General features: G+C 42.4%; 1 protein-coding gene across 1 annotated transcript; it reads right to left on the reverse strand.

Annotated features, from left to right (window-relative positions):
• Nucleotides 1–34,393: 34,393 nt before the first annotated feature.
• On the reverse strand, nt 34,394–90,483 carry LOC109871830 (ephrin type-B receptor 3). The gene is made up of 15 exons (XM_031806911.1): nt 89,941–90,483; nt 84,616–84,680; nt 82,181–82,853; nt 78,093–78,248; nt 74,683–75,018; nt 74,071–74,195; nt 59,882–60,038; nt 58,913–59,021; nt 58,573–58,625; nt 57,558–57,680; nt 54,610–54,857; nt 43,652–43,867; nt 41,944–42,093; nt 40,185–40,378; nt 34,394–36,372 (listed from the first exon to the last, which is right to left on the reverse strand). Exons 1-15 carry the CDS (start codon nt 90,002–90,004, stop codon nt 36,258–36,260), a joined length of 2,784 nt encoding a protein of 927 aa, XP_031662771.1. The 5' UTR covers nt 90,005–90,483; the 3' UTR covers nt 34,394–36,257.
• Nucleotides 90,484–119,757: the final 29,274 nt, after the last annotated feature.

Consider the following 119,757-nt stretch of genomic DNA (forward strand, 5'->3'; position numbering starts at 1 on the left):
AAAGGGTTATTGTGCTATCCCAATAGGATAACCCTTTGAAGAACCTTTTTTTGTTCCAGGTAGAACCCTTTTGGGTTCCATGTAAAACTCTTTCCACAGAGGGTTCCACCTGCAACCAAAAAGGGTTCTCCTATGGGGACAGCCTAAGTACCCTTTTTCTAAGAGTGTACCATGTAACTACTGTTTAACAACGGAGTAAGTACATGAATGAAGTACTTGCCATTTTAATAATGATTGTGATATGTGGTTGTTTTGCCTACCTTAGTTAAATTAACTGATTGTAAGTTATTACGTATAGGGCTCAATCAGGACTGGTAAGTAAGCATTTCACGGTAAAGTCTACTACACCTGTTGTATTCGGCGCATGTGACAATTTTTTTTGATTTGCGTGTCTGCTAATTTACCAAAATGTAATTGTAGCCTACTGCCTAGTTTACCGTAATTGCACAATTTATTCCCCATAGTGATTAAGGAATACTACTCAAATACAAAGTGTTTTCCCAATCTCTAAACACTGATTTAGAGTCATGTCATGTTGGAGTGTCTAGACCGAGCATGTCAGGAATATTCTTCCTATAACGAATCTGCTCTGAGGTAAATTAACTTTTCGGCAACATGACAAAGATAAAGGTAAGTGAGCTGCAAGACTAACAGCACATCATTTGAAGGCAGGAGAATAAGAGCATAGCCTATCATTTGAAGGCAGGAGAATAAGAGCATAGCCTATCATTTGAAGGCAGGAGAATAACAGTATAGCCTATCATTTGACGGCAGCCGATATATTACAATTATCTTTCTGAAAAAATAGACTGGTAGACTACAGGACCCTTCCCTGATTGTATTATTTGTCTTGGAAGATGATTGTTAATGGGCCGTGGATGATTGATGAGCGAGTCAGAAGAGAAATATGAAAGAGACCAAAACAGACCACGGATATTTTCTCATTCCATAACTAATTTTAGTCTTGGATATTGTCATGTCCACCCCCGCTCCCCATCTCCCACGTTCGACGTCGTCGGCCTATTAACCACGGGTCCTGGCAACCCATCATGGCGCACACCTGGCAACCTTCATTATGAACACCTGCTCCTCATTATGCACACCTGGACCTCATCACCTCCCTGATTACTTCCCCTTTATATAACACTCCGTTGTTATCACACACCAGGCAATATTGTTTATGGTTCCACGTTTAGATACGTGTCTTGTTTTGGATCGGCAATGTTCTTCGTCATTTAGCTCACTAACTGCACTTGCTTCCTGGCAAGTACTCCATTCATGTACACATATATATATATACATATATTAAGAATACATTGTCATGAATGAATGACATTTTGTTGGGTTCGGTTTGTTTTATTACATGCATTGAAATAGATATCAGTACTAGCAGTTATATACAGTCGCTGGTGGTCCAGGCACCTTGGTCTTGATTTTTACATGATTTGCAGATGTTTGTTCTTGACCAGCACGAGCCCTCTCAGTCGAATCGAATCAACTAATCATCCGGCCCTTGTTTAGTTGTCGGATGTGTCAGTCAGCAGTACTGGGTTGGAACGAAAGCCTGCACATCCTGTGCATCCCTAGGTTGGAGGTCCAGGATTGAATATCACTATAGCTTATAAGGATCTTAGAAGGATCCTTCTAGATACCTTGTAAAGATCTGGTCAGACAGCCTCCATATTGTAACTGTATCAATTGTTGGGTCTGTGGGAGAGATTATGTGGCTGGTTGCACTAGGAGACCAATGATCAGCCAGGATGATCCATTTAACATCTTTGAAATGTCTGGATGGTTACTCTATTCCTTGATATGCCTTGTTTTATATGCAGCGTAGCCTAGTGGTTAGAGCATTGGACTAGTAACCGGAAGGTTGCGAGTTCAAACCCCCGAGCTGACAAGGTACAAATCTGTCGTTCTGCCCCTGAACAGGCAGTTAACCCACTGTTCCCAGGCCGTCATTGAAAATAAGAATGTGTTCTTAACTGACTTGCCTGGTTAAATAAAGGTAAAATTTAAAAAAAAATATATACAGGAACCTATCCACTGAGTGTACAAAACATTAGGAACACTTTCCTAATATTGAGTTACAACCCCTGTTTGCCCTCAGAAAAGCCTCAATTCGACGGGGCATGGCCTCTACAAGGTGTTGAAAGCGTTCTACAGGGATGCTGGTCCATGTTGACTCCAATGCTTCCCACAGTGGTGTCAAGTTGGCTGGATGTCCTTTGGGTGCTGGACCATTGTTGATACTTGCGGGAAAAACCCATCAGAGTTTAAGTTCTTGACACTGAAACCAGTGCCCCTGGCACCTACCACCATACCTCGTTCAAAGCCACTTAAATCTTTTGTCTTGCCCATTCACCCTCCGAATTGCAAAAATACACAATTCTCAATTGTCTCAAGGAATTCATACAGTAGCTTTCAGCTGGATTCACCTGGTCAGTCTGTCATGGAAATGTTTGTTTTGTCCACTCAGTGCATATTTAGTGCTACAAAGGTGGCAAAGGGCGCAGCTGAATGAATACATCTGTATGGACATCCTCTTGTCTATTGGCCAGACAGTATAAGCTACAGTTAGTTCTATTACAATGTGAAAAGCCCATGTGAAAATATTGTGAGAGAGGAAGAGAGAGGCAACGGTTCACGGCTCACTATCAACGAATACAAAACCACGTTAATATTTGCCCTGACAAGCCACTTGAGTTTTAAATGTGTCAGCCAAATGAATTTAACATCAAATACAGAGAGGAGAGCAGGCAGGAAAGCCAAACGATTGGATTTATTCTCTGTGACGTCAGTGAACAGGGGTTTAGATGTCGGCCACAGATATTTAGCGACTAGCGAGTCCGCTGCTGGATTCATTAGCTGTAGCCACGGCTTCTATCAGGTGTTTTTGTGTGTGTGTGTGTGTGTGTGTGTGACTCTATATTCAGAGGAACAACCTCAGATATACTGAATCAACGGCCTCCACCCAGTCCCCGGGTCGGCTCTCCACCCCATGCACTCATATCTGAATACCCTCTGTGTTGGGTTGGAGGCACGGTTCATTGATACTGCCACTTGTAGTATATTGCCAATTGACATCTATCCAGACTCTTTAGTCAGCCAATTAGTAGGTCTACCTATTGAGAATTGGATTGAATTGAGCATCTGTGTCATGTGTCGCTCTTTGAGATGAAACACAGAGATTGAATGTTATTTTCAGGAACAACTCCTGGCCCTAGATATATGTGATATAGGGAAAAAGCATTTTTTTAAATGACCTTTGTTAGTGCCTCATTCCAAAAGCCATGCAGCTAATCCTGGATGCAGCACCTCAACCCACACACTGCTCAGCAATGTTGAGATATCTAAAACAACTTTTCTTCTGTCATCCATTACGACATTGACTGGCTGCAAAAGACAGTTTCAACCATGAAAACAAAGCCAAAACAAAAGCGCCACAAATCGATAACCTCTTACCCCGGACATCTGAAAAAATCTATCAAGCCTAAATATCCAAAGCGGCATCCTCATATTGCATTTTATTGATTCCTATTGAGAAATTAGCTACCCTAAAAATGTTCTGTGGATATTACAGTAAGTGCACGGTCATGGTGGGTTTTTGTTGCTACGGTCACGCTCTGTCTGTAGCGCTATCCACGGGAGACCATTGTTCTCATTAACAGGATATTATAAAATGATGAGCACTTAATAGGAGGTCACCAAGGGATCAATGTTAAACCCTCTCTCATTTATAATCCTCAGCACTGCAATGCAGCACCGGGCTTTAAACATGGTTCTGTTGATCTATTCCCAGTTATACTCTGTTGGATAAATAAATGAAATTATACTGTGTGGTGCTGTGTAGGGAGATAGCTAGTACAGTAATATATTCAAAGACCGAACACACAGGCATACAACAGACACAGGGATACACACACACACTGATCCCATACAAATTCATGCAACACACACATGTACGGTACCTGGTGAAAGTCGACACACCCTCCTTGCACAGTCCACCTTTAGCTTCCTTAAAATGAAATCTAAAAAGGGATTGGATTCAATTTTTTTCCTACATATCTACACAACTTACTCCAAATGTTCAAAGTAAAAGAAAATTATACAATGTTTTCCAAATTAATAAAAAATACTAAAACAAAGATGTCTTAACTGCCTATGTCTTCCCAGCCCAGAGTTAATACTTAGTGAAAGCAACTTTGGCAGCCATTACAGCTGTGAATCATTTTGAATCCAATTCTACAAACTTACCCAGAACATGACGCTGCCACGCCAATACTTTAAAATAAAGAGTGTTTCTCTCTGTGCTGTACTGTATTGGATGTGACCCAAGCCTGTAGTTTTAAATTAAATAAAGAGTGTTTCTCTCTGTGCTGTACTGTATTGGATGTGACCCAAGCCTGTAGTTTTTAATTAAATAAAGAGTGTTTCTCTCTGTGCTGTACTGTATTGGATGTGACCCAAGCCTGTAGTTTTTAATTAAATAAAGAGTGTTTCTCTCTGTGCTGTACTGTATTGGATGTGACCCAAGCCTGTAGTTTTTAATTAAATAAAGATTGTTTCTCTCTGTGCTGTACTGTATTGGATGTGACCCAAGCCTGTAGTTTTTAATTAAATAAAGAGTGTTTCTCTCTGTGCTGTACTGTATTGGATGTGACCCAAGCCTGTAGTTTTTAATTAAATAAAGAGTGTTTCTCTCTGTGCTGTACTGTATTGGATGTGACCCAAGCCTGTAGTTTTTAATTAAATAAAGAGTGTTTCTCTCTGTGCTGTACTGTATTGGATGTGACCCAAGCCTGTAGTTTTTAATTTAGGCCAAAAAGTCCATGTATTTGCCATGTTGCATTGCAGTACTACTTGTTGAGTGGATTGTTTAACACAGACCTCCTTCTTTTCTCTTTGTCATTCAGGCCTTTAATGTGGAGTGAATGCAATGTTGTTGATTGTCTGTATTTTCAAGTCTTGTGGTGGCAGCATCATGTTATGGGTATGCTTGTACACTCTGGAATGATCAGAAATCATTAATACAGTGCATTCAGAAAGTATTCAGACTCATGAACTTTTTCCACATTTTGTTGCATTACAGCCTTATTCTAAAATAGATTAAATGCATAAACAATTATCATCAATCTACACACTATACCCCATAATGACAAAAATAGGATTTTTAGATATTTAGAAAATGTATTTAAAAAAAAAAAAGTATTCAGACCCTTTACTCAGTACTTTGTTGAAGCACCTTTGGGAGCCATTACAGCCTCGAGTCTTCTTCGGTATGACACTACAAGCTTGACGATACAAGCTCGGCACAACTGTATTTGGGGAGTTTCTCCTATTCTCTGCAGATCCTCTTAAACTCAGTCATTTTGGATGGGGACTGTTACTGCACAGCTATTTTCTGGTCTCTCCAGAGATGTTCGGTCAGGTTCAAGTCTGGGCTCTGGCTGGGCCCCAGTCTGAGGTCCTGAACGCTCTGGAGCAGGTTTTCAGTAAGTATCTCTTTGTACTTTACTCCATTTATCTTTCCCTCAATCCTGACTAGTCTCCCTGCCGCTGAAAACATCCCCACAGCATGATGCTGCCACCACCATGCTTCACCATGGGGATGGTGCCAAGTTTCCTCCAGACGTGAAGGTTGTTCAGGCCAAAAGAGTTCAATCTTGGTTTCATCAGACCAGAGAATCTTGTTTCTCATGGTCTGAGAGTCCAAGCGGGCTGTCGTGCCTTTTACTGAGGAGTGGCTTCTGTCTGGCCACTCTACAATAAAGGCCTGACTGGTGGAGTGCTGCAGAGATGGTTGTCATTCTGAATGGTTCTCCCATCTCCACAGAGGAACTCTGGAGCTGTCAGAGTGACCATCGGGTTCTTGGTCACCTCCCAGACGAAGGCCCTTCTCCCCCAGTTGCTCAGTTTGGCCGGGAGGCCAGCTCTAGGAAGAATCTTGTTGGTTCCAAACGTCTTCCTTTTAAGAATAATGGAGGCCACTGTGTTCTTGGCAACCTTCAATGCTGCAGTCATTTTTTGGTACCCTTCCCCAGATCTGTGTCTCGACACAATCCTGTCTCGGAGCTCTACGGACAATTCCTTCGACCTCATGGTGTGGTTTTTGCTCTGACATGCACTGTGAGCTGTGGGACCTTATATAGACAGGTGAGTGCCAATCCAAATCAGGTCCAATCAATTGCATTTACCAGAGGTGGACTCCAATCCAATTGTACAATCTAAATGACCTCGACTAATCTGCACCCCCACACACTGACTTGGTACCGGTACCGCCTGTATTTTTTATAACATTTTTTACTTTAGTTTATTTAGTAAATATTTTCTTAACTATATTTTGTGAACTGTATTGTTGTTTAAGGGCTTGTATGTAAGCATTTCACGGTAATACATGTTGTATTTGGCGCATGTGACAAATAAAATTGGATTTGATTTGTAGAAACTTGTCAAAAAGTATTAATGGAAACAGGGTGCACCTGAGCTCAATTTTGAGTCTCATAGCAAAGCGTCTGAATACTTATGTAAATAAGGTATTTGTGTTTGATATTTTTAATAAATTAGCAAAAATGTCTAAAAATGTTTTTTGCTTTGTCATTATGTGGCGTTGTGTGTATATTTATGAGGAAAAATAAGGCGGTAACGTAACAAAATGTGGGGGAAAAAATACTAAGGAATCATTGTGTAAGACAAATCAGAAAGGCTAAATCTGATTATTATGTAACTGCTCTTTTGGATTGTAATGGGAACCCAGCTAAATTCTGAAAAACTGTCTAATCTCTTAAGGGTTTTACTTCTTCCTCTCTGCCACAACAAATTAATTCAGACACTGGCCTCTTTACGGAAAAAAATGCCTTCATTGATGCATTTTATCACCATTTTATTTCAGCGGGCTATCTCTTTGAAATAACTTCTAAGCCTATTCACAGTGATTTTGGGCTGGATGCTGATAGGGGAAACTTGCTGAATGATCAGAGAGATAATAGTTAAAGCTTTTCTTTTAGGTTATTTACAGAAACATAAGTCCTGGATGCTTTGCTAGCAATAGACAAAAATAAATCCACAGGGACCGACCAATTGGATCCTGGTCTGCTTAAGTGTGCAGCTCCCAGCATTGTTGGCTGAATAACCCAAATGTTTTATTTAACATTGTTATCCGGAAATATTCCAAAAGTATGGAAATCAGTTCTGGTGCGGTCACTCTATAAGGGCGGGTATAGTAGTGGTCGTAATAATTATCGCTCCATTTCAAGGCTTCCTTGTCTAGCTAAGATTCTAGAATCCTTGGTAAACGTACAACTTTTCTCTTTGGTATCTGAGAAATGTATTTAGAATGTAAACCAATCAGGGTTTAGATCTGAGAATAACTTTATTAAAGCAACCACTTTAGATGTTAATGATCTTGTCAATGTTTTAGACACTACAATGAAATGTGCTGCTTTGTTTGTGGACCTGTCAAAGCTTTTGATACTGTTTATCCGGCTATTCTATTGAATAAGTTGTCCTTGATAGGCCTGAGCTCTGATGCCTGTTCATGGTTTCATGATTATCTTAGTGACAGAACTCAGGCCATCATGATTGATGGAATTATCTTGGCAAAGGAGACATGCTCACTAACAGGGGTGTTAACAAATTTGTGGCCAAAATTTGAGGGAAATAAGGTTTTTGTGCCTGTGGAAAATGTCTTAGATATTTTATTTCAGCTCATGAAACATGGGACCAATAATTTACATGTTGCGTTTATATTTTTGTGCCATATTTTTTAATGTGTAGATGTCCCAGTTCTTTGTATGTTTTACAGGTTTTAATTGTTTTATTTTATTACATACAAATGAATGCCAATGACACACCAGAATGACTTTCCAATAGGTGTTGAGTGTTCCTGAATGATCCAGTCTCAGTCCTGACTTAAATTTGTTTGAAAATCAGAGACAAGGTTTGAATATTGCTGTCCATCAATGACTCCCAACCAAACGTATTGAGCTTGAGCAATTAACAAAACAAACAATTGATATATGTTTATAGAATCTGATTCCAAATGATTCCCAGCTGTAATGGCTGCAAAAGGTGCTTCCACCAGGTATTAACTCTGGGCTGTGAAGACAAACGCAATCAAGAGGCATGTTCGTTTTTTATTGTCATTCATTTGGAAGTTTTTCTTTCACTTTGAAAATGTGGAGTAGGTTATGTACATCGGTAGGGAAACAATCTAATTCAATAAATGTTTTGATTTATAATCCTCAGGACTGCAATACAGCGCCAGGCTTTAAACATGGTCCTGTTGATCTATTCCCAGTTATACTCTGATGGATACAGTACATAAATGAAATTATACTGTGTGGTGCCGTGTTGGGAGATAGCTAGTACAGTAATATATACAAAGACAGGACACCCAGGCATGATCCAATACACATTTATGCAACACACACACACACACACACACACACACACACACACACACACACACACACACACACACACGTACAGTACCTATAGAAAGTCTGCACACCCTTGAACTTTTTTCACATTTTGTAAAAGGGGATTGAAATTGATTTAATTGTATTTTTTGTCATTGATCTACACAAAATACTTCATACGTGAAAAGAAAGTTCTACAAATTTTTACAAATTAATAAAAATTAAATAACTAAAATATAGTCATTGCCTAAGTATTCACCCCCTTTGTTTAGGCAAGCCTAAATTTGTTCAGAAGACTTAACAAATCACATAATAAGTTATATGGACTCACTCTGTGTGAAATAATAGGAGTTGACATGACTTTGAAAACCCCTTCTTCTGTCCCCCATACATACAACATCTGAAAGATCCCTCAGCCGAGTATTGAATTTCAAGCACAGATTCAACTCGAAAGAACATGGAGCTTTTCAAAATTCTCATTAAAGGGTGATTAGATGTGTAACAATAACAAATCAGACATTGAATATATCTTTAAAGCATGGTCAAGTTAATAATTATGCTGTGGATTTTATATTAAACCACCCAGACACATCAAAGATGTAGTCAGCATTCTGAACTGAGCTGCAGTACAGGATGGAAACTGCTCAGGGATGTTACCATGATGCCATTGGTCAGCTACAGAGTTCAACTAAGCAAGTCAGTTAAGAACAAATTCTTATTTACAATGACAGCCTACACTGGCTAAACCCAGACAACGCTGGGCCAATTGTGCACTGCCCTATGGAACTCCAAATCACAGCTGGTTCTGATACAGCCTGGAATTGAACCAGGGTGTCTGTAGTGATGCTTCAAGCACTGAGATGCAGTGCCTTAGACCGCTGCACCACTTGGGAGCCCTAGTTCCCAATGGCTGATGGGAGAAAACTGTGGATGGGTTGTTGTAGTGACTTCACAATAATGACAGAATGAAAAGAAGAATACAAATAATATAAGCAAATATTCCACAACATGAACTGCAACAAAGAACATGGCAAAAGGAATACACTTTTGGTCTAAATGCAAAGGCTCAAGTTTGGGGCAAATCCAACACAACACATAGCTGAGTAAATGACTCCTTATTTTCAACCATGGTAATGGCTGCATCACCATGGTGAATTCACCTTTCAGCAGAACAATGACCTACAACACGAAGCCAAATCTACACTTTAGTTGCTTACCAAGAAGACAGTGAATGTTCCTGAGTGGCCGAGTTACACTTTTGACTTAAATCTGTTTGAAAATCAATGGAAAGATTTGATCTGTCTAGCCATGATCCCCACCACCTTGACAGAGCTTGAAGAATTCTGACAAGAATAATGGCCAAATATTGCACAATACAGGTGTGCAAAGCTCCTATGAGACTTACCCTAGAAGACTCAGCTGTAATTGGTGCCAAAGGTGTTTCTAAGATGTATTAACTCGGGGGTGAAGACTTATCTAATCAAGGTATATTAGTGTTGTATTTTTCATTCATCTTTAAAACAATGTTTTAGAATTTTTCTTCCACTTTGACATTACAGAGTATTTTGTGTAGATCATTCACACAAAAATGATAATTAGTTCCATTTGAATCCACAGTATATGGATGTATATTGTGGAACTGCTCGATAAAACTGCTATTAAAACAAACTAAATTAAATGAGTGGGTGTATAGTTGACCCATAACACTTTTCTCTCCAAAACATCATCACATAATATATCACATTTTTTAGACAAAGTTTGACATTTTGTTTGCCATACTGTTAAACAGGCACAAATGAACCCCTAAAAAATATATTCCTCAAAAATGTTCAAGTGTGATGTCTCAAAATGTCTCTGAAACAATGCTACAGGCTTTTAACCCATAAGTCGCTTATGTCAATTAAGTCGGATTTTCAGGCTGACATTTCCTGTATCAATTACAGCAAATAGGGGACTTTTGACATACAGCAATATATTAACTAGAAGTACGACCCAAGACATCTTTAAGTTTAGGAGCTTTGCATGCACCTGTCTGCCAGCCTATCTCCACTCTCTAAGACACAAAGTCCTCAGTTAGAGGATTAAAGTAGTTCATTCACATATCAGTAAAGGACTGTCATTCTCCCAACTAAACTTTGAAGGACTGGGTGTCGGTATAGATCCTGAGTTGAAGGATTGAAGTAGTTAACATACATATCAATTGGTGGATTAAAGTAGTTAATATACATATCAATTGGTGGATTAAAGTAGTTAATATACATATCATTTGAAGAATTAAAGTAGTTAATATACATATCAGTTGGTGGATTAAAGTAGTTAATATACATATCAGTTGGTGGATTAAAGTAGTTAATATACATATCAGTTGGTGGATTAAAGTAGTTAATATACATATCAGTTGGTGGATTAAAGTAGTTAATATACATATCAGTTGGTCAACATCAACAGTAAAGAGGTGACCCCGGGATGCTGGCCTTCTAGGCAGAGATGCAAAGAAAAAGACATATCCCAGACTGGCCAATAAAAATAAAAGATTAAGATGGCAAAAAAACACAGACACCGGACAGAGGAACTCTGCCTAGAAGGCCAGCATCCCGGAGTCGCCTCTTCACTGTTGATGTTGAGACTGGTGTTTTGCGGGTACTATTTAATGAAGCTGCCAGTTGAGGACTTGTGAGGTGTCTGTTTCTCAAACTAGACACTCAAATGTACTTGTCTTCTTGTCTTCTGATATTATTTTAATGGACAAAAAAATGTGCTTTTCTTTCAAAAACAAGGACATTTCTACGTGACCCCAAACTTTTGAATGGGAGTGTACATAGCAGTTGAAGGATGAAGCTAGTTAATATACATATCAGTTGAAGAAGTCCTTGAATGGGTATCAGTATAGATCAGAGATCAGGGTTGGCCTAGTATGATCACTGGTTCACGTCTCAGTGCTACTTTCGATAAAGATCTGAGAGAGCTCAGAAGAACTCAAAAGCCCCAAATCTGATAATATAACCTTAGATCTGGTATGTTTTCTGGGCCAATTAAGCTGTAGGGGGGCTTTTTGAAGTTCTACATTGAAGGGCGGGAGGCTGGCTTTCCAGCACGGCCTGAACTTACCAGTGAGGGGGGAAGAGAAGGGAAGACCCCAGGGGTCCCGGTTCCCAGAGCCTGGCTGTGTAATCCAGTCAAACACGCATGCAAATCTCATCTGTGCCCGCACACAATGGCCTGTCTGTGCTCGAGGCCTGGGAGGAGAGCAAGGTGGACATGGTGGATGTTCCCTCCGTGCCACAGATACCCTGATAGGCATATATGAACAAACAAAGCAGGCCTGGGTTCAAATACTATCTGTTTTCTTTAGAAAGGGTTGATCGAGCATCAAGAACCAGATGGCGGAGTGTGGGGTTCCATTGTCCGGGGCCGGCAGACGAGCTCAATCAAGCGCAGCTCACGTTATTGAGAGACAATAGAAATATGCATCCCAAATAAAAACGATTTGAACCCAGTTCTGATAGCTACAGTAAATAGACACACAGAGAAAGATTGAGAAACTAGCGTCTTTCTTAAGGGCTGTTACACAAACATCTCGCTAATTAGCCAGACATTTTTATTGCTAATGGCGTCTGAAAAGAGAAGATACAGCGTCTCCAATAGAGGAACAATGTGCGGATAGCTACTTGGCACTTCTCATGATACGGGTCTCTGCAGGCAAACAAAGTTGGCAAAGTGCATCTCTGGGGAAATTAAAAATCTTTCTATTTTCTGGCCAATTAAATTGAATCCCATTTTCAAAAAATGTGTTGCGGCTCCTCCGAATAAATGTTTTATTTGTGAGCTGTGTCTGCCATGTCTATCTAGTCTATGCCCATTGTTGAGCTTCATTGAGTTTCCCGACATGGAACAGCGTGGGAGTTGGGAAGGGGACTGGATGAGGGGGTGTATGTGGGGATTTTTCCCAGGGTTCCAGATCAGAGACACAGGGAACTCAGTTTACATCTGTCGCTATTTTATAGATTTATAGGATTAGGGCATATGCTCTTCAGCACACACAGGCTCCAATCTTTAATCTTAAACATTGGATTAGATGGTCCTGTGAGATTGTGTGTGTGTGTGTGTGTGTGTGTGTGTATGTGTGTGTTTCCCTTCAAATGGATATGGTCCCTTTTCTCTGGCATCCCCTTATGCTATTGTGTGTGAGGATGTATGCGTGCCTGTGTGTGTGTGTGTATTCTCCCCTAGAACCTGTTCTATTGTGATCCCAGTTAGTAGACTATAGCTCAACAGGCAGCCTTCTCTCCAATTTGCCATCGTTTGTCCCCATTTGTTCGCCCAACAAACATAAGTTGGCCTTCAATTTTTCTTGTTGGTCACACACACACACACACACACACACACACACACACACACACACACACACACACACACACACACACACACACACACACACACACACACACACACACACACACACACACACACACACACACACACACACACACACACACACACACACACACACTCACTGACAATCCTCCTCTCTTAATATAAAAAGAATTTGTTCTTAACTGAATTGCCTAGTTAAATGAAGGTAACATTTTTTTTAAATGTACCAATGAGAATCCAGTAGGTCTATACCATTATTGAATACTCTCTGCATTGAATTGCCATATTGTTAGTATATTATCTGACTTTAAAGTGTAATTCAGTAACTGTCATTGCATTATTAATGACAGTTGATTATAATACTGTTAATCACAGGTGGCTACATGCTGTGACAGTTGTAATTGTGTCTTTATCATGAGAGCTCCCAGGCTCAGTAAAGTTTCAAGTTTTAATGTAAAGTTAAATGCCTTTCTTGCAAGCGCTAACCTCAGCAATGCAATAATCAATAACAATGTAGCACAAAAAATAACAAGGTAGTACAAAAACACACAAGATATAAAAATAAGAAATAAGAAGAACATGAGAAAGAAGCTATATACAGGATCAGTTCCATGGTCAGTAGCTATATACAGGGTCAGTTCCAGGGTCAGTAGCTATATACAGGGTCAGTTCCAGGGTCAGTAGCTATATACAGGGTCAGTTCCAGGGTCAGTAGCTATATACAGGGTCAGTAGTTATATAAGGGGCAGTTCCAGGGTCAGTAGCTATATACAGGGTCAGTTTCAGGGTCAGTTCCAGGGTCAGTAGCTATATACAGGGTCAGTTTCAGGGTCAGTTCCAGGGTCAGTAGCTATATACAGGGTCAGTTCCCGGGTCAGTTCCAGGGTCAGTAGCTATATACAGGGTCAGTTCCCGGGTCAGTTTCAGGGTCAGTTCCAGGGTCAGTAGCTATATACAGGGTCAGTTCCCGGGTCAGTTCCAGGGTCAGTAGCTATATACAGGATCAGTTCCAGGGTCAGTTTCAGGGTCAGTAGCTATATACAGGGTCAGTTTCAGGGTCAGTTCCAATACCATATGTACACTGTGCAGGAATACTGGAGTGATAGAGGTATACTGTTTGTATAGGGGTAAGGTGACTAGGCATCAGGATATAATGATAAACAGAGCAGCAGCAGCGTATATAATGATTGTATATGAGTGGGTGTGCGGATGTGTAGAGGCAGTATAAATGTATGTGCATATTATGTGTGTGTGAGCAAATGATGGAGTGAGTGTTTGTGTGTGTTGGAGTATCAGTGTGCGTAGTGTGTAGGGCCCTGTGGGTGTGCATAGAGACCGTGCAAAAATGAAGATTTTTTGGGAGGTCAACTCAGATAGTGCACATAGCCATTTTGTTAGATATTTAGTTAGCTATTTAGCAGTCCTATGGCCTGGGGATAGAAACTGTTCAGGAGCCTGTTGGTGTCCGACTTGATGGTCCGGTACCACTTGTCATTCTGAAGCAGAGAGAACAGTCTAAGGAACAGTCTATGGAACAGTCTATGGAACAGTCTAAGGAACAGTCTATGGAACAGTCTAAGGAACAGTCTATGGAACAGTCTATGGAACAGTCTATGGAACAGTCTAAGGAACAGTCTATGGAACAGTCTATGGTACAGTCTAAGGAACAGTCTATGGAACAGTCTATGGAACAGTCTAAGGAACAGTCTATGGAACAGTCTAAGGAACAGCCCAAGGAACAGTCTAAGGAACAGTTTATGGAACAGTCTAAGGAACAGTCTATGGAACAGTCTATGGAACAGTCTATGGAACAGTCTAAGGAACAGCCCAAGGAACAGTCTAAGGAACAGTTTATGGAACAGTCTAAGGAACAGTCTAAGGAACAGCCCAAGGAACAGTCTATGGAACAGTCTATGGAACAGTCTAAGGAACAGCCTAAGGAACCACCTAAGGAACAGTCTAAGGAACAGTTTATGGAACAGTCTAAGGAACAGTCTAAGGAACAGTCTATGGAACAGTGTCTCCTAGTGTATTGGGCATTTAGTTTGGCGTTTCTCACCAACTAAGGCAGACAATGGCAACGCCCCAAAAGGCACCCTATACCCTATATAGTGCACTACTTTTGACCAGAGCCATATGGGCCCTAATCAAAAGTAGTGCACTATACAGGGAATAGGGTGCCCATTTGGTGTGTAGCATTATAACAGCGACACACATCTCTATTACCAGACTGGCGGACCCTCACATTCCAGATGAATCATGTTATGCTGCCCACCGAATCAAACACTGCATGGTAGCTGTACTTCGCTAATGCTACTCAAACGTTCTCACGCAAAATCTTAGATTCTGGCTGCAGGGGTAACATGAGAAGACTCTATGTCATAGGATTGTTACTGTTGGTTTCAGTTGGTGGTGGTAACATCTCAACCGCTGTCTGTGGTGAACCTGAAGCATGATAAAATGGTCTATAGCTCCATAAATGCCAGTGGAAGGTCAAACTGTTAATGATCTGTACTGGCTGGGAGGCGAAGCGTCTCTTTAGAGCGCCTGTAAATGGTTGGGCCATAAACTTTAGGTGACTGGGAGTTTAACGGTCAGGAATGAATCCAGTCAGTTGGAGGGATTCGATTTCAACACTCCTTCTCTACCACATTATTTCAACACTCCTTCTCTACCACATTATTTCAACACTCCTTCTCTACCACAGTATTTCGACACTTATTCCCTCCCACACTGATCTGATGTTCTGTGTTATTATGTTTTAGAGATGAGTTGTCGGATGAAACAGCCTGGTCTCATAGACTAGACATAATAAATGTTAATGATGTTACGTTTGGTATGGTTTAAGGCAAAACCGAAAGTAGGGTGGTTAGTCAGGATGGATGGGTGGGCATATAACGTGAACGTCTAGCAACCCAAAGTTGCGAGTTTGAATCTCATCACGGACAACTTTAGCATCTTAGCAACTTTTCAACTATTCACTACTTTTTAGCTACTTTGCAAGTACTTAGCATGTTAGCTAGCCCTAACCCTAACCTTAACCCTTTAACCTAACTCCTAAACTTAGCCCAAACCTTAACCCTAACCCCTAGTCTAGCTAACATTAGCCAGCTAGCTAATGTTAGCCACCTAGATAGAATTCGTAACATATCATACGTTTTGCAAATTCATAACATTAGTACTTTTTGAAAAGTCATAATATATTGTACGTTTGGCAAATTCGGAACACATAATACGAAATGGGTGATGCACATCCACAAATGAATACATACCATACGAAATGGGTGATGCACATCCACAAATGAATACATACCATACGAAATGGGTGATGCACATCCACAAATGAATACATACCATACGAAATGGGTGATGCACATCCACAAATAAATACATACCATACGAAATGTAGCATATCAAACATATCATGGAGTGTCTCAGATTTATGTACAGAATAATACAAAATGCTCTGAGACCAGGTTGGATGAAGAGAGAGAGAGGGAACTGTTCCGTTTGGTGGTTCACTGTGTTAATGTGTAACTACATAAGGACAAGTTGGCTAAAGCAGGACACCCACAGATGTGGGCTCTAAATTCAATCACCCTGTTGCAAAATAACTTTCCTGCAATTCAGAACATTTTAAACGTGTAGTGTTTTTGTCATTTTAAAAGATTTCTGAAGTGTGCAATTTCCACTTAGAAATGTCAGACTTGATTTTCTCTTATGGAAAATTGAACAACCCCTACAGAAATGTCCATTCATTATAATTCACATAGTAATTCACATTTCCTGTTGCTACAGGATTATTTTCCTGCTGCAGCAAACTGAATCAAATTAAGATCCTATATCTGTATAGGCTAAAAACAATCATTAAAAAAAGGGAAGTGCAGATACTTGAAGTGTTAAAATATATTTTTTTAAATGCAGTGAATTTAAACTCTTAATTAACCTGTTTACTAGGAAGAATTTGTTGTCAAAAGCATGTATGTTGTACATATTTAAAACAGCATACTAAACTTTTAAATAGTATGTCCTTACTTTAACTCCTTCCTAGCGTACCTGATTATAAATTCTCTCATTACTTTGACATAAACTGTCTGCTTGTGTGGATCTACTAGGAAGGCCATGTGAGCTCAGACAGCAGTTAGTGGGTAATTGGAGACAGAGATGTTGACCTGGTAGTACATTTTCCAGACCAAAGTAAAGACCGACCTTGCTACTTTTATGTTTCTTTGCCTCCAGGGCTTTACGGCTCATGGGATATTTATTGCAAACATAAATCCAATGTTTAAAGACTGTGTGCAAATATGTTCAAGATGGTCTTGCTGATACCCTGTGATGTTGTAGGAATAAATAAATAAACAGTTAACATGTATTATATTCCATGAAGTCTATTGATGTGTTGTCCCTCTGATGGTTATAAGGTTTGATGGTAGGTTTGTAATACTGCATGTTAAAATTAGGACTAATATATTGTGTCCCCAAGCAATTATGACCAACACAATTAAGGCGAGTAACACATAAAAAGGTACCCATAGTCTTATAGAGAGCAGGCTATTCACTAGTCTTGTGAGAAGACTAGAACGAGGGTGTAACAGTACCATGGAAAGCCCCGCTGACAGCTGTGTGTAGGCATTTATAAGAGAAGTGCCTACATGGTCTGCAGCCACTAACATATGTTGCATAGCAAGTAACGCCAAGAAAATCTTTTTGGAGTTTTTCCTAGCCACCGTGCCTCTACACCTGCATTGCTTGCTGTTTGGGGTTTTAGGCTGGGTTTCTGTACAGCACTTTGAGATATCAGCTGATGTACGAAGGGCTATATAAATACATTTGATTTGATTTGAGGTTGTTGTTTTATATGTATAGGACGTAGTGGTCTATAGACATTTCTGGGATTGTCTATGTGGTCTGGGATCACTGAACCATAGTCTCTGGTAGGCTAAAGAACCGTTTAAGATACATATGGAGTGGTGTGTATGTGAATACCTAAGTATATTTATATAGGGAAAATAATGAACACCCCAACCTGTTCTGTGAGCTGAGTTTTTCAATCTATAATATTACCTACGCTTATTATATATGTATAGGAAGTAGAAGGTGTGAGAATGTCTTCCTATTGGGATGAAGGGAGTCCTAGATGAAGGAAACAGATATGGAGACTAGTGAAAGAAACAAAGTGAATGGTAATTGGCTTTCAGATAGCACTCTAATAATGCAATATCTTAGTAATTTGAAGAAGTAAATTTAAATACAAGGTCACATGACGAACAGAGGTATAAGGCCACCATCTGGTGTTTGGGTTAGAGATAAGCTTCCTGTGAAACAATAGATAGCCGTCAGTATGCACTGAACTCAAACAGGCTGTAAGGGAAACAGTGAGGTAATTTGGGACGAAGATATGAATAATTGAATAAGACACATTTCTGACAATTTATTACTCAATTATCTTCTTTGGGTAGCACCAGTGACTGAAGTAAAACATTTTATTTTACTAGGCATGTCAGTTAAGAACAAATTCTAATTTTCAATGACGGGCTAGGAACAGTGGGTTAACTGCCTCGTTCAGGGGCAGAATGACAGATTTTTACCTTGTCAGCTCAGGGATTCAATATTGCAACCTTGTGGTTACTAGTCCAACGCTGTAACCACTAGGCTACCTGCAGCCCCTTTACTACTGTACAGTGTAAAGGTGCCCGGATCCAGCTGTGAAGGGATCTCCCAAATTAAGGCCAGGCCATTTTATTTGTTTTTACCCTACGATTTTTACCACACACACCCCACCTTGATAAGAAATGTAGCGAAAAACCCAATGCGAACTTGTTTCAACAAACGTTAGAAATGTTTGAAATATCCTCCTGATCGACGTGTGTACTTGGTGCATTGAGTTGTTTAGAACCTCTCCAGCGCACTGATAATAAACAACGATTCATTTAAGATTGACTTCGAGTGTCCCTGCGTAGAATTTCCATGACAGACCATTTATACAACGGGTGGGTCTAATCTTATGACCATATTTATATTTGTCAGAGATATGGGTAGATCGGTTCAATAAAAATGCAATGAGGGGAGTCAGGGGAAAAACAACCCAATCCCGGGTCCCCGCTGGCGAGACCCTTCCTCCTAATCAAATCATGTGTCCCCTTAACCTTAACTTTAACTCAAATTCAGAACATGGTACTGTGACTTGGCTGAGGTTAAATAAATAAATGAAGTATCAGTGAGATAATTTAAAGGTTATTTCTGATTGATCAGATATATGTGTTTACTTGGAATGCCGAGAGGCGAAATTACAGAACATCTGCTCCTGGGTACTTGTGAGCCATTATGGAGGCTTAGCTTCTGCGTTTAAAGGACAATTAAATATTGACATTAGATTAAAGACAGCAAACCCACATGGTTATGTGATATACAGCAATTTCGGGCCACCTTACATTTGATGTTTTGTTGGTTTTTTAAAAAGGACAAATGTGAGATTGTTTTATGTACTATAATAGCAATGCAAATGCAATGCAATTAATTATGCAGCATTACAAAGAAACTAACACCATGGTATTTCTTTCACCCACTGAAGCAGGATTGTCAGTATGAATGAGAACGACAGAAAAAAGTGGAAGCAATATAAAGGATGAATACGACCCCCTATATGCCACCTGTTCTAAATAGGCCTCAATGTGTTTGTTAATCATTGATCTACAGGTAACTGCCCAAATAAAATAAACACTTCGGTAAATGAGAGATATATAGTATATTGAAAGCAGGTGTTTCCACACAGGTGTCATGTATACAAATGCCCAGATGCCAATTATTTTGGCTACCATGAAGAAGAGATTTCAGTGACTTTGAAAGAGGAGTCTCAAAGGAGCTTAGGGGTTTTAAAGGGTGTGTGTGTGTGTGTGTATGTATGTGTGTTTGTCTGTCTGTCTGTGTGTGTGTCAAAGTCACCAGATCTCAATCCAATTGAGGACTAATAGGAGATTCTGGAGTGGCGTCTGAGACAGAGTTTTCCACCACCACCATCAAAACACCTAATTATGGAATTTCTCATGGAAGAATGGTGTCACATCCCTCCAATAGAGTTCCAGACACTTGTAGAATCTATACTAACACCTATTAAGACACTTTATGTTGGTGTTTCCTATATTTTGACAGCTACCTATAAATGTGTCTATTAAGGAATACTTTGGGGCGGCAGGGTAGCCTAGTGGTTAGAGCGGACTAGTAACCGAAAGGTTGCAAGTTCATATCCCCGAGCTGACAAGGTACAGATCTGTCGTTCTGACCCTGAACAGGCAGTTAACCCACTGTTCCTAGGCTGTAATTGAAAATAAGAATTTGTTCTTAACTGACTTGCCTAGTAGAATAAAAAAAAGCAGTGATGTAAAGCCTAGTGTCAAACATTCATCAAAGTTAAGATAGTAATATTAAGTTAAAATAGTACACAGAATCAGTCATCTTTTATAGTTAAACTATGTGTTTATATACCATACATTTTTTGCAGCGCCGATCCCATAAAATTATATGAATTTAAGATACAGATTCTCAAATCAAATCAAATTGTATGTGTCACATGCGCCGAATTGAACAGCTTAAAGTGAAATACTTACAAGCCCTTAACCAATGATGCAGTTCTAAGAAAATACCAACAAAAAAAGTAAGAGATAAGAATAAGGAATAATTCAAGAGATGCAGTAAATAACACAGCCCTATAGGCTGGCTACATACAGGGGATACCGGTACAGGGTCAATGTGAGGTGGCACCAGTGTCGAGGTAATTGAGGTAATATGTACATGTAGGTAGAGTTATTAAAGTGACTATGCATAGTTAATAACAGAGAGTAGCAGCAGTGTAGAAGAGGGGGGATAGTCTAATAGTCTGGGTAGCCATTTGATTAGCTGTTCAGGAGTCTTATGGCTTGCTGGTAGATGCTGTTTAGAAGCCTCTTGGACCTAGACTTGGCACTCCAATACCGCTTGCTGTGTGGTAGCAGAGAGAACAGTCTATGGCTAGGGTGGCTGGATCTTTAGGGCCTTCCTCTGATACCGCCTGGTATAGAGGTCCTGGATGGCAGGAAGCTTGGCCCCAGTGATGTTACTGGGCCGTACGTACTACCCTCTGTAGTGCCTCGCAGGCGGAGGCCGAGCAGTTGCCATACCAGGTAGCGATGCAACCCGTCAGGATGCAAGTATTTTCAGTCTCCTGAGGGGGAATAGGTTTTGTTGTGCCCTCTTCACGACTGTCTTGATGTGCTTGGACCACGTTAGTTTGTTGGTGATGTGGACACCAATGAACTTGAAGCTCTCAACCTGCTCCACTGCACCCCCGTTGATGAGAATGGGGGCCTGCTCGGTCCTCCTTTTCCTATAGTCCACAATCATCTCCTTTGTCTTGATCACATTGAGGGAGAGGTTGTTGTCCTTGCACCACATGGTCACGTCTCTGACCTCCTCCCTATAGGCTGTCTCATCGTTGTCGGTGATCAGGCCTACCACTGTCATCAGCAAACTTAATGATGTTGTTGGAGTTGTGCCTGGCCGTTCAGTCATGAGTGAACAGCGAGTACAGGAGGGGACTGTGCACGCAGCCCTGAGGGTCCCCCGTGTAGAGGATCAGAGTGGCGGATGTGTTGTTACCTACCCTTACCACCTGAGGGCGGCCCGTCAGGAAGTCCTGGATCCAGCTGCAGATGGAGGTGTTTAGTCCCAGGGTACTTAGCTTAGTGATGAGCTTTGAGGGCACTATGGTGTTGATCGCTGAGCTGTAGTCAATGAATAGCATTCTCACATAGGTGTTCCTTTTGTCCAGGTGTGAAAGGGCAGTGTGGAGTGTAATAGAGATTGCATCATCTGTGGATCTGTTGGTGCGGTATGCAAATTGTAGCGGGTCTTGGGTTTCTGGGATAATGGTTTTGATGTGAGACTTGACCAGCCTTTAAAAGCATTTCATGGCTACAGAGGTGAGTGCTAGTCATTTAGGCAGGTTACCTTAGTGTTCTTGGGCATGGGGACTGTGGTGGTCTGCTTGAAACATGTTGGTATTACAGACTCAGTTAAGGACAGGTTGAAAATGTCAGTGAAGACACTTGCCAGTTGGTCAGGACATGCTCGGAGTACACATCCTGGTAATCCGTCTGGCCCTGCGGCCTTGTGAATGTTGACCTGTTTAAAGGTCTTACTCACATCAGTTGCGGACAGCGTGATCACACAGTCGTCCGGAACAGCTGATGCTCTCATGCATTTTTCAGTGTTACTTGCCTCGAAGCGAGCATAGAAGTTATTTAGCTCGTCTGGTAGGCTTATGTCACTGGGCAGCTCTCGGCTGTGCTTCCCTTTGTAGTATGTAATGGTTTGCAAGTTTTGGAGCTGGTGTAGTTGACACTGCCTGTTTGATGGTTCATCGGAAGGCATAGCGGGATTTCTTATAAGCTTCCGGGTTAGAGTTTTTTTAAAGATTCCGGGTTAGAGTCCCGCTCCTTGAAAGCGGCATCTCTACCCTTTAGCTCAGTGCGAATGTTGCCTGTAATACATGGCTTCTGGTTGGGGTATATACATACTGTCACTGTGGAGACGACGTCCTCAATGCACTTATTGATAAAGCCAGTGACTCTCAGCCCAAAACCCCTTCCTGGACTGTGTCTCACGTTGCATCCCACATGGCACCCTATTCCCTACATAGTGCACTACTTTTGATCCGAAGTAGTGCACTACTTTTGATCCGAAGTAGTGCACTACTTCAGTTGAATACATCCAGTTGGACAACTGACTAGGTATCCCCCTTTTCCTTTACTTACTTTTGATCCAAAGTAGTGCACCACTTTTGATCCGAAGTAGTGCACTACTTTTGACCCGAAGTAGTGCACTACTTTTGATCCGAAGTAGTGCACTACTTCAGTTGAATCTATCCAGTTGGACAACTGACTAGGTATCCCCCTTTTCCTTGACTTACTTTTGACCCGAAGTAGTGCACTACTTTTGATCCGAAGTAGTGCACTACTTTTGACCCGAAGTAGTGCACTACTTTTGACCCGAAGTATTGCACTATATAGGGAATAAAGTGCCATTTGGAGCACATCATCTTCTTTAATGTCGAGGGCTTTGTTCACACCAACTCCTGTAAAGGCTTCTTTGTGGCTCTAACTACGGAATAAGATTAGAGAGAATTCGCACGCCAACACTTTGATGACAAAGACAGAAGAGACGCACAGAAAATGACATCCTTCAAGAACCCTAGTAACCAAACCGATTTAACTTGTGGGGGTTCAGTTCAAAATGGCAGTTTTTAACAGCTGTTTTCTGTGAAATGTGAGAGAAGAGCATGTTATCTTCAGTCAACCCTAAGAAGCTGTGTGGATGCATCCTTTGAAAATGAATTATTCATAGTTTTGTTACTCAAGTTCAACCTGCGCGTAATCCAAAGCGTCTAATCTTCTCCCTCTTTTGCAAACATGAAAGTTATTTAAAGTATACTATTTAAATATACATATTTAAAGGCCCAGTGCAGTCAACAACATTATTTTTCCTGTGTTTTATACATTTCCACAATATGAGGCTGGAATAATACTGTGAAATTGTGAAAATGATGATAACCCATTAAGCACAGATTTCAATTCAACCTCTAGTCCACGTTGGGTCAACGTATTTTCAGTGAAATTACGTGAAAACAGTGATTCAACCTCCCACTGGGCACAAACTGGTTTAATCAACATTGTTTCAATGTCATTTGGATTTGGAAAAAGTAATCAAAAAGTAATCAACAATAAACTGTTGTTTTGATTGTTCAACCACAGGATTATGTCATCATAGTAACTATTTTAAACAGACAAACCTTGTATAAAATATGTTGCATTTATATCTTTGAAACAATGTCAGATCTTCAAAGTTATATCCTCTATCAGAAAATAAGCAATAGGCTGGGCAGTACCTCCTACTACTAGAGAGTTGATCTATCTACAGCCATCTATTTGGTCTCCCATCCAGGGTTTTAATCAAGCCCTGCTTAGCTTTGATATTTGTCACTGACTACTACCAAGTTTAACAGAGCAAATTAAATGCACGTTATAGGCCATACAGTATATCATCAATTATACTATTAAGGCCTATATAGGTGAAAAATATCCCCATAGCATGATGTTGACACCACCATAGTTCACCGTAGGGATGGTGCCAGGTTTCCTCCAGATGTGACGCTTGGCATTCAGGCCAAAGAGTTCAATCTTGGTTTCATCAGACCAGTGTCTAATGGTCTGGGAGTCCTTTAGATGCCTTTTGGTAAACTTCAAGCGAGCTGTCATGTACTGAGGAGTGGCTTCCGTCTGGCCAGTCTACTATCAAGGCCTGATTGATGGAGTGCTGCAGAGATGGTTGTCCTTCTGGAAGGTTCTCCCATCTCCACAGAGGAACTCTGGAACTCTGTCAAAGTGACCATTGGGTTCATGATCACCTCCCTGACCAAGGCCCTTCTCCCCCGATTGCTCAGTTTGGCCGGGCGGCCAGCTCTAAGAAGTCTTGATGGTTCCAAACATCTTCCATTTAAGAATGATGGAGGCCACTGTGTTCTTGGGGACCTTCAATGTTGTGGAAATGTTTTGGTACCCCACCCCAGATATGTGCCTAGCCACAATCCTGTCTCGGAGCTCTACGGACAATTCCTTCGATCTCATGCCTTGGTTTTTGATCTGACATGCACTGTCAACTTTGGGACTTCATATAGACAGGTGTGTGCCTTTCTAAATCATGTCCAATCAATTGTAATCTATCACAGGGGGACTCCAATCAGGTTTTAGAAACACCTCAAGGATGATCAGTGGAAACAGGTTGCACCTGAGCTCAACTTCGAGTCTCATAGCAAAGGGTCTGAATACTAAGGTATTTCTGTTTTTAAGTTTTTAAGAAATTTGAAAAAAATCTAAAAACTTGTTTTTGCTTTGTTATTATGGGGTATTATGATGTCATTATGGGTTATTGTGATGTCATTATGGGTTATTGTGATGTCATTATGGGTTATTGTGATGTCATTATGGGTTATTGTGATGTCATTATGGGTTATTGTGATGTCATTATGGGTTATTGTGATGTCATTATGGGTTATTGTGATGTCATTATGGGTTATTGTGATGTCATTATGGGTTATTATGATGTCATTATGGGTTATTGTGATGTCATTATGGGTTATTGTGTGTAGATTGATGAGGAAAATGTTTATTTAATCCGTTTTAGAATAAGGCTGTAACGTAACAAAATGTGGAAAAAGGGAAGGGGTCTGAATACTTTCCAAATTACATTTTGATCTTTGGTTGCATTGTCAACCAAACAATTTAATATAACTTCTGTAATACAGTAAATACACTAAAGTTAAGGCTATCTTACAAACTAATATAACAGTATTTATTCAACCTTAAAATGAGTAACACATAGATGGCCACATTTTGAGGTTACTGTAACTATAAATGTCTTCTTATGTAATCATATAAAGCATGTATGTTCAAGATAGCAAACATCGGTCATTGCAGGTCTGTGGAGATCTTCACAATTGACGCAATAATCTGCGCTGAATTTCAAACAGCATCGATCACTTTCAACATGTACTTTTAATGTACTGTAATCTCAACTGCAATCCAGATAATTTGTTTGTGCTATTAGATGAAGCACAGTGATAACACATTAAGTTGTTTTATAAATACCAAATATCTGACATTGTATTCCCATTTGAACTTTTTTGTGTTTTTAAATGGTTGAAAGCATAGTGATAACACATTTAGATGACGACTAAACCAGAACGTGAAATTGTTTTAACATTGGAATTTGGTTGTGCTTCTATATGGTTGAAGGCATAGTGATAACACATTGGGAATTCAACACACTTCTGGCTGTCTTTTTGAGTGTGTGAATAAAGGTTGAAATATCATTGGTCAACATCTCAACCAAATACAATCCACATTTCCACGTTGAAATGACGTGGTGTGCCCAGTGGGAATGCCCTTATTGAGTATGAGAGCTGTTTGAAAAGACCGCTTGACGTTTCGGCCTTTTTTGGTAGGATTGTGTTTAGGCCTGCCTGGTAACATCACCAGCCACTAAATTAGTTCATAGACCAATAAGAGAGTTCCAAACCTCTCTGCCAATAACAGCTACTTTTCAGTTTTCCCCTCCCCACTCAGACTATTCCCAGATAGTCCTAGCAACATTTTAGCTTGAGAAATTGCTATTTGCTAAGAAGCAATTTTTGTTTAGTTTGACAGTTTTAATTGAAAACAAGCGCAGTAAGGTACAGTACTTAATTGTTACCCAGAAATGATTTGATATTGAGATGAAAACGGTTGCATTGGAACTTTAATATATCCATGGATTAAAATAATCCTTCCTTAATTTCTAGAACTAATATTTTATTAAAATGGGAGTTTTCAGGGCAGAAACTCACATAGGCAGCAAAATATTCTTGCAGCACTGAGTTGTTCAAGCGAATAGCAAGAAACAAAGTACAGCATCCCTCTCTACTGTACTCCAGTCTGTTCCCCAGCACTCATTACTGGGAGGAGGAGGTGGGGGGGGGGTAGAAGAATAGAGGATGAATCTCAGAGCTCGTAGTGTTTCGGTGAAGTAGACTCATATCTCGTTACATACAGCTGGAGCTCAATTAGCGGCCATTTTGCCTAGTTAGGCACACTCAGCCCGATTCACTGCTGCGAAAAACAAATGTTGTTTGTCCAATCACACCCCACATCTGTCAAGTTGCCTCTGAGGCAGCCTTTAAGACCTAAGTAAATACTGAAGCATACAAGCAGCCTCTTTGGCAGTGTGAATACAACAACAACCAAAAGGAAGTGAGGAGCTATAACAATTCCAGTGGCTTCTAAGCCAAGGTAGCTTTGATTTGGAGTTTTAAAGTTTTTGGTGTACCCAAATTTCCCTCACTATTTTGTTTTTGTTATTGTTTATGAACAGCAATTATTCCAAGAGGAGTGAGTCGTATCATGTAAAGTAGGTTGGCTTGCAAAGAGTGTTTCTAATAGTGCGTGAGCGAAAAACAAAGTAGTGGCAACTTCACTCTCGATGAGTAAAGTGAGAAAGACCCACCGAGAGAGACTTGTGTTAATTGCCTCAGAAGTGTCTGTGTAGTTAACAATCTTGTCTCATGAGATGTGTTAAATTGCCCCCCGAGGCCGTTTGGGGACAGAAACTGTCCAGCTCTATACTCCAACTGCGTTCGGTATTAATTTACCAGACGAGACAGGTCCTCAACAGAAGGGTCAGTCTTCTCCAAACGATCTGTCGACCCCTTCATCCCTTTCTTTCATCCCTTATCATGGGTGCTCTTTCCTCCATCTAGCTGTTGCCATGGCTACTGGTCGCAGGGATGAAGGAATGAGAAGCACACTGGAGTTTAGAGAAGAAGAACTGCAATCACTGGAGTTTAGAGAAGAATAACTATCACTGGAGTTTAGAGAAGAAGAACTCCTATTACTGGAGTTTAGAGAAGAATAATTTCTATCACTGGAGTTTATAGAAGAATAACTACTATCACTGGAGTTTAGAGAAGAATAACTACTATCACTGGAGTTTAGAGAAGAAGAACTCCTATTACTGGAGTTTATAGAAGAATAACTACTATCACTGGAGTTTAGAGAAGAATAACTTATATCACTGGAGTTTATAGAAGAAGAACTCATATTACTGGAGTTTAGAGAAGAAGAACTCCTATTACTGGAGTTTATAGAAGAAGAACACCTATCACTGGAGTTTAGAGAATAAGAACTTCTATCACTGGAGTTTAGAGAAGAAGAACTTCTATCACTGGAGTTTAGAGAAGAAGAACTCCTATTACTGGAGTTTATAGAAGAAGAACTCCTATTACTGGAGTTTAGAGAAGAAGAACTCCTATCCACACACACCCTCTGTTAACCCGGACTAAATCCCTTCTTTTGATCCTCCTTTGATGGAGCCATTAAGGATGTATCTTCTGTACAGTTTGACTAGCTGAGGTATTCAGTTCAGAATGTTTTAGGCTCTCGAGTGGCGCAGCGGTCTAAGGCACTGCATCTCAGTGCTAGAGGCGTCACTACAGATCCTGGTTTGATCCCGGTCTATATCACAACCGGCTGTGATCAGGAGTCCTATAGGGTGGCAAACATTTGGCCCAGCGTCGTCCTGGTTAGGGGAGGGTTTGGCCTGGGTTGGCCGTCATTGTGAAATAAGAATTTGTTCTTCACTGACTTGCCTAGTTAAATAAAGGTACTTCCATATGCAATATTTGAAGATAGAGTGGCAGGTAGCCTAGCGATTAGAGCATTGGGCCAGTAACAGTATTTTCCACCATAATTTGCAAATAAATTCATTAAAAATCCTACAATGTGATTTTCAGGATTTTTTCCCCTAATTTTGTCTGTTATAGTTGAAGTGTACCTATGATGAAAATTACAGGCCTCTCTCATCTTTTTAAGTTGGAGAACTTGCACAATTGGTGGCTGACTAAATACTTTTTTGCCCCACTGTATAAGCACTCACCAAATTAGAATTATTACACACAAACACAATGAGGATAATGAACTCTGCTGTGGTCTATGATAGAGCGTTGCGCACTACTCACTCCTAGTACTCTTACAAAGAACAAGCTCTATTCAATTACGGAGGTTAGCCTCAAGATACATTGCACTTCAAAACGGACAAATGCAGTTTACGAAGGTTGAATCAGGAAGGCTGGTCTGAATGGCTTGTCACTTTTAAATTCATCTAGTAAACACAATATAATTCACATCACTTCCTATCGCACGGGCATAGCAGGTATCCATTCAGTAGTGTTTATCATGTTACCTCATCGGCATAGCAGGTTTCATACAGTAGTGTTTGTCATGTTACCTCATCAGCATAGCAGGTATCCATACGGTAGTGTTTATAATGTTACCTCATCAGCATAGCAGGTATCCATTCAGTAGTGTTTATCATGTTACCTCATCAGCATAACAGGTATTTACATGAATATAGGGGTTCGATGCCAGCTGCCTAGCATAAGACAACCTGTCATCAGCATCTGGCTCCGAGGAGCAATCCTCGGAGAAGAGGCCATACCCCAAACTATTCAATAAAATTCCATATTGCATTCTGTCCTTGTTGTCATTCAGTTAAGCCTGTACTCGATTTAACAGAACTGAATGGTCGTCATGGGTAACAGTACACTAGAAAATCAAGAGAGGACATTCGTATTCATCACATGCCGCCTGGCACAATCATTTATAACCGCTCATGTCCATCAATGACAAATGATGCATCGCACATAGTGGCATGCGCCAACTAGCTGACACGTTAACAAGGTCGTTGTGATTTGATTGGAGTGAGCCGTATGCATCGTTATACTCCGGTGAAGTCATTTGTCAGCTAGGGGTTCTAAAAGTTAAAACTGGTGTCGTGTTGTGTATATGCTAGCTGGAGTTCTATGGGGTGTGTAATAAATTGTTGGTGTCAGGTGTTTCCATGGGGATGATTACTTGAGAGCAAGACAAGGCAGTATAAGCATGTGGGATTTGGAGCCAGCCCATCAAACGCTCGACAGGCCCATCTATTTCACATATACCAGGTAGTTTCAGATAATAAGAATCTGCCATGGTATGCCTTTGTGTTTATTCGTTTCGGGAATCAAATGTTCAGAATATGCCAAAGGTTGCCTATAAATACCTGTATGAACCAAACAACCCAAAAAAGTAATTTGAGGGGGCTTTGTTGCTATGGTAAACGCGTCTCTACATCAATACTTTTTTGTTGGTTCGGGTAATCTGTTTGCCTTTCTCTCCTTGTATTTTTAATATAAATCTTGTTGAAATGGTTCCCAGAGCCGTGCCAGTCTGTTCACATTACAAAGAGTCATCATGCCCTCTGGCCACACTTGAAATACCCTTTTAGATCTACGGCTGCCTTCTATACTACATTCTACAGATATTCGTTTTTTTTGGTGAAATATTCCCAGGCTTTATATCTAGTAGTCCCTTGCACTTTCTCTCTTTCTTCCCCAATTTTCACCATCTGTTCAGAGACCTCAGACCTCATCACCCCCGTATCAAACAAAGTTTGCTCAAAGGCCTATGTTACCCATCTATCTCTCTCTTTTCTTTGTTCTATCCTTCTCCTTCCCCTCCCTGGTGGGGTTTGTAATGCAAGCAGGAGGTTTGTGAGACCTTCCAATCCCATCAGCAAACACTCAGATGCATAATCTGTCTAAATCTGCCATTTCTCCCTCACCCATCCACATGCAAGCTAATTTGTCTTGCTAGGTTCTTCTTTTGAGCCAATGTCCATCACTGTGACTGGGATGACTGCTGGGCACCACAAGCCATGAATCAAGACTTCTTTCCTAGGATGTATATTGGTTAACACTTAAAGCTGACAGGAATAATGGGTTATTACTTGTTTTTAACTAATAACAATTGAGGGGGGGGGGCTTATATTTGTCCTGTTACACACAGAGACACCCACTGTAATGGGTTATTACTTGTTATATAAGCATGTATGTTATGAGATGACATAGGACTGTATAATGGGTTCATACCTGCTTATGACATGTCGTAAAATGGATTATAACGGCACAATATATTATACCTATTGGGTTTAAGTAAAGTGGTACTTGATAAAATCTCCCTAGCATATTTTGTGGAGGAAATGTAGAAATCACCACATAAAATGTATCTGCGGAACACTATCAGAATGAGAGTGAAAAACAGAGATGATGATATTTTACTTTGTATTCAAGGGTTCAGACTTGTACTTTGAAAGCCGAAGACATGGACAGTACTGTATTTGAAGAGTAAAATAAAATTATGGAATTTCAGTTGAAATATACAATATTTTTGACTGTTGCCAATGGCTCAAATTTGAGGGATTTGAGCTTGCATGACTCCAATTAAAAGGGCATATTTTTGTAGAGTGTTGTCAGAGTCAATCATCTCAAACTCACATCAGTGGATTGGCATACTTGTGATGCAGCTCCACGTGATGATGTGTAGATCAGTGAATTAGTGTCATCCCCCGAGCTATGATGAGCAACCGTCAATTAACAAACCACACAGGTTCAATTAGACAAATGACTTCAGATTGATCTATTTTAGAATACAGATTAATTCACACACAAGCACCTGTGGGTGGCACAGACAGACAGACAGACAGACAGACAGACAGACAGACAGACAGACAGACAGACAGACAGACAGACAGACAGACAGACAGACAGACAGACAGACAGACAGACAGACAGGCAGGCAAGCAGGCAAGCAGGCAAGCAGACAGACAGACAGACAGACAGACAGACAGACAGACAGACAGGCAAGCAGGCAGGCAGGCAGGCAGGCAAGCAGGCAGGCAAGCAGACAGACAGACAGACAGACAGACAGACAGACAGACAGACAGACAGACAGACAGACAGACAGACAGGCAGGCAGGCGGACTGACAGACAGGAAGACTGACAGACAGACTGGCAGGCAGTCAGGCAGGCAGGCAGGCCGACAGATTGGGTAGTTGAGCAGTATTGGAAGAGCGAGGCTCTCTGTTTGTGAATGTAGCCAGGCACATTGTGATGCGTATCCTGCATCCTATCCATCAGACTCAGGCCCTTGGGTATTGACACCCATTTAATCAATGGCAGGCTTTAGGCCTTTAGTGGATCGCATCACACTGAACTATACAAAACAGACACACAGGCCTTACCCTCTTCAGCCTCACTGGCCGCACACAAAGTGCACTGTCATGCTAATCTGGAAAACACTGGAAGCTAAAGACATTAATGACAAAGACTGGCGGGAGTTGTGGAGTTGACTTGGAACTGCGTTGCTTTGACTATTTTTGTTTGTCTCAAATATATAATTTTATTTGAATGAATATTGGGGTAAATAACCTTGTAAATGAGTGTGCAGTATGCTGAACAATGTGATGCCTTCATTGTAACAGCATTATGTAGATCATTGATGGCACAACATCATTTTGTCATTTCCCAACAACTTCACCTGTCAACTTTCCCCATCCTCCTTGATAAACCCTTCAATCTGCTGTGTTGAGGTTTCCTCCCAATGAGAGATAGCAGGCACAGTTGAAAGGCAGATCTTTTTGTGACTAGCCCGGCAGTTTTCAGCCGAACAGCCTGTCATTTTCTACATGAAGGGGGTAGTTTTCCACTGATGAGGCTGCACAGACAGCATCGGCCGTCTCACCGGCAGCAAATCACTACTCTGTTAAAAGTCCCTGATGCGTAGCAAACTCTGCCTGCCAAACCTCGCTTCAAATCTGCCTGCTAGCACAGCCTGCAGTAATTGGAGGCATTACACTAGCTTTGGACAGAATAGCAAATGAGCGCTATGAGCTTAGGCAGAAATTGTACCGATGGAACCAAAAGGTGATACTGAAAGATGGGGGGGGGGGGGGGGGGGGGGGGGGGGGGGAATCAGAAGAGGGTACTGAGAGATAGGGGGGGTGGAATCAGAAGAGGGTACTGAGAGATAGGGGGGTGGAATCAGAAGAGGGTATTGAGAGATGGGGGTGGGGTGGAATCAGAAGAGGGTACTGAGAGATGGGGGGGGGGGAAATCAGAAGAGGGTACTGAGAGATGGGGGGGTGGAATCAGAAGAGGGTACTGAGAGATAGGGGGTAGAATCAGAAGAGGGTACTGAGAGATGGGGGGGGGGGAAATCAGAAGAGGGTACTGAGAGATGGGGGGGGTGGAATCAGAAGAGGGTACTGAGAGATTGGGGGGGTGGAATCAGAAGAGGGTACTGAGAGATAGGGGGTAGAATCAGAAGAGGGTACTGAGAGATAGGGGGTAGAATCAGAAGAGGGTACTGAGAGATAGGGGGGTAGAATCAGAAGAGGGTACTGAGAGATAGGGGGGTAGAATCAGAAGAGGGTACTGAGAGATAGGGGGGTAGTGTGTGTGTGTGTGTGTGTGTGGGGGGAAGGGAGTGTGTGCAAGCAAATGTGCATGTGTACATGCATGTATTAGTCTCTCTCTCTGTGTGTGTGTGTGTGTGTGTGTGTGTGTACACATGCTGGCATGTGTGTGTGTGGGTGGATGATTATCCTTCCCCACACACACTCTCATGTACACACAGTGGTAAGTACAAGAGCTTGCCTGTTGTTAATCTCCCAGTAATCACATGGCTCACTCTGGAGATTTGACGTTCTACTGCACGAGTGTCTGGCCATCAAAAAGCATACGACAAGCAAGCAGGAAATTGCCTGCCATCTACGCGCCACGTCCTCCGTTCTTACTCCATCAAGCACGCTCATTAAAATCTACAGATGAACTGTCTCAGTTGATTTGTCATTACCTAATAGGCTGTAATATGGGGATGGTGTCACATCCTTTCCTGAGAAGTTTGCTGTCGTCTAGCATTAAATTGGAAGGATAAAAAAAAAAACGAGTTTCCGAAACAGTTTTATTGAGATTAAGTGATGGAAGATTGAAGATTTCTAGCTTCTAGTCCGTGGTGGTCCTGAGAGAGATTGTGTTGGATCAACATTGATTTCATTGTAGAAAAATAGAATGCGAAACCCCACTCCTGACACCACGTGTCAAAGGCGCTACACACAGTCAATATCGAACATACACTCTGGCTGAAGGCATTAGTTAGTCAAGGCCTTCGTCTTCAACACCTAATGCACTGAAGTGCTGTATACTCAAAGCTCTACACAGCAAAAATACTATTCTTCATTCTTTAACCCAACCTTTATTTAACCCATTGACATAGATACTCTTCTCCAAGGGAGACCTGGCCAAGATGGCAGCTTCAGTATCTATATTAATAGGTTTTCTCCCATCTACGTCTAGTGCTGTATGTTCCTGAACAACCTGTACTGGGGGCTACAGTACAAGAAGAATATCTATAACAAGACCCATTATAGCCCAGATATACAGTACTCTATTATATCCAAGAAGGAAATCATGCCAGATCTAACCATACATCTTAATGACCTATTCCCACATTCTTAATCAACTGGGACACTATATGGTGTTGGTGGCAGTACTTCTATCTTCTCAAGGACAAATTCGGAGGAGAACGGACATGTCACCACCGATCTCTCCTCAGGGAGATTATCATACGCCTTCTTGCTCAGCATCGGGTCCAAAAAAACCAGATAAATATCTGCATTAGCCGTCCAGGCCATCCACGAGGGTCGGTTTTAACACAAGTCAATAAAAACAGAACATCAGTAAAGTGTCCACCGCCAGGGTGTTGCCAGGTGACAGCACCGCTCATCAATATTGGCAAGATAAGACCGATGTGACATGATGCGGTTGTGTACAGGTTGTATACAGGTCGTGTACAGGTTGTATACAGGTCGTGTACAGGCTGCCAAGAAATGCACATAGATCCACTACCAGTGCTGGAATGATGTCAGGGTATCCTCGCTTCCTTGAAGCCTCTCTCATGACAGAGGACGAATCTATAGTCCTGCTTTCTCACTAATTAATGAGCTGTGTGGACTGGTCTTTGATTAAGCTTAAAAGTGAATGAGTTTCATAACTAATATGATATTCTAAAAGAAAAACATACTTGCTATTCCTTATGTTCGTCCTACGACTGGAAGAAGAGAAGACCTGGAATGACTTTGTGCTGGACCCGCAGAGAAATAAAAGAGAATACCATAGATCACTTTAATAATTGATTTGCATATGATTATCGAAAAAATACTAAGAGAGAAATGCTTATTTTGTTCTGGTTTCTTGTTTTTCTTCTTTTTTTTTTACAATTCCATACACCTTAGTCTTACAGAAAGAAGTCTGCCCTGACGGACATTTCCTTGTTTTTCTTATTTCACATAGACTTTTCTATCCTGTTACATGGCCCCTTTAAACTGTTATTTTTCTTTTGATGTTGCCAACAACAAACAAACATACGGAGGTTCACACGGAGGTCAGAGGGGCCAAATGAAGATGAACTCTGAGCGGATTTAGTAGGGATGGGGAGATCATATAACACGGCAGATACTGACAGCTGGCGTACTTTAAAAAAAACATGTCAAGAGTAATTCACTGAATAATTCAAACTTTTTGTGGGTCAGGTTGATATTGAGGTCACATAGTTATCATCTTAATGGCAACATATTTCATTTGCACGGGATCCTTGACACATTTTACTTAAGAAAACATCCGACACTTCAACATAGTTAGCCAGTTAGCCTGGTACCATATTCTATGTGCTTTAGCCAACTTCCCTGACTATCGGTGTCAGACCAAACATGTTCGGCATGACAATGGAAAAACACAGAGACGATTTGGTTAAAGCACAAACAGACTGGAACCCCAGGCTAAGATATCAGTAATGTGTCCAGAATAATGGAATTGACAACTGCACTGACAGGCTGGCGATGTGGGCCAGCAATGGTGACTAGAAGTAGCTATGGTTCATCATTAACCCTTTCCTACGAGCTACAGCTGCCACAAAATATTAGAATATTGTTTAATCATTAAATTCACTGTCTAGTGTATTAAGATAACGTGTGAAAAAAAAGAAGATATCCCTCAATTACTGTAGAAAACGCAATACTATATTCAACTATAAGTAATAACTTAGCATCCAAAACAAGACATAGTTGAATAAAATACGAGTAAGAAAATAGAGTAATAGTTATGCAGAACCATTGTCTCTTGTTCACATGACATTCATCCACAACAGTTCCAATTTGGCATGCACATGATGGTGTGTCCTGTACTGTGTTACAGTCAAATACGTCCTACTCAGTCAGCCCCTTTATCCAGGGAAGGTGAATGGGACACGCAAAGACACATACAGTATCATGAGACCGAAACCTTCCACTGACATGAAAGACCACAATTAAAGAAAGTGGACAAAACAAGATAATAAAAAACAGCAATTCTTATAGAAGTCTGCAATCAAGTTCTCTGACCAAGGGCATTAGGATACAATCTTTTCAGGTGTCCGCGTTCCTTCAGAATCCATAGAATACATCCTCAAAGACTCATCATTCGAACAATCCCTTTTGTATCATCATTGCGCCTGTATCTTTCCAGTACATAGTATCCTCATCTGTTCCCATCCGTGGTCAAAGTCAATGATAAAGGCAGGGAAGACATGGGAATCACTTTGGCAAAAAGGACGCTTCCCAGGCAGCAGAAAACACATGCAGACATGCAAACATAACCTGAGGGAGAGTTTGGCTTTCTGTCAATGGACGGTTCTCGAAATCACAAATGTCAATACTGAGTGCGAGCACCCACCAATAAACAAGTTCTCCACAAGCTGCTCAAGAGTCTGTTCTCAACAGAGCTCCACTGAAGCTGTCCAAAGTCAAGATGTCCTTTTCCATGTTAGTTTTGTGTAGGTACAGCAGACCACTTTTGTTTTGTCTAGGAATGGGTCATCCATTCATTCATTCATTGGGTTCTGCAAGTAGAGCTCCTAGGTAGTTTCTAGTGGGTCCAGTTTCCTCTGCTGATTTGTTGGTTTGTTGTTCTGTTGGTCCAGATCCAAACCTCAGACCCTTATGGGGAGAGTTGCGCTCATCTGTTGTCGAACGATGTCATTCTGACTGCTGTCCAGGCTCTTCATGTGGTGGCCAGGCAACGTCCCCCCGATCCGCATCAGATCCCTGTCAACAGAGGCAATAGGTCAGTCACGTGTTTTTTTTCAAGAGTACAAACTGTTACACCAGTGTTATTAGATTCCTGGTTCTGGAGCAGAGACCCATAGGGTGTGCAGGGTTTTGTTCCAGCTCAGTGCTAGCACAAAATGTTCAACTTATCAACTAATCATCAAACCCTTGGTTTGTTCAATTAGGTGTGTTAGTGCTGTATCTACTCAGGAGCAGGACTGAAGAACGCTGCTGTGTAAGGTGGTATAGTATTATGCTGTCAACAACATTGTGGATGGGAGACAGCACACAGCACAGCACACAGTGAGAATCCATCAAATATGTGTTGATACCGATCATGGAAAAGACAATCTAGAAGCCAGTTCCACCACTTACAAAATCCAATTTAACCTCCGAGCAGAATAAATTAATCATGTTGGGGTTGTAATAAAAACTAGTACCTCCGTCATCTCCATTCTAAAGATACTACAGTATCCGTACAGTATTGATAAGGCTCTCACCCTCACACTCACTCACTCACTCACTCACTCACTCACTCACTCACTCACAGATGAGGCCATGAATGAATCATCGGCATACAATGACACGTAGCATAACACACGCAAGACATACACCTACATACACACATTGATACACACACACATAATGACACACGCACACAAACACACGCTTCCCCATTTGGCCCATCACAGCAATGGGCTTGGCCTCCCTTAGCAACCTAATTAAATACATTCCTCTTTTAGCTTCTCCTCAATCTGTCTTATTACCCACACTCCATCCCCTCAGCTCTCTGTTAGTCTGTTTCTACATTCTCCATTAGTCTGTTCCTACATCCTCCATCACCTCAGCTCTCTGTTAGTCTGTTTCCACATCCTCGATTAGTCTGTTTCTACATCCTCCATCCCCTCAGCTCTCTGTTAGTCTGTTTCTACATCCTCGATTAGTCTGTTTCTACATCCTCCATCACCTCATCTCTCTGTTAGTCTGTTTCTACATCCTCCATCCCCTCAGCTCTCTGTTAGTCTGTTTCTATATCCTCCATCACCTCAGCTCTCTGTTAGTCTGTTCCTACATCCTCCATCCCCTCAGCTCTCTGTTAGTCTGTTTCTACATCCTCGATTAGTCTGTTTCTACATCCTCCATCACCTCAGCTCTCTGTTAGTCTGTTTCTACATCCTCGATTAGTCTGTTTCTACATCCTCCATCACCTCAGCTCTCTGTTAGTCTGTTTCTATATCCTCCATCACCTCAGCTCTCTGTTAGTTTGTTTCTACATCCTCCATCCCCTCAGCTCTCTGTTAGTTTGTTTCTACATCCTCCATTAGTCTGTTTCTACATCCTCCATCCCCTCAGCTCTCTGTTAGTCTGTTTCTACATCCTCGATTAGTCTGTTTCTACATCCTCCATCCCTTCAGCTCTCTGTTAGTCTGTTTCTACATCCTCCATCAGTCTGTTCCTACATCCTCCATCACCTCAGCTCTCTGTTAGTCTGTTTCTACATCCTCCATCAGTCTGTTTCTACATCCTCCATCCCCTCAGCTCTCTGTTAGTCTGTTTCCACATCCTCCATCAGTCTGTTTCTACATCCTCCATCACCTCATCTCTCTGTTAGTCTGTTTCTACATCCTCCATCAGTCTGTTTCTACATCCTCCATCACCTCAGCTCTCGTTAGTCTGTTTCTACATCCTCCATCAGTCTGTTTCTACATCCTCCATCACCTCTTCTCTCTGTTAGTCTGTTTCTACATCCTCCATCAGTCTGTTTCTACATCCTCCATCACCTCAGCTCTCTGTTAGTCTGTTTCTACATCCTCCATCAGTCTGTTTCTACATCCTCCAATCAGTCTGTTTCTACATCCTCCATCAGTCTGTTTCAACATCCTCCATCACCTCAGCTCTCTGTTAGTCTGTTTCTACATCCTCCATCAGCCTGTTTCTACATCCTCCATCACCTCAGCTCTCTGTTAGTCTGTTTCTACATCCTCCATCAGTCTGTTTCTACATCCTCCATCCCCTCAGCTTTCCGTCAGTCTGTTTCTATATCAGCAGCCCTGGCTCTGTCTGCGTCATCTCTTTCTCTGTCCTATTACCTACATTCAGGAGGCAGCCAAGAGCACGGGGAATTAAACCTAGGTCAGACATTACATTTCCACACGCAATTAGCTTCACAGAGGCCCGCTCCTGGCAATAGGAATCACTCTTGGGGTAATGCTGCAACAGTGAAACTGGAAGACAATGAGGCTCAAGCGAGAAACTGATAAGTGGAATATGATAATTGTGTGGTTTTGTTTAGTGGGGTACAAAGAGCTGAACCAGAACTTCATGCCCTATACATCAGTTTAGGCCCAACACGCTGCTGTTGATATTGTTGATCGCCAAACCAACAACAACAAAAATATGATCATGTCTGTAAAAACCACAAAATGTGTAGGTTGGTGTTTCGATAATTATTACTATTGACAGTATACTTTGAATTTTTGTTGAATTTTTGTTCATTATCATGGGAGAGGTTTTGTGCAAATCTGTAGGTTTCTCGGGTGCAGACGCACGTATGTTTAGTTAGAAACTGTTGTTTAGAAACCATTAAAAAAAATATTTACACCGGTCTTGTTGTGCATATAAAATACACATATATATAAATATATATAAAAAATATGAATAAAACAATTATATAAACTCAGTAAAACAATAAAGTCCTCTCACTGTCAACTGCGTTTATTTTCATCAAACTTAACATGTGTAAATATTTGTATGAACATAACAAGATTCAACAACTGAGACATAAACTGAACAAGTTCCACAGATATGTGACAAAAATAAATGGAATAATGTGTCCTTGAACAAAGGGGGGGGTCAAAATCAAAAGTAACAGTCAGTATCTGGTGTGGCATTAAGTACTGCAGTGCATCTTCTCCTCATGGACTGTACCAGATTTGCCAGTTCTTGTTGTGAGATGTTACCCCACTCTTCCACCAAGGCACTTGCAAGTTCCCGGAAATTTCTGTTGGGAATGGTCCTAGCCCTCACCCTCCGATCCAACAGGTCCCAGACGTGCTCAATGGGATTGAGATCCAGGCTCTTAGCTGGCCATGGCAGAACACTGACATTCCTGTCTTGCAGGAAATCACGCATAGAACAAGCAGTACGGCTGGTGACATTGTCATTGTCATGCTGGAGCGTCATGTCAGGATGAGCCTGCAGGAAGGGTACCACATGAGGGACGAGGATTTTTTTTTTTACAACAAGCTCAGTCCGATGATGCTGAAACACCGCCGCAGACCATTTAGAATTTTTTTATTTTACCTTTATTTAACTAGGCACTAGTTTGCCACTGCGAGGACGATCAGTTGTTCGTCCTGTCTCCATGTAGCGCTGTCTTAGGCGTCTCACAGTACGGACATTGCAATTTATTGCCCTGGCAACATCTGCAGTCATCATGCCTCCTTGCAGCATGCCTAAGGCATGTTCACGCAGATGAGCAGGGCCCCTGGGCATATTTCTTTTGGTGTTTTTCAGAGTCAGTAGAAAGACCTCTTTAGTGTCCTAAGTTTTCATTACTGTGACCTTAATTGCCTATCGTCTGTAAACTTTTAGTGTCTTAACGACCGTTCCACAGGTCCATGTTCATTAATTGTTTATGAATCATTGAATAAGAAGATCTGTGAAGTTATTTGGATTTTTACAAATGATCTTTGAAAGACAGGGTCCTGAAAAAGGGATGTTTCTTTTTTTGCTGACTTTAATAATAATTATTTAAAAAATATATATAATAATAAAGAAATAATTCCTCTCCAGTCTCTTCCACTCACCCTGAGTATGTGCTGGTGACCACTTTGAGTGTGGCGGCGTTGCGGAGCAGCTTGTCCAGGGTGCTGACGATCTGGCAGAATTTGGGCCTCAGGTTCCTCTCCTTCACCCAGCACTCCAACATGAGCTGGTGCAGCACCATGGGGCAGTCCATAGGAGGGGGCAGACGGTAGTCCTGTTCAACCGCAGTCATCACCTAAGAAAAGGGTTTAATACGATATGATACAATGTGATTGTATACAATGTGGCACGATACAATATGATACGTTATGATACCACAGGATACAATACCATATGATATGATAGAATAGGTTTAGGGATCAATTCCATTCTCAATTCCTGTCCATTTAAAAAGTGTATTGAAATTCTAATTCATGAGGAAGAACAGAAAATAAATTAAGAGTCAGTTAATTCAGTTGATTACTGTTGATTGCTGTTGATTACTGTTGATTACATGTGATTACTGTTGATTACAGTTGTTTACAGTTGATTACTGTTGATTGCTGTTGATTACTGTTGATTACATGTGATTACTGTTGACTGCTGTTGATTACTGTTGATCACATGTGATTACTGTTGATTACAGTTGATTACAGTTGATTACAGTTGATTACTGTTGATTACAGTTGATTACAGTTGATTACTGTTGATTACTGTTGTTACAACATGCTATTTTCTGTTCTACTTTCTATAAACTTCACATGTATTTGACTACTTGCTACAAAGCAAATGGGCCTTTGTAAAAGATGAAGAATCTCTCTACTGCACTGCACAACTTGCTCTCCCCGTTTCCTCATTTATTTGTCATGACGTGTTTGTATTCTCTACAAAGCTATTTATATCCATATGCTGTCGGTATGTATTTTGGTTACTTCTTGCTGCAATGCAAATTTGCCTTTGGGATCATACAACATCTGTACTTTTCATATTCCTATTTTTCGCTGCTCACAAATGTAATGATTATTTTGAAACTGGCTACTGCAGTGATACAACATGTTGGATGCCACGTTTGGATGAGCATAATTGCTCTCTATTCATTAATAAGGTAGAAGCCCAGTGAGATGGTAAGATGTGTTTTGGGGATAGAGAGTGGGTGTGTGTGAGCTTGTGCGTATGAGTGTGTGTGTGGTAGTTAACTACTCTGCCGTAGTAAATATCTGTGGATTGAAGATACAGGCGGAGACGTGGTTAGCAGGAGACATTAAAGTAAAAAAAAACGTCAACACAGCTGCACTAACCACCTGCACAGTGAAGATAAAAACTCTCAAGCATAACTGTCAAGCTCAAACTAAAAGTACAACTGCAATGTACCTCAGTGTAAACTATCCCTTCAAGACTATGAATCTGAAATAAAACAGTGGCTCCATTCCAACAGCCATACTAGCACACTACTTTAAATTCATGACCAATAAATTATTTCATTCTAAGTAATTCATTCAGGGAACACGGATGAAAATTTGCTTTGTTGCTAAACGGGGACTTTTACATTGATGTTGAAACTGAAATGTTTTAATTCAATGACTAATGTGCACTGTCCCTATCAAATAAATACCCCGAATAAATAGTAAGGTAGTGTGGGTATTGGAACCATATTCAACACGCTGTGTCGATCTGTCAGACGCAACGGGAGCTAGGAACTAACTAACTGACATCCAGGTCGCATGCTAGTGTGTTCTAGTCTGCTACAGTAGATTTTGAAACACTTCTTCTGGTAGTATGAGCCTATCAGACGCAACAGGAGCTAGGAACTAACTAACTCACATCCTGGTTGCCCATGTCCCAGTAGGGCCTCTCTCCGTAGGACACCACCTCCCACATGACGATGCCGTAGCTCCAGACGTCACTAGCCGAAGTGAACTTCCTGAAGGCAATGGCCTCAGGGGCGGTCCAGCGGATGGGAATCTTTCCTCCCTGCAGAGACACAGGGGGAGGCGGGGTTGATACAGTGGAGCATGCTGGGCGATGGAGCCATTATAAACACTCACACAGGGAGAGGAAGGTAGACACATGCAGACACACGCAGGCAGAGACACACACACACATACGCAGAGACACAAACACGCAGAAATACACACACGCAGAGATACACACAGAGACACACACACACACTTACACGCAGACACACACACACACACACACACACACACACACACACACACACACACACACACACACACACACACACACACACACACACACACACACACACACACACACACACACACACACACACACAGGTAACCAAAGTCTCACAAACATGATCACAGAATGCAGAGAGACACAAAGACACAAATGAGTGAGCACACTCACACACACACACACACACACACACACACACACACACACACACACACACACACACACACACACACACACACACACACACACACACACACACACACACACACACACACACACACACACACACACACACACAGGTAACCAAAGTCTCACAAACATGATCACAGAATGCAGAGAGACACAAAGACACAAATGAGTGAGCACACTCACACACACACACACACACACACACACACACACACACACACACACACACACACACACTCACACACACACAAAATTGCAAACAAACAAAGAAAGCAAACAAACAAGCAATCTCACAGATAAACACACACAGACAAAAATAGAAAGACCGATTAAACACAGACCAAGCTAACAAGATCCATACCTACAACCCCCCTCTCCATTCAGGTCACTCATACCCACAACCACCCTCTCCATTCAGGTCACTCATACCCACAACCACCCTCTCCATTCAGGTCACTCATACCCACAACCCCCCTCTCCATTCAGGTCACTCATACCCACAACCCCCCTCTCCATCCAGGTCACTCATACCCACAACCCCCCTCTCCATCCAGGTCACTCATACCCACAACTCCCCTTTCCATCCAGGTCACTCATACCCACAACTCCCCTCTCCATCCAGGTCACTCATACTCACAACTCCCCTCTCCATCCAGGTCACTCATACCTACAACCCCCTCTCCATTCAGGTCACTCATACCCACAACCCCCCTCTCCATTCAGGTCACTCATACCCACAACCACCCTCTCCATCCAGGTCACTCATACCCACAACCCCCCTCTCCATTCAGGTCACTCATACCCACAACCACCCTCTCCATCCAGGTCACTCATACCCACAACCCCCCTCTCCATCCAGGTCACTCATACCCACAACCCCCCTCTCCATCCAGGTCACTCATACCTACAACCCCCCTCTCCATCCAGGTCACTCATACCCACAACCCCCTTCTCCATCCAGGTCACTCATACCCACAACCCCCCCTCTCCATCCAGGTCACTCATACCCACAACCCCCCTCTCCATCCAGGTCACTCATACTCACAACTCCCCTCTCCATCCAGGTCACTCATACCCACAACCCCCCTCTCCATCCAGGTCACTCATACTCACAACTCCCCTCTCCATCCAGGTCACTCACCAGAGAGCTAGTGTAAGTAGGATCGGCTGATGAGTCGTCTAGGAAACGGGACAGGCCGAAGTCGGACACCTTACACACCAGGTTGGTATTAACCAGGATGTTGCGGGCAGCCAGGTCCCGGTGAACGTAGTTCATATCCGAGAGGTACTTCATGCCCGCCGCGATGCCACGCAGTATGCCCACCAGCTGGGTCACCGTGAAGCGCCCGTCATTCAGCTGTGAGGGAGGCGAGGGGTAATGAAGAGGGGGTTAGGGAGGGAGGGTAGATAGATTGAGGGTTAATGCAGAAAGAGGGAGTGGGTAGATAGAGGGGGGTGGGAGAGGAAGAGAGGGAGGGAAAGAGAGAAGAGAGGAGAGAGAGACAGAAATGGGGGAGATGGGAGAGGAAATATATATAGGTGAGGGAGAGAGAGAGAGAGACCGATTGTGAGCGAGAGAAAGGACACCACCTCAGCACACAGGGGCACAAACACCTACCTGCAGGTGACAGCATTCCCTCCCCCAGATATGCCCCCCTAGACACAACTACGACAACATAACCAACAGAAATGGGTCACAACTCCTGCAGCTCTGTCACACGCTGGGTATGTACAGCACCTAGTCAATGGTAGGCTTCGAGGGGACTCCTACGGTAGATACATTTTTAGCTCATCTCTTGGCAGTAGTACTGTAGACTATGTTATCACTGACCTCAACCCAGAGTCTCTCAGAGTGTTTACAGTCAGCCCAATGACACCCCTATCAGATCACAGCAATATCACAGTCTACTTGAACAGAGCAATACTCAATCATGAGGCATCAAAGCCAAAGGAACTGAATAATATTAAGAAATGCTATAGATGGAAGGAAACAACAAATTCAATCCCTTTTAGACAATTTCCTGGACAAAAAGTTTCACTGTAATAGGAAAGTTGTAAACTTGGCAGTAGAAAACCTAAACTGTATTTGACCTCTCAGCTTCCCTATCAAATCTAAAAATTGCAAGCAGACAACCTAAGAAAATGAACAACAATGACAAATGGTTTGATGAAGAATGCAAAAACCCAAGAAAGAAATTGAGAAACCTATCCAACCAAAAACATAGAGACCCAGAAATCCTGAGCCTACACCTTCACTATGGTGAATCACTAAAACAATACAGAAATACATTACAGAAAAAGAACGAACAGCACGTCAGAAATCCTCTCAATGTAATTGAAGAATCCATCGAATCTAACTGCTTCTGGGAAAATTGGACACTAAACAAACAACAACAATAAGAGTTATTTATCCAAAATGGAGATATATACATGACCAAATACAAATCTTAGAATCAACAATTAAAGACTCCCAGAACCAACTGGATTCTCCAATTACGTTGAATGAACCCCAGGACAAAATACAAACCCTCTCACCTCAAAAGGCTTGTGGTGTTGATGGTATCCTATATTAAATGATAAAATATACAGACCATAAATTCCAATTGGCTATACTTCAATTATTTAACATCATCCTCAGCTATGACATCTTCCCCAATATTTGGAACCAAGGACTGATCACCCCAATAACTATCGTGGAGTGGGACATGCGTCAACTTCAACCTTAGGGAAATCCTCTGCATTATATCATTAACAGCAGACTCATACATATCCTCAGTGAAAACAAGGTACTGAGCAAATGTCAAATTGGCTTTTTACCAAATTACCGTATGACATACCACGTATTCACCCTGCACTACCCTAATTGACAAACAAACCAAAACAAAGGCAATGTCTTCTCATGCTTAGTTGATTAAAAAAAATATTTGGACTCAAATTGGAATGAGGGTCTGCTATGCAAATTGATGGAAGGCGGTGTTGGGGAAAAAAACAAGACATTCTAAAAATCCATGCACATAAACAAAATGTGTGTGGTTAAAATTGGCAAAAGAACACACACACATCTTTCCACAGGGCTGTGGGGTGAGACAGGGATGAAGCTTGAGCCCCACCCTCTTCAACCTACACCACTGTTCAAAAGTTTGGGGTCACTTAGAAATGTTCATGGCCTTCTAGGCAGAGTTGCAAAGAAAAACCATTTCTCAGACTGGCCAATAAAAATAAAAGATTAAGATTGGCAAAAGAACACAGACACTGGACCTCTGCCTAGAAGGCCAGTGTCCCAGAGTCGCCTCTTCACTGTTGACGTTGAGACTGGTGTTTTGCCGGTACTATTTATTGAAGCTGCCAGTTGAGGACTTGTGAGGCGTCTGTTTCTCAAACTAGACATTCTAATGTTCTTGTCCCCTTGCTCAGTTATACACCGGGGCCTCCCACTCCTCTTTCAATTCTGGTTAGAGACAGTTTGCGCTGCTCTGTGAAGGGAGTAGTACACAGCATTGTACCAGATCTTCAGTTTCTTGGCAATTTCTCACATGGAATAGTCTTCATTTCTTAGAACAAGAATAGACTGATGAGTTTCAGAAGAAAGGTTTTTGTTTCTGGACATTTTGAGCCTGTAATCGAACCCACAAATGCTGATGCTCCAGATACTCAACTAGTCTAAAGAAGGCTAGTTTTATTGCTTCTTAAATCAGGATAACAGTTTTCAGCTGTGCTAACATAATTGCAAAAGGGTTTTCTAATGATCAATTAGTATTTTAAAATGATAAACTTGGATTAGCTAACACAAAGAGCCATTGGAACATAGAAGTGATGGTTGTTGATAATGGGCCTCTATACGCCTATGTAGATATTCCATAACAAATCTGCCGTTTCCAGCTACAATAGTAATTTACAACATTAACAATGTCTACACTGTATTTCGGATCAATTTGATGTTATTTTAATGGACAAAAAATTTGCTTTTCTTTAAAAAACAAGGACATTTCTAAGTGACCCCAAACTTTTGAATGGTAGTGTATACTGTATATCAACGAATTGGCGAGGGCACTAGAACAGTCGGCCTCACCCTACTAGAATCTGAAGTCAAATGTCTACTGTTTGCTGATGATCTGGTGCTTCTGTCCCCAACCAAGGAGGGCCTACAGCAGCAACTAGAACATCTGCACACATTCTGTCAGACCTGGACCCTGACAGTGAATCTCAGTCAGACAAAAATAATGGTGTTCCTAAAAAGGTTATGCAGGTTATGCATTCCATCTAGACACCGACAACTCTACATACCTCGGCCTAAATGTCAGCGCCACAGGCAACGTACACAAAGCTGTGAATGAGGCAAGGCAAGAGGTGCCTTCTACGCCATCAAAATAAACACTACGCTTCAAAGCCATACAATACTCCTTCCGTGGCCTCCAACTGCTCTTAAGTGCTAGTAAAACTAAGTGCATGCTCTTCAAAAGATCGCTGCCCGCACCCGCCCGTCCGACTAGCATCACTACTCTGGACGGTTCTGACTTAGAATATGTGGACAACTATAAATACCTAGGTGTCTAGCTAGACTGTAAACTCTCCTTCCAGATTCACATTTAGCATCTACAATCCAAAGTTAAATCTAGAATCGGCTTCCTATTTTGCAACAACTTCACTCATGCTGCCAAACTTACCCTCGTAAAACTGACTATCATACCGATCTTTGACTTCGGCGATGTAATTTACAAATTAGCCTCCAAGACTCTACTCAGCAAATTGGATGCAGTCTATCACAGTGCCATCCGTTTTGTAACCAAAGCCCCATATACTACCCACCACTGTGACCTGTATGCTCTCGTTGGCTGGTCCTTGCTACATATTTGTCGCCAAACCTACTGGCTCCAGGTCATCTATAAGTCTTCATTCGGTATAGCTCCGCCTTATCTCAGCTCACTGGTCACCACAGCAACACCCACGCGTAGCAGGTATATTTCACTGGTCATCCCCAAAGCCATCACCTCTATTGGCTGCCTTTCCTTCCAGTTCTCTGCTGCCAATGACTGGAACGAATTGCAAAAATCACTGAAGTTGGAGACTTATATCTCCCTCACTAATTTTAAGTGTCAGCTGTCAGAGCAGCTTACCGATTGCTGCAGCTGTACACAGCCCATCTGTAAATAGCCCATCCAACCAACTACCTACCTCATCCCCATATGTGTTTTTCTGCTCTTTTGCACACCAGTATTTCTACTTGCACATCCTCATCTGCACATATATCACTCCAGTGTAAATTGCTGAATTGTAATTACTTCGCCACTGTCATGACGTTGGCCTGGGGGTAGGTTTATGACAGTCATAAATACCTCTTCCCCCATTTTTCCTCTCTCTACCCTACTGATGTTACATTTGCAAACACCTTGGTTAACATAGAGATTCTGGGAACATCAGAAGGTGGGGGGAAATGAACTATATTCTGGTAATCCGACCAATTGAACATATGCGGTGGTACTTAATGAATATGATGTCAGTTCCGTTGTCATCTGAGACATTCTCATCAATGATAAGATGACAAACTCTACAGTGGAAAGTCTACACATCAGAGTTATCGGATACACATGGAATTGTTGTTCAATTTAAATGTTTGAATATGAAATTATTCGTGATGGGATGAAATGTGATTTTGGCTTCTAAAATGTGAGAATTGGGTTTTTATAAGGTTAGGGCTCTGCTCAATCAGTGGCCCGCCCCTGTGAAGGGACATGGGCTATAAAACTTTTCAAACACGCCCTCCTCTCCCTTCCTATATAAAGCCTTGACGACAATATAACCTCCGGTTCCGAGGATGTGAGGACGACGGTCCGATGTCAAAATGGTTCAGATAATAACTACAGAACGAAGCCAACATCAGCGTGAGCTTTGGTTGCGAATGGTATGAACTTTGAACTCTTATTCACTACAGAAGTGATACCTCCTAGCCGTTGAGTTAGCAACAGCAGCTGCAAACGCAGGTTAGGAAGGAACAGACAGACTATCCCGTCTACCACACAACGATGTTACTACAACGTATTCAATTTACCAGCAGAGACATTCTTCAAAGGACAAAGGACTCGGTTGGGCAACACGGCCTTCCATCTACCACCAACCTACCGAAGCGCAGCTCAGAGTAAATATTTATTGCATTTTCCTTTTCCAAATGGGCGGTAATTTAGAATGCATAAGATACTGTATTTACGATAGCACAGCTTCTCCCTGTGTCCCTCAGTCTTCCCGCTCTTTCACTCAAACCCAGCCGCTTTTCTTTTGTGTAACCAGCAGTCATATCTGTTCCGCCCGCTAGGGATGTTTTCCTTTATGATGTCATTTGTAATCAAGTTATGATTAATTCTGTGTATGTGTAATTCTGTGTGATTAGTTAGGTATTTAGTAAATAAATAATTAAAACCAATTTTGTATTGCTGATTCAACTTGTTAGCCAGGGTTCGTGCAGATAACCAAGAATTTACAACTTTCAGATGAGACTGAATTAAGGTGAGGATTAATATTGACTGCTATTGATGTAAAATATTACTAGGTCTTTACGAGTTATTCGGAAGATAACAGCTCTATAAATATTATTTTGTGGTGCCCCTTATCTCTAGTTATTTACATTTACATGATTAGCTCAATCAGGTAATATTAATTCCGGAGAAATTATTTTCTAGAATAGCATGTCATATCACTTAATCCGGCATAGCCAAAGACATGACACCCCTATTGGCCTATTTATTGCCTTACCTCCTTACTTAATTTGCACACACTGTATACAGATTTTTCTATTGTGTTATTGACTGTTCATCCCATGTGTAATTCTATGTTGTTGTTTTTGTCGCACTGCTTTCCTTTATCTTGGCCAGGCCGCAGTTGTAAATGAGAATGTGTTCTCAACTGGCCTACAGGGTTAAATAAAGGTTAAATACATTTAATTAAATAAAAAAATACAAATTGACATACCAATTAGGATCTGGCTAAAAGTACTTGAATCAGTTATATAACCCATTGCCCTTTATGGCTGTGAGATCTGGGGTCTGCTCACCAACCAAGAATTCACAAAATGGGACACACACCCAATTGAGACTCTGCATGCAGAATTCTGCAAAAAATATCTTCAGTGTACAACGTAAAACACCAAATAATGCATGCAGAGCAGAATTAGGCCGATACCCACAAATGATAAAAATCCAGAAAAGAGACGTTCAATTCTACAACCACCTAAAAGGAACCGATTCCCAAACCTTACATAACAAAGCCATCACCTACAGAGAGATTAACCCGGAGAAGAGTCCCCTAAGCAAGCTGGTCTTCTCCCAAGAGAAGACAGGCTATATGCACACTGCCCACAAAATGAGGTGGAAACTGGGCTGCAATTCTTAACCTCCTGCCAAATGTATGACCATATTAGAGACACATACTTCCCTCAGATTACACAGACCTACAAAGAATTCAAAAACAAATCCAATTTGGATAAAATCCCATATCTATTGGGTGAAATACCACATTGTGCCATCACAGCAGCAAGATTTGTGACCTGTTGCCACAAGAAAAGGAAAAACGCCATTGTAAATACAACACATATTTATATATTTTCCTTTTTGTACTTCAACTATTTGCACATCATTACAATACTGTATATAACCAAAATATGACACTTTCTTTGGCAATGTAAACATGTTTCCCTTGCCAATAAAGCCCTTTGAATTTTATTGAATTGAGAGAGGGAAGAGGGAGATAAAATCAGTCCGTAGGTCAGTCTGTCTACATAAACATAATCTTACATAAACCTACATAAACCTACATAAGCCTACATAAACATAAACCTACATAAGTCTTCATAAACATAAAACTACATAAGCCTACATAAACCTACATAAGCCTACATTGACATAAAGCTACATAAGCCTTCATAAACATAAACCTACATAAGTGCCCCTTCGCCACTAGGTCAGTCTACATAAACATAAACCTACATAAACATAAACCAACATACGCCTTCATAAACATAAGTCTACATAAACCCAAATAAGCCTACATTGACATAAACCTACATAAGCCTACTGTACATAAATATAAACCTGCATAAACATAAACCTACATTAACCTACATAAGCCTACATAAATATAAACCTACATAAACATAAACATAATAAACATAAACCTACAAAAGCCTACATAAACCTACATAAATATAAACCGACATAAGCCTACATAAACATAATAAACATAAACCTACATGAACCTACATATGCCTTCATAAACATGAACCTACATAAGCCTTCATAAACATAAACCTACATAAGCCTTCATAAACATAAACCTACATAAGCCTTCATAAACATAAACCTACATAAGCCTACATAAACATAAACATAACATATGGCATAACTATCCACGACTGGTTCTGTCAGTCTGCAACAGATTACCATGTGTCTGATCCCATCTAATGAGTCATTTAAATATTTAATAGTTAGAGGTGTGTGTGTGTGTGTGTTGCTACAGCATGAAAGTGAATAGGACAGTCCACTGATAATTAGTTACAGTTAGAATTAAATTATCTTTTCCCAGAATGACTAGAGGTTCGACCTTTCTCTACTTATCCAGTCTTGACTGAAATTAATTAAGCATTGAGTTGATGGGAACCATGCTACCACTCACAACACCTCCATAGAATTAGAATAACTAGAATGGAAAATCATGTCTCCTTGACTTGAAGCAGGTTGACATTTATTGTCATGAATCTTGCCTTGGAGGCCAACCTGAGCGATGTCCGCTAGATGGGCCAGCTGCAAAGTAAAATTGGCAAAATCGTAAAGATTAATGCAAACAAAAATGTTTAGGTTAGGGTTAGGTTAATTTAAGGTTAGGGTTAGGCATTAGGGTTAACAGTGGGTTAAGGTTAGGTTTAAAATCGGATTTTTATGACTTTGCGGCTGTGCCAGCTAGTGACCACTCTACAGAGCTGCCTCCAGTACATGAGTCATTCAAATAAATGCCAACCTTCTGACTTGAATGGGGATGTTCGTTGTAATGATTCTATTTTTATAAACAGCTCCATAATCAGTCCCATTTCTCATTAGTTTTGTGATGGCATACTTCCCATGTCTCAAGGAGCCTGGAAATCAAGGTTTATTTGTCATGAACTCAGGAGGGTTAGATTCCCAACGTGCCAAGTATCTAAACATACTGCTTTGTTCTTTACACATGAATGGAGTTTGACATTAAAACACATTTGGATGGGTATGTTAACAACATGATTCATCAGGGGGGGGAACTCAGGGGGGCAACTTTCACATTTTGAAATTGTCTCCCTCAGTTTTATCATTGGAATGTGATACAAAACGAGGCAACGGTGTGCTTTAGGACCATGCGGACGCCCCCGAGCGGTCGGGTAAGCTGTTTGGAGTGTTTATCCGACTGGATTTAAATGAATAAAAAATAAATACAAATATGCCCCCCCCCCACTAAAACCAAAGTTGCACCCCTGTGATTCATAACAAGGCTGGGTGGCAAGGAAACAAAACCCTAAGCAGATGTACCTTCTTTAGGAAAACAGCTCTAATGTTGGAAACAAACATCATTATGTTGTCGTCCAGAGTCACATTTATTTATTTTACAAGCTATAGCACAACAGCACAGTTTGGTCTGTTTTGTGTTTTCATTTTTGCCATGGAAAATATATCACAATGCTGGTATCGTCACAGCCCTAATGCATTGGAGGCATAGATGGATAGGACAGTCCTGCTTGGGAGTGTGTGTTTGTGTTTATGAGTGCAAATGTGTTTCTTGTTGTTATGCATGTGTTATGTGCGTTCACATGTGTACATGTGTGTAGTTCTGCCTGCATCCCAGAGCCAGGCACCGTAGTTTGACGGGACATCACTAGATCACTGCAGTGTGTATCTATGAGTCACACACACAAACACACACAAATGTAGCTGGATGGACATCTGACCGACAGGAGTGTGTGAGAAGGAGTGAGAGGATGAGCTTGAGTCACGAGATGAGCTTGAGTTTGAGTCACGAGAGATGAAATGAAATGAGATTAAATGAAATTAGGTGAATTGAGATGAGATGAAATGAACCAAGGAGAGTTATGGACATTGCTCTGTACTTTATGATCGTAAATCTATCCAATAAGAGAGATTATTTGTATATATTAACGTTATACACCATTTATTTGTTATTTATTTGTTATTTAACCTTTAACTAGGCAAGTCAGTTCTTATTTACAATGACGGCCTACCAAAAGGCAAAAGGCCTCCTGCGGGGACGGGGGCTGGGATTAAAAATATATAGAGGACAACATTGGACTGTAATAATCTGGGTTAACTGTTACAGAAAGGACAGGAGCTACTGCATAACTAAACAGAGATTAAGCGATTCCATATTATAAACTGGGTGGTTCCAGCCCTGAAAGCTGATTGGCTGACAGCCGTGGTATATCAGACCGTATACCACGGGTATGACAAAACATTGATTTTTACTGCTCTATTTACGTTATTTCACCTTTATTTAACCAGGTAGGCTAGTTGAGAACACCTTTATTTAACCAGGTAGGCTAGTTGAGAACACCTTTATTTAACCAGGTAGGCTAGTTGAGAACAAGTTCTCATTTGCAACTGCGACCTGCCCAAGATAAAGCAAAGCAGTTCGACACATACAACAACACAGAGTTACACATGGAATAAACAAACATACAATCAATAATACAGTAGAAAATCTGCATGTGCAAATGAGGTAGGATAAGAGAGGTAAGGCAATAAATAGGCCATGGTGGCAAAGTAATTACAATATAGCAATTAAACACTGGAATGGTAGGATGTGCAGATGATGAATGTACAAGTAGAGATACTGGGGTGCAAAGGAGCAAGATAAATAAATAAATACAGTATGGGGATGAGGTAGATTGGATGGGCTATTTACAGATGAGCTATGTACAGGTGCAGTGATCTGTGAGCTGCTCTGATAGCTTGTCCTTAAAGCTAATGAGGGAGGTAAGAGTCTCCAGCTTCAGTGATTTTTGCAGTTCGTTCCAGTCATTAGCAGCAGAGAACTGGAAGGTAAGGCGGCCAAAGTAAGAATTGGCTTTGGGGGTGACCAGTGAGATATACCTGCTGGAGCGCGTGCTACGGGTGGGTGCTGCTATGGTGACCAACCAGTGAGCTGTGATAAGGCGGGATAGCAATAATAGCAATAAGGCACTTAGGGGGTTTGTGATATACAGTCAATATACCACGGCTAAGGGCTGTATCCAGAACAGCCCTTAAGCCCTCAGCCGTGGTATATTGGCAATATACCACACACCCTGGTGCCTTATTGCTTAAGTATGACCACCTATGAATGGACTTGAACAGTGCACCATTCTCGTAAGAGCTCATCTAGGTGAATTAACTCTTACTGAGTGAGAGAGCATTACTGTGTGTGTGTACTGCCTATTGCCTACTGTAGGAATCATGTAATATAACTCTTTAGGTTGTAGAGGTTCTGTACTTCCCCCATCAGCGTCCACTGTCCTGTAGGAGGTGGTGTGTGTCCTTGTCCCCAGGCTTTTGTGTAGTAATATAATAATATACATTTTATGTCATTTAGCAGACACTTTTATCCAAAGCGACTTACAGGGATGCGTGCATACATTTTATTTAGGGGTGGTCACGGGAATCAAACCCACAACCCTGGTGTTGCAAGCACCATGCTCTACCAACTGAGCTACAGAGGTCCACATGTAGTCCAGTAAAATATGGTTTTGTACAGCTGAATTCCTATCAGTCAGCGATGTTGTGTTTGACTACGCATGTCTCTGGATTTTCAACAGCACAACTCATGTCACTATTGGTCAGAGGTGTCATGAACGGTTCAGCGTATCGCCATAACTGGTGTGTGTGCGGTACGACTCTAAGCATTACTGGTGTGTGTGCGGTACGACTCTAAGCATTACTGGTGTGTGTGCGGTACGACTCTAAGCATTACTGGTGTGTAGGTGGTGGTATGTGTGATTATGCGTGACTCCAGGTTTTTATGAAGTACGGTAGAATCGATATCAATTAGAATGTATCATGTACAATTCCACACATCATCGCAACTGTCAGCTTCACTCACCCTGAGGAAGGAGTCCAGCGCTCCGTTCTCCATGAACTCGGTGATGATGAGCACGGGGCAGCTGCGGGTCAGCACACCCTCCAGCCGGATCACGTTGGGGTGGTCAAACTGGCCCATGATTGACGCTTCGCCAAGGAAGTCCCGCCTCTGGCGCTCTGTGTAGCCTGCCTTCAGTGTCTTAATGGCCACCACCGCCTCACGGCGCCCGGGCTGCTTCAGGCGCCCGCGGCACACCTCCCCAAACTCACCTGGGTGGAGGGTTGGGGGGAAGGGGGGTGGGGAAGAGGGTGTGAGGGTTGGGAAGGGGGAGGGAAGTGAAGGAAGAGGGAGGAGAGAGAGGGGAGTGGAGGAAGAGGGAGGAGGGAGAGAGGGGAGTGGAGGAAGAGGGAGGAGGGAGAGAGGGGAGTGGAGGAAGAGGGAGGAGGGAGAGAGGGGAGTGGAGGAAGAGAGAGGAGAGAGAGGGGAGTGGAGGAAGAGAGAGAGGGGAGTGGAGGAAGAGAGAGGAGAGAGAGGGGAGTGGAGGAAGAGAGAGGAGAGAGGGGAGTGGAGGAAGAGAGAGGAGAGAGAGGGGAGTGGAGGAAGAGGGAGGAGGGAGTGGAGGAAGAGAGAGAGGGGAGTGGAGGAAGAGGGAGGAGGGAGAGGGGAGTGGAGGAAGAGGGAGGAGGCAGTGGAGGAAGAGAGAGGAGGGAGAGAGGGGAGTGGATGAAGAGGGAGAGGGGAGTGGAGGAAGACGGAGGAGGGAGAGAGGGGAGTGGAGGAAGAGGGAGGAGGGAGAGAGGGGAGTGGAGGAAGAGGGGAAAGAGGAGGAGGAGTGAGGGAGAGGGAGGGAGGGAGCATTACTGGTTGAACCGAAGAGGAGGAAGAAGAGGAGGAGGAAGAGGAGGAATTCTAGAAATATAGGAGTGAAAGGAAGAAGGAGATTGTAAAAGAGCGAGGGATGGGGGTTGAGCTGTGTAGGAGAGAGAGTGAATGAGGAAGGTAGGAAAAGAGAGAGACAGGAAACTTAGGGGTCTGAGAGGTTGGGGAGGGATGGAGAGAAGGAAAGATCATCCCGTGACCGGGAGTGGAGCCTGGGACCGGTGGAGGGGGAGAGGGAACGGATGAGGAGCCTGGGAGTTTTGGTGCCTTGGTAAAAAGTTGTGTGTTTATAAAGGAGAAGAGAGAAAGAGGAAGAGAAATAAAGGGACATATGGTTCAGGGTGAAGTCAGGAGAAAGAACACATGCTCTCGGAGAAGAAACAGCAAACTAGCTGGATGACAGAAGAAGTTGTTTCACTGACACCTCCCCCCCACACCTCCCCCACCACAACTACTCCCCACACCTCCCTTCCACACCTACTCCCCACACCTCCCCCTTATACCTCCCCCTCACACCTCCCTTCCACACCTACCCTCCACACCTACTCCCCACACCTCCCCTCCACACCTACTCTCCACATCTGCTCCCTAAACCTCCACACCTCCCCCTCACATCTCCTCCCACACCTACCCTCCACACCTCCCCACCTCCTCAACACTCCTCCTCTCCCTGCCTACCCTCCACACCTCCCTCTCCATACCTACTCTCCACATCTCCCTTCTACACCTCCCCCTCACATCTCCTCCCACACATACCCTCCACACCTCCTCAACACGTCTCCTCTCCACACCTACCTTCCACACCTACTCCCCACTCCTCCCTTCCACACCTCCCCCTCACATCTCCCTTCCACACCTCCTCTCCACACCTACTCCCCACACCTCCCCTCACCTCCCTTCCACACATCCCCCTCACACCTCCCTTCCACACCTAATCCTCACACCTACTCCCCACACCTCCCCCTCACACCTACTCTCCACACCTCCCCTCCACATCTCCCTCTCACACCCCCCCTCACATCTCCTCCTACACATACCCTCCACACCTCCTCAACACGCCTCCTCTCCACACCTACCTTCCACACCTACTCCCCACACCTCCCCCTTATACCTCCCCCTCACACCTCCCTTCCACACCTACCCTCCACACCTACCCTCCACACCTACTCCCCACACCTCCCCTCCACACCTACTCTCCACATCTGCTCCCTAAACCTCCACACCTCCCCCTCACATCTCCTCCCACACCTACCCTCCACACCTCCCCACCTCCTCAACACTCCTCCTCTCCCTGCCTACCCTCCACACCTCCCTCTCCATACCTACTCTCCACATCTCCCTTCTACACCTTCCCCTCACATCTCCTCCCACACATACCCTCCACACCTCCTCAACACGCCTCCTCTCCACACCTACTCAACACACCTCCTCTCCACACCTACTCTCCACACCTACTCCCCACACCTCCCCCTCACACCTCCCTTCCACACCTCCCCCTCACACCTCCTCTCCACACCTACTCCCCACACCTCCCCTCACCTCCCTTCCACACCTCCCCCTCACACCTCCCTTCCACACCTAATCCTCACACCTACTCCCCACACCTCCCCCTCACACCTCCCCTCCACATCTCCCTCTCACACCCCCCCCCCCCCCCCCTCACACTTACTCTCCACACCTCCCCCCACATCTCCCCTCCAGGCCTCCTCTCCACGCCTCCCCTCCACACCTCCCCTCTACACCTACCATCCACACCTCCTCTCCACACCAAACCTCCCCTCCACACCCCCCACACCTCCACACCACACCACACCTCCCCTCCACACCCACCCCTACACCTACTCTCCACACCACCCCCACACCTCCTCTCCACACCTCCCCCCAACAACCCTTTTGCCCCCTTCCACCTAACACACAACTTGTTCAACCAACAACCCACCCCAACATCACCCACTCCCCTAAACACACAGCTGTCCCAAAACATCTCTCCATCTTCACAAATACCCCCCCTACCCCAAACACAAAATCCATTCCCTCCCAAAACCCTGCCCTCTGAACACCGCACTTCAACACCTAGCTATGTTGGTTACCTGCACCGATGACCTCCTCAATCTTCACACACGAGATGTCAATCTCCTTGGCAAACTCATGGACTGCCTCATTGGGGTCTTCGTAAGTGAACGGATCAATGTACACCTTCACCCCGGGAGAAACTACAGAGATGAAGGGAGGGATGCATCAGATGTTCTTGAATATACACCTTCACCCCAGGAGAAACTACAGAGATGAAGGGAGGGATGCATCAGATGTTCTTGAATATACACATTCACCCCAGGAGAAACTACAGAGATGAAGGGAGGGATGCATCAGATGTTCTTGAATATACACATTCACCCCAGGAGAAACTACAGAGATGAAGGGAGGGATGCATCAGATGTTCTTGAATATACACATTCACCCCAGGAGAAACTACAGAGATGAAGGGAGGGATGCATCAGATGTTCTTGAATATACACATTCACCCCGGGAGAAACTACAGAGATGAAGGGAGGGATGCATCAGATGTTCTTGAATATACACATTCACCCCAGGAGAAACTACAGAGATGAAGGGAGGGATGCATCAGATGTTCTTGAATATACACATTCATCAGATATTCATGACACTGGCAGTTTTTTGTTGTTGTTGTTGTGTTCCAATGCATAATTATGAACTAATACAGTTATGAATGGAAATGGAATCACATTTGATGCATGAACAGCAGTTGGACATATCTATCACACAGCTCTTTGAGTCTTGAAAAGCTGAAAAGCCAGGGAGTCTGCTGCACTTTGGGGTTTCATAAACCACCTGATCTAGATAATCATGGTTTCATTGAGCAAATGCAGTTTCCTGCTTTGGTTAGGTGATTGGATAATTGATTAAATCAGGTGGTTTACTGTCCTGGTTTGAACAAAGGACCACAGAAAGGCGTAGCTCTCCAAGTCTGCACTCACAACATGCACGCACGCACACAAACCCCAACACACAAACCCCTCCCCCAACACACACACACACACACAACCCCCTCCCCCAACAGACACACACCTTCCCCTCAGTACTCACCATACTGCTGCAGCTTCTCTGTGTACTCCAGCTCCGAACCGCTGCGTTGTTTCCTACAAACAAGGACCACACACGCACAATCTCATTCACATCATCCATCCTCTGTCTTGGCAGGCACTCCACAGTAGATACACAGGCTGCTTTCAAATAACAAGCAGAAGATAGTAGATTGTCTGCAGACAGTCGAAATTGGAAGAATGGAACAATGCTCAGGGTGGTTAAAGCCTTTCTAAGGGCCTTTTCAGGATTCAAGGAACCAAGATACCAAACAATGACCAAAAATGTCAAAACAATGACCAAAAAGGCCTGTTAGATAAATACATACAAGTCAAACACTTACCGAGAGCAAACTATGGCAATGACCACAAGGGCGACGATGACCACAAGACCGGCGGACGCTGAGCCCACTATGAGAGGCAGCTGGTCCTGCACTGACTTCATAGGGTCACCTAAAGGTCACCGAAGAAATAATAATCAAAGAATAAACACCTGGAATGTCACTGAAGAACTTCTTAAAGAAACCAGCTAGCGAAATATGGAGGCAGATCCATGGCAAAACAAATAATGGGTATTGTATTCCAATCTGTGTTTACATGTGTGTATATATATATATTTTTTCTTCACAATCAATACATGTCATTATGAAAAACAATGCATAGTAAAAAAATTATTTATATATATTCTAATATTAATTTGACTTCAATGTTATTTGTATTCACCTTGCATTCATCTGCTACCATAATATGCGACCCTGAGTATATCGCCACGTCGTGTATTTATTCCTTATTATTTTTCACTTTTTTTCTTTACGTTTTATTCTGCATTGCTGGGAAGGGCCCGTAAAAAAAAAGCACAGCTCCTTGAAATAGCTTGTTCGGAGTTCTTTCACTGCTTGGATGGATTGTACTGATTAAAGATAACATAGAACATCTCTAAAACACTGGTGAATAAAAAGACGAGGCATTATCAATGGTGAAGGACAATGATAAATAGTGATGGGACAGAAGGGAAGGGAGAGAGACAGAGAAAGAGAAGGAAAGACAAAGTAGTGAAGGCGGAGAAGGAGGAGAGAGAGGGAAAGAGAGAGAACGAGAGACAGACACAGAACGCAGAGAGAAAGAGTGTGACAATGAAGTAGCGAAGGAGGAGGAGGAGGAGGAGGAGGAGGAGGAGGAGGAGGAGGAGGAGAGAGAGGGAAAGAGAGAGAGCGAGAGACAGACAGAACACAGAGAGAAAGAGTGTGACAATGAAGTAGCGAAGGAGGAGGAGGAGGGGGAGGAGGAGGAGGAGGAGAAATGAAATGACTTACTGTGTGTTGAGGTGCTGAAGTCCTTAGGGATGCTGTAGCGGCCATAGCCAGCCACGGTGCGAGCCCGGACCTGGACCACGTAGGGAGTGGCAGCCCGCAATCCCTCCACACGGACTGAGCTGTGCTGGGCTGTCACCGTGTGAGACATGGCCTGGCCCTGTGGAACACATCAATCAATCACATGTATTTATGAAGCCCTTTTAACATCAGCAGTTGTCACATGCTTTTACAGGAACACAGCATAGACCAGTGGTATTCAAAGTCGGGGGTCCCCAGAAATTCTGGTGGAAAAAACAGGCTCCCCTGAATTAGACTTGTTGGATTCTAGCTGGAAATATACTTATTCATGTTACCATGCTACAACTTACTGATTACTTTATATGTATAAGGAATGTATATATTAGGGGTCAAGGAAATGTCAAGAGGAACTTGATATGTGGGAAGTTGCTGACTGAGAAAAGGGGAAATGCAGAAAATTATTGTGGAAAAGAGAAACAGTCTAGTTTCAGTTCCTGATAGGGCAGGCCAGTTCCTGTGGAACCAGGAACATGAGGGATGTGGAACTGAACTTGAGATAAGGGCGACAGATGAAGAGAGAAGACACTGCTGGAAGGGGGGCCACAGGGGCCCACCCTGAAGACCATCTGATTATAGTAGGGCATGGTTGCGTTGTCTAGCGGTTACGATTCGGCACGCCATGGCCCGGGTTCGATTCCCTGTCAGGAAACGACTTACTATAGGGCTCCCGAGTCGCGCAGCGGTCTAAGGGGTCAGTTTGTTATATCTGGAGTACTTCTCCTGTCCTATTCGGTGTCCTGTGTGAATTTAAGTGTGCTCTCTCTAATTCTCTCTTTCTCTCTTTCTTTCTCTCTCTCGGAGGACCTGAGCCCTAGGACCATGCCTCAGGACTACCTGACATGATGACTCCTTGCTGTCCCCAGTCCACCTGGCTGTGCTGCTGCTCCAGTTTCAACTGTTCTGCCTTATTATTATTGGACCATGCTGGTCATTTATGAACATTTGAACATCTTGGCCATGTTCTGTTATAATCTCAAACCCGGCACAGCCAGAAGAGGACTGGCCACCCCTCATAGCCTGGTTCCTCTCTAGGTTTCTTCCTAGGTTTTGGCCTTTCTAGGGAGGTTTTCCTAGCCACCGTGCTTCTACACCTGCATTGCTTGCTGTTTGGGGTTTTAGGCTGGGTTTCTGTACAGCACTTTTAGATATCAGCTGATGTACGAAGGGCTATATAAATCAATTTGATTTGATTTGATTTAAGGCAAGAGGGTTACTACAGTCCCTGGTTTGAATCCAGGCTGTATCACATCTGGCCGTGATTGGGAGTCCCATAGGGCAGCGCACAATTGGCTCGGGTTTGGCCGGATGTAAATAATAATTTGTTCTTAACTGACTTGCCTAGTTAAATACAACAACAACAACAACACTTGTCCTATCTCACACACACACACACACACACACACACACACACACACACACACACACACACACACACACACACACACACACACACACACACACACACACACACACACACACACTTCCATGCCCATGAGGGTCCTATCTCTCACACACACACACATCTCACACACACACACATTTCCACGCCCATGAGGGTCCTATCTCTCACACACACACACATCTCACACACACACACACACACACACACACACACATTTCCACGCCCATGAGGGTCCTATCTCTCACACACACACACATCTCACACACACACACACACACACACACATTTCCACGACCATGAGGGTCCTATCTCACACACACACACACACACATTTCCACGCCCATGAGGGTCCTATCTCTCACACACACACACATCTCACACACACACACACACACACACACACATTTCCACGCCCATGAGGGTCCTATCTCACACACACACACACACACACATTTCCACGCCCATGAGGGTCCTATCTCACACACACACACACACATTTCCACGCCCATGAGGGTCCTATCTCACACACACACACACACACATTTCCACGCCCATGAGCGTCCTATCTCACACACACACACACACATTTCCACGCCCATGAGCGTCCTATCTCACACACACACACACATTTCCACGCCCATGAGGGTCCTATCTCACACACACACACATTTCCACGCCCATGAGGGTCCTATCTCACACACACACACACACATTTCCACGCCAATGAGGGTCCTATCTCACACACACACACACATTTCCACGCCCATGAGGGTCCTATCTCACACACACACACACATTTCCACGCCCATGAGGGTCCTATCTCACACACACACACACACACATTTCCACGCCAATGAGGGTCCTATCTCACACACACACACATTTCCACGCCCATGAGCGTCCTATCTCACACACACACACACACATTTCCACGCCCATGAGGGTCCTATCTCACACACACACACATTTCCACGCCAATGAGGGTCCTATCTCACACACACACACACATTTCCGCGCCCATGAGGGTCCTATCTCACACACACACACACACACACACACATTTCCACGCCCATGAGGGTCCTATCTCAACACATGACACACAGCATGGTAGCAACACTACATGACAACAACATGGCAGCATCACAAAATGGTAAAAGCACAAAACATGGTAGCAGCGTAAAACATGGTACAAACATTATTGGGCACAGACAACAGCACAAAGGCAAGAAGGTAAGTTCACGCGAAGCAGCCACAACTGTCAGAAAGAGTGTCCGGGATTGAGTCTTAGAATGAAGAGATGGAGATAAAAATAAAAAAATCCTGTTTTTGCAGCTTGTTCCAGTCGCTGCAACTATAAGAGAAGCGACCCAGGGATGTGTGTACTTTGGGGACCTTTAACAGAATGTGACTGGCAGAACGGGTGTTGTATGTGGAGGATGACGGCTGCAGTATAGAGTGCAGTGATGTGTCCTATAAGGAGCATTTGTGGCAAATCTGATGGCCGAATGGTAAAGAACATCTAGCCACTCAAGAGTACCCTTAGCTGCCGATCTATAAATTACATCTCCCTAATCTAGCATGGGTAGGATGGTCATCTGAATCCGAGTTAGTTTGACAGCTGTGGAGAACGAGTAGCGATTACGATAGAGGAAACCCAAGTCTAGATTTAACTTTAGCCTGCAGCTTTGATATGTCCTGAGAGAAGGACAGTGTACCGTCTAGCCATACTCCCAAGTACTTGAATGAGGTGACTACCTCAAGCTCTAAACCCTCAGAGGTATGAATCACACGGGTGGGGAGAAGTGCATTCTTCTTACCAAACCACAATGTTTTGGAGATGTTCAGAACAAGGTTAAGGGCAGAGAAAGCTTGTTGGACTCTAAAGCTTCAAAAACACAGACGCCAGAATTGGTACACTAGAATTACATTCATTTCCAATGAAGTGCTGTGTTTGCCTTGCAGCATAGCGTTGCAGAGGCAGTTGCAGTGTGTTCTGTGTGGTTCATACAGTACGTTGGATTTATCGAATGTATGCGTCAAACTGTATGTGTCGACGGTTTGACAGTAATGGTAGCAGAAGGGGAATGTTGAACTTTTGTTGCACACATCCAGATGATGCTGCGTACCATTTTGCACAATGACGCTGTTAGTGTGTTCGAAGCATAAGAAAGCTTTGTTGTAGAGCGTTTCACACAAAATCTGGGGCTGAGTATAAGACTGTATCATCTGCATATAAATGGATGAGAGCTTCCTACTGCCTGAGGTATGTTGTTTTTTAAAGTTTTTTTTAAAGAGGTGGATCAGCTTAATATTGCGGAAAGATTGTTGCTTCCATCAATGTAATTGTCTGCATCATTTCCAATCTCCCATCTTTTTTTTGTATATATATATATATATATATATATATATATATATATATATATATATATATATATATATATCTCCATATACATACACATATGCATACATATACACATACCTATATAGATATACATACTTTTTAGAATATACCTTTATTATTCCCCCCAAACCCTACCACTCTTCCCCCAACTGGAGTAAACTAATAAACTATAACACTTAGGCTTCTACCTTCAGTTTATACATCTTATACACATTTTACAGACAATCTATTTTACAATAGTTATATTTTGTTTGTTTTTAGTCCTTCCTCTATTTCTGATGTCCATCCAGTTTGATTTCTATTTGTAACTGTGCTATTGCACAACATTTCTGAACCTTTATACATTTTACAGACCCTGTATGTTTTACATTGGTTATCTTGTTATTAGTCCCACCCTTCAGCTCCATTCAACCTCTCCCATCTATCTTTCAACACCATAATTTTGGATTTCTATTTGCCATCTATTTTCCAGCTGTGCTGTGATGCTTCACAAAAGTACTGAACCTTTCTATTCTCATAGCTTCTACAGATTGTAAATGAAAGATAAACATTATTACTAAAATAATTATTATATTATTGATTGATTGACTATGGCTTTTCAAATCACCCAGTATTGCCATCTGCAGCGTTAGTTCTAGGCAAATGTTGCAATTCTTCAGCCATTCCTGGACCTGTGACCAAAAATGAGCTACATATGGAGAATACCAAAATAAATGCTTCCTCACAGCCAAATCTGCAGAGCTGGGAAGATTGTATCCCCCATATATATAACATTCTATTGGTTGCAAGTAAAAAAAATGGAAGTTTTGAACCCGGTGTTGTTTTGCGTATCAATTGATAAACCATGTGCCATGGAATGAGTACATTGAAAATCTCTTCCCAACTATTCTGTCATTTATATGGCACCGCAGTCAGTTTTTTGGTCCTTAAATTAAATTGGTATGTGTTTATATTTATCAGACCTTTCTTTAACCATTTATGTTCTTTAATACAGGGCCGACATACAAGTTCCATACTTTTTCCTCCTTCTACTTGCCTCTTCCATTTCTGTGGTAATGCTGCAAATAGTTGGTTGTAATTTTGTGTAGAGCAGACATTTCCATATATTTGTGTTAGCTTCATTCATAAAATTATACCTTTTTTAAATGTATTTTTTTTTTAATTTCTTCCGAAAAATATGTTTTTTTAATCAATTAGTTACTTACTTGAGTTTAACCACACTATTTGTTGTATTATTTGTTCTGTATTTTCAGGTGGATTAAACTGAAATTGCAACCAACGTTCTAAGGCTTGTTTAAAAAAATAACAATATTTTGGAGATTCATTTCCTTTTCAAACAACCAAAAGTGAGCAGTTGCAATCTGAAAAGGGGAAAAGGCCATTCTTGAACATGGGATGAGACATTCCTACCAGTTTACTAGAGAACCAGTTTGGATTTAAGTATAACTTTTGTATGACTGATGCCTTTAGTAGGAGGTCTAATGCTTTAATATTTAATCATTTCTGCCCTCCGAATTCATAATTGTTATATAAATAGGCCCTTTTAATTTGGCTTGCAATTTCAAATAAAATTGAATATTCTTTGTTCATATAATTTAAAAAGCAGGTCACTAGGTGTAGGCAAAACCATGAGCAAATAGGTAAACTGTGATATGACCCAAGAGTTAATCAGGGTGATTTTTTCACAAATAGACAGGTATTTTCCTTACCATGGTAGCAAGATCTTATCTATTTTTGCTAATTTTCTATAAAAATGTTTTGGAGTGAGAATTTCTTTCTTTTGGGATTTGTATACCGAGTATGTTCACATCTCCGTCAGACCATTTAGTTGGTAAACTACATAGTAATGTAAAATTAGCATTTTTTTGCGATCCAATACATAATATAGTACACTTATCATAATTTGGTTTTAATCCAGAGAGGATAGCAAAAGTATCTAGATCCTCTATGAGGCCGTGGAGAGATTATAATTGTGATTTTAAAAGAAAACATGAATCAATTGCGTACAATGACACCTTAGTTTTTAAGCCACGGATTTCTAATCCCTTGATATTATTGTTTGATCTAATTTTAACAGCTAACATTTCGATGGCAATAATAAATAGATATGCCGATAGTGGACAACCTTGTTTTACTCCTCTAGATAGTTTAACATTTTCTGAGTTCTACCCATTATTTACTATTTTACACCTAGGGTTACTACACATAACTTTAACTGAAATTGAAACATTCTAGCCATTTGTATATAAACTCTAGTCGTACTTTATCAAAAGCCTTTTCAAAATCAGCTATGAAAACCAGGCCTGATGTCCCCGATATTTCATAGTATTCTATTGTTTCCAGTACTTGTCTTATGTATCACCCATGTAAAAAGAGGTCTCCAATTTTTTAAATGGACTGGATCTTTATATACAGTGGGGCAAAAAGTATTTAGTCAGCCACCAATTGTGCAAGTTCTCCCACTTAAAAAGATGAGAGAGGCCTGTAATTGTCATCATAGGTACACTTCAAATATGACAGACAAAATGAGAAAAAAAATCCAGAAAATCCCATTGTAGGATTTTTATGAATTTATTTGCAAATTATGGTGGAAAATAAGTATTTGGTCACCTACAAACAAGCAAGATTTCTGGCTCTCACAGACCTGTAACTTCTTCTTTAAGAGGCTCCTCTGTCCTCCACTCGTTACCCGTATTAATGGCACCTGTTTGAACTTGTTATCAGTATAAAAGACACCTGTCCACAACCTTAAACAGTCACACTCCAAACTCCACTATGGCCAAGACCAAAGAGCTGTCAAAGGACATCAGAAACAAAATTGTAGACCTGCACCAGGCTGGGAAGACTGAATCTGCAATAGGTAAGCAGCTTGGTTTGAAGAAATCAACTGTGGGAGCAATTATTAGGAAATGGAAGACATACAAGACCACTGATAAACTCCCTCGATCTGGGGCTCCACGCAAGATCTCACCCCGTGGGGTCAAAATGATCACAAGAACGGTGAGCAAAAATCCCAGAACCACACGGGGGGACCTAGGGAATGACCTGTAGAGAGCTGGGACCAAAGTAACAAAGCCTACCATCAGTAACACACTACGCCGCCAGGGACTTAAATCCTGCAGTGCCAGACGTGTCCCCCTGCTTAAGCCAGTACATGTCCAGGCCCGTCTGAAGTTTGCTAGAGAGCATTTGGATGAACCAGAAGAAGATTGGGAGAATGTCATATGGTCAGATGAAACCAAAAACTAACTTAAAAAACAAAAAACAAAAAACCAATAACCAAAAACTCAACTCGTCGTGTTTGGAGGACAAAGAATGCTGAGTTGCATCCCAAAAAAAACATACCTACTGTGAAGCATGGGGGTGGAAACATCATGCTTTGGGGCTGTTTTTCTGCAAAGGGAACAGGACGACTGATCCGTGTAAAGGAAAGAATGAATGGGGCCATGTATCGTGAGATTTTGAGTGAAAACCTCCTTCCATCAGCAAGGGCATTAAAGATGAAACGTGGCTGGGTCTTTCAGCATGGCAATGATCCCAAACACACCGCCCGTGCAACAAAGGAGTGGCTTCGTAATAAGCATGTCAAGGTCCTGGAGTGGCCTAGCGAGTTGAAAGTCCGTGTTGCCCAGCAACAGCCCCAAAACATCACTGCTCTAGAGGAGATCTGCATGGAGGAATGGGCCAAAATACCAGCAACAGTGTGTGAAAACCTTGTGAAGACTTACAGAAAACATTTGACCGCTGTCATTGCCAACAAAGGGTATATAACAAAGTATTGAGATAAACTTTTGTTATTGACCAAATACTTATTTTCCACCATAATTTGCAAATAAATTCATTAAAAATCATAAAATGTGATTTTCTGGATTTTTTTCCCCTCATTTTTTCTGTCATAGTTGAAGTGTACCTATGATGAAAATTACAGGCTTCTCTCATCTTTTTAAGTGGGAGAACTTGCACAATTGGTGGCTGACTAAATACTTTTCTGCCCCACTGTTTACCACTTGGGTCCTGTTTCAGTAATAATGATATCAGACCTTCTTATTGCGTGTCTGATACTCTACCATTTATATAGGAGTGGTTAAAACTTGCGAATCGTGGTCCTCTGAGTATATCAAAAATAGTTTTGTATACTTCCACTGGTATGCCATCCAGCCCTGGAGTTTTCCCATTCTTAAAGGCTTTCATTGCATCAAGAAGTTCCTCCTCTGTAATTTGGCCTTCACATGAGTCTTTCTGTACATATGTTAATTTTACATTATTATTAGGAAAAAAATCCATACAATTAGATTCAGTTAGTGGAGATGGAGGAGACTGAAACGAAAACATATTCTTAAAGTACTTTACCTCCTCTTTCAAAATATAATTCAGTGAATCATGCTTGACTCCATCATTTGTAACAAGTTTCAATAAAAAAACATTTTGGTAGCATTTCTATATTGAACATTGAAAAATAATTTGGTGAATTTTCCCCCATATTCCATCCAGTTAACTTTATTTTTATAATATATTACACTGGATCTTTCTTGAATAAGTTCCTCCATTTCTTTGAGTTTTTCCTCTAACTTATTCTGTGCCTCTTTGGTACAGTTTTTATTGCTATCTAACTGTACTGTTAGTTCTTCAATTTCGTTTGTTAATATGGACTCCTTTGATCTAAATTGCTTTTGTTTTATAGATGAGTACTTCATTGCATGGCCTCTAAAGGCACATTTAAAAGTGTCCCATACAATAAGAGGATCTGCTGTACCTATGTTATGTCTGAAAAAGGCAGTTATAAACGATTCTGTCCTAGTTCTAAACAATTTATCATCTCGTAGGATTTGATCAATTTCTAATATCCTCGCCAATGTGGAAATTCTGTAAGAGTAATGTATATGCCAATTATGTGATGATCCGACCACATTCTGTCCTTTATCAACACTTTTTAAACTTTTGGTGCCAGAGAGAATGACATTAGAAAGTAGTCAAGACGACTAGCTTGATTAAGCCTCTGCCATGTATATCTCACTAGGTCAGGGTATTTAAGTCTCCATATATCCACTAATTCCAATATATCCTTGACATTCATGATTTCCTTAAATGCCTGAGGGTGATAGTTTGTAGTGTGATTTCCTTTCCAGTCCATAGAGGTATTTAAGATCATATTAACATCTCCCACCAAAATAATAGAGTCTAGTGTTGCTTGTAGAGTTGATAAATTCTTATATATATTTTCAAAGAAGCTTGGATCATCATTATTTTGACCATATAGGTTAATATGCCATATATGTTTATTGTCTAATAATATATTTAAAATAATCCATCTAACTTGATGATCTGTTTGGGCAATTTGCACATTTGGATCAAAAATGACTGTTAATTAATATCATCACCCCTTTTGAATTTCTTTGCCCATGGGAGAAATATATTTCGCCCCCCAAAACTTCATCTAAAACTGTTGAATGAGTTTCCTGTAAACAATATTCCAGATATTATATTCCTTCTCTTTTAGCCAGGTAAATACTGCTTGTCTTTTCTTATTATCTGCTAATTGTAATTGTCTATACTTATTTCACCACTTACCATAATGAGACACAACTTTCAATTCAATTTATCAAAATATATGTTTATAAATGTACCATTAAAAAGTTTTTTAAAAATGTAATACATTTTTATTTATTTATTTAACTAGGCAAGTCAGTTTAGAAAAGATTCTTATTTTCAATGACGGCCTGGAAACAGTGGGTTAACTGCCTGTTCAGGGGCAGAACGACAGATTTGTACCTTGTCAGCTCAGGGGTTTGAACTCACAACCTTCCAGTTACTAGTCCAAAGCTCTAACCACTAGGCTACCCTGCCGCCCCACATGATACCATGATATTTGCATTGCTACTAAGTAAACCTCCAATTGGTCCCTATTATTCCACCCGCTAAAAGCCCTCCTCATCCCGAGTTGTGTTGTCATCCCAATGCCCGGCAGACCACCCCCGACCCCCCGGATCCCATAGCCCCGGAGAGAGAGGGACCACTCCTTCAAAAAGAGCACACAGTGCCATTTACAGAACAGAAGCAGAACAACCGCCAAATGCATTTCCATCGCCCTCATCTCCATTTGTATTATATATAGCCATCAAAGAATATATATATTTTTAAAATCCTGTTTCTTATTTTCCATAATTAGCTATCAATATTTCTAGTCGTGTAGGCAATTTATGCAAAGGATTTTACCTCTCACCAGTCTCGCCATTACCAAAATGACATTATTGCAAGCATATTAGTAAACAATTATTGTGAATGATCCTATATTGTCCCTAACATCTTTTACTCCTTCGCAGCAGTTGTGGGACAGCCACACACACCCACACACTCATACACACCCACACACTCATACACACCCACACACTCTCAACCCTTTCCCTCCACACAACCATAGGCTCACATTCTCAACAGTTGCACCATCCCAGAGCCCAACTCAATAAAGGTCTTGATTTACGAATGCATATACAGTTGCTGTCACGCCCTGGTCTTAGTATTTTGTGTTTTCTTTATTTATTTGGTCAGGCCAGGGTGTGACATGGGTTTATTTTGTGTTGTGTTTATGTATAGGGGTTTTTCATAGGTTTTGGGATTGTGGCTTAGTGGGGTGTTCTAGCAAAGTCTATGGTTGCCTGAGGCGTTCTCAATCAGAGGCAGGTGATTCTCGTTGTCTCTGATTGGGAACCATATTTAGGCAGCCATATTCTTTGAGTGTTTCGTGGGTGATTGTTCCTGTCTCAGTGTTTTGTATTCACCAGATAGGCTGTATAGGTTTTCGCGTTCCGTTTGTTGTTTTGTATTGTTCGTATTCGTCTTCATTACAGATGTATATTATCAACCACGCTGCATTTTGGTCCGACTCTCCTTCGACGGAAGAAAACCATAACAGTTGCAGCTGTATGAGAAGGCAGGCAAGACTGTGCAAAAATAAATGGGCAGAAATGGAGAGATTTTATTAACCATTGTCACGTCCTAGATGATGGAGGTCAAATGTACACATTTGTGCTTCTACACCTGCATTGCTTGCTGTTTGGGGTTTTAGGCTGGGTTTCTGTACAGCACTGTGAGATATCAGCTAATGTACGAAGGGCTATATAAATCAATTTGATTTGATTTTCCATGAAACACCCACAACACGGTCCCCCGTATTGATCATATTCCCAAGCATCTCCATGCAGTCAGACTTTTGATTTTGTGCCACCAGGGCCACAATAATATACCCCTCTCTGAATATCCGAGTGTGACCCCCTCCCCATGAGTTACTGCAGCTAGTGACTGAGCTATGTTGTTGATGTAAATTGAGAAGAGGGTGGGGCCTAGGATAAAGCCTTGGGGTACTCCCAATGATCGTATGCTATCCATTCATGCTTTTTATATGTTCTATTTATATATTGAAACTGACTAACGAAATCAAGCCACACCCGGCCATGATTATAGACACGTTGAAGACAACTTGTCTGTCAAAACGTTGGTTATTAGGTTATTGCATCTGAGCTCCTAGAGTGTGAGGCTCTCCTTTTCTATTTTTAAGGGCCATGACAATAACAGTAAGAGGAACCTACCTGTGTTTCTGACTAACAACAGAGAAGGACTGTCTATCTTAGACATGGAAGGAGATGACTCCGCCCAGTTAGACATGGGAGATGACTCCGCCCAGTTAGACATGGGAGATGACTCCGCCCAGTTAGACATGGGAGATGACTCCGCCTAGTTAGACATGGAAGAAGATGACTCCGCCCAGTTAGACATGGAAGAAGATGACTCCGCCCAGTTAGACATGGAAGAAGATGACTCCGCCCAGTTAGACATGGAAGAAGATGACTCCGCCCAGTTAGACATGGAAGAAGATGACTCCGCCCAGTTAGACATGGAAGAAGATGACTCCGCCTAGTTAGACATGGAAGGAGATGACTCCGCCCAGTTAGACATGGAAGGAGATGACTCCGCCCAGTTAGACATGGGAGGAGATGACTCCGCCCAGTTAGACATGGAAGGAGATGACTCCGCCCAGTTAGACATGGAAGGAGATGACTCCGCCCAGTTAGACATGGAAGGAGATGACTCCGCCCAGTTAGACATGGAAGGAGATGACTCCGCCCAGTTAGACATGGAAGGAGATGACTCCGCCCAGTTAGACATGGAAGGAGATGACTCCGCCCAGTTAGACATGGAAGGAGATGACTCCGCCCAGTTAGACATGGAAGGAGATGACTCCGCCCAGTTAGACATGGATGAGATGACTCCGCCCAGTTAGACATGGAAGGAGATGACTCCGCCCAGTTAGACATGGAAGGAGATGACTCCGCCCAGTTAGACATGGAAGGAGATGACTCTGCCCAGTTAGACATGGAAGGAGATGACTCCGCCCAGTTAGACATGGAAGGAGATGACTCCGCCCAGTTAGACATGGAAGGAGATGACTCCGCCCAGTTAGACATGGAAGGAGATGACTCCGCCCAGTTAGACATGGAAGGAGATGACTCCGCCCAGTTAGACATGGAAGGAGATGACTCCGCCCAGTTAGACATGGAAGGAGATGACTCCGCCCAGTTAGACATGGAAGGAGATGACTCCGCCCAGTTAGACATGGAAGGAGATGACTCTGCCCAGTTAGACATGGAAGGAGATGACTCCGCCCAGTTAGACATGGAAGGAGATGACTCCGCCCAGTTAGACATGGAAGGAGATGACTCCGCCCAGTTAGACATGGAAGGAGATGACTCCGCCCAGTTAGACATGGAAGGAGATGACTCCGCCCAGTTAGACATGGAAGAAGATGACTCCGCCCAGTTAGACATGGAAGGAGATGACTCCGCCTAGTTAGACATGGAAGGTGATGACTCCGCCCAGTTGGACATGGAAGGAGATGACTCCGCCCAGTTAGACATGGAAGGAGATGACTCCGCCCAGTTAGACATGGAAGGAGATGACTCCGCCCAGTTAGACATGGAAGGAGATGACTCCGCCCAGTTAGACATGGAAGGAGATGACTCTGCCCAGTTAGACATGGAAGGAGATGACTCTGCCCAGTTAGACATGGAAGGAGATGACTCCGCCCAGTTAGACATGGAAGGAGATGACTCCGCCCAGTTAGACATGGAAGGAGATGACTCCGCCCAGTTAGACATGGAAGGAGATGACTCCGCCCAGTTAGACATGGAAGGAGATGACTCCGCCCAGTTAGACATGGAAGGAGATGACTCCGCCCAGTTAGACATGGAAGGAGATGACTCCGCCCAGTTAGACATGGAAGAAGATGACTCCGCCCAGTTAGACATGGAAGGAGATGACTCCGCCCAGTTAGACATGGAAGGAGATGACTCTGCCCAGTTAGACATGGAAGGAGATGACTCCGCCCAGTTAGACATGGAAGGAGATGACTCCGCCCAGTTAGACATGGAAGGAGATGACTCCGCCCAGTCAGAAGGTATAAAGATGTGCTTGTGTGACTTGTATGTTCTCTTTGCAGCTGTATGACCCTGTGGGTGAATAAACGTGGTCTGAGCTTTTCCTAGTCGTCCCTTTGAGTTTACTCTTTTTGTTAAGAACCTAACAGACTGAAATCAGAAGCAGAGGCACATTGGCTAAGAAAAACATCAAGGAACCCAGCTACACATCTATTAGAATAGAAAACATGCTAAACTCTTCGTTGTTTTGTTAAAGGGACAGCGTTCACTTGATGTAGTCAAGTGTATTTGTTTCAGATTATTTTCTATAGCAGCAGCATGTCTATGTCCATGCTGACATAGTACACATGATGCTTTTGAAGAAAACTCTACACAGCTGCATCAAGTCAGCACTAACCTGTGGAATGCCAAACAACTCTGTCAACCATCTACATCAGACAGGACACACATGGCATATTCATTTTCAAACATATTTCATACAAGGGTTTTGTCTCCAGTGGCTCTTCAAAATTAAGGTAGAGAGTAAATGTTTACTTCAGTGAATCATGTTTGAATTAGAGAACAGGAGGAGTGGAATCCACCAAATAAACAGATCTGGGACCAGGCTAGATAATTCTGACAATGGCAATTGGAGTGAGCTACACAGCATAAACAGATCTGGGACCAGGCTAGATCATTCTGACAATGGCAATAGGAGTGGGCTACACAGTATAAACAGATCTGGGACCAGGCTAGATCATTCTGACAATGGCAATAGGAGTGGGCTACACACAGTATAAACAGATCTGGGACCAGGCTAGATCATTCTGACAATGGCAATAGGAGTGGGCTACACAGTATAAACAGATCTGGGAGCAGGCTATAAAAAAAAGTGCCTTACCCTTTCGTAGTACTTAATCTCGTAATCTAGGATAACCCCGTTGGGTTTCTCTGGGGGCAGCCAGGACAGGCTGAGTGTGTCTGATGTGGACTTCATCAGGTGGACTGTGGGTATTGCTGACGGTGCTGTGATTGGACAATAAAAATGGGTGACTTTAATAAAATAAAAATATAAAGCTTTCATGTCGAATATGTTAAGAGTATTTTTGTTCTTGTATACGTGAAATTAGCAAAAATGTACCCGCTCTTCATCTAGCATTGTTTACGATGATCTCACTTCTTACCATGACATTCATCTGTGCCTTCTACGTGACATTTCAGTTTATTCATTTGGTACTAAGCTGAAATGACACATACTGAGTCCATAAACGCAGGCAACACATCAGTACTGATCACAAGATGAGGCAGTAAAAGTAAGTGCCATTGTAAGATGCAGCTAGCCTGAGTTGAGAGGTAAACTTGAGTGGTGATGTTAAGTGGTAGCTAGCTACTGTACTTACAGTGGTGACCTTGAGTGTCGTGGGGTGAGGTGATAGTGAGTGCTGATATCAAGTATTAATGTTGAGTGCAGCTAACGTTAAGTGCCGGCGTCCAGCGCAATGGCGATACTTACCAGCCTGGTTGGTGGTGATGTTGACCGTGGCGTAGCGCGGTGCGCCGGGGCTCTTCCCAGAGACGCCGTTGACCGCCTGGATCTCAAAGCTGTAGCGGGTATGAGCCTGCAGGTTCCTCATTACCACCTTCTTCTGGGTCAGGCCCAGTCGGCGCGGCGATATGTCCACGTTGTCGTCACAGCGCGTGCACGGGCTCCGGTCGTGCAGACACTTCTTGCACACCACGTTGTAGATGACGTCATCCCGTCCGCCAGTGTCCAGCGGCTCTTCCCACTCCAGGGAGATGGAAGTCTCGTTCACGGTGGAGATTACGTATTGAGGTGGCGAGGGCTTGGCTGCACAGAAACACCACAGACGTGTTAGTGATATCCTCTGAACACTGTTTATAGAGGCAAATACAGTAGAACCTCACTATTAAAACCTTACTCTTAGAACCTCACTATCAGAACCATAATCTTAGAACCCCACTATAACAACCACACTCTTAGAACCCCACTCAAGAACCTCACTTTTAGAACCCAGACTCTTAGAACCCCACTCCTAGAACCCCACTCTTAGAACCTTACTATTGACGGGGTAAATGATTTTGTTTATGATTAGCTTATTAAGATAGCCATTAGTCCATTAGCGCTTATCTTCCTGGGCCCATACAGTTCACTGTTCTGTTTCTGCTGGGGAAATATGACCTCCAGCACATAATTAAACAAATAGTAAACTTCATTCTTATTCTATATATGCCATATTTTTTCCATGCAGGACTTCAACATTATAGTTCAAGGAACTTAAATCAGTACCCATTAAATACCAATGGGAGTTCATTCCATTAAAGTAGAAATAGGTTATGATATACATGACAAAATAAATAGCTGTGTTCATATAGAGAATAGAAACCACATCCACGCCACGCATGACTTAAACATTACCCTTCGTGAAACATTGATTCAATACCCATGAAATTGAAAATATCTGAATTTCAATGCTTGTAGCTATGGCACAGTGGTGGTGCATGATATATCCATGGGTCTGTATTACTCAAAAAAGACGAGTTCTTTAAATAAGAACTGTATGAAATTGGGGGAGGTGTGATATCTGCTACGGGGGTCAACTAGTGCAGCAAGAAGGTTTCTTTCATCCAATAATCTAACCCCAACCCCTCTCTAAGGCTGAAGGGTAATCTATCCCCAACCCCCCTCTAAGGCTGAAGGGTAATCTATCCCCAACCCCTCTAAGGCTGAATGGTAATCTATCCCCAACCCCTCTAAGGCTGAAGGGTAATCTAACCTAACTCCTCTCTAAGGCTGAAGGGTAATCTATCCCCAACCCATCTAAGGCTGAATGGTAATCTATCCCCAACCCCTCTAAGGCTGAAGGGTAATCTATCCCCAACCCCCCTCTAAGGCTGAAGGGTAATCTATCCCCAACCCCTCTAAGGCTGAATGGTAATCTATCCCCAACCCCTCTAAGGCTGAAGGGTAATCTATCCCCAACCCCTCTCTAAGGCTGAAGGGTAATCTATCCCCAACCCCTCTAAGGCTGAATGGTAATCTATCCCCAACCCCTCTAAGGCTGAAGGGTAATCTAACCTAACCCCTCTCTAAGGCTGAAGGGTAATCTAACCGAACCCCTCTAAGGCTGAAGGGTAATCTAACCTAACCCCTCTCTAAGGCTGAAGGGTAATCTATCCCCAACCCCCCTCTAAGGCTGAAGGGTAATCTATCCCCAACCCCTCTAAGGCTGAATGGTAATCTAACCTAACCCCTCTCTAAGGCTGAAGGGTAATCTATCCCCAACCCCCCTCTAAGGCTGAAGGGTAATCTATCCCCAACCCCTCTAAGGCTGAAGGGTAATCTAACCTAACCCCTTTCTAAGGCTGAAGGGTAATCTAACCTAACCCCTCTCTGAGGCTGAAGGGTAATCTATCCCCAACCCCCCTCTAAGGCTGAAGGGTAATCTATCCCCAACCCCTGTCTAAGGCTGAAGGGTAATCTAACCAAACCCGCTGAAGGGTCATTTAACCGAACCCCTCTCTAAGGTTGATGGGTAATCTAACCGAACCCCTCTCTAAGGCTGAAGGGTAATCTAACCGAACCCCTCTCTAAGGCTGAAGGGTAATCTAACCGAACCCCTCTCTAAGGCTGAAGGGTAATCTAACCGAACCCCTCTCTAAGGTTGAAGGGTAATTTAACCGAACCCCTCTCTAAGGCTGATGGGTAATCTAACCGAACCCATCTCTAAGGCTGATGGGTAATCTAACCTAACCCATCTCTAAGGCTGATGGGTAATCTAACCGAACCCATCTCTAAGGCTGATGGGTAATCTAACCGAATCCCTCTCTAAAGCTGATGATCAATCTAACCTAACCCCTCTCTAAGGCTGATGATCAATCTAACCTAACCCCTCTCTAAGGCTGATGATCAATCTAACCCCTCTCTAAGGCTGATGGGTAATCTAACCTCTCTCTCTCTAAGCAGATCCAGAAAACAACACTTCTGCAGCAGCACACGGCAAGAAGATAGAAATGCTTTCAGGGTGTCTCAGTTCACACATCTCAACCAGTTCAGTTCAGCTCCTCTGCCTGTTCACCCTGAGTGGAGTGTGTTTTCCCCCATGCTCTGTCCTATCCAATTAGACTGACACAGTTTGGAGTATGGCCTGATCTAATTGGGCACAAAGTCTGAAACGCTGGGCTCCCACAGAGAGCCGGAGCTGGCCCGAGCTGAGCTCTACAGTACGTCACCCTCGGTCCCTTGCAAAACATGAGCTATGTGGACTGGCACAAGCTCTGACAGACTACAGGGGAAGTATGGAGCCCAAATGACCTGAGGATTTTTTTTTTAACTAGGCAAGTCAGTTAAGAACAAATTCTTATTTACAATGACAGCCTACTGGGAAACACTGGGTTAACTGCCTTGTTCAGGGGTAGAATGACATATATATTTTTTTAACTTGACAGCTCGGGGATTTGTTACAGCAACCTTTCAGTTATCAGCCCAATGCTCTGACCACTAGGCTACCTGCCACCCCAAAATGGAACACTCGGAATTCTGGACAAGGAGAGTCGATTAAGAGTCATTTGGGCTCGGTCACATTCCATTGATGTCATGTCAGTGAAAAAAGGTATTGGTTGTTGTACCAATTATCTGACATCAACAAAGTCTGTAGAAACGACCATATAGGCACTCAGTTTAACACTAAACCTACCTCTACTGACACTTACACCCTAGTGCTTTTTGACACATATGGGCTGGTTTCCCAGACACAGATTAAGGAAATAGCATGCTCAATGGGGAATCTCCATTCAGCGTACACTTCAGTCCGTGACTTGGCTCAGTCTGTGTCCAGGAAAGAATCCCAAAGAATATCTACAGCCAATGACAACTGCTGAGAAAAAGCTAGGAGCTTGACTTACTGGTGCAGGCTGAGTCCGGAGAATCACTGTCGGCACGGTAGAAGCCATTTTGGCATGGGCAGATATTGGCCCCCCTGTAGCTGGTGCGACTGTTGGGGGGGCAGGGGTAACATGAGTCCTCCCCATGTTTGTACTTGAATGACCCGGGGGTACATGCTATACAGGAAAGGCAGAAACGAAAGGGACAGTCAGAACACTGTCAACGTCAATAAAGCACATTGACATTAGTGACAACAACCTAACTCTTGGTCTCGTTCTAGATGAGCGATAGAGAGGAGCTAGTCAGTTCAAATCCTTCAAACCATAATGTTATAATCTTTTGTCTGGGTGGGGTTGAAATATGTGAGGGAGTTTTAACTCTTTATAAGGGGTATTTCTGTTCAAATCCTCATTTTCATCATAACATACAAGGGATATCTATCCCAGATAGGTCTAAGGATGACAGATAAATTGAGAGGGATGGTAAAGATGGTGGGTCGACAGTTGATTGCTCCTGTCTGGTTAAGAGGGATGGAGGACGCCGTTGAGAGTTAGGATACACCTGCATCAATCACACAGGGTCCATTTGGGGCGAACTCAGTGTTTCAATACGTCATTCAAGAGGTGGTTCGGCATGCATACAAAGCAGCTCGATCATCCATCAACTGCAACTATAGAGATACTACCTTATACGGTATTTTTGTTTTGTTTTAGACAGGTATTCTTTTTTTGGGCAGCCCTTCTCTTTTTGGGGGGCCTATCCTCTATCAAGTCAATCTTCAACTTCATTAAAGGAGGTCCCGTGTGGCTCAGTTGGTAGAGCATTGCACTTGCCATGCCAGGGTTGTTAATTCAATTCCCACCGGGACCAGTACGAAAATGTTTTCACTCCCTACTGTAAGTCACTCTGGATAAGAGCATCTGCTAAATGACTAACATGTAAATGTAATGTCATAAGAAAAGTTACCTGATAAACCAACACAGGTCTCAACTTGAAATAAGATTGAGGAGATTTACACTAATGGTGCATTTACCCCAGAGTTTTACCCAAAAGGCTCAGACTGTTCCATCTACGCGGGCCGGCACCGTGTCTCCCTGGGCCATGGCTCCGACAGACCTGCTCTCACTTGGGGCCAAAGCCAGGCCTCTGATACTTTTCAGCTGGCATTTCCATAACAATAGCTATATTTGAACTTTAAAACCTAACAAAGCAAGGGGTTTTGATTATGCAGAAGTTGTTGATCCTGTCCTCACTGTCAGCCCTAGTTATGGAAACACCATTTCCACAGGAACACAAGGGTGTATACACTAAATGCAGCATAAAAGGTTGCACTTAGGAGCTAGACTTTACTTTGACCTTTGTCCTTTAAGTGTGGTGTAAAACCGAGGCTCTGGCTAACATCTGTCTTATCAGTATGAGGGCTCATAAAAAGCTGGCTGGCGAGGGTGTGATTAACTAGTCAGGCTAAGTGGTTTTCCAGTTTGAACTAGGCTCTGTCCTAATTCTCCGGAATGCCACTTTCAGTGACATTAGTGAACTTTAATGCTCCACATTCTAGCAGCAACAAGAAACATGCAATAAATAGCCAAGCTAAGATAACAGGAAAATGTGTTTTAGCTCTCGTAACTCAACAAAGACCACAGGTCCTGAAACACTCATGAAACACTTTAATCTGATTTATATTTGTCTTATTACACACTGCATCATTGTTTTGTTTGGCTCTTTCTGGAGGAGAAGGGTTGCATCACCTGAATAGCTTCATTTGTTAACCTCCTTGGAGGGCATGCCTTTTTGTTTGTGTCTTCTCTGATTCCGGAAAGTTCTGTGGCCCTCACGGCCTCTCTCTCTCTCCCTCTCTCTCTTTCTCCCTCTCTCAATTCCAATTCATTTCAATTTCAAAGGGCTTTATTGGCATAGGAAACACATGTTGACATTACCAAAGCAAGGGAAATAGATAATAAACAAAAGTGAAATAAACAACAAAAAATGAACAGTAAACATCTCTCTCTCTCCCCTTCTTCCGCTTCCTCTATACCCACTCCCTCCCTCCCTCCCATCACCATCTCTCTGTCTCTGACCCCCTCCCTACACCCTTACCGTCCATCTCTCTGTCTCTGACCCCCTCCCTACACCCTCACCGTCCATCTCTCTCTCTCTGATCCCCTCCCTACACACTCCCATCACCATCTCTCTGTCTCGGACCCCCTCACAACACCCTCACCGTCCATCTCTCTCTCTCTGACCCCCTCCCTTCACCCTCACCATCCATCTCTCTCTGACCCCCTCCCTACACCCTCACCGTCCATCTCTCTCTCTCTGACCCCCTCCCTACACCCTCACCGTCCATCTCTCTCTCTGACCCCCTCCCTACACCCTCACCGTCCATCTCTCTCTCTGATCCCCTCCCTACACCCTCACCGTCCATCTCTCTGTCTCTGACGCCCTCACTACACCCTCACCGTCCATCTCTCTCTCTGACCCCCTCCCTACACCCTCACCGTCCATCTCTCTGTCTCTGACGCCCTCCCTACACCCTCACCGTCCATCTCTCTCTCTCTCTGATCCCCTCCCTACACCCTCCCATCGCCATCTCTCTCTCTCTGACCCCCTCCCTACACCCTCACCGTCCATCTCTCTCTCTCTCTGACCCCCTCCCTTCACCCTCACCGTCCATCTCTCTCTCTGACCCCCTCCCTACACCCTCACCGTCCATCTCTCTCTCTGACCCCCTCCCTACACCCTCACCGTCCATCTCTCTCTCTCTCTGACCCCCTCCCTACACCCCCATAGTCCTTCTATCTCTCTCTGACCCCCTCCTTACACCCCCATAGTCCTTCTCTCTCCCTCTGACCCCCTCCCTACACCCCCATAGTCCTTCTATCTCTCTGACCCCCCCCCTACACCCCATAGTCCTTCTATCTCTCTCTGACCCCCTCCCTACACCCCCATAGTCCGTCTATCTCTCTCTCACCCCCTCCCTACACCCCCATAGTCCTTATCTTCCTCTCATACTCCCCCCTTTCTTATTTTCCTCATACTCCCTCGCTCCCTCTCCCCCCCCTCTTCCTCCCTCTCTCTCGCTCTAGACTGAGGTAAGAGATTAAACATCCCTGTGATTAATGGTGAGCGGTGGCAGTGTTGGCTCACGGTGGTCTGAGTGGTGTTAATGAGTGCAGCCGACTGTAGATGAACTAACGGTGGGGAGACCATAGAGGAAATGACACTTCCTCTTCCTCGCCACCACCGCGCCTGAAGCCTCTGGAGAGCCTTTTATCAGGCGTCGACGGCAGGCTTTTAACCTTGAGCCGCCAAATGGAGCTAAATTAGCTCTCTGGCTCGTTATTTACCATTCCTCATGCCCATGTAAAGGTAGGAGAGGTGCATGGAGGCTTCTCTTTCTTTCTCTGACCGCTCCTGATGTTGTCCTGGGCAATGGGAAATTCATGGCTCTATCTCTCAGTCCTCCTCTCTCTTCCTCTTATGTGTCTCTCACTTTATCTTTCCTTCCCCCTCTCACAATATATCTCTCTCCCCCTCAAAATCTCTTTCTCCTTTACAAACCCTCCAAAAAGAGTCTCTCTCACAGTCTCTCTCTCTCCCCCTCACAATCTATTTCTCCTTTACAAACCCTCCAAAAAGAGTCTCTCTCACAGTCTCTCTCTCTCCCCCTCACAATCTATTTCTCCTTTACAAACCCTCCAAAAAGAGTCTCTCTCACAGTCTCTCTCTCTCCCCCTCACAATCTATTTCTCCTTTACAAACCCTCCAAAAAGAGTCTCTCTCACACACTCTCTCTCTCTCCCTCACAATCTATTTCTCCTTTACAAACCTTCCAAAAAGATTCTCTCTCCCACTATCTTGCTTTCTCGCCTCACTATCTCGTCCCCTTTCACTATCTCATTCTCCCTCTGATTGCCCTCTCTCAATATTTGTATGCTGCTGCTCTCTGCAACAGCTCATTAATGCAAACTCTCCATCCTCCTTCACCCTTCATTCATGTGCCACACAATACACACAGACAGGATGGTGTAGACTGTGACTTTCAATGGGCATTAAAAACAGGCTTTAGTTAAAAGTCAAAACAGTCGACTGTAGACTAAAGACTCACACTGGCACTGTGTGTCGGTCATGGCCGGCTCAAACCCTGGCATGCAGGTACAAGACCCCACGGGAACCATCCACTCCCCATCCCCGTTGCAGTACAGCTTCAGAGGGACGGACACCTCCTGCGCATTGGACACGCATGCCCCTGGGGCGATGACCAAGGAGGTGGCCTCGGCCCCTGTAGCCGTCTCGGGGAAGACGGCGAAGTTTGCGATGGTCGTCGAGCACTTCTTGAAGAAAACCTGCACGGATATCAAGGACATACAAGCCCCCAGGTCCTGGAAGGCTAGGTAGAAGCCGGCCTTGGAGAGAGGTCCGAAGCTTCGCACTTTGGTGTTGATCCTGCCTGCCACCAGAAGGGAAAAACTCTCATCGGGAGCGATGGTGTCCACCTTCACATAAGGGTTCTCCCTCCACAATGGACTACTTTCCGTGGCGGTGTCGCCGTCAGACTCGTAGTAGAAGAGGTTAAAGGTCTCCTTGCAGGAGCCGGGGATGTTGGGAATACTGGCGCAGTCACGGACAGAGAACTTGAGCTCCACGTAGATGCGTAGCACGCCTTTACGGGGGATGAAGTCCGTCCTCAGCCAGTTGTTCTGGTTGGGCTCGCGCACGTTGCACACCTGATACGTCCTTATGGGACTCATGGAGTCATCGTAGCCACTCACCTCCTCCCACTGCAGGAAAACAGAGACAAACACTGTAACTAGTGAAGAGAGAGAACTGTACACATTATCAGACATGGGTTCAAATAGTATTTTTCGATCAAAACCTAGAACTTGATTTAGTTTTCCAGGTGCAATGGAACCAATGGAATCATCCCAAAAGCGCAAACCCAACCCAGCTGGCAATTCCAGGCAGGTTCCATCTTTTGCTCAAAGTCTTTGAAAGAAAACAAATGCTATTTGAACCTAGGTCTGCTTATAATCATATTATCATTGCACAGAGAAGGCAGCAATCAGAACGTTGTTCCTATGAAATAAGTCACTTTGCAGGTGCTGCTATTGAGATAGATTATAGGGCATGTCCTCAATGAGAACTACCTCATCTCATCACAAACAGTGTATTATCTATTGAAGAGGCGATTCAAGCGCAATCTCATCTCGCTGGTTGCATCACAGAGGTGTTATGGAGTATCTTTTAAGATTCAAGTGGAACATTTTCTAAGCCTACACCTCAAGTCACGAGGAGTATTTTTTGCATGCTATGAAATGTGGTCCAGTCGAGCAGTCAATAAATCATTTCACAGCACTTAGCTTCAACAGCGATGATATGGTTCTCTACAGTCGGGGAATAAACCATTTACATCAGTTCATATCAGCAGATCTTCTATATCAAATACATTTGACATTATTACAATATAGGCATGACCACCTAAAGGAAATAGTCAAAGAGCCATCTATTTGAGGATTATATCTATAATTAACCATGATCCTAATTAACTGGGTTATTAACAGATTTTTGCCCAAGGAAATAATCATCTCCTCTAAGAAGTGAATCTTTTGATTCTAACAACTCAACCTGAATAATGCATTTCTATTCTTAATGAGGGCTCCAGACATCGATCAATTCAACAGGAGGAACAGAATGCATAATTCAATATGGTGGAGCACGCACGCATACAATCTATTCCAAAACGATGAGTCCAGGAATCAGCATCGTACACCATAAATCAGGGCCAGCACAGTGCCGTAATACCTCACAAATAGGATAATTGCACCCGGCCAGAACATATGGGCTTGTCACACATTTTGAAAGGGCCATCTTGCCCTTATGACGTATGGCTTGTAGGGGTGCAAAGACATTTGATGTGAGCCTGCAGAAAGGCCCGAGAAAGCTGGACTGCCTAAGATTGTTGCCATAGTAACACATCGTTTCCATTGACTGACTTTGCACTCACGTACCAAAGACAAATTACACTGCCCTGGAGTGGGGGAGGTCTATCAAGCTGTTAGCCTAGGGGTCAAATTCATGTTGTTTTATTTTCTCATCATTCCTACGGGGGATATCATCATCTGAAACATTAATTCCCTGCTGTAATTTGCCTATGTGCTTCTTCCACCTTAAGAGATATATTTCCACACTCTACAGCTGGTGTTGCTTACAGACGTGTCTGGGTCTGTTTAGGTCTGTTTGGGTCTGTGTACCCAATATGACAGAGTTTCTTCTTTTTGGACTATATTAGAATCGTATGTTTTTGGGAATCCTGATATGCGAGAAACTTTGCTTAAATTTCAAACTTAAAGGTGTATGTTTATCATTTGTTTTTAGCAACCAAGAAAACAAACAGAGTTATAAAACAGTGGGAGGTATGTTGTTTAAGTCCGGGGGAGATCTATTAACTAGCAGATGGAGCAAATGCTGTGGAATACTGCAGGAACACAAGTCAAGGTTTAAATTCTGTACCAAAAATACACACACACACACACACAGACTCACTCCACTCTCCGGAAACGTGGTCCAGGCCAGTTCTGTGGTTGCCCACTTGCTGTCCATGAGTGTTTCTGTAAATCAAGAACAAGAGGGTTAGTTTAAACTAAGTATTAAGAGGTGGTTTATGGGAAATAAAAAATATAGCACAAACAAAAAAAGCCCACACAGATGTCTATTATTAACTTAATAAAATGTTTTCTGTATTTTCATTCTATTCATTTATGTGGTCTTGACATCAATTCCACACACACAGACGCACAGACACAGAAAGGGGCTGAATACATACATAATCTGTCATCATGACACAACCGTTATCACACATAAAGTTCCATCACATAGAAATAAGATTCTAGAAGAAAAAACCTGTCAGCCTTTGATAGAAATGGAAATACAGAAATGGGCAAAAAAATGCCCCATCCTCTAGGAGGGAGAAATCATCTTTGTCGGATTTCAAAGCTTTACTGCTAAACGATATCGCAATCAATCCCAAAGCACTCCGAGACCCAGCCATAGTGGATTCCCCAGAGTATTGACCTTGTATTATACAGGTCATTGTGAAAGAATCCTGTGAATTAAAGTCAGTTTGTTCCTGCCTAGCAACAAATGATCCTAGTATCTTTTTTTTCTTTACACCTCTGTGTTTACGATGTCAGAACGAGGGATGAGGTTAAACAAATACAAGAAAAGAATGTGTAAATTAGTGGATCAATAGACACTGTTGTCACCTGTCAGGCTGTGTGATGGTTGAGTGTAGGTCATTAAACCACACAAAAGGCCCAGTTAAAAGGCTATCTTCTTGACTGTGAAGATTCAACTGTTTACTCAAATGCACCTACAATTTACAGTTGTGTCAATGACTTTGAATAGAAACTCAAGCATGAGTACTCCCTTATTTTCATGGTAGTTTGGACCTAGATTAGCAATACATTGTCAAACGTTATCTTCTTCATTCTAATAATCAATCTAAACATTGGATTCTTTACTCAAATGCAACTCCAATTTACAGATGTGTAAGGACTCACCCATTACTATATTGTGTTGGGGATCTACATTTGCTATAAGGTGTGAGTACCACTTTATAATAACCTTGCATGAATAACATTATAGAAATTATTATAAATGTTATAAATGATTATGAATTGTAAGGCTTATAATGATTATAAAAAAGGTATTTATAGCTATTTTTATTAAGGTGTGCATGTTTGCTATTGTGTGTTGGATTACCCCTGTTTGACAAAGAGGAGAGTGAAGTGATACAACAGGTGTGTAGCTATGGTTGCTGCACTACACATGATCAAATTACCATAGATGTGAGCTGGCCAGCTGCGGAAGCTTGAATACAACGGGTATTGAAATAAATGCCAATACCAGTTCATCAGTCACGAGACAGCGAGAACATTGACTAGCTGTCTTCACGTTCAACAAGCGCCAAGCCCAAGTCCATCTATCTCAGGTTCCAGGTTATTTCTTGGATGTTAAGAGCCTTTTCTTGAGGCAACATGAACTCTTCTCCAACTGAACTCTTCATAGACCTCAGTGAGCCTTGCTATGGCTTACTTAACAGGGCTTTGCCTGAGAATTCCATCGCTACTCGCAGTAGCACTCAAAGAACATTTGTGTAGATTAGAGGTACTTTATCCACAGGCTTACAACATGAGTTCAATTCAGATTCCCAAGGTTTGACAGAAGGCTCAATACGAATTCAAACGTGCTTCAGCTGCGCAGGAAGTCTTTTATTGAAAAACATTTTAAAAATTTACCTGACCCCCGAAAGCTAAACACAGCTTTTAATTAAATAGCATCCCAAGTGTAAAAACTCTCTACCCCTTCGCCCTCCAAGTACCATTTGAAAGTCTAACTGTGTTGCTATTACTCAAATCCGTCAAGATACTCTCCCATAAAACTACAGGCAGTGGTGATGCCTCCCCCAGGGCAAAAAAAAACCCAATGGAACTTACAGGATCTCCATCACCGCCCATGGTGTTTACTGTTTGTATTCACTGGAGCAAAATGCGTCAGTATGTCCTTACTCACTGCTCCTATTGGAGCACACAGGCTAATGTTTCATTCATTTTGTTGAGTTGGGAGGCTATGAAAGGAAGGCCACTCCTCGTATTCAATTAATTTGACACGTACTTCCACAAATATATTAAATATTTAAAGGCCTAACATCTCTCCACTGATTCTGTGTATAATCAGGTACATATAGATAGACATAGGCCATAACACATGGGTATTTTGACTGGAAATGGAGTGGCAAATTCAGAGTTCGCAGGTCTACTGTTTGACTATTTTCGCTGGTCTCGCTAGATGAGTGCATCTTCTATCTCCATTCTTCAATCAATCAATCAATCAAATGTATTTATAAAGCCCTTTTTACATCAACAGATGTCACAGCGTGCTGTACAGAAACCCAGTCTAAAACCCCAAACAGCAAGCAATGCAGATGTAGAAGCACGGTGGCTAGGAAAAACTCCCTAGAAAGACAGGAGCCTATGAAGAAACCTAGAGAGGAACCAGGCTCTGAGGGGTGGCCAGTCCTCTTCTGTCTAAGCTGAGATGTTGAGATGTTATGTTTGATGCTTGATGAACCGCTTTAATCAACTCAAGCTGACCCTAATTCGACATTCTCCTTCAGGCTATTTGCATCTGCACATATGGTTCAAATCAGAATGATCCATATTTACCTGTAATGTACAGATAAGAGATAAGGAAAGTGTGCACTGGTATAGAGATAAGGAAAGTGTGCACTGGTATAGAGATAAGGAAAGTGTGCACTGGTATAGAGATAAGGAAAGTGTGCACTGGTATAGAGATAAGGAAAGTGTGCACTGGTATAGAGATGTTCCTCATGTATGTGCAGAAGAAAATGGCTAAGTGTGTTCTTCTGCAGTCATGCATATTTTTCGTCGCCTATCACGTCAGATATTTTTATAGAATGTTAAGGTTTTCTGAGCAATTATGTAATTGCATTTACATTCCAATACCATGTGACTGAAAAATAGTACAGGTACACAACATTACTGTTAAAGGGGTAAGTTATAAAGAAGATTACAGGGTCAATTCGTCACATTTCCATTCTATGGGTGACTAGGAGGCCAGAGCTTATATAGCCAGATAAACTCATGGACATACCCAAGGATGCAGTTGGACACTGCACTCAAATCCACAAAACAAATCGAAATTCAATTGTTCCATTAATTCCAATTCATCTCTTGAAATTAACTAAACGACACTAAACTTAACTCAAATTAATTGGATTAATTCTATGGATGGAAGTAAAGGAAACCAACAGGCAACTGTCAATTTAAGAGCCAAACTCCAACTCATCTCCCCATCACACTGGCAACAGGGCATGGACCCCAACAGCCCTAAAACCCATAAGACACTCTAACCACTCTAACCTCCGCCCATCCCCAGAGGACAGACATTAGTTAACAACCCAGTGTTGAGTAACTGAAGTTGTTGGTTGGGGAGAAACTTGCTGATGAAAGGCCCAGTGGGACCAGCTAGGGAGGCTGCGGCTGCCGCTGCATTGATTTAGATGCTGACACCAGAATTAATGAGGGATAATACTGGCTGGCGTCCAAGAGAAGCAGATTGTACTCGGAGAAGGACAGGCAGGCAGGCAGGCAGGCAGGGAAAGACGGCGGATTTCTAGAGAAATATAAAAAGGAGCTGGTATAGCCTAAATGAATTTGCCTTGGTTTACATTGGCTGGGCTCCACCCTGTAGAAATAACCTGGTCTCAGATTGGTTTGTGCTGTCTTGCCAACTCGAGTGACAATGTCTGACCATAGACGTTGGTAAGACAGTGCCAAATGTGACAATGACCATAGGAGTTGGCAAGACAGTACAAACAGATCTGGGACCAGGAAATCGATTGGCAAGCAACTGGGAGAGTATGATCCTCTGGTAATTAGTCAGTTTGTTTTGGTTTCTGAAATGACTACATATCAGTGAAGCACTTTGGAAGGAAGGTTCAGGATTGAAATTGTTAGAGATATTGGCTTTTCCATACAGAAAGGAAATGTACAGAGTGACGCTAAACCTTGTTACATTAAGCATGTAATGTGCACATTGTAATGTGAGGCACCTATTTTGGAGTTATGCCAATTGAATATACAGATGTAGGATCTTAATTTGATCACTATTGTTGCTGAAAATGCAAATTTACAGTGTATTCAAGGTATAACAAGTTAATAATTTCCACTTTAAAATGTCAGACTTGATTTGGTATCAACCCCCTCCCCCCCCAAAAAAAATGTCCAAAAATTATAAACCAAATTTTTTTTCTCAAAATGTCCTGTTGTTGCAGGATTATTTTCCTGCTAGCAAACTAGCTCAAATTAAGATCCTACATCTATATATGAAAACTACAACCTCCCCATCGATGTAAGCCCTTGTTTACTTTGTGAGAACTAATTACATCATACCATATATATATAAATATCAGAATGTCAGAGTCCGGAATATATATATATCTGACATTCTGATATTTTTTGGATTTGTGTGTTTAGTTTTGTTATACTGCACTGTTGGAGCTAGAAGCATAAGCATGTCGCTGCACCTGCGATAATAACATCTGTAAAATATGTGTACGTGATACAAGTTGATTTGGGTGTATTATACAGCATTAGTCCTGAATGTCAAACTGAGCTGATTTATGGGTTTGGTCAAGCAACCAAGCATAAGGACAGAAGGCCATCCTTAGCTTGTGGGTGTGAGCAAAAGGTACTCAACAATAGCCACAGGGAGGCAGTTGCAATGTAAGCACATGGGAGTGTTACACACGGGGGACTGAGAATGCAAGGCATCCTTTTCCTTTGTAGGGAAAGCTATACCAAGGAACTGTAGTTTTTCTAGTGTGTGTGTGTGTGTGTGTCATTGATCAGTTTCGTAGAACAATAATCATCAAATGTGTGGCTCAACCACAACACAATAAAATGGTGTGATACGAAACACGACGTATATAATCATATTTGAATAGTATGAACATAAACGGTAACTTTGTATCCTAAACAATCGATCTACTCTATCCATTGTCAATTGTGGAACATTACAACCTTTTACATTTTTTTTAGGTTATTACAGGTATCCTACAACCTGCAATCAAAATAATGAATGTTTTTATGAGCCATGCAATTGCCAAAATAAAGCTGCGCTTCATGATATTGTACAACGATTATTCATATAATTCTAACATAATTGCCTTATTGGCAGTTCATCAAGGCTTGGAAACACATTCGTTGGAACATCTACATACGTGAAAGAAAAGTCGTAGAAAATAGTCTAGTATATTAACATGATGTTTTTTTTTTTTTTACATACCTTCAACAGCTAATACCACGGGAAGCACAAAGCTGCACATCCACAGCAAGTAATCCATTGTCATAAACTAGGTTCTTGCAACATGAATAAAGGCTTTGACTGGACCGGTCAGATGGTGCCACACAACATACACCACCTATAGCACAGGAGTCGATGAACGGTTTACACGTCACTTGAATTAATATGATGAATAAAACCATCCCGTTCCACTACATCCAGTCGAACGTAGTATTAATCAAGCATTTTTTGTTTTTCATTGAAATCAACGGTCAAATCCTCGAAGAGAATGGACAAAGCTTACGGAGCATTACAATGCGCTCTTTCTACAACTCCTTTCTCGCGCTTTACCGATGCCAAATTGTTATCCAAACGCACATCTATGCCCTTGCACATTGCTCCAAAAATACAGCAAATCTTTTCTATCTAAAAACTAAGTAATCCACTTCACTAACTCCGTTGTAGCTGTTGCTCCTCAAGGAGTGTGCATTGGAATGGCAATCGGGACAGCCGAGACAGACGGGGGCTGGGGAGTGTACGGGACGGGTGGAAGGAGGGGGGTTCTGCCTTGCTCTGCGAACATGCAAGTCACACCCCTCCCGAGACGCAGAGAGAATCTCGTGCACTTTGGGGACCAGCATTAGAGATAAGAGAAAACCTTTCTTGGTTTATGTGGTGGTTTTGTTCATTCAAGCCCCATAACCTGACTGAATCAATGTGCAATAGGAAACGAACTGTGGATCGGTGACGAATGTCAATAACCAAGCTTTGGATAGATGGATAGATAGCGCCTCCCACAGGTTATTGAGTTACTATTGTAGGCTAGCATGCTGTGATATTAATTACTAGCGCCTCCCGCAGGTTATTGAGTGTCAAGGTTACTATTGTAGGCTAGCATGCTGTGATTTTAATTACTGTTGACCTACTGTGATTTATTGAACTATTACAACGTAACTCATACTATCCGTAATCTGTTTTTCTTTAAGGGGGCAATCAGCAATTGAAACAATAACAAAGAATATTCCCTGCCCCTCTTTCGTTAAAAAGCTGAGGGATGGGGCTGGAGAAATGTAACCAATCTCAAATCCATAGAGCTATGGAGGCAGACTGGCCATCCATATGTACAAACAAACAATCCATATGTACAAACAAAATATATGGGGGATTGGAAATTATGCAGACAATTACATTGATGGAAGCCACAATCTATATGCAATATATAAAATAATACATAGAAATAAATAAATAAATACAAATTTTACCATCCATGGCATCAAAATGATTGTTTTAACCATGTTTTGAGGCTATACAGTGTTTATTTACATTTGATTTGTTTACAAACATTGGAGTAAAACAAGTTTATATTTTGGGTTCTGATGTTGAACTAGCAGGACATGGCACACATTAATCCCAGTGGTATATTTAGGCAGCAGGACATGGCACACATTAATCCCAGTGGTGTATGTAGGCAGCAGGACATGGCACACATTAATCCCAGTGGTGTATGTAGGCAGCAGGACATGGCACACATTAATCCCAGTGGTATATGTAGGCAGCAGGACATGGCACACATTAATCCCAGTGGTGTATGTAGGCAGCAGGACATGGCACACATTAATCCCAGTGGTGTATGTAGGCAGCAGGACATGGTACACATTAATCCCAGTGGTGTATGTAGGCAGCAGGACATGGAACACATTAATCCCAGTGTTATATGTAGGCAGCAGGACATGGCACACATTAATCCCAGTGGTATATGTAGGCAGCAGGACATGGAACACATTAATCCCAGTGGTGTATGTAGGCAGCAGGACATGGCACACATTAATCCCAGTGGTATATGTAGGCAGCAGGACATGGCACACATTAATCCCAGTGGTGTATGTAGGCAGCAGGAGATGGCACACATTAATCCCAGTGGTATATGTAGGCAGCAGGACATGGCACACATTAATCCCAGTGGTATATGTAGGCAGCAGGACATGGCACACATTAATCCCAGTGGTGTATGTAGGCAGCAGGACATGGCACACATTAATCCCAGTGGTGTATGTAGGCAGCAGGACATGGCACACATTAATCCCAGTGGTATATGTAGGCAGCAGGACATGGCACACATTAATCCCAGTGGTGTATGTAGGCAGCAGGACATGGCACACATTAATCCCAGTGGTGTATGTAGGCAGCAGGACATGGTACACATTAATCCCAGTGGTGTATGTAGGCAGCAGGACATGGAACACATTAATCCCAGTGTTATATGTAGGCAGCAGGACATGGCACACATTAATCCCAGTGGTATATGTAGGCAGCAGGACATGGAACACATTAATCCCAGTGGTGTATGTAGGCAGCAGGACATGGCACACATTAATCCCAGTGGTATATGTAGGCAGCAGGACATGGCACACATTAATCCCAGTGGTGTATGTAGGCAGCAGGAGATGGCACACATTAATCCCAGTGGTATATGTAGGCAGCAGGACATGGCACACATTAATCCCAGTGGTGTATGTAGGCAGCAGGACATGGCACACATTCATCCCAGTGGTATATGTAGGCAGCAGGACATGGCACACATTAATCCCAGTGGTGTATGTAGGCAGCAGGACATGGCACACATTAATCCCAGTGGTGTATGTAGGCAGCAGGACATGGCACACATTAATCCCAGTGGTATATGTAGGCAGCAGGACATGGCACACATTAATCCCAGTGGTGTATGTAGGCAACAGGACATGGCACACATTCATCCCAGTGGTATATGTAGGCAGCAGGACATGGCACACATTAATCCCAGTGGTATATGTAGGCAGCAGGACATGGCACACATTAATCCCAGTGGTGTATGTAGGCAGCAGGACATGACACACATTAATCCCAGTGGTGTATGTAGGCAGCAGGACATGGTACACATTAATCCCAGTGGTGTATGTAGGCAGCAGGACATGGAACACATTAATCCCAGTGGTGTATGTAGGCAGCAGGACATGGCACACATTAATCCCAGTGGTGTATGTAGGCAGCAGGACATGGTACACATTAATCCCAGTGGTGTATGTAGGCAGCAGGACATGGAACACATTAATCCCAGTGGTATATGTAGGCAGCAGGACATGGCACACATTAATCCCAGTGGTATATGTAGGCAGCAGGACATGGCACACATTAATCCCAGTGGTGTATGTAGGCAGCAGGACATGGCACACATTAATCCCAGTGGTATATGTAGGCAGCAGGACATGGCACACATTAATCCCAGTGGTGTATGTAGGCAGCAGGACATGGCACACATTCATCCCAGTGGTATATGTAGGCAGCAGGACATGGCACACATTAATCCCAGTGGTATATGTAGGCAGCAGGACATGGCACACATTAATCCCAGTGGTGTATGTAGGCAGCAGGACATGGCACACATTAATCCCAGTGGTGTATGTAGGCAGCAGGACATGGCACACATTAATCCCAGTGGTATATGTAGGCAGCAGGACAATGCACACATTAATCCCAGTGGTGTATGTAGGCAGCAGGACATGGAACACATTAATCCCAGTGTTATATGTAGGCAGCAGGACATGGCACACATTAATCCCAGTGGTGTATGTAGGCAGCAGGACATGGCACACATTAATCCCAGTGGTGTATGTAGGCAGCAGGACATGGCACACATTAATCCCAGTGGTATATGTAGGCAGCAGGACATGGCACACATTAATCCCAGTGGTGTATGTAGGCAGCAGGACATGGCACACATTAATCCCAGTGGTATATGTAGGCAGCAGGACATGGTACACATGAATCCCAGTGGTATATGTAGGCAGCAGGACATGGCACACATTAATCCCAGTGGTGTATGTAGGCAGCAGGACATGGCACACATTAATCCCAGTGGTATATGTAGACAGCAGGACATAGCACACATTAATCCCAGTGGTGTATGTAGGCAGCAGGACATGGCACATATTAATCCCAGTGGTATATGTAGGCAGCAGGACATGGCACACATTAATCCCAGTGGTATATGTAGGCAGCAGGACATGGCACACATTAATCCCAGTGGTATATGTAGGCAGCAGGACATGGTACACATGAATCCCAGTGGTATATGTAGGCAGCAGGACATGGCACACATTAATCCCAGTGGTGTATGTAGGCAGCAGGACATGGCACACATTAATCCCAGTGGTGTATGTAGGCAGCAGGACATGGCACACATTCATCCCAGTGGTATATGTAGGCAGCAGGACATGGCACACATTAATCCCAGTGGTATATGTAGGCAGCAGGACATGGCACACATTAATCCCAGTGGTGTATGTAGGCAGCAGGACATGGCACACATTAATCCCAGTGGTGTATGTAGGCAGCAGGACATGGCACACATTAATCCCAGTGGTATATGTAGGCAGCAGGACATGGCACACATTAATCCCAGTGGTATATGTAGGCAGCAGGACATGGCACACATTAATCCCAGTGGTATATGTAGGCAGCAGGACATGGCACACATTAATCCCAGTGGTGTATGTAGGCAGCAGGACATGGCACACATTAATCCCAGTGGTGTATGTAGGCTGTATTCAAACAAGGCTCCCCTTTAAAACAGCTATTTCAGCTGTCTGTATTTGTATTTATTATGGATCCCCATTAGTTCCTGCCAAGGCAGCAGCTACTCTTCGCTACTCTCCCTGGGGTCCAGCAAATTTAAGGCAGTTATACAATTTTAAAAACATTACAATACATTCACAACAGATTTCACAACACATTAAGTGTGTGCCCTCAGGCCACTACTCTACTACCACATATCTACAACACAAAATCCATGTGTATGTGTATGTATAGTGCGTATGTTATCGTGTGTGTGTACGCAGGCAAGTAGGCGTCACTACAGACCCTGGTTCGATTCCAGGCTGTATCACAACCGGCCGTGTTCGGGAGTCCCAGAGTGCAAGTAGGCGTCACTACAGACCCTGGTTCGATTCCAGGCTGTATCACAACCGGCCGTGTTCGGGAGTCCCATAGGGCAGCGCACAATTGGTCCAGCATCGTTAGGGTTTGGCCGGGGTAGGTCATCATTGTAAATAATAATTTCACTTGCCTAGTTAAATGTTAAATAAAAAAAATGCATGTGCCTGTGTTTGTGTCTCTTGACAGTCCCCGCTGTCTCCTCTCCCCCCTCCTGCGCTCGGCAGCTTTACACCAAACCCCGTATCCCCCCCGGTCATGGCCACCCCCCCCCCCCTACATCCCCTTGTGGCCCCCCACAATGCCAGCTCCCCTTCAGCTCTCCACACACCCTCTCTCCCCTAGCCCCCCCCCCCCGGACTCCTTTTGTCCCCCTGTCTTTGTGGTCTAATTACCTCCAGTTCATTCCCCAGCAGGCTTGGGTCAGCCCCTCCATTGAAACAGTGATGGGCAGGATGGCTCTTTAAACCACATCCCGCAACATTGACTGAACCCAAAATATGACACTGCTGCCTGGCTTCTTCATAGAATCAATGACATCATTGTAAAGAGTGGGGGTCATCTATGTAAATGCTAGGAATGCAGCATGTAGTCTATTATAGAGACATTGAAATACTTGTTGGGGGGTTTGGAATCAACTGGTGTTGTTGTGATGTATACGTCTAGTGATGTATTGGGTGCTTTAACGTAGTTGACAGACTGGAACCGTAGCGTTTTTCTTTTGAGAAAATGAAACATTTAGTGTTTATGCGGGTTGTTTTCTCATTATGCCGATGTCAAGACAAAGAATATTCAGTTCCTTCAGAAATTATTCACACCCGTTGACTTAGTCCACATTTTGCTGTGTTACGGTCTGAATTCAACATTTATTAAATAACCATTTTTCCCCCTTACACATCTACACACAATACTCTATAACGACAAAGGGAAAACAATCTTACAAAATGTATTCAAAATAAAATACAGAAATATTGAATTTACATAAGTATTCCCACCCCTGAGTCAATACTTTGTAAAGGGCACAATTGGCAGTGATAACAGCTGCAAGTCTTTTGGGTAAGTGTCTAAGAGCTTTGCACACCTGGATTGTACAATATTTGCCAATTATTTATTTTAAAATTCTTCAAGCTCTGTCAAGTTGGTTGTTGATAATTTCTAGACAGCCATTTTCAAGTCTTGACAGATTTTTCAAGACGATTTAAGTAAAAACTGTAACTAGGCCACTCAGGAACCGTCAATGTCATCTTGGTAAGCAACTATAGTGTATATTTGGCCTTATGTTTTAGTTTATTGTCCTGCGGAAGGGTGAATTTGTCTCCCAGTGTCTTTTGAAAAGCAGACTGAACCAGGTTTTACGTGCTTAGCTCTATTCCATTTTTTTCATCCTAAAAAACTCCCTATACCTTGCCGATGACAAGCAAACCCATAATAACATGATGCAGCCACCACCATGCTTGGAAATAGGAAGAGTGGTACTCAGTGATGTGTTGGATTTCCCCCAAACATAACGTTTTCAATTCAGAGCATAAAGTTCAGTTCGTTACTACATTGTTTGCAGATTTAATTTGTGCCTTATTACAAACAGGATGCATGTTTTGGAATATATTTAAGTCAGTATTGGCCTCATGGTGAAATGCCTGAGCGGTTTCCTTCCTCTCTGGCAACTGAGTTAGGAAGGACTTGTGTATCTTTTTACTGACTGGGTGTATTGATACACCATCCAAAGTGTCATGAATAACTTCACCACGCTCAAAGGGAAACTCAATATCTGCTTTTTAAATTTTATTTCTACCAATAGATGCCCTTCTTTGTGAGGCATTGGAAAACCTCCCTGGTCTTTGTGGTTGAATCTGTGTTTGAAATTCACTGCGCAACTGAGGGACCTTACATATGTGTGTAACGGTTTTCCTCCTCTTCGGACCAATGCGCAGCGTGGTAAGTGTCCATATATTATTGAAATATAACCGAACACTGAATACAAAAGAACGAGAAATAAATGAAAACTGAAACAGTTCTGTATGGTAAAACACAGACACAGAAAACAACTACCCACAACCCATAGTGGGAAAACAGGCTGCCTATGTATGGTTCTCAATCAGAGACAACGATCGACAGCTGCCTCTGATTGCGAACCATACCAGGCCAAATACAGAAATACAAAACCTAGAATACACAACATAGAATGTCCACCCCAACTCACGCCCTGACCATACTAAAACAGAGACATAAAAAAGGAACTAAGGTTAGAGCGTGACAATGTGTGTGGTACAGAGATGAGGTAGTCATTCAAAAATCATGGTAAACACTACTATTGCACACAGAGTGAGTCCATGCAACTTATTATATGAATTGTGAAGCACATTTCTACTCCAGAACTTATTTAGGATCACCATAACAAAGTGGTTGAATACCTATTGAGTCAAAACATTTCAGTTTTTCATTTTTTGTTAATTTGTAAAGATTTCCAAAAACATGATTCCACTTTGACGTTATGGAGTATTGTGTGTAGGCCAGTGACACAACACCTCAATTCAATCCATTTTAAATGAGGCTGTAACAATAAAATGTGGAAAAAGTCCAGAGGTGTGAATACTTTTACAGCCAGTGCTGTGAGGAAGAATACAATAGCCAATTAATTAAGTCGCCTATGGAGGAGGGTTTTGAAAGACTTTGATTGTGTAAGTGTAAACACTGTCTCTCCCTACTATGTGTATTGGTTACCTATGTGCAATCACAGCAGCAACATTTGTGACCCATTGCCATGAAAACAAGGCAACCAGTGGAGTACAAACAATATTGTAAATACAACCTATATGTATCTGTTTACTGATCTTAACTATTTGCACATTGTTAAGAACACTGTATGTTGCTGATACTATACAATTTGAAACGTCTTTATCCTTTTGAAACCTTTATAGTGCAATGTTTACTATACGTTTGTTTTTTTGTTGTTGTTTTTGGGGGTTTCTTCTCACTTTTGTTTATTTCACTTGCGTTTGCAATGTAAACATGTTTCCCATGCCAACAAAGCCCCTTTGGATTGAATTGAGAGGAGAGAGAGGATCAATGTCTGTGATTTAACTGAGGACCAGTGTTTCCCAAATGCAAGGAGTTTGGTGGATTATGGGGCAAACACTTCATTTTAGACCCCCACTTATAGCAAGAAGTCAACAACAGAGGGGCTCCTGAAGAGAGGAAGGACTGTCATCTGAAGAGTGTTGCCAGCAGCTACGTATATGGGTGTGAGATGTCTCAACCTCTCACTCAACCTGTGACTTCCCCTTCCTGGGAACATGTTGGTCAACAGTATCATCAACACACTAGTATTACAGTTTCTCGATTGCTTGAGCACATTTGTCCAAACACAATTCCCTTCTTCAAAACAATTAACACACAGCCTCAAGCTGAAACACGTTGGCCAAAAACGACACATTTCATTTACATAATGTATAAAGAGTCTTAAAAACATGAAATGCATGACACAAAACCAACTACCTCCATCAAAACATACAACTTGTTATCTAATGAAAAGTTATTTCAATCAACTGTTACATAATGGCCCAATAAATACTAACTACAGCTATCAATATACCCTAACATGGTTAACCCCCTTTTATATGTCTGGGCCATTTGTTGATAATATAATTCTAGCACCATAAAAGGCAAATAAACATCATTACAGCATGGGCTGTATTCTTTTTCCTAAAATGTTTTTTTTTTACCAAAGATGATCAATGCATAATGTCACTCAAGAGCATCAATATTAAAAAACAAAAGGTTTTATTTGACCTTGTTCCATTTTAACTGAGAGTTGAACTATCTTCCTCTGTGTGCCTCTCTACCTCTTCTTTGTCCTTACACTCTGCCTCTTACTTGGTCCATTCTTGCAAACAGCAAGTCAAAGGTGACTTATTTTATGCATGAATAAGGACCGATTGCTGTTTTGGACACGTGCAGAAGAGGTTCACATTCATGGGAGTAATTTGTATTAGCTGTGACCAAAATGTGTAAATGTTGTTTGTCTTGATTTACTCAACTGAGTTTTTCAGGGTTATTTTGTTGTAGAAAGTTGTGTTTACTGTTTTTCAAAAACGTGCTTAGCATTTTCATTGTGTGTGAAAGCTATGAGGAAGGACTTACAGTTTTGCAAAAAAATAATACTGTTGTGCTCTCTAGGCTATGATGGACATCAAGAGGACCCCCGTTTCATTAGATGTGTCTTAGCAATCAACGGGAACTGTAACACATTGCCATCAGCACATTGCATTCTGTTGCACTGTCTGCATTGTTTGGTTAAGGGCTTGTAAAGTAAGCATTTCACGGCAAGGTTGTATTCAGCGCATGTGACAAATAAAAATGTATTTGATTAGATTATAATCAACACATTATCATCAATACATTATCATCGACACATTATCAACACATTGTCATCAACACACTATCATCAACACACTATCATCAATGCACTATCATCAACACACTATCATCAATGCACTATCGTCAACACATTATCATCAACATGACCGTTATTCTTTCTGCTGTTTCCAGAAGGTTGAGGCCTGAGAGAATGCTCTATACAGTATTCTGTATGTTAATCAGAGGTCAACTTACAGCTGTTACATGTTTACTGAATGATCCATAGGTACATAGCTACTGTATGTTTCATTAAAAGGCCTTCATGAAGTTTCAATACTGATATTGAGTCACCCTCAATAAAAATGTTAGGCTTTTTATTGTTGCATACGTTTGTGTAGAATGATGACTTTTTAGAGAAACCTATCTATAGCTCTTCATTCATTCAATAATTTAGCCATCCATCCAACAATAAGTCTCACCCTTTCATTCATTAATTCAAACAGATCCTAACCCAGGCAGTCAAGTCTACCACATATACTATAGCTTTGATCATAGACTGAGAATATATGCGCCTGGGCTTTCGCTGTGACGGCAAGTGGTGTGTTATGAAGAATCATGGTTGAGAGAACCTTTTGCCATCCCGCCGCAGTCCACAAATGAGAAATCAGTCCTTGGGATGAGGTGGGGAAATATATATTTCACAGAGCATGGCGAAGAGAGGCTGCCGTGATATGACACGATTCAAGGGCTACAGATGTAGGATCTTAACTTGAGCCAGTTCGCTACAGCAGTAAAATAATCGTGCAGCAACAGGAAATGTGAATTATTATGTAGATTCCAATTTTGATTTTTTTTTTGTAGGGGTTGATCATTTTATTGTTCGGGCAAATCAAGACTGACATTTTAAAGTGGAAATTCCAAACTTTAAAAATACTTTTAAAACCTTGAATACACTACAAGTATGCAAATTCCAGAAACAACATGATGATCAAATTAAGATACGGCATCTCTATGTCCCCAATGGTACCCCATTCCCTATATAGTGCACTAATTTTAACCATGACCCATAGGGCTCTGGTCAAAACTAGTGCACCGATGTAGGGAATAGGGTGCGATTTGGGACTCAGACAAGGATAAGCCTGGGTATAGAGTATTGCACTGGGGGGGGGGGGGGGGGGTATCAGCTGTGAAACAGCAGCTGACAGGACAGGATGACAGATCATTTCACAGCCTGAGCTCTCCTGGAAGCTACTTTGGAATTATGTCTAACTCTGCTACTGTATGTGTGTGTGTGTGTGTGTGTGTGTGTGTGTGTGTGTGTGTGTGTGTGTGTGTGTGTGTGTGTGTGTGTGTGTGTGTGTGTGTGTGTGTGTGTGTGCGTGCGCGGAGGTTGAAAAGATTTGCCATGGGCTCTCAAATTGTCAAAAAGTTCTACAGCTGCACCATTGAGAGCATCTTGACTGGCTGCATCACCGCCTGGTATCGCAACTGCATGGCGCCACAGAGGGTGGTGCGGACCACCCAGTACATCACTGGGGGTGAGCTCCCTGCCATCCGGGACCTCTATATTAGGTGGTATGAAAGGGAGGCCCAGAAAATTGTTAAAGACTCCAGCCACCAAACCATAGACTGTTCTCTCTGCTTCTGCACGGAAAGAGGTACCAGAGCATCAAGTCCGGCACCAGCAGGCTCCTGAACAGCTTCTATGCCCAAACCATAAGACTGCTAAGTAGCTAACAGAATGGTTACACAGACTATCCGAGTTGACCCTTGTATTTTATTTTTGGACTGACTCTATGCACTCTCACACACTGACACTCCAACGCACACTTAATTTGCTTACACACAACACGTATACACATACATACGGACTCTACACACACAAGCACACACAATCATCACATACGCTGCTGCTGCTCTGTTTATCATTATATCCTGCCTAGTCACCTTACCCCTATACAAACAGTATACCTCTATCACTCCAGTATTCCTGCACAGTGTACATATGGTATTGGAACTGACCCTGAAACTGACCCCGAAACTGACCCTGGAACTGACCGTGTTATATAGCTACTGACCCTGGAACTGACCCTGTATATAGCTACTGACCCTGGAACTGACCCTGTATATCGCTTACTTACTTTCTTCTTATTTCTATTTCTGCTGTGCTTTTGTTCTACTTCACTTTATAGTACTACTGATATTGATTACTGCATTGCTGAGAAAGAGCGAGCAAACAAAAGCATTTCACTGTACTTGTGCACGTGACAAAACTTTAAACGTGTGTGTGGGTGTGTTTGTGTGTGTTTGTGTGGGTGTGGGTGTGTGTGTGTGGGTGTGTGTGTGTGTGTGGACACTAGAGTGAAGGAAAAGAGTATCCAGGACCAGCACTAGTTCATCATTGAAGGCCAGGGCGCTCTGGACAAAATAGGAAGTCTGTCAGTCTTCATTCTAAATGATGCAGTAGCACTTCGTATAGCACTTTGTGACATCTGCTGATGTAGAAAGGGCTTTATAAATACATTTGATTGATTTATTGATTTGTATTTGTATTTATTATGGATCCCCTTTAGCTGCTACCAAAGCAGTAGCTACTCTCCCTGGGGTCAAACAAAATTAAGGCAGTTTATACCATTTTAAAACATTACAATAGATTCAAAGACTTCACAACACACTGTGTGCCCTCATTCCCCTACTCCACCACTACCACATACTGTATCTACAGTAGTAAATACATGTGTAGGTATAGTGCGTATGTTATCGTATGTGTGTGTGTGTGTGTGTGTGTGCATGTGTCTGTGCCAATGTTTGTGTTGCTTCACAGTCCCTGCTGTTCCAAAAGGTGTTGTTTTATCTGCTTTTTAAATCTAATTTTACTGCTTGCATCAGTTACTTGTTGTGGAATAGAGTTCCATGTAGTCATGGCTCTATGTAGTACTGTGTGCCTCCCATAGTCTGTTCTGGACTTGGGGACTGTGAAGAGACCTCTTGTGGCATGGGTGTCCGAGCTGTGTGCTCGGACACTCATGCCACAATCCCAAACAGCAAGCAATGCAGGTGTAGAAGCACGGTGGCTAGGAAAAACTCCCTAGAAAGGCCAAAACCTAAGAAGAAACCTTGAGAGGAACCAGGCTTTGTGGGGTGGCCAGTCCTCTTCTGGCTGTGACGGGTGGAGATTATAACAGAACATGGCCAAGATGTTCAAATGTTCATAAATGACCAGCATGGTCAAATAATAATAATCACAGGCAGAACAGTTGAAATTGGAGCAGCAGCACGGCCAGGTGGATTGGGGACAGCAAGGAGTCATCATGCCAGGTAGTCCTGAGGCATGGTCCTAGGGCTCAGGTCCTCCGAGAGAGAGAAAGAAAGAGAGAAAGAGAGAATTAGAGAGAGCATACTTAAATTCACACGGGACACCGGATAGGACAGGAGAAGTACTCCAGATATAACAAACTGACCCTAGCCCCCCGACACATAAACTACTGCAGCATAAATACTGGAGGCTGAGACAGGAGGGGTCAGGAGACACTGTGGCCCCATCCGATGACACCCCCAGACAGGGCCAAACAGGAAGGATATAACCCCACCCACTTTGCCAAAGCACAGCCCCCACACCACTAGAGGGATATCTTTGACCACCAACGTACCATCCTGAGACAAGGCCGAGTATAGCCCACAAAGATCTCCGCCACGGCACAACCCAAGGGGGGGCGCCAACCCAGACAGGAAGATCACATCAGTGACTCAACCCACTCAAGTGACGCACCCCTCCTAGGGACGGTATGAAAGAGCCCTAGTAAGCCAGTGACTCAGCCCCTGTAATAGGGTTAGAGGCAGAGAATCCCAGTGGAAAGAGAGCAACCGGCCAGGCAGAGACAGCAAGGCCTGCGTCTTGTGACCGTAGCGTACGTGTAGGTATGTACGGCAGGACCAAATCAGAGAGATAGGTAGGAGCAAGTCCATGTAATACTTTGTAGGTTAGCAGTAAAACCTTGAAATCAGCCCTTGCCTTGACGGGAAGCCAGTTTAGGGAGGTTAGCACTGGAGTAATATGATCACATTTTTGGGTTCTAGTCAGGATTCTAGCAGCAGTATTTAGCACTAACTGAAGTTTATTTAGTGCTTTATCCGGGTAGCCAGAAAGTAGAGCATTGCAGTTGTCTAACCTAGAAGTGACAAAAGCATGGATACATTTTTCTGCATAATTTTTGGACAGAAAGTTTCTGATTTTTGAGGGCAATTTTGGGGCTTCACCATCTTTCATTGAATTGTACAGCTGTGTGTCATCCGCATAGCAGTGAAAGTTAACATTATGTTTTCGAATGACATCCCCAAGAGGTAAAATATATAGTGAAAACAATAGTGGTCCTAAAACGGAACCTTGAGGATCACCGAAATTTACAGTTGATTTGTCAGAGGACAAACCATTCACAGAGACAAACTGATATCTTTCCGACAGATAAGATCTAAACCAGGCCAGAACTTGTCCGTGTAGACCAATTTGGGTTTCCAATCTCTCCAAAAGAATGTGGTAATCGATGGTATCAAAAGCAGCACTAGGGTTTAGGAGCACGAGGACAGAAGCAGAGCCTTGGTCTGATGCCATTAAAATGTCATTTACCACCTTCACAAGTGCAGTCTCAGTGCTATGATGGGGTCTAAAACCAGACTGAAGCATTTCGTATACATTGTTTGTCTTCAGGAAGGCAGTGAGTTGCTGCGCAACAGCGTTTTCTAAATATTTTGAGAGGAATGGAAGATTTGATATAGGCCGATAGTTTTTTATATTTTCTGGGTCAAGGTTTGGCTTTTTCAAGAGAGGCTTTATTACTGCCACTTTTAGTAAGTTTGGTACACATCCGGTGGATGGAGAGCCGTTTATTATGTTCAACATAGGAAGGCCAAGCACAGGAAGCAGCTATTTCAGTAGTTTAGTTGGAATAGGGTCCAGTATGCAGCTTGAAGGTTTAGAGGCCATGATTATTTTCATCATTGTGTCAAGAGATATAGTACTAAAACACTTGAGGCTCTCTCTTGATCCTAGGTCCTGGCAGAGTTGTGCAGACTCAGGACAACTGAGCTTTGAAGGAATACGCAGATTTAAAGAGGAGTCCGTAATTTGCTTTCTAATAATCATGATCTTTTCCTCAAAGAAGTTCATGAATTTATTACTGCTGAAGTGAAAGCCATCCTCTCTTGGGGAATGCTGCTTTTTAGTTAGCTTTGCGACAGTATCAAAAAGGAATTTCGGATTGTTCTTATTTTCCTCAATTAAGTTGGAAAAATAGGATGATCGAGCAGCAGTAAGGGCTCTTCGAAACTGCAAGGTACTGTCTTTCCAAGCTAGTCGGAAGACTTCCAGTTTGGTGTGGCGCCATTTCCGTTCCAATTTTCTGGAAGCTTGCTTCAGAGCTCGGGTATTTTCTGTATACCAGGGAGCTAGTTTCTTATGAGAAATGTTTTTAGTTTTTAGGGGTGCAACTGCATCTAGGGTATTGCGCAAGGTTAAATTGAGTTCCTCAGTTAGGTGGTTAACTGATTTTTGTCCTCTGGCATCCTTGGGTAGACAGAGGGAGTCTGGAAGGACATCAAGGAATCTTTGTGTTGTCTGTGAATTTCTAGCACAACTTTTGATGATCCTTGGTTTGGGTCTGAGCAGATTATTTCTTGCAATTGCAAACGTAATAAAATGGTGGTCCGATAGTCCAGGATTATGAGGAAAAACATTAAGATCCACAACATTTATTCCATGGGACAAAACTAGGTCCAGAGTATGACTGTGACAGTGAGTAGGCCCAGAGACATGTTGGACAAAACCCACTGAGTCGATGATGGCTCCGAAAGCCTTTTGGAGTGGGTCTGTGGACTTTTCCATGTGAATATTAAAGTCACCAAAAATGTGAATATTATCTGCTATGACTACAAGGTCCGATAGGAATTCAGGGAACTCAATGATGAATGCTGTATATGGCCCAGGAGGCCTGTAAACAGTAGCTATAAAAAGTGATTGAGTAGGCTGCATAGATTTCATGACTAGAAGCTCAAAAGACAAAAACATATTTTTTTAAATTGTAAATTGAAATTTACTATCGTAAATGTTAGCAACACCTCCACATTTACGGGATGCACGGGGGATATGGTCACTAGTGTAGCCAGGAGGTGAGGCCTCATTTAACACAGTAAATTCATCAGGCTTAAGCCATGTTTCAGTCAGGCCAATCACATCAAGATTATGATCAGTGATTAGTTCATTGACTATAATTGCCTTTGAAGTAAGGGATCTAACATTAAGTAGCCCTATTTTGAGATGTGAGGTATCATGATCTCTTTCAATAATGACAGGAATGGAGGAGGTCTTTATCCTAGTGAGATTGCTAAGGCGAACACCGCCATGTTTAGTTTTGCCCAACCTAGGTCGAGGCATAGACATGGTCTCAATAGGGATAGCTGAGCTGACTACGCTGACTGTGCTGGTGGCAGACTCCACTATGCTGGCAGGCTGGCTAACAGCCTGCTGCCTGGCCTGCACCCTATTTCACTGTGGAGCTAGATGAGTTAGAGCCCTGTCTATGTTGGTAGATAAGATGAGAGCACCCCTCCAGCTAGGATGGAGTCCGTCACTCCTCAGCAGGTCAGGCTTGGTCCTGTTTGTGGGTGAGTCCCAGAAAGAGGGCCAATTATTTACAAATTCTATCTTTTGGGAGGGGCAGAAAACAGTTTTCAACTCAGCGATTGAGTTGTGAGACTCTGCTGTAGAGCTCATCACTACCCCTAACTGGGAGGGGGCCAGAGACAATTACTCGATGCCGACACATCTTTCTAGCTGATTTACACGCTGAAGCTATGTTGGTGATCTCTGACTGTTTCATCCTAACATCGTTGGTGTTAGGATAACAATATCTCTATACTCTCTACACTCGCCAGTTTTAGCTTTAGCCAGCACCATCTTCAGATTAGCCTTAACGTCGGTAGCCCTGCACCCTGGTAAACAGTGTATGATCGCTGGATGATTCATTTTAAGTCTAATACTGCGGGTAATAGAGTCGCCAATGACTAGAGTTTTCAATTTGTCAGAGCTAATGGTGGGAAGCTTCGGCGTCTCAGACCCCGTAACGGGAAGAGTAGAGACTAGAGAAGGCTCGGCCTCTGACTCCGACTCATTGCTTAATGGGGAAAACAGGTTGAAAGTTTCTGTCGGCTGAATGAGCGACACCGGTTGAGCATTCCTACAGCATTTCCCTCCAAAAACCTTGAGAAAGATGTCCGGCTGCGGGGACCATGCGAGGGGATTTATACTAATGTTACTATCTGTACTTACTGGTGGCACAGACGCTGTTTGTCCTTTCCTACACTGAAATTACCCTTGCCTAACGATTGTGTCTGAAGCTGGGCTTGTAGCACAGCTATCCTCGCCGTAAGGCGATCGTTCTCCTGTATATTATGAGTACAGCGACTGCAATGAGAAGGCATCATGTTAATGTTACTACTTAGCTTCGACTGTTGGAGGTCCTGACGAACCATGTCCAGATAAAGTGTCCGGAGTGAAAAAGTTGAATGGGAAAATAAAAAGTTGAGGGAAAAACAAAAAATATAAACGGTAATTAAAAAGTAAAACCGTAAAGTTGTCAGGTAGCAAAGTAAGGTTGGCAACAAAATGCACAGCAACACGTAAACAAGTCTGCAAGTTGTGAAATGGCGTCGAACAACAGGTCATTCAACATGTCAATAACTGTCATAAATAAAAGTAGTGATGAAGTCAATCTCTCCTCCACTTTCAGCCAGGAGAAATTGACATGCATATTATTAATATTAGCTCTCTGTGTACATCCAAGGGCCAGCCATGCTGCCCTGTTCTGAGCCAATTGCAATTTTCCTAAGTCCTTTTTTGTGGCACCTGACCACACGACTGAACAGTAGTCAAGGTGTGACAAAACTAGGGCCTGTAGGACCTGCCTTGTTGATAGTGTTGTTAAAAAGGCATAGCATCGCTTTATTATAGACAGACTTCTCCCCATCTTAGCTACTTCTGCGTCAATATGTTTTGACCATGGCAGTTTACAATCTAGTGTTACTCCAAGCAGTTTAGTCATCTCAACTTGCTCAATTTCCACATTATTTAGTACAATATTTAGTTGAGGTTAGGTGTTTTGTTCCAAATACAATGCTTTTAGTTTTAGAAATATTTAGGGCTAACTTATTCCTTGCCACACACTCTGAAACTAACTGCAGCTCTTTGTTGAGTGTTGCAGTCATTTCAGTCACTGTAGTAGCTGACGTGCATAGTGTTGAGTCATCCGCATACATAGAAACTCTGGCTTTACTCAAAGTCAGTGTCATGTTGTTCGTAAAAATTGAAAAAAGTAAGGGGCCTAAACAGCTACCCTGGGGAATTCCTGATTCTAACTGGATTATGTTTGATAGGCTTCCATTAAAAACACCCTCTGTGTTCTGTTAGACATTATCCGCATTATTGCAGGGGGTGTAAAGCCATAACACATAAGTTATTCCAGCAGCAGACTATGATCGATAATGTCAAAAGCTGCACTGAAGTCTAACAAGACAGCCCCCACAATCATTTTATCATCAATTTCTCTCAGCCAATCATCAGTCATTTGTGTAAGTGCTGTGCTTGTTGAGTGTCATTCCCTATAAGAATGCTGAAATTCTGTTGTCAATTTGTTTACTGTAAAATAGCATTGTATCTGGTCAAACACAATTTTTCCCAAAAGTTTACTAAGGGTTGATTTGATCGCCTATTTGAGCCAGTAAAGGGGGCTTTACTATTCTTGGGTAGAGGAATGACTTTAGCTTCCCTTCAGGCCTGAGGGCACACACTCTCTAGTAGGCTTAAATTGAATATGTGGCAAATAGGAGTGGCAATATCGTCTGCTATTTTATCCTCAGTAATTTTCCATCTAGATTGTCAGACCCTGGTGGCTTGTCATTGTTGATAGACAACAATCATTTTTTCACCTTCTCCACACAGACTTTATGGAATTCAAAAGTACAATTCTTGTTTTTCATAATTTGGTCCGATATACTTGGATGTGTAGTGTTAGCATTTGTTGCTGGCATGTCATCCCTCAGTTTGCTTATATTGCCAATGAAAACGTCATTCAAGTAGTTTGCAATATCAATGGGCTTTGTGATGAATGAGCCATCTGATTCAATAAATGAAGGAGCCAAGTTTTTTCCACAATTTTTTTAATTTAATGTTCCCCAAAGCTTTTTATTATCAATGTTTATATAATTTATCTTTGTTTCATAGTCTAGTTTATTTTTATTTAGTTTAGTCACATGATTTCTTAATTTGCAGTACGTTTGCCAATCAGTTGGGCTGTCAGACTTAATGGCCATACCTTTTGCCTCATCCCTCTGGACCATATCATTTTTCAATTCCTCATCAATCCAATGGGATATAACAGTTTTTACAGTCCTTGCAGTCTGCATTTGAAGACTTCCAGCTAACAGCCCTAGTACAGAAGACATACCCATACAGAGTTATACAGACAGATGAATAATTCATACAAAAGTCAAACATACTGTCCTACAGTACTACAAAAGGCATTTGGCCTGTATGTGAATAATAGTGTGAAACTGTTTATTAATTTCTCAGCTAACAAGGCCCAAACAAGACTGTCATACACTCCACTTATTGAAATGAGAAGTCAGTGAGATTCTGGAGTGGGGTTTAAATTCGCTGCAAGAGACTAATGATTTGTGCGGAGAAAAAACTAGTTGGTGCCTAAGGGTGCCAAAACTGTGGAGGTGGAGGGTTACTTTATTTTAACCATGTGAAATATGAATCCATGCTGCTGCACATTCAATGTGTCGGGCTCATCGAAAAAAGGACTTGAACAGGGATTATTTATGAACCTGTCTGACAGTGTCAACCTCACCTGGTAACATTGTATGAGTAGTATGCTACTCAAAAATGTCAACACAACCAATGATACCTGACTACTAGCTTACAGGTTGCCACGGGAGACGGCTCTAGTTTGTGGGTGCTCCACGACCATTGTGACAAGTTTTTCAGAGTACGCCAAACTCTTTCTCAGCCTACTAACATAATGAGTCTGCACCATGAAGACAAAACGAGACACAGTAACACTAATTAAAACAACTCGGGGTAGGGATATTTCATTTTCAGCCGTAATCTTTTTTTAACTCTAAAGTACTCCCATCCTCCGTCTGTTATTGATGACTCCCCACATTTGCCCCCCCCCCCCCCCCATTCCCCTCCATTATTAATCCCGCTCTTTTTAATCTCCTGTGAGCTGACTCAGAACTCCTTCATCATTTGGAGACTGTTCATCTTCTATGCACATGTCCATAGCATTGATTAACTGGGTCTCGGTGAGCTTCGGATTACATTGGGGTTTATTTGAAATGGCATTTCAAAATGTTTTTCCATTACGGAGCACGGGGAAGGGGAATTTAGATAAACTTGGCCTTGCACTTTCTGCTGAATTTCGCCTTGTTTGCCTCGTCCACTTGTGGCCTCGGCGCAAGTAACAATTACTGTCGTCGGCTGATGCCCAATTCTATGTTTACATCACTCAGCAGAAGGGTTCCACCAGTCAAACAGAACTCCCATTGGAGGAGAGTGGAGAGAAGGAAGAAGGTAAAATGGAGGAGAGAAGGAAGAAGGCAAAAGTAGTATTTATCACGTGAGATTGCATGAGGGAGAGTATTAAATGAGATTGGATAATGGGGTAGCCTACAATTAGGGTCTGGACGTCACGTGAGTATCATTGGTTGAAAAGACATCAGGCTGAAGTGATCGAAAACATTGTTTATACATATTTTTGTTGTCCTTAAAAATGTATTTACCTGGTTGTGATCTGACAAGTAGGTTACAGTTCCCATGTCGAATTTCCCAGCTGAGCAAGAAGCAAGTGGAAGAAATGACAGATGGGCTGAATAGATGACATCACTCCAGAACATCAATGTGTCACGGCTTATTCAATCCCCAGTGTTGTCTCTGGGTTCTAATGGTCTGTGGTTGACACATCCCATATCACAGAAGTGGGACTCTGTTTCCTTATCACCACAGTTTGAGACTGAATAAACAGGGTTCCATTTCTGTAGGTCAAAGGCTCTCTGAACGTTTCATAATGGGGTCAGAGTGAGCAGGTTTTTCTCCTAATGTATCTGCATGAGTCGTTCCTTAAGTATTACTGGGGATGAGTAAGTCAGTACGTTTTTTTTTTTTTACATGTCTTAGACCTGAATGTCTCTCCATATTTTTTTTAAAGGCATACTCCATCATTGGAAAAATACATTGTTTACAAACAATGGAGTAAAACATTATTGTATTTTGGGTTATGATGGAGTAAGACAGTTGAACAAAGCTCATGGGCCTTTCTATGTGATATTGTTAAAATACTCTGGAATCAATGGTTGTATAATTAATATTCATTTAAATGACCAAAAACTGCTGTGAATATCACATATTTCCCCTTTACAGGATGTTGATAATGAGTGTCTCTGTGTACCGCCCAAAACCGTCCCTTCTCATCCCCACACAGGTGACGGCTGGGTTTAGGTCATCAGTGATGAAAACATGTGACATGTGAAGGGGTTGATGAGTTACTCAAGCTGTCTTGAGGACATTGGGTATTTTGTCTTCTACTGAAACCTGCTGGATATTTGCTTAATGGCGTTATTCTCTGAATGCCAAATACTTACTGAATAATGGAGGGGAGGCGCCATCTAGTGCTTAATAGACTCATTACAAATCAAACTCTTGTACAGTGCTGCTGTGTCACTAGACTGTATAAAATAATGGTCAATAATTACAGCAAAAACCTGGGAGAGAGATAAGCATAACCATGTGTGTTGTCTGTGAGGCTGGGGTTGATTTGACCATGGTAGAATGCTCAACTACTTATGTCATATGAAGGACAGTACCCTGTGCAGGGAAACATTTCAAATCAATGGCTTGAGGCATTGGAGTCTCCTTGGACCAGATAAAAAAGTGGCCCCTACTGACCCTCCAACAACTACTCCCATCCATAAGACCCGGCCCTAGCTTCTGAGGTTACAGAGTGTTAAGGCTGCCTAGGTATGTTTTTTAACGATGGCATCAGCACATCAGGAGGTTATCCATACAATATTAAAGAGGATTCTTTTTTGTACAATTTGATGTTAGATGTTTCCTCATCCTGAAAGTAGTTCATGGCCCAAGAGAAACTGTAAATGGTTCAGTTTTCCTTTAAGGTGAAATCCGCAGTTGAAACAATAAGTGATTCCCCACCACTGTTTTGGTAAAAAGCTGGTGCTGTATTGCTTCTGGTAGAGTATGGCGGTTGCCCCACCAGGGCCTGCAAAATGCTTTTGACAAACAAATCGGTCTAGAAAAAAAATCTCTGCGGCCCTCGGCTGAATTTGAAAAGCTGATGAAGCCCTCGAACCAAAATGATTGCCACCACTGATCTGATTACAAATTAATTATACCCAACAGGCCGATGTATTGAAATAAAATACAAGATACTTTTGCCATGTATTGTATTGGTATTTTGAATTGTTTGTATTTTCAAAATACAAAATACATTTGCAAGTACATGTCTTAACTACAACAACATTCTCAGTAAGAAAATACTCTTTACTTGCTATGACTGATCTACCTGTGTAATCTACCTTAGCTGAACGCACTGGCTGTAAGTCGCTCTCGATAAAAGCATCTACTAATGACCAACATCTAAATGTAAATCTAAAAATGTACAATTGCAAAGCACACTATGTATTAGCATTGGCCTTGTTTCAGGGCCAGAGCTCATTAGAATAATATCCAGCATGCTTTGCAGGTGTTTTTACATGCACATTTTGGTCATTTTGCTGATGCGCTCATCGCACGGTAGTGCCATCAGACTTCTGATACCAATGCAGGGTGAAAGGGGGCCACAAAATTGTGAACTGCATAAAAAAACAATGAAAATACAAATTATATTTCAGGCAAAGTGTAACAAAAATGACAAAATACCCCAAAAATTGTTTCAATAGTAATTAAATACGTATTTCAAATACAAGTTTCAGAAATACTGCACCTCTCTGATGGTTATCTATCCAAGTCTATGGACGGATCTGAGAGTCAAGTGGCGCAAAGAACTCAGGGAGGATATGGAATAATATCTGGTTCCTCTTTATCTCTTCTAAATTGTGTATAGAATATTGTTTATTCCAAGTCCGCTGCTTTCCCCATTAACTCTCTTGTTCTGTTGCTTTTCCACTAACACTCCATGGGAACTTAACATGACCTATTGGTTTCCTGGAAAAAATAAGTCACTTACTGGACCATGTAAACACTAGAAACAGAGTGGGAGGAAGTGCAATGGACATCATAGTACAATGCTTACAATAACAAAATATACAATGCTCTATGATCTAAGTATGTTTTGTCTTACCTCTGGCATCCATTCGATTGTAGAGGAAAACTGGGTGAATGCAATTATCTTTCAGCTAGTTTTAGTTTTAGTCCCAAATACACAATTTGATCACTCTTTTGTCACTAAGAATTTTCCTGCACTGGAAGGAATGCAGATGAGCTTCATGATTGACATGAATTAACTGAAAACCTGCACTAAGACATGGTTATATTAACAGTATTGCACTTTTCATGTAACCTAATTTTGGCCAGCTAATAATAGCCTAACCACCAATCAAGAAACATTATGGACAAAACATTCAAATCCTGTTGTTGCGACAATACTGGGAAAATGAAGATCCTACATCTGTAGGTGGAGTTGTTAAGTAGATGTTCAACTAACTTTTTACATTTAGGATTTGTTCAATTATCTTCTCTGTTGGAAGGAAGTAAATCCTCTCACTTAGAGTTGATAAATTATATCCACAGACTGTCCATTAGTCTACTAATTATGCCTTTTATCAAAGTGTGTTCATAATGAGAATATATTTGACTGAAGCTGAAGGGCAGCCCACTGTTTAACTGCTAGACATGACGTCAGTCAAATGTGAAAATGTACATGAATATTCCAAGGGTCATTTATTTTATACAATGGTTGAAAACCGGTGTGTCTGTGTGTCATAATAATGCAATAATAATTTGGTGGGTGCTTATATTTGTCCTATTTCACACGTGTACACGTGTGTCTCAATACACGTGTGAAATGGAAATGTTTTTTTTTTTGCACTCCTCCTGAGAGTGGAGTCACGGCCAGGGTCACCATTGTCCAGTGCCAATGGAGCAATTAGGGTAGAGTGCCTTGATCAAGGGCACATTGCCAGATGTTTCACCTTGTTGACTGAGGGATTCGAAATAGTGACGTGTGTGTGTGTGTGGTGCATTTATCGTGCATTCCATCTCTCTGTGCGTGTTGAGTACCTAAACATGATTGAGATATGACGTCTTGGACACAGAGACGTGATGCATGAAATGATGTATTTTACCCAGAACAATAAGGAGGATAGAAGTGGAGAAACACACACTGAAGGACATTGAACTCCAACCATCTCCTCATCCACTAAAACCAATACAAATAATATATTCTCCTAAGAGACGGTTTGTGAATTAAACAGCCTGCAAGAAAACAATGGTATAGCTTTCCCTGGGAAACATCTTTACATTTGGAATTGTTTGTCATTTAGTTTTATTACAGTTAGCGCATTCATCTTAAGACAGCTAGGTGAAGCAACCACATATCACATTCATAGTAAGTACATTTTAAATAAATATCTCAATAAAGTAGTTATCAGCAAAGTAGGAAAAAACATGCTTGAGTTCTTCTTCTTCTTAGGAAACGTGATGGAGTGGAGCTTTTTAAATAGAGATTTTCCATTTGTATTGCCTTGTTATCCTAATCAAATTGCCTCCAGGCAAATGAACAACAACTAGGATAAGCATCAAGTATGCCATATGGAGGTACACAAGCATAACATTATCACCAGCCACACTCAACTGTATATAGGACACGTCACACACCATAACGAACATCACCCGTGTGCATGTATAAAGGACTGGACACACTATAACGAACATCAACCCTGTGCATGTATAAAGGACTGGACACACTATATCGAACATCACCCGTGTGCATGTATAAAGGACTGGACACACTATAACGAACATCAACCCTGTGCATGTATAAAGGACTGGACACACTATATCGAACATCACCCGTGTGCATGTATAAAGGACTGGACACACTATAACGAACATCAACCCTGTGCATGTATAAAGGACTGGACACACCATAACGAACGTCGGCCGTGCTTGTGTTGATCACCTGCTCGCTGTCTGGCAGCCGTTGGATGAACATCAGATATCGCGGTGAGCTTGTGAGATCAAGTTGTTGATGAACTCTCAACACTAAACTGTGTTGATATCCTTATTCTTCTGCCTCGTCGTTTTCCCTCTCACGGACAGTACAGGAACTGTCCAATGTTGATTACAGATGTCAGCATGTCAGCAATCAAGTAGTCTAGATGCAGGACTTTCAAAAAGCAAATTGTAACCTGGCACATCATCCCGATGCGTTTTGACAATGATTTATTTTCTTCATCACATACCTCTCTACTTCCTGTGATGTGAATGTCATATATCTGTAGAATGTTCTGAATCTGTTCCAAGAGGGTCTGCATGATCTCCATCAGTTGTGCAGCTTTGTTTAGGCAAAGCCCCACAGAGCTCTTTAGGTCAACAACCTCTTGGTTACCATAGTGATAGTGGTGGTAGTGATAGTGGCTTGTCCCTAGTAAAATAATGAGAATAATGTTATCTTGTCTCTCATTATTAGACAGTTAAGCATCAAGGGAAACATTAAGACCCATCAGAGATTATTAGAACTTACTCTGATGGTCATATCATCTCCAATAACCCCTGTCTGCCTCATTAAACTTCTAATTGTGATTACAGATATGCTGCCATATGCTGCCATTCTTCCTAGGTTTTGGCCTTTCTAGGGAGTTTTTCCTAGCCACTGTGCTTCTACACCTGCATTGCTTGCTGTTTGGGGTTTTAGGCTGGGTTTCTGTACAGCACTTTGAGATATCAGCTGATGTACGAAGGGCTATATAAATACATTTGATTTGATTTGATCCACTAGGTCAGCCTGAAAAAGTAAACAGTATATTTAAAAAAAAAATGTGTAAAGAAATGCACATAAAAAAACATGGAAAACGTGTCACGTTTGTGGCTCAAAAATTAGTGCTATACACGGTTCCTAACTATATACACATGAACTATTACTGCAGTACGTGGGCAGACGCCAAATACTCTAACCTGTGGTCTACATGTTCACGCAAGACTTTGCACTCCTTTATCACCCACATGAACTATTACTGCATTACGTGGGCGGACACTGCTCAATAATACACACGCAGTACAAGAGCTTTAATTGTCACATGGACTCAATCTTAATGCCTTATGGTATTAACACTACCCTATAGAGTGCCTTGTTATCATCTCTAGAAACATTTAGGAAAATCGTGTTGATAATTAAAATGCACTTATTTATTATTATTCTAGCAGTCCAGGTACGTGTTTCTAGAGATGATAACAAGGCACTCACTCTAAAGGGCAGTTTTAATACCACTTTTCTTTTTTCTATATATGTTTCTACCTTTATTTAACTAGCCAAGCCAGTTAAGAACAAATTCTTAGTTACAATGACGGCCTAACCCGGATAAAACCTGGACGATGCTGGGCCAATTGTGCGCCGCCCTATGGGACTCCCAATCACGGCCGGATGTGATACAGACCTGCATTCGAACCAGGGACTGTAGTGACGCCTCCTGCACTGAGATGCAGTGCCTTAGACCACTGCGCCACTCTTGGAAATCGCTTAGTGATGTCACCATCTTTCGATTATTTTGTTTGCGTGGAAAAAAAGGTCAGTTATGCATCGTTAGTCCCCAAAGTGTCCAGTTCTGAAATTCTGCTAATAGTAGCACTTACTAGAAACTGGAGAAAACATGAAGGACTGAGAGGGAGGCACTTTAGCAATCCAGGTACATTTGGGTGGGCGGTTCTACGTAAAAAAGATAAAAGGGTTACTAGGTACATTTTCAATCAGTGTAAATTAAAGCAGTTAATTTAATCAGCCAGGCTGAAGCGCATCTGCTTGCCAACACAAAATGAAAAACAGAACTATTGATTAAAAGGGATGTGTCCTGTAGTATAATGGGGTAGTTTGGTATTATTGTTGAATTGTTTTGAACAGCTGATTGTTGAGTTGGGGCTGTCAGTGACCAGCAGATAAAATAGATACAATAACTTCTTCCTTCAGTCTAGATGGGCGTCATACTGTACAATGTGTGTGTCACCTCTTTTTTTCATAGGCCTAGGCTACTGGTTGCATTCAATACAAGGTCATTTTTATTGATCTCAGTTTGCATTGCATGTAATGTATTTATAAAAGGCCAGATGTTTGGACTGTATTTGAAGCTTTACGCCTTGGAAGGAGTGTGATTCTGTTCTTCATGTTTCATGGCATTGTGGCAAGCTAGGTGATACTTGTCCCTGTCTCATGTTTTTGTATTATGTCATCACAGACTGTGTCATAGTTAGGGCCTTCCAAGGTTGAGATTCAGGTGTAGATAATGGGGGGTCCGGGTGTTCTACCCCCTACATGTTTTTTAAAAACGTTTTCAAACGCATTTCCTGCAATTCAACACAGTTTGACATGACTTATTATGCCTCTCTTCAGAGAAATAAGAAAAATAATAATAAAGAAAACACCATTGAAGCTGTAAATTAGTCCAGGAGTAATATTTAACTTACTGCTACTGAAGCTTGAGGGTTGATGTAATCTGAAATCAGCTGACAGAGGCTGGGCTGGACTTTGATGGAGGCAGACATTGGCAGGCCTCAATGCAGCTGACAGACTGGACTGGAGTTTTCTAGCAGACAGACAGTAGCTGGACGTTGAAGATGGTTGACAGAGACTGGACTAAACTTCGTAGAAGGCAGACATTGGCTGGCTTCTGACGGTGGCTAACAGAGACTGGACTTGACCTTTCTAGGAGGCAGACATCAACTGAACTTTGAAGATGTCTGACAGAGACTGGATTAAACTTGGAAGAAGGCAGACATTGGCTGGGCTCTGAAGGTGTCTGCCAGAGACTGGACTGGAGTCAAAAAAATGTTGTCCTGTCTATCTTGTCCAACCTTTTCTGGTGAGCATGGCAAACAACCACATCTCTTCTGTGTCTTTGATGTTCTGAGCCATATTATCAGTCTTCTCAGGGCACCGAAGCTTCTTTCAAACTCAGCAGGAACAAGTAGAAGTCTCACCCAGGTTTCTACTTGCTTGAAGATACTTCTCACCTCTGGTACCATGTTCTTAATGATATCGACCAAATACAGCAGGTGCTGTTTGTGTAGCTAGACTCTAGCATGTCTAGCTGCACGTGCAACGCCCTGGGCTCCAACTCTGGGAACTGGTTGAAAACAAGAAATAAACACCTTCTACAACTGTTTGAGTGTGTGGAGCTCCACCCCCCCCCCCTGTAGTATCTAAGATGTTGAACTACTGCATTCTGTAGTATCATGGACATGACTGTTTATTTTCACTTTAGAGGATAAGTCATCACAATCACTCACTCACCTGTAGATCAACACTGCTGCTGCTCATGCCTGCACTGACTTCACTCTCCTCACTGTCACTTTTATTTTTTTAACCTTTATTTAACTAGGCAACTCAGTTAAGAACAAATCATTATTTACAATGACGGCCTACCAAAAGGCAAAAGGCCTCCTAGGGTGTCAAGGTGTGCGTAACTGGTGGCATGGAAGTCAAACGCAGGAGAGCAGAATTTGGTAAATAGCCGGAGCCGTTTAATGTACATAACTACCGGCATATAAAAGTAACAAAACACATGGGCACAACAACCCGTATCGCATCAGTCACATAAAGCACACGTACTACAATAAACAATACCCGACAAGGACATGGGGGCAACAGAGGGAACATATACAACAGGGAATTGAAACCAGGTGAGTGCGACAACCAGACAAAACAAATGGAACATGAAAAATAGATTGATGATGGCTAGAAGACCGGTGACGTCAACCGCCGAACACCGCCCAAACAAGGAGAGGAACCGACTTCGGCAGAAGTCGTGACATAGGGGGACAGAGGGCTGGGTTTAAAAATAAAGACAACAGTATAGCATGGCAGCAACACATGACAACACAGCATGGTAGCAACACCACATAATAACAACATGGTAGCAACACAACATGGCAGCAGCACAAAACATGGTACAAACATTATTGGGCACAGACAACAGCACAACGGGCAAGAAGGTAGAGACAACAAGAAATCACGTCAAGCAGCCACAACTGTCAGTAAGAATGAAGAGATGGAGATAAAACTGTCCAATTTGAATGTTTTTTTGCAGCTCGTTCCAGACGCTAGCTGCAGTGAACTGAAATGAGAAACGACCCAGGAATGTATGTGCTTTGGTGAACTTTAACAGCATGTGACTAGCAGAACGGTGTTGTATGTGGAGGATGAGGGCTGCAGTAGATAACTCAGATAGGGGGGAGTGAGGCCTAAGAGAGTTTTATAAATAGGCACCAACCACTGGGTCTTGCGACGGGTATACAGAGATGACCAGTTTACAAAGGAGCATTGGTGGAAAATCTGATGGCTGAATGGTAAAGAACATCTAGCTGCTCGAGCGCACCCTTACCTGCCGATCCATAAATTAAGTCTCCGTAATCTAAAATAGGTAGGATGGTCATCTGAATTTTTCCTCATGTTCCATCCAGTTAACTTTATTTTTATAATATATTACACTGGATCTTTCTTGAATAAGTTCCTCCATTTCTTTGAGTTTTTCCTCTAACTTATTCTGTGCCTCTATGGTACAGTTTTTATTGCTATCTAACTGTACTGTTAGTCCTTCAATTTCCTTTGTTAATATGGACTCTTGATCTAAATTGATTCTGTTTTATAGATGGGTTGTCACGTCCCGACCTTAGTTCCTTTTTTATGTCTCTGTTTTAGTTTGGTCAGGGCGTGAATTGGGGTGGCCATTCTATGTTTTGTGTTCTATGTTTTCCATTTCTATGTGTTTGGCCTGGTATGGTTCCCAATCAGAGGCAGCTGGCAATCGTTGTCTCTGATTGAGAACCATACTTAGGCAGCCTGTTTTTCCCACTTGAGTTGTGGGTGGTTGTTTTCTGTCTCTCTACCAGACAGGACTATTTGGGTTGTTCTTTTGTTTACTTTGTTCACTTTGTTCAGTTATCGAATAAATCTAACATGGACACTTACCACGCTGCATCTTGGTCCTCTCCTTCCAACAGCCGTTACATGGGTACTGAATTGCATGGCCTCTAAAGGTACATTTAAAAGTGTCCCATACAATAAGAGGATCTGCTGTACCTATGTTATGGTCTGAACAAGGCAGTTATAAATTATTCTGTCCTAGTTCTAAACAAGTCATCCAGTAGGCTTTGATTAGATTTCCAATATCCTCGCCAACGTGGAAATTCTGTAAGAGTAATATATATGCCAATAATGT

This window comes from Oncorhynchus kisutch, linkage group LG27, assembly GCF_002021735.2.
Source record: "Oncorhynchus kisutch isolate 150728-3 linkage group LG27, Okis_V2, whole genome shotgun sequence".
Lineage (NCBI taxonomy): Eukaryota > Metazoa > Chordata > Actinopteri > Salmoniformes > Salmonidae > Oncorhynchus > Oncorhynchus kisutch.

Coding starts and splice junctions, on each gene's coding strand:
- LOC109871830 (XM_031806911.1), bottom strand. CDS start 90,004: ATGACAATGGATTACTTGCTGTGGATGTGCAGCTTTGTGCTTCCCGTG. Junction 84,681..89,940: donor CGTGGTATTAGCTGTTGAAG/GTATGTAAAAAA, acceptor CTTGATTTACAG/AAACACTCATGGACAGCAAG. Junction 42,094..43,651: donor CTACTTACACTAGCTCTCTG/GTGAGTGACCTG, acceptor GTGTCTCTGCAG/GGAGGAAAGATTCCCATCCG.